This window comes from Engystomops pustulosus, chromosome 1 (genome assembly GCF_040894005.1).
Source record: "Engystomops pustulosus chromosome 1, aEngPut4.maternal, whole genome shotgun sequence".
Classification (NCBI taxonomy): domain Eukaryota; kingdom Metazoa; phylum Chordata; class Amphibia; order Anura; family Leptodactylidae; genus Engystomops; species Engystomops pustulosus.
The window spans coordinates 43,188,502-43,332,680 of NC_092411.1; the positions used below are offsets into that span (position 1 = coordinate 43,188,502).

General features: G+C 42.2%; 1 long non-coding RNA gene across 1 annotated transcript; it reads right to left on the reverse strand.

Moving 5' to 3' along the window:
- Nucleotides 1–218: 218 nt before the first annotated feature.
- On the reverse strand, nt 219–68,336 carry LOC140071726 (uncharacterized). The gene is made up of 3 exons (XR_011849180.1): nt 68,144–68,336; nt 59,050–59,269; nt 219–385 (listed from the first exon to the last, which is right to left on the reverse strand). It is a non-coding gene; the product is annotated as an uncharacterized lncRNA (long non-coding RNA).
- Nucleotides 68,337–144,179: the final 75,843 nt, after the last annotated feature.

The following is a 144,179-nucleotide window of genomic DNA, read 5'->3' on the forward strand; positions in this document are numbered from 1 at the left end:
GAGCAAGTTACTGACACAGTGGTGGATATTCCAACATGTAAAATTGAAAACAAAAGATATTTGGTTTTCAGCTCACCATTCGTTGTCCACCGACTGTGCAGGTTGCTGGCTCCGGGACTTTGAGATCTGGATCAGAAGTGAAAAGAAGTTGCATTCCACACCAAGCGAGGATAAAAAAAATTTCAACTTTATTTGGAAATCCGGTTAAAAATCCATGACATAAATTCATTCCATTCCATTTAACAACTTCGGCTGTTTTCTTTCCCCTTCCCCTTTCATCTTCTACATGGTTGCGACATAAGGGTTTTTTCCAATGTGGGACGCATCTGTACAAAACTTGCACGTTTGCTAAACCAACAAAAACTTTTTCCAATTCAGAGAACACCTATACATGAAATGAAAGAATACAATAATTGTAACTCTGATCATGTGGTATACGTTATTAAATGCTCAGATATAAGTAGGTTGTACCACTAGGAGATTCACACTAAGATTCTTAGAGCATGTCAGGGACATTCAGAGCTGGCAGAAATTGAGTGTTACCCAACAAAATGAAAAAAAGAAGTCCCTTTCCGGAGCTGCAAAACACTTTTTAGAGTGTCACCTGGGTAGAGTTTCATCTCTAGAAACTTTCATTATCGAATGGGTACATCTTCCTAAACGGGGCGGAGATAAACTAAAACTATTATTGGATCTTGAGGCGTTCTGGATCCTCACTCTGAACTCACGATTTCCAATCGGAATGAATTATTGAAGGGAATTTCTGTTCCATTACTGAGCTTACCAATCTAGTGTATTACATACATAGCGTTTAATGGAGGAATATCTCCTTGTAAATACATTAGTTCAGACGGAACATTCACTCTTGTTTATCTTTATCATTGTGTACTCAAGAACTATGATTACTCACCTGGTTTAACAACTTCGGCTGTTTTCTTTCCCCTTCCCCTTTCATCTTGTTACAATATATCTCCTTTTGATATGATGGTGAACGCGGCCCGGAGGTTCGTGGCCATGCTGTGTCTTCGTTTCTGAACATGAGCAATGACAGCTCACAGGAGCCCTGGTCCGAAAGTCTGTGGCCGTGCTCAAACCTTCTTTCTGAGCATGCGCAATGGTAGCTCAGGGACGCTCTGGCTTGAGAAATGAGCAGGCACACGTACGTTACAGACATGATATGTTTCCTTTAATATAAGTAATTTTCTATTTAGACTATCTGAGACTTGTATATGTATGCACTATTTGTGTAGTAAATGTATGTTTTTTGCTGAATGAAGGCATTTTATTACGGTTTTAGGACGTAGGGCTCCACCTCTTCCTCCCCTGACAAAGGCGGGGGGGGGGATGAGTGGTGCTATTTATTCATGTCTCAGTCATATACACACTAACCATGAGTAAGGGCGGTTTAAAGGCCGAAACGCGTAGGTTATTACTACACCATATCCCAGTGTTGTTCAGGAGGCGTTGCCATGGAATGAATTTATGTCATGGATTTTTAACCGGCTTTCCAAATAAAGTTGAACATTTTTAATCCTTGCTTGGTGCCGAATGCAACTTCTTTTCACTTTTGGTGGATATTCCCCCTTATGAACCTTAGGTACATGATTGGCACACTTCTTACACTGAGATATTAACACTGCTTTTTGCTAATAACCCCTAAACTGAAGCTCTCTAGGACCTTCTGAAACTTGTTGGTGGGGTTGGAAGGTAATGATCTATATATGATGCTATCTGCTACCATTTGTTCTATGCATTTGTTATATTATTTTGTCTCCATAACAACTACTATTCCCCCCTTGTCTGCCTTCCTAATTGTAAAGTCCTGTTTTGTTTTTAAATCATTAAAACTCATTATCTAACTTGGAGTAAGATTATGTGGTTTGTATCCTTTGGTACACTCAGTCCGATTTTTATCCATTGCTTCAACTCTTGTTTTCTAAGGATAGGGATTTTTGGTTGGCAAATAAGACATTTGGATTTCGACTTTTTCCATTCGCTGACTGCCTATTCCATGAGGTTTAATAATGTCCTTTGTTCTCCAAATTTGAAGCCTTGAAAGGTATTATCAGTATGACTCTCCAGAAAGTGCTCCATTTCCTGTTCTGTGCAAAAAAAATCATTTTAGTGACCTCTAATGAATTTGTTAATGTCAAATAGCGTTGTAAATGAATAAATAATCAGGGACAAAATTCAGTCCAACTTTCAGTACATCAGTTTGTTTTTTAGTAAGTTCATCATCTGATGACATTACAACATCTATTTCCTCTCACTTTGTCTGTGTGACTACTATTTCCGTTGACTCAACAACTTCTGATCTTGTTTCATAGGTTTTTTTTTTTACTACATTTGTGTCCTCCTCTTCTTTTCCATTTTTTGCCTGTGTGGTTGATGTTTTATTTTTTTGATAATATGACAGCTGACTGGTGGTGTATCATATTTGTTTGCATCGTACCGCATTATTATCTCATTGTTCTACTTCGGAGGAGCTGAAACTCCAGGGTTGTTCACACCTCCTCCATTCATACACTTGATTGTGAAATTGAACATATCTCTTTTGAATTTGTTGTTCTCCATCTGCATGATGGATTTCTCTGTATCATTACTTATTTTGGTTAGACAATCCTCCAATTGTTTCAATCTATTGGGCTCAACTTCAGTTTGTATATCGTTTTGGATGCTAATTATTTTCGCTTCCGTCTCCCACAATTTGTCTTTCTCATGTGCAGTTATCAGTTGCTTCAGTTCCATTCAACATTTGCTTAAAGGGGTATTCCGGGAATATGAACGTCTGACACAAAAACCCATGATGATATAAATAAATGAATACAATAATACTCAATGTCATTAGTCACAAAACTGAGCTTCAATAGTTTGATTTTCTGATTTACAAAATTTATGGCACCTCTAAAGTAGGTGGAGTTATCATTAAGATGGCTGCCACTGTAAACTACAAGTTCCATGATCCTTTAGTTCTCAGTAACTCCTCCTCCCTCTTATGCTCTGCTCCTAGTGATGATGTAACAGGTTTTCTTGCTCTGTTACCATAGTAATGATGTGCAACTGCCATCATCACAACACTGGCCATACTGGATGCACTGCAACCAACTGACTACAGCCAAACTTAGTGGTGATCACATGACCTGTCCAGCCAGGTGCAGGACATGTGATGTGGACATGTGACCAGCGGCCATCTTCTGTCCTGTGTATGCTCTGCAACGGACCGCGTGGAGGAAATTAACGGACTGATTAAAGGGCCAGTAGCATTTTAATTCTTCATTACAGTCTATGTCAGCAGCATTTTCTGCTAAGGGGAGCAAAATTTTTAATAACAACTAATTACACATCAGCTTATATTTTGAGTACCCATTTGTATATCAATTATGCTGATTCCTGGAATACCCCTTTAATATTGTATTCCATTTATTAACAAAATCCTCATTTTTAATCATCTAGGAAGGAATTTTTGATCCTGAGGCCACTAGGGATCATTACTACAGACAAATCTGTAACATGGTGTAGTCTCACCAGATCCGTACTTCTTACTTCTATTGCCAAATCTTCCACTATCTTAATTTATCTTGCATGCTTACATCAGGGGATTTCCTTTGGTTACTTTCCCCTAACACTTGTGCACGTCTTTCTTGTTCGGAGGCTTTATTCACAGTGGTTAGGTGGACACAAAAGGGGGTCCATTGCTATGACTATCACAATAAACTATTAGCAGTGCAATGATGCAAAATGTCAGGGAGCAACTAACAGCAGTCCAGTTTCCGTCATAGGTAATCAAAGAAAAACCGTTGCAGATCACCCAATGCAGACTCCAAATTGTGTGATCTCGGATCCCACACGGACCAATGCGCTGAGTAAATGTCAAGTACAATGGAATCCAGCGTGTACATCTTTATTCTGAATTCATGATCCATAAATAAAAACCCTTTAATCATAGCATAAGATGTTGCAGAAAAAGTAGTGCAGCTATACAAGGACAATGGGGCACATTTATTAAGGGTCCGAAGCCGCGAATCCGTCGGGTTTTTCCCGAATATTCCTGCTTTGCGCTGTATTTCACTGGATTGTGGCGCACGCAATCGATTTTTGGCGCCGACTTTCGTGCGACAGAAATCGGGGGGCGTGGCCACCGGACAACCCGAAGGATTCGGAAAAACCGCAGAATTTAAAAAGCCATTTGCGTCGCAAGATCAAGCACTCACATACACCGGAAAAAAGCAGGTGAACTTCGGCGGACCTCGGCGCAGCAGCGACACCTGGTGAATATCGGCGCACGGACCTTAGTGAATCCCGGCAGAATCCGAATCAGCGCCGGAGAACCTGCCGCTGGATCGCGACTGGACCGGGTAAGTAAATGTGCCCCAATGTGTTTCTAGTGTCCTCCGACAGTCTTATTCATGGCTGGTATTATGGATTCTCAGTGAACCGTATATACCAGATGACCAGAAGACACGTAGGTAAGTGACTAAGCAACGAAAGACCTGGCGTGAATCTCCTAGCGTCCATGAACTGTATACAAATAGCAAACACCACACCTATATACAATACCAAACCTGGCAAAAATACCCTGGTAAACACATAATATTGCACTCCAAATATGTATAAGTGTTGTTCTTTTATATATATGGTACTATGCTATAATATGCCAACCCACAGTATACACTGTATCTTATTGCTGAAATTCCAAAATAATGCACATGAGCATCAACCACTTCAAAATATAAAGGTAAAGGTAAAAACCTTTACCACCCCCTTGACCCCGGCTATCTGTTGCTATAAGAGCTGAGACCACTATAATTGTGTTAATGAAGTACGACCTATAAAAGAATCTGCTTGATATACTGCAAAGTACTAGAATGTACTATACAAATGTAGTATTTCACTAAAAATGTTGTAACAAAGAGTAAAGGGGTTTTTCATTTGGTCCGCAAAGTTAAAAAAATAAGCCTGCGCAAATTAGTTTTTTTGTCAATTGTGCCACATTTAGAATACTAGTACAATAGAATACAATATTAGAAAGTACAATTGTCTTGCAGATAACAATCTATATTGCTGCCGTCTATATATCAGGAACTTTTTTCTGTATTTCCAGAGGTAGATAGCCAATGTGTGCATTATCTCTGGACAAATTTTATGATTTTTTAGCAAGCTTTATTGTGTCTTTATGCAAATTACCTTCAGAGGCTACTCGGGACGTGGAGTAGCCTCTGTGAACTCCGGGGTCTACGGCTACTGCACGTCCATGTCGTCGTCTATGAACACAGCAGCACATACCGCACAGGTGCTGTGGCTTCAGCCAGGGTTGCGGGCCATAGGGAGCTTCTGCACATGCTCCTAATCTCTGGCTGAAGCTACTGCGCATTCCATTCTGTGATTCCATGTTCCATGTTCACAGTCGGCATGAACATGCAGGGGGGCGGCATTACAGGGAGTACTCTGGGTGTGGAGAAGCCTTAGCCCCAGGAGTTCAGAGGCTACTCCACGCCCCGAGTAGCCTGTGAAGTTATTTTATATAAAGAAACAATAAAGTTTATTACACTATCGGCAAATGCTAATAAATGATAAAATATGTCCAGTAGTTTCCAGATGGTAGATTTCCTTTAAGTATGATCAGTGCTTTTATATAAAATTCTATATTTACCTATATGCAAATGAGCTACTCTGTGCCTCATTTAAAATGCCTGCCATGTTCACTTTAAATAGATGACAGCCAAATGGAATATGTGTGTAAATAAATGCAACATTTTACTTTGCATATTTAATGACCACTGGGGTAATTCTGCAAACTGCAAAACTCGCAAACTGTTCCCTGAACTATAGCAATAAAGTTTTGCGGGCCCCAGCTTTCAGCAGTGCGACGGCTGCCCTGGAGCTGGTCAAGTCTTGCTCTCTGTGAGCGAATGAGGCATAAAGAATTTCACAGTGTGATATGAGCAGTGTTATGTTCTTTAAATGGCGCGCAGATCTGGCAGTGATCAGTAGCACAGCTGTCCTGCTTACAAAGTCAGCAATTTGCTAAGATAACATCATTTCTAATTATGCAGAAAAAGAAACTCAATTGGCACACATAATTGTTATTTATATGTGTTTGCTGCTACATCAAACCTCCCGAAGTCAAAGCAAAAGTTCATTTTAATCCAAACTGGGTCATCCATTTATTTTCAGCCTGAAATCTGATTATTTTGATATAAAAATGAAAGGAATTTTCAAAGGTGGTTACATTTCACTGATCTATTTACCATATCAATAATAATCTGATTATAATCTACTGCTCTATATTTCTGCCGAAGGAATACAGATTTTTGGGATGTCCTATGACCCTAATTTAATATGGAACTAGTATAAACATGTTAGGAATAATATTGAATTTGGTGTCAATCAAATAATCATATGAAGAAAATATTTTTTTCCCCTACAATCTTGCTAACTTTCTGAGGCATCAAAGCTCCCAAAGCCAAACTAATTTAAAGAGAAAAATATGTGTTATATGGGAAAAAGTTAGAAAATGGAGAATGCTTCTGCTAGAATTTTTATTATACATTTTAGGAAAATAGATAGATACAGTGTTTGAGTGTCCTCGGAGTAGGACTTGACACAGGGCTTAAGGGGCAGGACATGACACATGGATTCAGTGTCAAGTCATGCACTGCAACTATTAACCTGCACATATCAATTAATATGCAACACATGCAATTACCAAAGGTTTCTTAGTGGTTAGCATTACAGCCTTGCAGTGCTGGGTCCCTGGGTTCAAGTCCCTGGGTTAACATCTGCAAAGAGTTTGTATGTTCTCTCCGTGTTTGCATGGGTTTCCTTGGATTCCTCCAACAATCCAAAACATACTGGTAGGTTGATTAGATTGTGAGCCCCACTGGGGACAACAGATTTGGCAAGCTCTGTACAGCACTGCGTAATCTGTAGGAGCTATATAAATAAAGGAATTATTATTATTTACTACTATTATCTACGTTATTAAGTATACAAACCACGTTTAAATCTGCACAAAATATGCACATCTAATGAGCTTATATTTATGCATATTTATGTTGTTTTTAGTGTGTTTTTGTTTTCATTTTCTTTACATCGTATTTTTTGAAGCGTTTTGACACATAATAATAGCGAGAATCAAAATCTGAACAAATAGGGAGTGGCCATGGTAAGCCCTTTGTGAATGGCCATACAAGCAGTTAGATAAATCAGCAATGTAATTGCAAAAAGCGTATTGACCTGTATACAATGATCAGGCATATGTAGAAATAACAAGAAACCAAAACCTGAGGGGTCTGAGTGAAATATTGATCACACAGGTTCTAGTACAAAGTACAGTTAGGAGCTGAGGTATGTAGATACATATATAAACTAATATGAGGTCAGAGGGCTACTGATGTGGGGATCAAAGATGGAGGAGAGGGGTTGTTTAGTATAGTATGAGTCTTATGTGTTGCATCCAAAATAATCAATGAACACGTGAGGTGAAAGCTAAAGTAGGGCGGCACAGTGGCTGAGTGGGTAGCACTTCTGCCTTGCAGCACTGGGGTCCTGGGTTCGTATCCCACCCAGGTCAACATCTGCAAATAGTTTGTATGTTCTCTCTGTGTTTGCTTGGGTTTCCTTCGGGTACTCTGGTTTCCTCCCACACTCCAAAACATACTGTTAGGTTGTTTAGATTGTGAGCCCCTTGGGGACAGGGACCAATTTGACATGCTTGTGCAGTGCTGCGTAATCTGTGTGCACTATATAAATAAAGAATTATTATTATTATTATAAATAAGTCAATAGGATCAGATAATAGAAAAAAGCAAACATCGCTTTCAGGGCCGGCATCAGAACTGGGCATACCTGGGAGAGTGCCAAGGCCTAGAGCTTCTGGAAGGCCCACACAAGGTTGTACATAAGGAATCCATGGGGGTGATGGGACTGTATCTAATGAATCCATATGGTGTTAAGGGGGCTTTATATAAAATACATTTGAGGGGGCTGTTTGCTGTTGATAAACTTTGGAATATTTAAGAGAACAGGAGAAATTAGTTTTAGAATTTTTAAAGGCCGCCATGTGAGTTCACTGCAAAGGTGCCCACTGAGGCTCTGTCGCCTGGGGGCCTACTTAAACCAGGAGTCGACCCTGATTGCTTTGAAAGAACCATGGGGCCCAGATGACTTAGAATTATTAATGCAACATTTCTTGTAAGCTGAGTGCTTCTAGTTTAACATCATGGGGTTTATTTACCATGCGTCCCGCTGCCGCATTTTAGTCGGTTTTCCCGACTTTTTGGGGATCGCGCTAGGGATTGTGTTGTTTATTTACAAAAACTGTCCTGAGACAGAATAGAGCCTTATCGGTCAGGCCTTAAACTTAACTTTTATTCGATTTGATAAGAAATCTAACAAAATATTTGTCACACTTGTTTCTTAAAATTCTCAGGTTTGAGGCTGCTGTCTTTTCTATCTGCACTTATAATACTGAGTATTCCTCAGCCTGTAAATACATAACCAAGAAGGAGAAGGTGAACTCTGACAGACCTGATCGGGGAAGCGACACATGCAGGATATCGGACGCACGATCTTCATGAATCGCGTCAGAGTTCATCCTCGTCAGACAGTCCTGATCGGGTATCGCGCAGGGACCGGGTAAGTAAATGTGCCCCTGTGTTTTAAAATTTTTTCAAAATGTTGTTTCTCACCTCATTTTTTCACCCCTGATCTGATGTTCACATCAATTCAAAGCATGTTGTTATTGAGCTTTCTTGTTACATGCCGATCTTCAAGTCCCATACAAGTCAATGTCCAATACAAGGCCTTTGCCCAAAAAGAATGGAGCCTGTGGCAGGACCACAACATATGTACCATCTATGCCGATTCCTCCCCACATTAAGGGCAAGTAGTGTCTGGACATATACTTATATTCTTTAGAAATGTTGGGGTCTTATAGACTCGAAGTACAATAAACGTAACCCTTTTACAGCTACTGTAATATTCTGCAAGAAAATCCATGGGAAAAATGTGCATAATGTTCTATTTGTGCGGTCAGCTTCTAAGCATCAGTTTATCCCTTTCAAGGATTATTTTAAAGAGATTTAATGGGACAAAATGTAGATGACCTGTGATACTTAGATCAGGAAATTCCTCTGATAGATGTTTGAAGCAGCAGCAGGTCTCATTTGGGCACAGCTTCCACTTCACAGACCGGTAACATCACGTCATGTTCATCTTTCACATGGTCTGTTTGAAGCCTGTTCTTATTACAATGACTGCTGATGCTCTGTAATACGGAACTCATTTTCTGCACAATATGAAGTGCTCTGCTTAGTAAGAAGTTAACCTCTTCAGGAGTGTTTTGGCCTCTAGGACTCTGCCCATTTTTAAATCTGCCCTGTGTCGCTAAGTGGTTATCGCTTTGGAACGCTTTATGATATCCAGGGGGTTTTGAGATTGTTTTCTCCTAACATATTGTACTTCAAATAAGTTAAAACATTTGGATGATATATTTTGTGTTTAGTTATTAAAAAATGAAATTCTGCAAAAATTTTGAAAAATTCTTTATTTTCAAAGTTCTAAATTCTCTCTTTTTGAAGCAGATAGTCATTACATTATTCATAACTTACATTTACCAAATGTCTACTTTATTTTTTAACATTCCACATATATTACTTGAATGTTATGAGGCTTAGGATTTTGTTGCCATTTTTAATTTTTTTGGGAAAATCTTCAAATCCAGTATTTAGATGGACCTGCTCAACTTTTAATTAACTGTGAGAGGCCTAAATAATAGCAAATTACCCCATTATGGAAACTAGACCCCTCAATTAGCTTTGCTGGAGGAACGGCTGTCGCCTAAAGAACTCCCTGCTACCTGCCCGGTATGTTAAAGATTTTTTATTGCTGAATGAAATAAACGGATGGCTTTTAATCGGTGAGTGACACACCTACTTTTTTCTATGTGTTATTTATATTAGTACTAGAGAAAGGAGGGTAATTTTTAGCTTTTTTTTAACTTTTTAAAAATGTTTTTACTGTTTTTAAGACTCCCTTGGGTACTTAGACAACACTAGGTTGTCTGATTGATCCTACCATATATTATAATACAGTGTGGCAGTATATGGGGATATTCCTCATCAAATCGCACTTTGTAATCAAAGGGTTATATTCAGACAGCCTCGGGTCTTTGTATGACCCGAGGCTGTCATGTGGCCAGATTGCTGATCCCTGATGACGTCACAGGGAGCAACGATTTTCACCAAGATTGCGGCAACTATTGGTGATGCAATATGCAGCAAACACCTTACGGGTATGGAGAGGGCTCAGCACATGAGCCCTCTTCAAACATTGCCAGGTGATGTGTCACGCACTAGTATGTCACACATCGTTGAGGGGTTAGGGACACAGCCTAAATGTTCAAATCTGCCAAACAATAAGGTGATTTGCAGATAGTTTTTTTGTGATATCGTGTACTTCACCTCAGTGGTATATTTTGTTTGAAATGCTTTGCATTTATGTATAGAACAATTGAAATTGTTGTGAAAATGTTGAAAAATTAGCGATTTTGTTATTTCTAAATGTTATGTCCATCATACAGTTTAACCTTCCACTAACTAACATTAACCATATGTCTGCTTTCTATTGACATAAATATATTTTTTTGATTAGTTAGTTAGGAAGCATATAAATGGGACATCAATTTTCCAGATATTCAAGAAAATTTAAGATTTAATTATTTTAGAGGTCTTTTTATTTTGAAAAGTTTTATTTATTAGAAACTCTCCACGAAACATCACATTTTTAAATTGCACCCCTCAAACTATTCAAAAAAGCCTTTAAGTGTGTTAACCCTATACACTTTATAAAATACATGAAAATGGAGGCGACAAAGTTTGATGTGGAAGCTGTTAAAACAACCCAAAATTCTGCCTGACACAGCTCGTTTGATAAGGGGACGATGCATGGAGGCAGTAAGGTAGTAGTAGATTAAAGGTGCTGCAGTTAAAACTATGTTAGTTGGATCTTGTGATGGAGCTGGCGGTCCGCTGCCAGGCGAGCTTTCGCCTGTCCAAGCCCCTGTCTTTCGGCTCCTCCCCACCCAAAATGGGCCTGGGGGCCAGAAGTGTTTACTTTGAAAAAATTATAATTTTCAAAGCAGGCGGGGGCTACAAACAGCACTTCTAAGAACCTTTTGTATAAGATCAAGTTTAGTACTGTTCTTATAAGTAATTGGCCTGGTTATGGCGGGGGAGGGGAGTGTAAACAGATGCACAAGTAGCTCTGAAATAATAACGGTAAATGACAAAAGTTTGACGGCATATTTTGTGGATAACACAAAGACAATTAAATTTGGATAGTGCCTGTATGTGGCAGTCCAAAAAAGTTTTAAAACCAGAGGACTGGGTAGGTGGCCCAGGACCACAGCCTCTGCCTCCTGCAGTAGTTGGACGCCCACGCCCTAGTCCTCGTCCTCTACCCCTAGCCCTCGGGTTCAACATTTTCAAAATTAAAGTCTATTATATAGACAAAACAGAAATATAAACTAAATTTTTTTACAGAACAAAACGTGCAGAAGAAAACACACAGCAACCACAGAAGATGATCGCTATGGCTAGTTTCTAACTTACACTGACAGCACACAACAGGACTTTCAGTTTAAAAAAAAAAAAAAAAAATCGGAATACTGTGCCTAATTCAATCAAACCTCTAATAAATTGTCCCACTAAGGTGTTTGAGATGGATATGTGTGTCACTAAGAGCTAAATAGAACGTTCGCAAGTCTCCCTGCAAATTTGTCACAATATGGTACTAGCTGCACTACTAATAGCAGCAAGCCCAGCCACAGGCAAATAAAAAAAATAAAATATAATGCTATTGTAGCCCTAAGAAGGACTGTTGGGTTCTTGTAGAATCACTCCTGCCTAACACTATTCTAATAGAACCCCCTAACGCTTTCCCTGACCAGCAGCAGCTCTCTCCCTAACGGCACCCAGACAGAGAATGATCCGAGCAGAGCGGGCAGGGGCTAGTATATTCCAGGGTCACCTGATCTGGCCAGCCAACCACTGCTTTCAACATGTAAGTGTACCACGTGATGCTGGGTGTAGTGAAGAGTCTCCTGGCTTGTGATTGGCTCTGTTTCTGGCCACCAAAAATCTAAACGCCGAGCAGGTGAAATACTCATCTGAGCACCGAGCAGTTGCGAGTATGCTAATGCTTGAACGAGCAGCAAGCTCAGACGAGTATGTTCTCTCATCTCTATTCATTATGAATTTGAAACCCCTTGCAAATAATGCTATTTTAGAAACTACACCACTTAAATAATGTTAAACCATGTATGTTAAACCATATATGTTATATATAAAATATGTTGGCTCATATAAGTGCTTTTTTTTCTACAAAATGTTGCTTTGGCCCCCAAAAGAGTGTTCTCCATAGTATGTATCCAGTTTCTGTAGCCCACACATAGTTGCAAACTTCTGTGGGGGCTCTGCAGGGAAGGAGCGCCACTTGGCTTTTGGAGGGCCGGCAGGGAGTAGGCCAACGAGGTGCGTTCCTATCCCCATGCACTTGATGCTGCCGTTGAATTTTCATATGTCTGTGATCCATCTTGGTCAGATGTATGTAATCCACCTTAGTCAGGAAGCCTGTCATGGGTGTCCCTGCGATCCACTCGGGGATTCAAAGGGCCAGCGCACCGGCGATTGGTGCTGGCCACTTCTGGGTTTCTATTTAATCCGGCGCCTTCCATCACTCCCCGCCGTATCTCTGAGCTTTATGGTTAGAAGAGAAAGCTTCCTTTGTTGTTCTTTGCGTTGTACCTGTTTCCCTCCATGTTCCTGTTCCTGCTCCGCTTGTATTCCAGTTTTGACCTCGGACCTGACCTTTGACCTCGCATCTCTGCTGCCAGCCCTTACTACGTGCCTGTACTTTACTACAAGACTGCCCGCTGTCTCTGTACCTCAACCTTGGCTGCCACCACGGGCTAGTCGCACCTGTGGAATGACCTAATGGCGCCCTGCCACAGCAAGTCCATCCCGCCTTGCGGTGGGCTCTGGTGAAGACCAGGTGCCACTAAGGTGCCAGGTGTCGGCTAGTACCATCTCCCACGGGTGTCCAAGGGGTCCACTCGAACCCCGACAAAACCTCCAAAGCACGTGAATTCCACACAAAGTCCACATCAAAAAATGGGAGGATAAGTGTATTAGATATGTTTACACCAGTTCATACAGCATATCCTGTGTATAGGAGAAAAGCATTTTTGTCAAATAAATTGGACATCATTTGTAGTTTTGAGGGGTTTTACTTTACAGGACTCCTGACTCTAGCTATTGGGGAACAGGGTCAGATGACATAACACCCCTGATTTTAAGCCTAGCCATCCCAAATTTGGTATAGGATGATAGAGGATTGTTATTTAAGCCAGGGCTTTGAGATCATATATTTGTCACTGCGGATTAAAGAAGTTGTTTATCAGCTCTATACCTTCCTGTATCCTCGATTTCTGATTTCCTGACTTTGGCTTGTTTTACTGACCTAACTGGTCTATTTTTTTTTGTATCACGCTGCTCTATCTGTTGTAGCCTGCTCTAACCACACCACTTTTCTGATTGTATTGTATTGCTTTTACTGAACTTTTGGGTCTGTTAATGTGTCTGTGTCAGAACCTAAAGATTATAAAGTGCCAATGTGGGTCAGTATAATCCTAAATTCTAATATATATATATATATATATATATATATATATATATATATATATATATATATATATACACACTCTCCGGCCACTTTATTAGGTACACCATGCTAGTAACGGGTTGGCCTTCAGAACTGCCTCAATTCTTCGTGGCATAGATTCAACAAGGTGCTGGAAGCATTCCTCAGAGATTTTGGTCCATATTGACATGATGGCATCACACAGTTGCCGCAGATTTGTCGCCTGCACATCCATGATGCGAATCTCCCGTTCCACCACATCCCAAAGATGCTCTATTGGATTGAGATCTGGTGACTGTGGAGGCCATTTGAGTACAGTGAACTCATTGTCATGTTCAAGAAACCAGTCTGAGATGATTCCAGCTTTATGACATGGCGCATTATCCTGCTGAAAGTAGCCATCAGATCAAGGGGTCCAAAGAGTGCCAAAAAAATAATCCCCACACCATGACACCACCACCACCAGCCTGAACTGTTGATACAAGGCAGGATGGATCCATGCTTTCATGTTGTTGACGGAAAATTCTGACCCTACCATCCGAATGTCGCAGCAGAAATCGAGTCTCATCAGACCAGGCAACGTTTTTCCAATCTTCTACTGTCCAATTTCGATGAGCTTGTGTAAATTGTAGCCTCAGTTTCCTGTTCTTAGCTGAAAGGAGTGGCACCCGGTGTGGTCTTCTGCTGCTGTAGCCCATCTGCCTCAAAGTTCGACGTACTGTGCGTTCAGAGATGCTCTTCTGTCTACCTTGGTTGTAACGGCTGGCGATTTGAGTCACTGTTGCCTTTCTATCAGCTCGAACCAGTCTGCCCATTCTCCTCTGACCTCTGGCATCAACAAGGCATTTCCGCCCACAGAACTGCCGCTCACTGGATGTTTTTTTTTTTTCGGACCATTCTCTGTAAACCCTAGAGATGGTTGTGCGTGAAAATCCCAGTAGATCTGAAATACTCAGACCAGCCCTTCTGACACCAACAACCATGCCACGTTCAAAGGCACTCAAATCACCTTTCATCCCCATACTGATGCTTGGTTTGAACTGCAGGAGATTGTCTTGACCATGTCTACATGCCTAAATGCACTGAGTTGCCGCCATGTGATTGGCTGATTAGAAATTAAGTGTTAACGAGCAGTTGGACAGGTGTACCTAATAAAGTGGCCGGTGAGTGTATATATATATATATATATATATATATATATATATATGGTACACTATTCAAAAACAGAAATGAAAATACATCAAAAATTCTAACTAAAGTTGATTACAGTTCTGACAGTGCTTTGGGGAGTTGTTAAACTTTCTGTGTAGCCTTCGGCTTCATGAAGAAGATTTTTGTTTAATCATCCGTTTCTGGGAAAGCATATATTGGTTTTCAAGATTCCAGTAAACAGCACATTTTCTATTTCTGGACTTCCAGGCTATAGATCTTTCTCTCTAATGATCATATTAAGCAAAGCCGTCTAATCAAACATGTTATTATCCCTTGCTTTAAGTGTATGTGTTATGCTCTCTGAGACAGATGACACACGTGAAGGAACAAAATAATTGTACATTGTAGCTTCCTTTTCGACTGCCACCTCCGCATTAGGACATTTAAAACCATGGAAAGCGTTCAATCTATTTATCTCCTATGGCTCATTCAATAAAGAGACATTATACTAACTTGACCTTCAACGTAGGCTCTTCAGTTTGGAGAAACATGTTCTACTGATTGAAATCCTTAATGATCTAAGTGAGGTAAGAGCAGTTAAATCTGTTCTTTATGCATGATTAACCCCCAAAGACTGCACTAAACCTTCTTTTTCATGATTAACCAAATCTTTTATGTACAGAAGGCAAGGATGTGACTGTTTTGAAACCTATGAAAATAAAGAGAACAATTTAATTTGAAGTTGTAAAAAAAAGGTCTAATTATTTTCTCGGGAGACAGAATGTAACATTTAAAAGAAAACATCCCTAGAATTTGCCAGAAAGAAAATTGAAGCCTGAAGTCACCTGCTTCCAACATATATTGCAATGAATCATTGCTTATTTCATGTTTACACCATTGTGCCACAGCTGAAACTTATCTCATATCCATATGATTACTGGGTTTCAGTAACCCAGAAATCAAGTGTCCCATGTGAATGAGGAGATGCTGTTTGTACTGTAGTTTATTTTTTTGAGACTACTGGACCTACCCATCCGTCAAAACTATAGGAGTGAACAAAGAAATGGTCATACATTGGCACAACTTCTGCAAAAGGCGCACATACGGCACTTGTAGTCCACACATTTTGTGATCATGGGGGGTTTATTATGGCATACAGTTATACCAAATACAGATCAATAATTCCAGGGTTGTGAGGCTTCCCATTTTAACAGTTAGAGATGAGTAAATCGATTCGGTAATTAGTTGATTCGGTACCAATTTGCCAATTTTCCAGTTCCAAATCGAATCCAATTTTTTTTAGATTCACTTTGGATAAACCAATGTTGCTCCAGTTGTGCTGAAGACTGGTTATAACCTTTAGTCAGTTAGTTTTAACAGACAGATTGTTTTGCAAAAAAGTCCTTTCTCGTTTCATTCATTTTGTACAAATTCTGAAATTTTCATTAGTGCTAGAGTTAGAGTTAGGGTAAATCCTAACCCTAATTCTAATCCTAACGCTAACCCTAAAACTAATGGAGAAATTAGTAGTAAAAGAACTAAATGAGATGTGACCTTTTTTATAGAAAAAAATAAGAAAGCAGGGAAACTGTTTTTGGTTGGGGTTATATAACAATTTCAAAAATAATCAAAACAATTGGAGGGCCATCAGTTCAGACTGATTTGATTTGGACCTGAGCTTTATTTATGGAAAATTTGGTGCAGCTTTAGAAAAATGACTACGGAATGATTCACTCTCTATTACCAGCCCTACGCGTCTTAAAATGAAAGAACTTTATGAATAATTTGTTTTACTTGTTTTGTTTTACTTTACAGTAATACAAAACAGAACCCAAATGTAGAGTTATTCGGTGGAGGCCATTACCTGTTCTGGTAATATGCCGCTTCATCAACAGCAAAATAGAGGAGCAGAGTGTGATTAACCTTACAAGCTTTATTGAATAACTATTTCTGACTTATCAACTGCCCTAATTAAAACTTAACTAAAGTTGGGGCATATATATCATAATGTAGTCAGCTTACTCCAATTATTTTGAGTGACCTTGTAGATATTTTGGTGTATTTGGTATCAGATTTATTATAGTGGTTTTTGCTTTTTTCAAACTTGTGCTTCATTACTCAGTTTCCACATCTAGATGGAATTGTTAAGTTGTTTGAAGGGAAAGGTGGAGTGGGTTGTGCATTTGAAGCAGATAGGTAGATTTGACAATTTAGAGTTATTTACAGAAAACTGTGATACATCAACGTGTTCCATATACTTTAGTGGTCATTGAGTTCTTCATGGATAAACATGTGGACTACTTGAACACATGAATCAACAAGACCCAACTAATATTACTAGCAAATCGCATAAATTAGTTGACCTGGAAACCAGGAAATCTGTAGTCTTATATGGGCTAGACACAAGTCACTGACATTTCATAGTAAACATAATGATACAACTTCCCCAATGAGACCTGCATATACTGGAGACCAGAAACTGAAGGAATAAGCTATGCTTCCATGTAACTGTGTGACTTTCCTTCAAGTGAGAGCTTTTCTTTAAATCACGTTCACACATTTTTCTGGCATTTCCCAGGATATTTTCTTCTGTGCTATATGAATCAAATATGCTTGAATTATTCTTTATTGTATGGTGTGGAATTTTCTGCACTTATTGGAAATCAACATTGTAGAAAGTCGTGTTGTTGTTGTCTTCTCACAATTACAATGTAGAAATCCCAATAGCCACACAAAGATCAGTTTCATTGAACGAGACAAATCGGTGAATAGATCCATGGCCGTGCAAACTGCAAATCCATAATAGAAATGCAAAGTTTACCCTAAGTTACCTTACAAAGAAGTAATTTCAAATCTCCATCTGATTTAAATGGGTTGACCAATTTACTTTATATTTGTTGTAATGTGTTTGGGGGGGCAAGATATTAGGTAAGTCAACAAAGCCTCCTAGTTCATAAATTTATTTTACCTTATCACCTGCACTTCCTGTCCATAAAATGGTCACTTTCCATGACCTATATACCTCCCAGGACCTTATGGTAGCATTAATAAATATCTAAATATAAAACAATATGACCCTCCATCTGCAGTATTTTATTAACTAGAACGGCAGCTGATAAGGTAAAAGACATTTCTGAACCAAGAAAGCATTGTAGAACTTGTATATTGGCAAATAACAATAATCCTGCCCAACATATATTACAACAAATGTAAAAGTGGCCAACCCCTTTAAAAGAAACTATGATATGTGACTGGTCCCTTAGAAGTTCAGAATGCAGGTACATTATAAAAAAAATATTATTTCTATCTATACATGTGTCATTTATCCATCCATTTAACAAAATCCTGTTTTGTGGGCCAGTGTATTTTCAATACATTTCAAACCCCAATCCAAGTGCGCAACACGCATGAAGCCTCGCTTGTTCCCTCCTGGTTTCAGCTGCGAAAACATATTAATGTTTTCTTTCTGCTTTATTAAAAAATAGAATACAATAGATTTTTTTGACTTTCTTACTCAATGTTATAGGTTTTATAACTGGTTATAAAAATAGTTCAACAAAAACATTATAAGAAATGTATGATGAAATAAATTTATGCTTATTCAGATACTTTTTCAAATAAGAAGCCTTAACAGCCCTCATTAATACAATGCTAATTGCATGAGTTAAACTTTAAAGTCCAAATTAAAGAATTCAATCTTGCTGAAGCAAGACTCTGCATGGAAATAGCTCAGGGGTAGGGTCACGAGGCATAGATGTGGATTTTAGCAAGAGTTGTGCTTTTGAAATTATAAAATGTCAAAGTCAATAAAATGTGGGTAAGTGGCATGTCAGCCAAATGTCAATAGAGATTGGTGTCATAAAACAATGGAAAATAAATCTATACAAACAAGCTTTTTAAGAGAAAAGTGCTTAGAAAAGCCATTTTTTCATAAAGTTTCTACATATATTTGCAGTCTGTCAAGACTTTCACGCTAAATGGTAAATGGTTATGAATTAATCAACTTCACGCCTCTTATCAAAAACGGTATCCAATTATCTATAAGTAGTGATGAGTGAGTTGGTTGAAATTTAGGTTTGTGAAGTTCATCCAAACATTGTGAAAAAATGTGGTTTGGGATGTTGACCTTGATAGTCAATAGGGATCCGAATTTTGACACCCAAAAATGGCTGTAAAATGCAGTAAGGGGTACAGGACTCAAAATTGGTGGGAACAACAGGACAGTTGCCCTGACAAAAATGGGTTAGGAAAAGTATTTAAACTAACAACATAAAATAAAAGTAAAATAAACAAAGAAATAACTAAAGAAAATGGGTAAAGGCAGCTAGAATGAGAGTGAGATATTGCTAGAAATTTAAAATAATTGGCTCTTTCAAGGCAATGTAAAGAACTGCATGTGTATTTCCAGAGATGCCAGAAATCAATTACATTGCAAAGAATGGCTCAAGTTCCTTCGGATAGTCTTCAACCCACTCCATATCTTTTGTGCACAGCCCTCATCCTCACCCTTGTTCAAAACAGCAAGGACATCTCATCATCTCAGCCATGAAGCAGTCACTCATGCTCTATGCTGACTCTCGAAGATGGGATGTCATGGCCATCCGCCTGCCCCACATGCAGACAGTGGGGGAGATTCATCAGAAGTGTCTGGGGGCAGAACTGTTCAGCTTTCATTTTATAAGCAGCTGGAAAATGAAAGCTGAGCTCTGATTGGTTGCCATGGGCAGCTAGAACAGTTCTGCCCTCAGATTCTTCTGATAAATCTCCCGAGTTCACAGAAGCTCAACAGATATTTAAGATGAAAATTGTGTCACAATCCAAGGCACTTACATACACCAAGAAGAAGGTGAACTCCGTCGGATCGATCTAAGTGAATCGCGGCACAGTGTATGATCGTCGGACAATGCACTTTGTGTAAACTCCTCCGGACGAGTAAATAAATGTGCCCCAGTATGTTCCACAGTATACAGCTACTGCGAGAGATTTGTATATATATATATTTAAATATATATATATATATATATATATATATATATATATATATATATATATACACTCACCGGCCACTTTATTAGGTACACCATGCTAGTAACGGGTTGGACCCCCTTTTGCCTTCAGAACTGCCTCAATTCTTCGTGGCATAGATTCAACAAGGTGCTGGAAGCATTCTTCAGAGATTTTGGTCCATATTGCCATGATGGCATCACACAGTTGCTGCAGATTTGTCGGCTGCACATCCATGATGCGAATCTCCCGTTCCACCATATCCCAAAGATGCTCTATTGGATTGAGATCTGCTGACTGTGGAGGCCATTTGAGTACAGTGAACTCATTGTCATGTTCAAGAAACCAGTCTGAGATGATTCCAGCTTTATGACATGGCGCATTATCCTGCTGAAAGTAGCCATCAGATTTTGGGTACATTGTGGTCATAAAGGGATGGACATGGTCAGCAACAATACTCAGGTAGGCTATGGCATTGCAATGATGCTCAATTGGTACCAAGGCGCACAAAGAGTGCCAAGAAAATATTCCCCACACCATGACACCACCACCAGCCTGAACCGTAGATACAAGGCAGGATGGATCCATGCTTTCATGTTGTTGACGCCAAATTCTGACCCTACCATCCGAATGTCGCAGCAGAAATCGAGACTCATCAGACCAGGCAACGTTTTTCCAATCCTCTACTGTCCAATTTCGATGAGCTTGTGCAAATTGTAGCCTCAGTTTCCTGTTCTTAGCTGAAAGGAGTGGCACCCGGTGTGGTCTTCTGCTGCTGTAGCCCATCTGCCTCAAAGTTCGACGTACTGTGCGTTCAGAGATGCTCTTCTGCCTACCTTGGTTATAACGGGTGGCGATTTGAGTCACTGTTGCCTTTCTATCAGCTCGAACCAGTCTGCCCATTCTCCTCTGACCTCTGGCATCAACAAGGCATTTCCGCCCACAGAACTGCCACTCACTGGATGTTTTTTCTTTTTCGGACCATTCTCTGTAAACCCTAGAGATGGTTGTGCATGAAAATCCCAGTAGATCAGAAGTTTCTGAAATACTCAGATCATCCCTTCTGGCACCAACAACCTTGCCACGTTCAAAGGCACTCAAATCACCTTTCTTCCCCATACTGATGCTCAGTTTGAACTGCAGGAGATTATCTTTATCATGTCTACATGCCTAAATGCGAGTTGCCGCCATGTGATTGGCTGATTAGAAATTAAGTGTTAACGAGCAGTTGGACAGGTGTACCTAATAAAGTGGCCGGTGAGTGTATATAAGAAACAAAGTGTGTGGACATAATTGTATAACTGTGTACAAATATCTATATTTTCTGAAGGGGCAGGGGTGGCCTTGTTTATTCATCTGCTATGGGGCCCTGATCACTATCAACAGAATTAAAATAGATGCGAGCCAAACGTTGATGGGGATTTCAACTATAACCTGCAACTGTTCTCTGAAGCAGGTTAAAAAAAAATCTGGTAAGCCACGTCATCACTGCCCTGCCCCACTCTATAGCAGCAAACAAGGAAAAAAAAAGGTAGCAATTCAAATGGTGTGCACAGAAATATTATATTTTCCATAGAACTGGTATGCAGGGCATACTATATATTAACTGTTATGTGTTTTTGATAACTTTATTTTACTTTCTTATGTTTTTCTTAAAGGCTTTGAGCCAGGGAGTCTATAAGATATTATACTTCCAGGTTTGCAAGAAAGGAGTAAGGTTACATTTTCAATAAACTCTTTAAAGAGGACTGTTCACCACTTTACACATGTGTTGATGATCCAGGCTGCAACACAGATTCAGGGGAACGTTGAATTTTATTTCAAGCCCCCTTAGTTGTTGAAATACTATTCCCAATATCCAACAACATTTTTTTCGCTACGTTGCCAGAGAGTAGGTCCTGGAATAGAGGCATTTTTTATGCTAATGTATGCTAAAAGGGTGAATACCAGAGAGGTCCAGGGATAACGCCCTTATTGTGTGGCCCAAAGCCAAATGAGTTGGATAGCACAGTGGGTTCACAACCTTCTGCTTGTCACACACTGTACTCCCATACACATATGGGAGACCCAGGCATCAGTTACACAAGTACCTGACATAGCAGTTGTATCTTATACACACGCAGGATGCCGGGGGTGTGGCCCGCCAGCACTAGGAAGTGCATAGAGGAGCCAGCACCAAGAGTGTCATATCTTTATACAGGCTGCCAGTCATGTGTATAGGAGTATCTCATACACACAGGCTGCAGGGGGTGCCAACACCAGGAAGCACAAAGAGGCAGTCAGCACCATTAGTGTCACATCATTATACAGGCTGTCAGTCATGTGTACAGGAGTATCTCATACACATGGGCTTGCGGGGGGCTTGGTTCTGGGTGTTAATTTGCCTGACAGGTTCTCTGTAATGTAATGTTTTCTGACTTTATTGCATACCTTTCTCAAGATGGACATATTACATTATGATGACACTAATACATGTCATTTTATTTACACAATTGTCCTGAATGTTGTATGTTTGAGCCTCAAGCATTAAAAAAACTAATATAAAGTCATTTATATTTGTAAAATTGCTTCAGTATGTCTTTAATTTACAATCGGGCAAAAGTCATGCCGAATAAAAGACATGTCTGAAATACAGTAGACAATTACAAAACTGAACAAATCCAATAATAACAACAACAAATGACACTGTGTGGTGTGTCTATGTTTACAGTTTGCGTTAAAATAGATTTCTGTTGCCACTTCCTCCCCAATTAAGACTTTATTTATTGAGACTATGGATAATTATTATTTGACGTCTTTATTATTAGCATTCTCATTGAACACTTGATAACATTTTTATCTTTTAATTACCTATTAGTTGTTACATTATATCTTGGTCTTATTATAGCTTTCTCTTTATCAGGGCAGTTAAGGATTTCTATTGTATTTGGGAAAGTCAAGCTTAAATGGTTTGTCTGTGATTTAAAAAATAAAAACTAAATTTAGTATATATAGCTGGGGGGGGGGATATTAAAATAATAAAAATATTATACTTACTACTAGAGATGAGCGAGCACTAAAATGCTTGGGTACTCGTTATTCGAGACGAACTTTTCCCGATGCTCGAGTGCTCGTCTCGAATAACAAGCCCTATTGAAGTCAATGGGAGACTCAAGCATTTTTCAAGGGGACCAAGGCTCTGCACAGGGAAGCTTGGCCAAACACCTGGGAACCTCAGAAAAGGATGGAAACACCACGGAAATGGACAGGAAACAGCAGGGGCAGCATGCATGGATGCCTCTGAGGCTGCTTAATCGCACCATTATGCCAAAATTATGGGCAACAGCATGGCCATGACAGAGTGACAGAATGAAGCTAGATAGCATCTAAAACATCCAATAATTGACCCTGACACTATAGGGGACGGCATGCAGAGGCAGCGGCAGCAGCGGCAGGCTAGAGAGTGGCATGGCGACATACCCTAAATGGACTCAGGCTTCAAACCAATGGGTGGCAGAGAGGAACCAAAGGAGGTGAGCAAGAAGCGCTCAAATAATATCGGTACATGATAAAAGTTTGCCAGTATATTTTGTGGATTACACAGCAGGGTGGCGACAAAGTTAACATGGAAGCCATGAAAACAACCCAAAATTCTGCCTGACACAGCTCGTTTGATAAGGAGACCATGAATGGAGGCAGTGAACTAGTAGTAGATTAAAGGTGCTGCAGTTAAAACTATGATAGTTGGATCTTGGCATGGAGCTGGCGCTCCGCTGCCAGGCGAGCTTTCGCCAATCCAAGCCCCTGTCTCTAGGCTACTCCCCAAACAGCACTTCTAAGAACCTTTTGTATAAGATCAAGTGTAGTAGCGTTCTTATAAGTTTAGGATATGGCGGGTGAGGGGAATGTAAACAGATGAGCAAGAAGCGCTGAAATAATATTGGTAAATGATAAAAGTTTGCCAGTATATTTTGTGGATTACACAGCAGGGTGGCGACAAAGTTAACAAGTTTGTTGTGGAAGCCATGCAAACAACCCAAAATTCTGCCTGACACAGCTCGTTTGATAAGGGGACCATGTATGGAGGCAGTGAACTAGTAGTAGATTAAAGGTGCTGCAGTTAAAACTATGTTAGTTGGATCATGGCATGGAGCTGGCGCTCCGCTGCCAGGCGAGCTTTCGCCAATCCAAGCCCCTGTCTCTAGGCTACTCCCCAAACAGCACTTCTAAGAACCTTTTGTATAAGATCAAGTGTAGTAGCGTTCTTATAAGTTTAGGATATGGCGGGTGAGGGGAATGTAAACAGATGCGCAAGAAGCGCTGAAATAATATTGGTAAATGATAAAAGTTTGCCAGTATATTTTGTGGATTACACAGCAGGGTGGCGACAAAGTTAACATGGAAGCCATGAAAACAACCCAAAATTCTGCCTGACACAGCTCGTTTGATAAGGGGACCATGTATGCCTACAGTTCATGCCAGTCGCTGCACTGGCTGCCAGTCTCCTTTCGAATACAGTTTAAAATAATAACCCTCATCCATAAAGCTCTGTATAATGCTGCACCCCCCTACCTCTCCTCTCTTATCTCAGTCTATCGCCCAACCCGTGCTCTTAGATCCGCCAGTGATCTTAGATCAACCTCTACCCTAGTGCGGACCTCCCACTCGCGTCTCCAAGACTTCTCTAGAGCTGCACCAATTCTATGGAATGCTCTGCCCCGGACTATCAGACTAATACCTAACCTCCAAGGAGGTATAGTAGAACTTTGAGACCTGGACCGAGGTAGGCCCCGTAATCCTCTGCGTCAGCAGTATATGACCAGCCCCAGGGTCAGACTCGGTCCCAGCCTGCACCAAGTTAAGTGTAGTAGCGTTCTTATAAGTTTGGGATATGGCGGGTGAGGGGAATGTAAACAGATGCGCAAGAAGCGCTGAAATAATATCCGTAAATGGTAAAAGTTTGCCAGTATATTTTGTGGATAACACAGCAGGGTGGCGACAAAGTTAACAACTTTGATGTGGAATCCATGAAAACAACCCAAATTTCTGCCTGACACACCTCGTTTGATAAGGGGACGATGTATGGAGGCAGCTATATGGACGACTTTTGGAGGTAGCAATGGAGACAACGTGTGGAGGCTGCTATGGAGACAATTTAATTTGGATAGTGCCTGTATGTGGCAGTCCAAAAAAGTTTTCAAACCAAAGGAGCAGATAGGTGGCCCTCCAGAAAAATGAAATAGATTGAGTGCCTGTATGTGGCAGTCCAAAAAAGTTTTCAAACCAGAGGAGCAGGTAGGTGGCCCTCCAGAAAAATGAAATAGATTGAGTGCCTGTATGTGGCAGTCCAAAAAAGTTTTTAAACCAGAGGAGCAGGTAGGTGGCCCTCCAGAAAAATTGAATAGATTGAGTGCCTGTATGTGGCAGTCCAAAAAAGTTTTCAAACCAGAGGAGCAGGTAGGTGGCCCTCCAGAAAAATGAAATAGATTGAGTGCCTGTATGTGGCAGTCCAAAAAAGTTTTTAAACCAGAGGAGCAGGTAGGTGGCCCTCCAGAAAAATTGAATAGATTGAGTGCCTGTATGTGGCAGTCCAAAAAAGTTTTCAAACCAGAGGAGCAGGTAGGTGGCCCTCCAGAAAAACGAAATAGATTGAGTGCCTGTATGTGGCAGTCCAAAAAAGTTTTCAAACCAGAGGAGCAGGTAGGTGGCCCTCCAGAAAAATGAAATAGATTGAGTGCCTGTATGTGGCAGTCCAAAAAAGTTTTCAAACCAGAGGAGCAGGTAGGTGGCCCTCCAGAAAAATCGAATAGATTGAGTGCCTGTATGTGGCACTCCCAAAAATTGTTTAAAACAGAGGACCGGGTAGGTGGCCCTCCAGAAAAACTAAATGCATAAAGTACTATAGCTAGAGCCAGTGGGCCCTGTCAAAAATAGCCAGTTTCCTCTGCTTTAGTGTACAAAGAGGAGGAGAAGGAGGAAAATGAGGAGGAGGAGTGGATAAATTATTCAGGTTGAGCTTCATTCACCTGGTGGAGATTGGAAATTATGAGAAATCCAGGCTTTATTCATCTTAATAAGCGTCAGCCTGTCAGCGCTGTCAGTCGACAGGCGTGTACGCTTATCGGTGATGATGCCACCAGCTGCACTGAAAACCCGCTCTGACAAGACGCTAGCGGCAGGGCAGGCAAGAACCTCCAAGGCGTAGAGCGCCAGTTCGTGCCACATGTCCAGCTTTGAAACCCAGTAGTTGTAGGGAGCTGTGTGATCATTTAGGACGATGGTATGGTCAGCTACGTACTCCCTCACCATCTTTCTGTAAAGATCAGCCCTACTCTGCTGAGACTGGGGACAGGTGACAGTGTCTTGCTGGGGTGACATAAAGCTGGCAAAAGCCTTGTAAAGCGTACCCTTGCCAGTGCTGGACAAGCTGCCTGCTCGCCTACTCTCCCTCGCTACTTGTCCCGCAGAACTACGCACTCTGCCGCTAGCGCTGTCAGAAGGGAAATAGTGTTTCAGCTTGTGCACCAGGGCCTTCTGGTATTCATGCATTCTCACACTCCTTTCCTCTCCAGGGATGAGAGTGGAAAGATTTTGCTTGTACCGTGGGTCCAGGAGAGTGAATACCCAGTAATCGGTGCTGGAATAAATTCTTTGAACGCGAGGGTCACAGGATAGGCAGCCTAGCATGAAATCTGCCATATGCGCCAGAGTACCAACGCGTAAGAATTCACTCCCCTCACTGGCCTGACTGTCCATTTCCTCCTCCTCCAACTCCTACAACTCCTCTTCTTCTGCCCATACACGCTGAACAGTGAAGGACTCAACAATGGTCCCCTCTTGTGTCTCGCCAACATTCTCCTCCTCTTCCTCCTCATCCTCCTCCACCTCCACCTCCTCCGATATGCGCTGAGAAACAGACCTAAGGGAGCTTTGGCTATCAACAAGGGAATCTTCTTCCCCCGTCTCTTGTGACGAGCGCAAAGTTTCCGACTTCATGCTGATCAGAGAGTTTTTCAACAGGCCAAGCAGCGGGATGATGAGGCTGATGATGGCGGCATCGCCACTGACCATCTGTGTTGACTCCTCAAAGTTACTCAGCACCTGACAGATATCAGACATCCACGACCACTCCTCATTGTAGACTTGAGGAAGCTGACTGACCTGACTACCAGTTCTGGTGGAAGTTGACATCTGGCAGTCTACAATCGCTCTGCGCTGCTGGTAAACTCTGGATAACATGGTTAATGTTGAATTCCACCTCGTGGGCACGTCGCACAACAGTCGGTGAGCGGGCAGTTGGAGGCGGCGCTGCGCTGCCCTGAGAGTGGCAGCATCTGTGCTAGACTTCCTGAAATGCGCACAGATGCGGCGCACCTTCGTGAGCAAATCAGACAGATTGGGGTATGTCTTGAGGAAACGCTGAACTATCAGATTTAACACATGGGCCAGGCATGGCACATGTGTCAGTCTGCCGAGTTGCAGAACCGCCACCAGGTTACGGCCGTTGTCACACACAACCATGCCTGGCTTCAGGTTCAGCGGTGCCAGCCACAGATCAGTCTGCGCCGTGATGCCCTGTAATAGCTCTTGGGCGGTGTGCCTTTTATCGCCTTGGCTCAGCAGTTTGAGCAACGCCTGCTGTCGCTTAGCGACGGCACTGCTGCTGTGCCTAGAGCTACTGACTGATGGCGCCATGCCCACCGATGGTAGTTCGGAGGAGGAGGTGGAGGAGGGGTGGGAGGAGGTGGAGGCATAGTAGGCCTGAAAGACCTGGACCGAGGTAGGCCCCGCAATCCTCGGCGTCGGCAGTATATGACCAGCCGCAGGGTCAGACTCGGTCCCAGCCTCCACCAAGTTAACCCAATGTGCCGTCAGCGATATATAGTGGCCCTGCCCGGCAGCACTCGTCCACGTGTCCGTGGTCAGGTGGACCTTGTCAGAAACGGCGTTGGTCAGGGCACGGATGATGTTGTCTGACACGTGCTGGTGCAGGGCTGGGATGGCACATCGGGAAAAGTAGTGGCGGCTGGGGACCGAATACCGAGGGGCGGCCACCGCCATGAGGTTGCGAAAGGCCTCGGTCTCTACTAGCCTATAGGGCAGCATCTCCAGGCTAAGCAATCTGGAGATGTGGACATTAAGGGCTTGGGCGTTCTCCAGCGTCTGGGGTATGGAGAGCTGAACGCTGGTGGATGCTGTGGAGGATCGTGGAGGCGACGATGGGTTTTTTGTGGCAGGGTCCTGGGCAGGGGGCTGACTATCAGCTGACACAGGGGAAGGAGCAGTGGTGTGCACGGCCGGAGGTGAATGGGCTTGGTGCCACTGAGTGGGGTGTTTAGCATTCATATGCCTGCGCATACTGGTGGTAGTTAAGCTAGTAGTGGTGGAACCCCTGCTGATCCTGGTTTGGCAAAGGTTGCACACCACAGTCCGTCATCCGGTGTTTCCTTAAAGAACCTCCAGACTTCTGAAAATCTAGCCCTCGCCGCGGGAGCCCTCGCCACGGGAGCTTCACTACGTGACACATTTGGCGCTGATGCACCTGCTCTGGCCCTGCCTCTCCGTCTGGCCCCACCACTGCCTCTTCCAACCTGTTCTGGTCGAGGACTCTCCTCCGTCTCAGAAGCACTGTGTTCACCCGGCCTCTCAACCCAGCTTGGGTCATCATCCTCCGATCCCTCAGTCTGCTCCCCCCTCGGACTTCCTGCCCTGACAACAACTTCACCACTGTCTGACAACCGTGTTTCCTCATCGTCGGACACCTCTTTACACACTTCTTCCACTACGTCAAGAAGGTCATCATCACCCACAGACTGCGACTGGTGGAAAACCTGGGCATCGGAAATTTGCTCAGCAGCAACCGGACAAGTGGTTTGTGACTGTGGGAAGGGTCCAGAAAAAAGTTCCTCAGAGTATGCCGGTTCAAATGCCAAATTTTCATGGGAGGGGGCAGACTGGGGGGGGGGGGCTGAGGTGCAGGAGCTGGAGGAGTGCCGATTTCGGTGACATGGGTGGACTGCGTGGAAGACTGACTGGTGGACAAATTGCTCGAAGCATTGTTGGCAATCCACGACATCACCTTTTCGCACTGTTCTGGCCTCAACAGTGCTCTACCACGAGTCCCAGTAACTTCAGACATGAACCTAGGGAGTGTAGCTCTGCGGCGTTCCCCTGCTCCCTCATCAGCACGTGGTGTCTCACCCCACCCAGGACCACGGCCTCTGACCCCTGCAGTAGTTGGACGCCCACGTCCCCGCCCTCGTCCTCGTCCTCTACCCCTAGCCCTCTGGTTAAACATTTTGAAAATGAAAATTATAAATTTAATTTTTTTTTAACTTTTTGTTTGTGTTTTTTTGTGTTTTTTTGTGTTTTTTTGTGTTTTTTAGTTTTTAAAACCAAACAATGCTATCCTATTGCTATGGCTATTTTCTAGCCAAGTATGAAAGCACACTGCTATGCCAGATGAGATGACGCTGAGTTATGAAAAAATAAACGTAAAATAAAAAGGAAATGGCACACTATGCCTAATTGAAATCCAACCCCTAATAAATTTTCCCACTTCGGTCTTTGCGATGGATATGTGCGTCACTAAGCGCTAAACACAGCGGTCGCAAGTCTCACTCCAAATTCCTCACAATTGGCTAGTATATGCACTGCAGCAAGGACAGCCACCAGCAGATCAACCAGAAATAAAATATATATAACGCTATTGTAGGCGTAAGTAAGCCGTTTGGATTCTCCTTTGGCTATTTTCTAGCCAAGTATGAAAGCACACTGATGAGATGACGCTGAGTTATGAAAAAATAAACGTAAAATAAAAAGAAACTGCCAGACTGTGCCTAATTGAAATCCAACCCCTAATAAATTTTCCCACTTCGGTCTTTGCGATGGATATGTGCGTCACTAAGCGCTAAACACAGCGGTCGCAAGTCTCACTCCAAATTCCTCACAATTGGCTAGTATATGCACTGCAGCAAGGACAGCCACCAGCAGATCAACCAGAAATAAAATATATATAACGCTATTGTAGGCGTAAGTAAGCCGTTTGGATTCTCCTTTGGCTATTTTCTAGCCAAGTATGAAAGCACACTGATGAGATGACGCTGAGTTATGAAAAAATAAACGTAAAATAAAAAGAAACTGCCAGACTGTGCCTAATTGAAATCCAACCCCTAATAAATTTTCCCACTTCGGTCTTTGCGATGGATATGTGCGTCACTAAGCGCTAAACACAGCGGTCGCAAGTCTCACTCCAAATTCCTCACAATTGGCTAGTATATGCACTGCAGCAAGGACAGCCACCAGCAGATCAACCAGAAATAAAATATATATAACGCTATTGTAGGCGTAAGTAAGCCGTTTGGATTCTCCTATGGCTATTTTCTAGCCAAGTATGAAAGCACACTGCTATGCCAGATGAGATGACGCTGAGTTATGAAAAAATAAACGTAAAATAAAAAGAAACTGCCAGGCTGTGCCTAATTGAAATCCAACCCCTAATAAATTTTCCCACTTTGGTCTTTGCGATGGATATGTGCGTCACTAAGCGCTAAACACAGCGGTCGCAATTCTCACTACAAATTCCTCACAATTGGCTAGTATATGCACTGCAGCAAGGACAGCCACCAGCAGATCAACCAGAAATAAAATATATATAACGCTATTGTAGGCGTAAGTAAGCCGTTTGGATTCTCCTTTGGCTATTTTCTAGCCAAGTATGAAAGCACACTGATGAGATGACGCTGAGTTATGAAAAAATAAACGTAAAATAAAAAGAAACTGCCAGACTGTGCCTAATTGAAATTCAACCCCTAATAAATTTTCCCACTTCGGTCTTTGCGATGGATATGTGCGTCACTAAGCGCTAAACACAGCGGTCGCAAGTCTCACTCCAAATTCCTCACAATTGGCTAGTATATGCACTGCAGCAAGGACAGCCACCAGCAGATCAACCAGAAATAAAATATATATAACGCTATTGTAGGCGTAAGTAAGCCGTTTGGATTCTCCTATGGCTATTTTCTAGCCAAGTATGAAAGCACACTGCTATGCCAGATGAGATGACGCTGAGTTATGAAAAAATAAACGTAAAATAAAAAGAAACTGCCAGGCTGTGCCTAATTGAAATCCAACCCCTAATAAATTTTCCCACTTCGGTCTTTGCGATGGATATGTGCGTCACTAAGCGCTAAACACAGCGGTCGCAAGTCTCACTACAAATTCCTCACAATTTGCTAGTAGATGCACTGCAGCAAGGACAGCCACCAGCAGATCAACCAGAAATAAAATATATATAACGCTATTGTAGGCGTAAGTAAGCCGTTTGGATTCTCCTTTGGCTATTTTCTAGCCAAGTATGAAAGCACACTGCTATGCCAGATGAGATGACGCTGAGTTATGAAAAAATAAACGTAAAATAAAAAAGAAAATGGCAGACTGTGCCTAATTGAAATCAAACCCCTAATAAATTTTCCCACTTTGGTGTTTGAGGTGGATATGTGTGTCACTAAGAGCTAAACACAACGGTAGCAAGTCCCCCTGCAAATTCCTCACAATATGGTACTAGCTGCACTACTAGTGCCAGCAAGCCCAGCCACAAGCAAACAAACAAAAAAAAAAGTATAACGTTATTGTAGCCCTAAGAAGGGCTGTTGGGTTCTTGTAGAATCACTCCTGCCTAACACTATTCTAATAGAACACCATAACGCTTTCCCTGACCAGCAGCAGCTCTCTCCCTAGCGGCATCCAGACACAGAATGATCCGAGCAGCGCGGGCAGCGGCTAGTCTATCCCAGGGTCACCTGATCTGGCCAGCCAACCACTGCTATCGGCGTGTAAGGGTACCACGTCATGCTGGGTGGAGTGCAGAGTCTCCTGGCTTGTGATTGGTTCTGTTTCTGGCCGCCAAAAAGCAAAACGGCGGGAGCTGCCATTTTCTCGAGCGGGCGAAGTATTCGTCCGAGCAACGAGCAGTTTCGAGTACGCTAATGCTCGAACGAGCATCAAGCTCGGACGAGTATGTTTGCTCATCTCTACTTACTACCTCTGGAGCTGCCACTTACCCACGCTGCGGTACATCATTTCCTGCACCCTATATCTTAGCAGAGGCTGGCAGTGTTTTCCTGACCACAGCCTCATTAGGTGACAGTGTATAGTAGGCACACGGCAGTATTTGGGACCGAAGTGTTAGCCTCTGTAAGCAAACATACACTGGCAAACAGTGACATATGGTGCTGCAGGTGAACAAGAACATCAGAGGAGGTATGTATAAGTTTAATAGCACTCCAGCTATTTTTTTAAAATCCTGGACATCCCCTTTAAGAATCTGCTATATGTGGTGTCTTCAGGTCTCCAAACACATGTATTATTCTGTAGTTTTTTTGTAATATTTTGGTGTAGAATCCCCTTAGAAAATCTGTAAAGAAAACATTGTTGCATACGAATAACTTTCAAAAATTTTTTTTAGAACAACCAAATATGGATAGAATGGCAAAAGAAATTATTTACCTTTTAGTTCACAAATTGGCTGTTCTATAAAAGACACTTCTCTAAAAGTCCCTAAGTGTGTGCCATAAAAAATGGTGCAGAGATGGATGTTCCATAATTAACCTCTAGATTGCTGATACTCCTTGAAGCTAAAGAAGTCCTTTAATTACAAAAGAGTCCATGAAAAAAACTCCAAAAGTTAATCAACCTACTTTTGTAAGTAAGCCAGTTACTGAACAGCAAATTCAGTTGTTTCAGGATATCCCAAATAGAAACATTGATCTGAACTAAGGTGGGGCTCATTTTCTAAGAGCTTTGCTCTGCACTTTAGTCGGACTGTGCACATTCTTCTAGGCTAAAATGGCTGACACAGGTAAATGAGAACTGTCTGCGTCGCCATTGTGTTGCACGCGCCCCTTTTATGGCCCAGCTGTGCTAACCTCCATGCGATACAAATCATCAGTCGCTCTGACTTATTCAAACAGACCGCTGAAATTTTACTTGCAAATTCTGTTACACGCAAAAAGCTACATCACAAAAAAGATGGTGAACTCTGTTGGGCCCGTTTGGGAAAGCGTCGGATTCATGATCACTGGCGCACGTTCTTATTGAATCGCTGCACGCAGCAATTTAGACGGACAATGCACTTTTAGTGCAGTTACCAACATTCTAAATAATTGTGCCCAACTAAGTTCAGTACAGTGATTGAAACCTGCAAGCAAACTGTAATGGCAGAAACACAGGCAGTAAGCCCTGATTCTAGACCCCCAAACAAGCTTTACCTTCTAACTCCATTTACTTTAAACAGTGGCCGGTAACCGTGGCATCGACCCCTCTCTAAGTCAAAATTTAAAACATGTGGCCAAAGATAAAAATCATACAAACAGATGGTTGAGAATGGTTGCCAAGCTGGGTAAAAACAGAGAAAGCAATGAAGTACAAAATAACAAATATGAATGTCTGAATAGAAGCCCACATCAGAATACCAGAAACATAGTGAACAAGTGAAAATCAGCATCTCCACAGCCTCATACCACCAACAGAGGATGAAGCCAGTGTGGGTATTACCCAAACAGAGAGAGTTTCTCGGACAAAACTCAATTGTAGACAACTAGCCTAATACTCAGCAGTTCATTGGGTACTGGGGTGAAGACCAATATTATTGGGTGGAGAAGGCAAAAAACTGTGGCGTGCATGGAACATAGAAAGGAACTTAGCAGCAAGGAGTCCCTGCACTTAAGGGGTTAATTGTAGTCATTTGTTGAATACCACTACTAATCTTCTAATGACTAATTTCATATGACCTACCCCTGCATTCACAGCAGCCATTGTCTGTTATTTTATTTCAATAAATAGTTAATTCCAGACCTGCGGTGAGGACTACATGTGCATGATGCAAAGCAATGCCACAACAAAAAATAACGTATAATACAGAAACCTTCCTGTCCTACTGCTCGGTACATGTAAAATCAGTAAATGTATATAAAATGTATATTATAAAACAGAGATGACTGTTTGGAGTCCTTTTATAGTACGTCTCTTCTAAGTGCTCTCAACCATAGTTTGTATAGACGTTGTTTCATTCTTGAATGGTCTGGGCCCTGGGCCAGTAATGATATCAAATGATTACTCTGCTTTATGTCATCACTAGCCACTTATGTTATCGGCCCTTCTGTGCCAGGAACCTGATATGCTTTGCTGAAACAAACATTATCTGCAATGGCAGGGATAAGTACTGTAGTGTGATAACCACACATCCAGGGTATAATCTCTGGATATTGTGAATGTCAGTAGTAGATGATTGGCGATATGGTCATTAAAGGAAATCTACCAACCAAATCAAGTATAAGGTGATGACTGTTTTGTATCGTTGGATGAGAACTCTGGGCAAACAGCATTACCCGGATGATTTCTTTGGTGCATAGACACATCAGCTAGCTGATAACATTCTATGCAACAGATCCTACAAGGTTGTGCAGAGTGATGGTAAATGAACACTGGTATGAGACCCAGTGCAATATATGCTATAACCCTTACAGGACTCCGCCCTTTTTCATTTTTACATTTCTATTTTTAATAATAACTTTATTAAAAATAACAACTTTTTTTTATTTTTCCTTTAACAGAGATGTATATGGGCACGTTATCTGAGGGATAAGTGTTACTGTTTAGTGGCGCCATTTAATTATCCATGCAGTGTACTGGAAAGCTGGTAAAAAAAATTCAAAGCACGGTGAAGTCGACAAAAAAAATACACTTTTTCAGCGTTTTCTTGCAGGCTATGTTGTTACGGCTTTCATTATGTGCTCCAAATGACATTTTCTCTTTATTGTTTTTGTCAGTACAATCATAGGTTTTATTAAGTTTTAGTAGATTTAAAAAAATGTAAATCTTTTGCTATTTAGCCAAATTCTGAGGCCTATAATAGAATAAATTATAGGCCTCAGATATTGGCAAAATGGCAAAATATTTACTAGAGTACACTTTGGTGTATTGACCTATGCAAGGTGTACATGTGTTTTGTGGTACGTGCTGGCATTTAAATTATATCAATTTGGGACCTACATAACTGTTCAATCATTATTTATTCAAATATTCATGGATGAAAAAATGGCTAAATAGTGGTGGTTCAGACATTTGGGTGTTATTTTCCATTACGGCTAGGAATTTTGTAAATTTTGATAGAAAGGTCATTTAGTGACATGGTAATACCTATCATGTTTATGATTTTTTTGTTTTATTTATTTTTATATGTATTTTAGGGAAAGGGGGGTGATTTAAACTTTTACTTTTTTAAAAAATGGTACACACTTCTGGAGCAGTGCATGGCGCCCCAGATTCGTGAAGACCGTTCCCCAGTGTTTATGAATCTGGTGGCCCCTGCACAATCCACAGACACATTGCACATAGTACAGACTGCACTAGTTTGGATAAATGTGGCCCAATGTGGTGATAAATCCCTTCAGAACGTGATAATATATTCTAAAAACAACACCTCCATAGAGAGTCTAGTAAAGCCTGCCATGTTGGTTTTAATCATATGAAACAAAAAACATCTGCTATATCATAAAACCATATAAATCCCTATATCCACATATAAAAGTCCATATAAATCCACCTCTATGGAAGCTACTGCTCCACTGGTATGTGATATGAACACAAAAGGATATGATTATTCCTATAATGATAATTGGCGCCATACGTCTAAAGCTCTGTACACATTCCAAGTAAAATAAAACTAAAATTGAACAAAGACTTTAAATGTATATTATAAGAACCTCTTCTTTTTTAAGTTACACATCAGTCATTCATAAGCTGCAAATAGTAAGGCAAATATTTCATTGTTAGAATTTTTATAGCACCACTAATGCACAATAGAATTTCTAAAGCCTATTTTACATTTTTTTTTGCTGCAAAACAAAACACATTGTCAGATTTTATGAGAGCTCCGGAGATGTCTGCACCGCCAGTATTTACATACAACAGATGTCTAGAATTATTTATCCTAGTAAGATAGATTTTCTCCAGACTCTGCTATTCTCCTGCCGTACAAGGATATACAATATGTCAATGAGTGTAATCTATTATTGGTAATTTACCTATTACATCGGAATAGTCATGATCTGCTTTAGCTGTTTATATAGTGTGTGTTATTGGAAGAGTGTTAATGAATCATCTGAATATAAATGGGACACTTTAGAAAATAACTGGGAAGACTCATTACAAAAAGGCAGGAAAGCAATGGGTCTCACTGCAAAATGACGTCCAAGTCAGAATTTTACATCTGGGCCACATATGTTACGTTTTTTTACTCCACTGTTATGAGTTCTGAGGAGGGAGGGGCATAGAAGAAAACGGTTCTTACTGATTTCTGTCCATTAGTCATAGCATAGGACTGCAATCACCGCTCATCAGTAGAGCTCTATATACCTCCCTTAACCCTGTGATGCACCATGAGGTAACTGTATGTCATGGCCCTGTTAAGGAAAATCTACCATCAATGATCCATCATGATAAACCGGGGACACTTAGTCATAGATCCAGGCACCGTGGCTGTGTTTATCTTCTTATATTTCTTATCCACGGCAGCCTTCCTACTAAAATCAACTGTTAAAGGGCGTCTAACATTACTCTTATAAAGCGATGAGTGGTTGGTCGGACCCCTTGTTTTCGCAATCTATGGGGGTCTCAGCACTGAAATCCCTACTGATTAGCAAGCAAGGCCCTATCCACGTGGTGGGAAAACCCCAATAAGAAGTGTCCGTGTCCTTTTGTGGCACAGCTGCTGCACTGTGCATCATGCAATACAAATTAATTCCAGCACTCAGTTGGACCATGCGCCATATTTAACATGCAAAGTCTGTTGCGCGCCCTATGTTATGGTACACCACAAAGTTGGTGAACTCTGTCGGGCCAGTGCAAGGAAGAAACAGTGTAGGGAGCGCGGCGCTTGGCAATTTCCGTCAGCTCCGTAGAGATTAATGGAGCAGAACGGTTGGGCCCTACCCCTTTAAATACCTGTGCAAGCAGTTTACACCTAAAAGAATGTGCAAAGTCTATCAGAAAACAGGTGCAAACAACTATCGTCCATTATATGATAAAAGTGTTCAGACCCCTACAGTTCAGTTGGGGTTCTAAATATACAGTAAAAACTAAAAACAGATATAATTATAAACATGTTTGGAATTGCTAAGTCCCAAAATGCCTGGTTTATATAAAAATTATTATTATTTATTTATAGAGCATCATTAATTCCATGGTGCTTTACAATCAGTAAGGGGGTCACATATACAAAAATAAAAACAATTATTCCTGGCAGTGAAACCGGTAATGGAAAATCGCACCCAAATTGCCACTTTTCACCATTTTGCAACATAAAATTTTAATAAAAAGGGATCAAATGGTCGTAATGTACCCTAAATTATATCAGCATAACTGAATATTTTGGTCAATTTCACTGCAGTACATGAAATGGAATACTAAACACTATTGCTAGGAAGTACAATTTGTTACACAGAAAACATGGAAAAACAAAAAAGTTATAGAATTTTGAAGGTGGGTAGTGATAAATAGAAACACAAAAAAACTGAAAAGGAATGTGGCATTAAGGATTTAAATGTATAAATACATATGGAGTGAGCACACCTAGTGGCGATTTCTGGAAGAGAGAATTTGAACATCTCAGCTTTATTAACATGATTTGTTTCAGATTCTAGTCTGTGATTTCCATCACATTTTAAGGATCAATTTTCTTTAATGGTTTAGTTGGTTGCATGAGTCATATGATTCATCCCCATTGATTTGTCTTTATATGTTTGTTATTATGTTTCCACACAAAAGTTGTTAATTGTATATTTTATTCTCTGATTGATGACTGAATAGAATAGAATAGGGTTTTTTAATGGATTTTCCATTGCTTTGCATCTGGCAATACTTTGATGAAAGTGTTGACAGCATGTTGAAGTAATGCATCATTTATTAACGGCTACTGAAATAACCCTTAAGCAGTAATAACATATTATCATTTTAATTAGAACTACTATTAATAGTTAAAATTTGCAGTTAAAGAAAAATATAATTCTCCCGGCGGCGGTTCTATCTTTCCCTGTGTGCATGGCTGTGTACCAGGCATCCCAATTGAGAGGAGAAGGGTGCGCAGCACTCACCCCTCCTCCTCTCCAGCGTGCATCCCATATGCCCACCCAGCTACAGTCAGTCAGGCATGTGTTTGTGTGCATGTAACCTTATAAAGGGTATTAGAAAGTTTTGTGGCTCTTCTACCACTAATTCAACAAAAGGGACGTGGCTATAAAAAGGGGCGTGGCCTCATGTAAAAAAAAGTCTGTGTGCCAACTAATAGGAGGTGCAAAAGATGACTAAACTGTCACTAGGATAGTAAGTACTAAAAAATTAACAAGGGTACCATCTGATCCTGTGATGACTTGCTCTTAGTTGAGCATTATAACTGATGTGGAATATGTTATATATTTTATATTATATATAAATATATATGTATACAGTACAGACCAAAATGAGTGACCATCATTACTTTAAGAAATGAACGCCGTCAGTCCGAAAAATTGGGAAAACTTTGAAAGTGTCCTCAAGTGCAGTTGAAAAAACCATCAAGCTCTACAAAGAAAATGGCTCACTCGAGGACCACCCCAGGAAAGGAAGACCAAGAGTCATCTCTGCTGCGGAGGATATGTTTACCCGATCACACAGTTCACACAGAGTTCTAGCAACAGACACATCTCTACAACAACTGTTAAAAGGAAACTGTATACAGCAGCCTTCATGGTAAATAGCTGCTGGGAAACCACTGCTAAGGACAGGCAACAAGAAGAAGACATCTTCCTAAAGCAGGAGAGGGTGATTGATGGTGCCAGTGTCTTTTGCTCTCTGTAATGGAGAACGGAGCTGATAGCTCCTTATACTACAGTACTCATCCCTATTTGCGTCCTATGGACACAGATAGCAATCAGAGTGGGGTAGATGCTCCGACAGTGGTCACTGATCTTTTAACCTAGCGATGCCCCTGGTGGGACACCAGCTGTTCTGATATTAATCTCCCATCCCAAGAAATGTCCCTTTAAATTTATTGCAGGCTCAAGGACTAAGCAAATCACAGCATAAAAATGTACCCCAGCCACTGTCTTATTCATGGGTATACATTTATCAATAGTGACAAGAACTGTTAGAACTACCTGTCTCAGGTTTGGCAAGGACTCAGATTGATTCACATTTTAGATAATTCATGGAGAATAGAATTTTAAAAGATTTGCTCATCTCTAATAATGACAAAGGGACAGGGATTCTAGTGCTATGTCTGTAAGACTCTGACATATTTTTTACAAATGTCTTAAGGCTTATGATAAATGTCTGTGATGCTGCAGACTGATATAAATCAAGTATAGGCTCTGCGCCAGTTCTGGCCTCTTCCACAAGTCTAGTCTTAGACAAAATAATGTCTTTACATTTTAAAGGGAATTTATCCCTGTATACCAAAACTGTACTAGTACATTTACAGAATATTTACAATCTTTAACTTTTTTGCAGTACAATGCAGTTTTTTTGATGACCTCATTTAGGGACTTTTACTTTCAATGAAAGATGTTTGGAGATCTTGGGAGCGATTTCTCGTTTCAAAAATCCTGCGCCCTAGTAACGACTTTCTGATTGTAACTAACTAATGACACGTGTTCGTGTTAAGTTCAGGTGTGTAACAACAGGTGTAGCAGTCATAGCAGCTGTTATGGGCTCACAGTGTCGGGGGCCCGGCCACTCAACCTGCCACACTAAAGAATGATGGAGGTGCACCATTATATACATATTTTTTAAGGGGAACGCAGAGGCTGCTATGGGGTCCAGTCTCTCCAAGTTATGCCCCTGATAAGGCTGCAATAGATAAAAGTAGTAAGATCTCATACACTGTAAAAGATGCCATACACTACCTACAAATGTATTGGACATAAGTTAGATAAAAGTCTAAATAAGAAAATAAAATAGATCACATTTTGTTTAGAATTGTTTTGCACTATTTGCACCATTGGTGTTTATTTATAGACATTTGCATAGACTAACAATTTCATTAAAAATGCATGTTAAAAAATTATATTAAAAAATCCTACCAAGAGACACAGTAAAAAGTACATTAAATGAATTGTGCTTATATAAGTAAAAAATGTATGTGTGCTAGGCCTAAGGGAAGGTCCACTAAAGCGTTTAATCAGAAAAAAGATAGAGAAAAAAAGATACAGAAAAAAAGGATAATAGCATCCTTGATGGGAATAATTTGTCTAATTGGAACAAAAAAATTTTTAACGAAGTTTTGGAAGGAGATCAACAATGTAGAAAGAAGTTATTGTGGAGGTTATTATAGAAGTTAATGTGTTGTGCCTACTGAATTTTAAGGATCTCATTAGAAAAGTATTCCCTAATTTCAAAGAATTCCACCATGTTTGTTCATAAAAATACTCATTTAACCCATGCCATCTGGAGATGTCCAAGTATTTAATATATCTGAACTCTAATCAATTATATTGTGATTGTGGGAATAAATATAGATGTAACTATTTAAATCCTCAGATTTAAACAGTTTATTCATTAATTTAGTTAAAGACTATGGTTAAAATCACTCTGATTTCATAATGATTTTCACCATATGTAATTCCACCTTTCAAAATAAACAGAACAATGTCCATTGTGCTGCTCAACATTTTCTTTCCAGAGCTATAGCATTTTCTCTTCTGAAGCTATGTTTAGAAAGTGGCTTCCTGGCAGCTTCTGTCACATAAAGAGGCATGTATTAAGTAATAGAAACCAGCAGTGAAATAGTTACATGAAGTCTAGAGCCTGTGCTATGTGAGAAACAAGAGTTTCTTGTGAAGATAGTGTTAGGAGATAAGAGGTTTATCACACAGCTTGAGATCCATAGAAAGACAAAGGGAGTTCTGCGGAATCAAAAACTACGATGGAGCCTGTTATAGAACTAGGAAAGCCTTGCTTTTCTTTTCAGGAGACTTCTACATCCACAGATATGCCCAGAAACAGTTTTTCTACTAACTACACAAAAAAAGAGAATCACATGTTTATTTTTTTACATAACTTAACGACCTATGTCTTTTTCTAACCTTATCTACTATGAAACTACGACCTTTCCCTCCCTCCTGAATAAGCAGAGCACAGTAACCCAACCAGCAGAATAATTTCTTGTGTAAAAACAGACTGTTTCACATAGATAAGACTCTTAGAGGAGAGAGCTACTGTAGCAAAAGGCTAAACTGTGGAGCATAGCAGAGAAACTGCTGGACATAGGTAATGAAAGTAATAGGTGTCAGGATTCAGGGGTAGTGGATCATCTGAATCACCACGGACGATGGCGTAAGCCGACACCTGGGAGCGGAGTCTAAGTGACACCTGGTTTTGACCAGAGCCCGCCGCAAAGCGGGTTGGACATGCTGTGGTGTGGCACCAACAGGTCACTCCACAGGCACGACTTTGTCTGCAGTGGCTGCCAAGGCAAAGTACAAAATTGTGAGACAGTATCGTGGTAGGGGACAGGCAGGAGTTCAGGACAAGTGGCACAGGATTGGAGTCAGGAGCAAGGCAAAAGGTGAAGGCAGGCAGCGGAGGAGCGGAGACAGAACCGGGGTCACAATGGGAATTCAGCAAACAGAAGCAAGGCATAGGGATAAAGCTTTCTTTAAGGCTATGAGGCACAAAGATCCCGCAGGGGACACAGGATGAGGCTGGCTACTTAACAGCATTGGCAGCCGTCCAGCACCAATTTGCGGTGCACTGGCCCGGGGACGCCGCTGGAACCTGGCAAGGGACACGCGGAGGCACACGGGTATGCCTGCAACCCGAGACATGGGGTGCAGGGGAACCAATGACTATAGGCAAAGTTTCGATAATTTCTAATTCTGCTTTAAATGACAGGAGTTATAGGCATTGAATCACACCAACCCAAGACCCCAAAAAGTCATTTAATAATAATTCTATTACACTTAAACACTTCAAATAATGATTTTTGAGTATTTTTTTTTCATATAATATACAATATGCTACATTGTCTCTGTTTTTCCTAGTAAAAATGAATATGTGAATAGACAACTGGGTGTTACCTTTTCCTTTAAAGTTAAAGGCATTCAACTGCTTAATATTTTTGTTATACAAAAGAACTTGATTTTGTGCATAACTTACGGATTCTAAGAAATCAAGGAAGGTAAACATAGGATGAGATTACGGGCTTTGAGCAGATCCACGGTTCACAGATCATAATTCATTGTTAGAATTCTTTATCTTTTCTTTTCAGGTTAAAAATTTAGATGTATTTATACAGGGAAATAACATTGTGCATAAAATAAGGTTTTCTTTTGCAAGGCCTTTAGAGCTCAGTGTGATGTGAAAAGCTAAGTCCACCGAGTCATTCTTTGGTGGTCTAATGGACCATTTTAACCCTGGTCTAAGTTCCTATGTCTGCCATCCTTGTGTTTATCCCATACCTTTCTTAAATAACCTTTTCGTCGGCTTCATCTGCCGGCACAGTGATAATAAAAACATTGAATTCTTAACATCATGAGGCAGCTATATTTCAGAAAAGGAAATTAACACTTTAAAATGGTAAAGTTCAACAAATATTCACAATTAAACATATCGTCTTCGAGCTGTCACATGGCCGACAACACCTTACCTTCTATTCCTTTATTGTGACTGCAGGGACGAGTTTCTAAAAATATCTTAAACGCAGATGCTGTATCTACCCATCTGCAATTATAATGTGAGGAAAAACCTGAACACTCTACTTTTTTAATTAATCAGTGTTGCAGAAATAGTTGGAAACACGGCTGACAGTGGCCTTAAGGCTAATCACTAGATTATTATTCAGTGGCGATAAAGATTTATGAAAACACAGACATCATGATGCAAACATCAAAAATATAAATATGATTTCAGCAGATAAAAATACCCCATTAAATCAGTCTCCCAATGTGGTCGGGAAGTAAGAGTTCTCCTTAAGGAGACTGCCAATTTAGGCCACCATGTAGGCGTGTGGAGTCTTATAGCCATGGATGCTCCACTAGGGGGATTCTGGGAAAATATTCCAAGTTTTCCATGATGGGATAAGGAAAACCACTCCTTTTAAGGCAGCTCCCTTGACATCAAGCATGAACTTCAAGAGACATGACATACAACATTATGACATGATGCTGGATTAAAACCAAACCAGTAAATCTCTCCGAATGTGGTCATAGAATTGAAAGATGAAGGATAACGTTCTGCACAGTGGTCTTCTAATATGGCCATTAAAATATACCTCCATGAAATACATTCACAAGTCAGATAAAATGCCACAGGATGGTGCCAAAGAACTGGAGATATCTACTGTTACAGTCAGCAATAAGTTTTTAAGATAATGAGAAGGAAAAAGCTGCAGGGAGACGAGGCTTACAGTCTGCAGAAGTACATATGCATCTGAACCTGGGAAAGGGTCACGGATTAAGTTTTTTTCAATTTTAGTGATAATTAAATAACTTCATTTGGGAAAATGCATGCTAATAATCAAAAAACATGTAAAGAATAAATTAATCCCCCATCCCCTAGCACTGGGTATATCTAGATGCTCCCAGACCACCAATATATACTTGGTGGGCACAGCCCTTTCACACCCCTTCATACCCACTTGATATGAAGTTAGCATACGGGGGAGATCTGAAACAATTCCGTTAATGTCTGACATCTCATTGAACCCTTTTCACCCAATTTTTCACTCCCCACAAACAAAAATCTATAACTTTTTTTTTACACATAAAAAACTATGTGATGGCTTGTTTTCTGTGCAACAAATTGCACGTCATAATTAAAAGTCTCAAACTTACTCCAGTTCCGTACAGGTCTATGTGCTTAGACTTTGTATGCATTTTTATACTTTTTTGGTACTTTTTGAAAAAAACACACAAGAACATTTATTAAAGGGACAAAGCCACTTTCAATAATGTGTTGGGCAGTGGAGCTCCAAAATTAGACATAGAACTGTCCCAAGTAGCTGGTCTAATGATAAATATCCCCCAGTGTCTTATATTAAATTTTACTCCTTAAGAAGCGCTAGATCTTATTTTCAGAGAATGTCTTATTTTTTGATGTACCAGAAATTATTTTTAAACAAAAAAAAATCAACATTTCTTTATATACTGTATTAATTACATCACAAACCTCCATCACAATTCCATCAAGACTCTATTTCCATGTATGAAAATATATGGTTCAATTGCCAATCCCAGTATTTTAAGACCATTGTATCATTATCCTTGTATCCTCATAACTCCACAAACCCTATATCATGCTGAATTTCCTTTTGGAAACATTGGCCCCAATCTCTTATGTTTAGCAATAGCACTTTCCTACAATGAGGACGACTTGTCTGGGTAACCTACTAATGCAATGCAATAGTCAGTGATTTATTCCTGTGAATTCTTCACCTATGTCACAACCTCTTGCATTATCTAAACGATCTACCAAAACTAATGCACAGCGCGGGGGGAGTTGTAGCAATGACTGCTGCTAGGTCTTATTTTCCGGGCAGCTCAGCAAACCGAAAAATGCCTATGTTATGTAGCTCAATAATTTCCAGAGCTATGGCATTTTCGGTTCTAGTTTTAAGAAATCACCCATAATACGTAAAAATGTCACTCCTAGCAAAGTGTTTGCGGGCTGTGTAATACACATGCTATTGCTTAGGCCTTAATCTGGGACAAATGAAAGTTGGGATTGGAAGTTGTTGAAAGAGAAATCTCACTGGCATGTTGATTAGCCCAAAACAAACACTCCAGAAAAGTGGTTGAAAACAAGTCACATGATGATATATCTGCCCAATATTTTAGATAAATAAAGACATTGTGAGATTGTTTTTAAGAATATGCCAGTCTTAAAAGCATTGTCCACTTCCAGCAAATAGTTGATATCGTTTGAGTAACAAAAAGAATCTTTCTATAGAAGGACAGCAAGCAGAGATCTTGAAAACCGTAAGGAATTGATAGAGAGGAGAATTGTATTATTTTTCCTTACATAAAATCATCTAAATTATTTGCTGAAAGTGGAGAACCCCTTTTAAATCTCCCCTGCTGGTGCACTGAATATCAGATTTAGGCTCTGGCCTCCTAATAAATTGTTTAGTTGCACCAGAAAGAACTCTTCACCAGGTCAGACTTAAGCTCTAATCTTCACCTGTTTTCCAGCAGATGCTATAGTAAACATGACAGGCCGGGATATCAACGACCCCACCATTAAAAAACATTATAAATGCAGTTTTGTTCATTTAGTACTGACAACCATAGGGGCTCCTTGTTTAAAGATTTACGGTACATTTTTCTATAAAGCATAAATATGTATGTATGCTAGGAAAATAATAGCGGAAGATGTCCTCACGCTATGGAACCCTGACTGAATAGGGGAGCTGAGAAGATAGGGTATGGGCATCAGTTAGTTCCTAGGGCTGTTTGATTTAAAGGAAATGCTTTTAAAATTTGGATGATTACTAGAGATGAGCGAGCACTAAAATGCTCGGGTACTCGTTATTCGAGACGAACTTTTCCCGATGCTCGAGTGCTCGTTTCGAGTAACGAGCCCCATTGAAGTCAATGGGAGACTCGAGCATTTTTCAAGGGGACCAAGTCTCTGCACAGGGAAGCTTGGCCAAACACCTGGGAACCTCAGAAAAGGATGGAAACACCACGGAAATGGACAGGAAACAGCAGGGGCAGCATGCATGGATGCCTCTGAGGCTGTTTAATCGCACCATTATGCCAAAATTATGGGCAACAGCATGGCCATGACAGAGTGACAGAATGAAGCTAGATAGCATCTAAAACATCCATTAATTGACCCTGACACTATAGGGGACGGCATGCAGAGGCAGCGGCAGCAGCGGAAGGCTAGAGAGTGGCATGGCGACATACCCTAAATGGACTCAGGCTTCAAACCAATGGGTAGCAGAGAGGAACCAAAGAAGGTGAGCAAGAAGCGCTCAAATAATATTGGTACATGAGAAAAGTTTGCCAGTATATTTTGTGGATTACACAGCAGGGTGGCGACAAAGTTAACATGGAAGCCATGAAAACAATCCAAAATTCTGCCTGACACAGCTCGTTTGATAAGGGGACGATGTATGGAGGCAGTGAACTAGTAGTAGATTAAAGGTACTGCAGTTAAAACTATGTTAGTTGGTTCTTGGCATGGAGCTGGCGCTCCGCTGCCAGGCGAGCTTTCGCCAATCCAAGCCCCTGTCTCTAGGCTACTCCCCAAACAGCACTTCTAAGAACCTTTCGGATAAGATCAAGTGTAGTAGCGTTCTTATAAGTTTGGGATATGGCGGGTGAGGGGAATGTAAACATCTGCGCAAGAAGCGCTGAAATAATATCCGTAAATGAAAAAAGTTTTCCAGTATATTTTGTGGCTTACACAGCAGGGTGGCGACAAAGTTAACAAGTTTGATGTGGAATGCCCTGCAATAGCTCTTGGGCGGTGTGCCTTTTATCACCTAGGCTCAGCAGTTTGAGCACCGCCTGCTGTCGCTTAGCAACGGCACTGCTGCTGTGCCTAGAGCTACCGACTGATGGCGCCATGCCCACGGATGGTAATTCGGAGGAGGAGGAGGTGGAGGAGGGGTGGGAGGATTTGGAGGTATAGTAGGCCTTTGAGACCTGGACCGAGGTAGGCCCCGCAATCCTCTGCGTCGGCAGTATATGACCAGCCCCAGGGTCAGACTCGGTCCCAGCCTGCACCAAGTTAAGTGTAGTAGCGTTCTTATAAGTTTGGGATATGGCGGGTGAGGGGAATGTAAACAGATGCGCAAGAAGGGCATGATGCGCATGGAGCTGGCGCTCCGCTGCTAGGCGAGCTTTCGCCAATCCAAGCCCCTGTCTCTAGGCTACTCCCCAAACAGCACTTCTAAGAACCTTTTGTATAAGATCAAGTGTAGTAGCGTTCTTATAAGTTTAGGATATGGCGGGTGAGGGGAATGTAAACAGATGCGCAAGAAGCGCTGAAATAATATCCGTAAATGGTAAAAGTTTGCCAGTGTATTTTGTGGATAACACAGCAGGGTGGCGACAAAGTTAACAACTTTGATGTGGAATCCATGAAAACAACCCAAATTTCGGCCTGACAAACCTCGTTTGATAAAGGGACGATGTATGGAGGCAGCTATATGGACGACTTTTGGAGGTAGCAATGGAGACAACGTGTGGAGGCTGCTATGGAGACAATTCAATTTGGATAGTGCCTGTATGTGGCAGTCCAAAAAATTTTTCAAACCAGAGGAGCAGGTAGGTGGCCCTCCAGAAAAATGGAATAGATTGAGTGCCTGTATGTGGCAGTCCAAAAAAGTTTTTAAACCAGAGGAGCAGGTAGGTGGCCCTCCAGAAAAATGGAATAGATTGAGTGCCTGTATGTGGCAGTCCAAAAAAATTTTCAAACCAGAGGAGCAGGTAGGTGGCCCTCCAGAAAAATGGAATAGATTGAGTGCCTGTATGTGGCAGTCCCAAAAAATTGTTTAAAACAGAGGACCGGAAAGGTGGCCCTCCAGAAAAATTGAATAGATTGAGTGCCTGTGTGTGGCACTCCCAAAAATTGTTTAAAACAGAGGACCGTGTCGGTGGCCCTCCAGAAAAATTAAATGCATAAAGTACTATACCTAGAGCCAGTGGGCCCTGTCAAAAAACAGCCAGTTTCCTCTGCTTTACTGTAGAAAGAGGAGGAGAAGGAGGAAAATGAGGAGGAGGAGGAGTGGATAAATTATTCAGGTTGAGCTTCCTTCACCTGCTGGAGATTTGAAATTAGGAGAAATCCATGCTTTATTCATCTTGATAAGCGTCAGCCTGTCAGCGCTGTCAGTCGACAGGCGTGTACGCTTATCGGTGATGATGCCACCAGCTGCACTGAAAACCCGCTCTGACAAGACGCTAGCGGCAGGGCAGGCAAGAACCTCCAAGGCGTAGAGCGCCAGTTCGTGCCACATGTCCAGCTTTGAAACCCAGTAGTTGTAGGGAGCTGTGTGATCATTTAGGACGATGGTATGGTCAGCTACGTACTCCCTCACCATCTTTCTGTAAAGATCAGCCCTACTCTGCCGAGACTGGGGACAGGTGACAGTGTCTTGCTGGGGTGACATAAAGCTGGCAAAAGCCTTGTAAAGCGTACCCTTGCCAGTGCTGGACAAGCTGCCTGCTCGCCTACTCTCCCTCGCTACTTGTCCCGCAGAACTACGCACTCTGCCGCTAGCGCTGTCAGAAGGGAAATACTGTTTCAGCTTGTGCACCAGGGCCTGCTGGTATTCATGCATTCTCACACTCCTTTCCTCTCCAGGGATGAGAGTGGAAAGATTTTGCTTGTACCGTGGGTCCAGGAGAGTGAACACCCAGTAATCGGTGCTGGAATAAATTCTTTGAACGCGAGGGTCACGGGATAGGCAGCCTAGCATGAAATCTGCCATATGCGCCAGAGTACCAACACGTAAGAATTCACTCCCCTCACTGGCCTGACTGTCCATTTCCTCCTCCTCCAACTCCTCCAACTCCTCTTCTTCTGCCCATACACGCTCAACAGTGTAGGACTCAACAATGGTCCCCTCTTGTGTCTCGCCAACATTCTCCTCCTCTTCCTCCTCATCCTCCTCCACCTCCACCTCCTCCGATATGCGCTGAGAAACAGACCTAAGGGTGCTTTGGCTATCAACAAGGGAATCTTCTTCCCCTGTCTCTTGTGAGGAGCGCAAAGCTTCCGACTTCATGCTGACCAGAGAGTTTTTCAACAGGCCAAGCAGCGGGATGGTGAGGCTGATGATGGCGGCATCGCCACTGACCATCTGTGTTGACTCCTCAAAGTTACTCAGCACCTGACAGATATCAGACATCCACGTCCACTCCTCATTGTAGACTTGAGGAAGCTGACTGACCTGACTACCAGTTCTGGTGGAAGTTGACATCTGGCAGTCTACAATCGCTCGGCGCTGCTGGTAAACTCTGGATAACATGGTCAGTGTTGAATTCCACCTCGTGGGCACGTCGCACAACAGTCGGTGAGCGGGCAGTTGGAGGCGGCGCTGCGCTGCCCTGAGAGTGGCAGCATCTGTGCTGGACTTCCTGAAATGCGCACAGATGCGGCGCACCTTCGTGAGCAAATCAGACAGATTGGGGTATGTCTTGAGGAAACGCTGAACTATCAGATTTAACACATGGGCCAGGCATGGCACATGTGTCAGTCTGCCGAGTTGCAGAGCCGCCACCAGGTTACGGCCGTTGTCACACACAACCATGCCTGGCTTCAGGTTCAGCGGTGCCAGCCACAGATCAGTCTGCGCCGTGATGCCCTGTAATAGTTCTTGGGCGGTGTGCCTTTTATCGCCTAGGCTCAGCAGTTTGAGCACCGCCTGCTGTCGCTTAGCGACGGCACTGCTGCTGTGCCTAGAGCTACCGACTGATGGCGCCATGCCCACGGATGGTCGTTCGGAGGAGCAGGTGGAGGAGGGGTGGGAGGAGGAGGAGGCATAGTAGGCCTCAAACACCTGGACCGAGGTAGGCCCCGCAATCCTCGGCGTCGGCAGTATATGACCAGCCGCAGGGTCACACTCGGTCCCAGCCTCCACCAAGTTAACCCAATGTGCCGTCAGAGATATATAGTGGCCCTGCCCGGCAGCACTCGTCCACGTGTCCATGGTCAGGTGGACCTTGTCAGAAACGGCGTTGGTCAGGGCACGGATTATGTTGTCTGACACGTGCTGGTGCAGGGCTGGGACGGCACATCGGGAAAAGTAGTGGCGGCTGGGGACCGAATACCGAGGGGCGGCCGCCGCCATGAGGCTGCGAAAGGCCTCGGTCTCTACTAGCCTATAGGGCAGCATCTCCAGGCTTAGCAATCTGGAGATGTGCACATTAAGGGCTTGGGCGTGCGGGTGGGTTGCACTATATTTGCGTTTCCGCTCCAGCGTCTGGGGTATGGAGAGCTGAACGCTGGTGGATGCTGTGGAGGATCGTGGAGGTGACGATGGGGTTTTTGTGGCAGGGTCCTGGGCAGGGGGCTGACTATCAGCTGACACAGGGGAAGGAGCAGTGGTGTGCACGGCCGGAGGTGAACGCGCTTGTTGCCACTGAGTGGGGTGTTTAGCATTCATATGCCTGCGCATACTGGTGGTAGTTAAGCTAGTAGTGGTGGAACCCCTGCTGATCCTGGTTTGGCAAATGTGGCACACCACAGTCCGTCGGTCATCCGGTGTTTCCTTAAAGAACCTCCAGACTTCTGAAAATCTAGCCCTCGCCGCAGGAGCCCTCGCCACGGGAGCTTCACTAGTTGACACATTTGGCGCTGATGCACCAGCTCTGGCCCTGCCTCTCCGTCTGGCCCCACCACTGCCTCTTCCAACCTGTTCTGGTCGAGGACTCTCCTCCGTCTCAGAAGCACTGTGTTCACCCGGCCTCTCAACCCAGCTTGGGTCTGTCACCTCATCATCCTCCGATCCCTCAGTCTGCTCCCCCCTCGGACTTCCTGCCCTGACAACAACTTCCCCACTGTCTGACAACCGTGTCTCCTCATCGTCGGACACCTCTTTACACACTTCTTCCACTACGTCAACAAGGTCATCATCACCCACAGACTGCGACTGGTGGAAAACCTGGGCATCGGAAAATTGCTCATCAGCAACCGGACAAGTGGTTTGTGACTGTGGGAAGGGTCCAGAAAACAGTTCCTCAGAGTATGCCGGTTCAAATGGCAAATTTTGCTGGGAGGGGGCAGACTGGGGGGGAGGAGGCTGAGGTGCAGGAGCTGGAGGAGTGCCGATTTCGGTGACATGGGTGGACTGCGTGGAAGACTGACTGGTGGACAAATTGCTCGAAGCATTGTCGGCAATCCACGACATCACCTGTTCGCACTGTTCTGGCCTCAACAGTGCTCTACCACGATTCCCAGTAACTTCAGACATGAACCTAGGGAGTGTAGCTCTGCGGCGTTCCCCTGCTCCCTCATAAGCAGGTGGTGTCTCACCCCGCCCAGGACCACGGCCTCTGACCCCTGCAGTAGTTGGACGCCCACGTCCCCGCCCTCGTCCTCTACCCCTAGCCCTCGGGTTAAACATTTTGAAAATGAGAGTTATAACTTGTATTTTTTTTTTAACTTTTTTTTTTTTGTTTTGTTTTTTTTTGTGTTTTTTAGTTTTTAAAACCAAACGATGCTATCCTATTGCTATGGCTATTTTCTAGCCAAGTATTACAGCACACTACTATGCCAGATGAGATGACGCTGAGTTATGAAAAAAATAAACGTAAAATAAAAAAGGAAATGGCAGACTGTGCCTAGTTGAAATACAACCCCGGGCCCTAATAAATTTTCCCACTTCGGTCTTTGCGATGGATATGTGCGTCACTAAAACACAGTGGTCGCAAGTCTGACTCCAAATTGCTCCCAATTTGATAGTAGATGCACTGCAGCAAGTACAGCCACCAGCAGATCAACCAGAAATCAAATATATATAACGCTACTGTAGGCGTAATTAAGACGTTTGTATTCTCCTATGGCTATTTTCTAGCCAAGTATTACAGCACACTACTATGCCAGATGAGATGACGCTGAGTTATGAAAAAAATAAACGTAAAATAAAAAAGGAAATGGCAGACTGTGCCTAATTGAAATACAACCCCGGGCCCTAATAAATTTTCCCACTTCGGTCTTTGCGATGGATATGTGCGTCACTAAAACACAGTGGTCGCAAGTCTGACTCCAAATTGCTCCCAATTTGATAGTAGATGCACTGCAGCAAGTACAGCCACCAGCAGATCAACCAGAAATCAAATATATATAACGCTACTGTAGGCGTAATTAAGACGTTTGTATTCTCCTATGGCTATTTTCTAGCCAAGTATTACAGCACACTACTATGCCAGATGAGATGACGCTGAGTTATGAAAAAAATAAACGTAAAATAAAAAGAAACTGGCAGACTGTGCCTAATTGAAATACAACCCCGGGCCCTAATAAATTTTCCCACTTCGGTCTTTGCGATGGATATGTGCGTCACTAAAACACAGTGGTCGCAAGTCTGACTCCAAATTGCTCCCAATTTGATAGTAGATGCACTGCAGCAAGTACAGCCACCAGCAGATCAACCAGAAATCAAATATATATAACGCTACTGTAGGCGTAATTAAGACGTTTGTATTCTCCTATGGCTATTTTCTAGCCAAGTATTACAGCACACTACTATGCCAGATGAGATGACGCTGAGTTATGAAAAAAATAAACGTAAAATAAAAAAGGAAATGGCAGACTGTGCCTAATTGAAATACAACCCCGGGCCCTAATAAATTTTCCCACTTCGGTCTTTGCGATGGATATGTGCGTCACTAAAACACAGTGGTCGCAAGTCTGACTCCAAATTGCTCCCAATTTGATAGTAGATGCACTGCAGCAAGTACAGCCACCAGCAGATCAACCAGAAATCAAATATATATAACGCTACTGTAGGCGTAATTAAGACGTTTGTATTCTCCTATGGCTATTTTCTAGCCAAGTATTACAGCACACTACTATGCCAGATGAGATGACGCTGAGTTATGAAAAAAATAAACGTAAAATAAAAAGAAACTGGCAGACTGTGCCTAATTGAAATACAACCCCGGGCCCTAATAAATTTTCCCACTTCGGTCTTTGCGATGGATATGTGCGTCACTAAAACACAGTGGTCGCAAGTCTGACTCCAAATTGCTCCCAATTTGATAGTAGATGCACTGCAGCAAGTACAGCCACCAGCAGATCAACCAGAAATCAAATATATATAACGCTACTGTAGGCGTAATTAAGACGTTTGTATTCTCCTATGGCTATTTTCCAGCCAAGTATTACAGCACACTACTATGCCAGATGAGATGACGCTGAGTTATGAAAAAAATAAACGTAAAATAAAAAGAAACTGGCAGACTGTGCCTAATTGAAATACAACCCCGGGCCCTAATAAATTTTCCCACTTCGGTCTTTGCGATGGATATGTGCGTCACTAAAACACAGTGGTCGCAAGTCTGACTCCAAATTGCTCCCAATTTGATAGTAGATGCACTGCAGCAAGTACAGCCACCAGCAGATCAACCAGAAATCAAATATATATAACGCTACTGTAGGCGTAATTAAGACGTTTGTATTCTCCTATGGCTATTTTCTAGCCAAGTATTACAGCACACTACTATGCCAGATGAGATGACGCTGAGTTATGAAAAAAATAAACGTAAAATAAAAAGAAACTGACAGACTGTGCCTAATTCTACTCAAACCCCTAATAAATTTTCCCACTTTGGTGTTTGAGGTGGATATGTGTGTCACTAAGAGCTAAACACAACGGTAGCAAGTCCCCCTGCTAATTCCTCACAATATGGTACTAGCTGCAAATAAAAAAAAAAAAAAATTATAACGTTATTGTAGCCCTAAGAAGGGCTGTTGGGTTCTTTTAGAATCACTCCTGCCTAACAGTAAGCTAATAGAACACCCTAACGCTTTCCCTGAGCAGCAGCAGCTCTCTCCCTAGCGGCATCCAGACAGAGAATGATCCGAGCAGCGCGGGCAGCGGCTAGTCTATCCCAGGGTCACCTGATCTGGCCAGCCAACCACTGCTATCGACGTGTAAGGGTACCACGTCATGCTGGGTGGAGTGCAGAGTCTCCTGGCTTGTGATTGGCTCTGTTTCTGGCCGCCAAAAAGCAAAACGGCGGGAGCTGCCATTTTCTCGAGCGGGCGAAATACTCGTCCGAGCAACGAGCAGTTACGAGTACGCTAATGCTCGATCGAGCATCAAGCTCGGACGAGTATGTTCGCTCATCTCTAATGATTACTATCAGGCCATTGTGGCACGTCACAGAGGGTCTATGGCACTCTCCTATTATCCTAATATTACTCCAACCTTAGGGTGATCTGCTTGCGCGAAAGTTCCCAAGATCTCGGGAATGGAGGTGGATACTAATGCAAGAGGCTTTTTTTTTAGCAAAATCGCTTGTTTTTATGGCTAAAGAAGCTTGCATCCTGCCTAAACAAGTCTCCAACTACCTATAGGTTTACAGAAATAGAGAAAATAATTTCACTATGACCGAAGCTCCCAATATTCTTCTTCTCCCTCGTTGCAACGCCCCGGAAGAAGCCTTGCCGGCGAAACCCTGGGTCGGGCGGATAGGAAAGCTAGCTTACCGTTATGTGAATTTGTGATAAGCACATTCTTAATGTACTCTTGTGAGTATGATGAACTGAAATAAATTTTAACTTTGTTGGAACGTACCACACCAACGTACCATGCCTGAATATTTTCTTCCAGCTACAAATATAATTAAAGGAGGATGATGAGAGTGCGATGGTGCTAGTCTGAATGGTGACATACTTTCAGTAGGAGAAACTGAAGATTGGTGCTGTTCATCAGTGTTTTAAGATGGAATAACGAGGGAGAAGAAGAATATTGGGAGCTCCGGTCATAGGGAAATTATTTTCTCTATTTCTCCGGACTTTTTCAGAGACTGTATGGACCGGTCTTATGAGTAGCTCCTTAAGGGGCAAACTGTGCACCACAAACAACTGTGTTTCTGTGCTACCTATAGGTTTGTGTGTTAGTGGTAAATTTCCATTCAGTAAAATCACTGTTAAGTAAAGTTATCTTCTAGAAGTGGTGGATTTTAGGTTGTTATTTTCCTCTCTTTTGCTTTCTGGTACTGGGATCTGTATTGTTTGCTCAGATGGAAGACTTCAGGAGATCTGCAGCTGCATTCCCCTTTTCCCTAACTGCTCGCTGACTTCTATTTACCATGTACCATGTACCTTTTCCATGTATACACATTTATGGACTACTGAAGCACATTATAATTTTAGATATTCCTTAATATAACTGGAACAAAATATAGATCCTCATCTTCATGTAAAATTTAAGATGTAGCATTTGAACTTATCTTGTCTTTTGCAGCCAATATCTACATATGGAAGGCAGTTGATGAATTATTAAGTGCTCTAACGCTGTTTTCCTCAATAAAATTCTGCAAACACCTGGACTGGGATTATTTGTTTGCATGATTCCTCCAGTGTGTCCATTAATATTATTCCCCAGGTGAAATACACATATATATATGTTACAGCTAATAATTTAGGGTTAGTGCAGTTGTCTAGATCAGGAATCACTTGTGTTTCTAATTTGTTTTCAGTGCACTGGAGAGATGAGACTCTGACGCAGAAGTGGTTTCCATACCTGGCGAGTCTTCTCTAGGGTTTCCATACTTTGAAGCTTTATTTTTATAACGTCATACAGAGAGGAAGCAAGGTGCCAATCATTTACATGTAGAAAATAAATGTCTTATTGTAGGGTACCTTTAGTCAATCATTTAATCTTATATATTTTACAAGCCCTAAAGCAAAATACTAATATAAGACCACATAAGGTCCGGAGAATAACATCCGAATGGACATAGAGCTTGCATAAACCGTACGCCTGCCTCTGGCAGACTGTAATAAAGAATGCCAAATGACAGCTATGGGAGCCTCAAACAGGCCCCCAGCTGTCTTGGCAACTGATCAACAGTGGGGTGATATCACAGGGGGTGCTAATTGGTATTTAAAAATGGTGCCTACGTGCAGTACTCTTAGGTGTTGTGGTCAGATTCAACCGCCGTTAACTGCCACAACCGACGTCAGCAACAACCAAAGCAGTTACAGGCAGGTGTCAGCTGTGTAACATGGCTGACACCTGCTGCATATGGAGAGGGCTCAGCCTGTGAGCTCCCTTGACTTGATTAGCCCATTAATTTATGAGGACTGGTCGTCAAGCGCTTATAAGAAATGCCAGGATAAAGGAGCCGTATAAATAGAGAAAGAAACATTTTTCCAAGATGTTTATCAACAGTACACGGGCAACACTACACATCTTTAAAACTGTTGTAGGATGTCTAGTATTTATATCCATTTTACATTATTTCAAACATATTTTGACAAACTGACTTGTTTAAATTAAACATTTGGCAAATTGGATTCCAGAAATAGAGCAGCTATATCAGACATAATACGAAGCCAAATGCCACAGATTTGGGTCTGTTATGACCGGTTCCAGATCTCATCTGATTTGGTCTGAAAAGTATAATCTGTGTGTCAGCCACAATTCTCAGACTGAGTGAAAAGAATTGTATTCTAAAAAGATGTGATGCAAGAGAAAAGGACCACTACTGTACCTGTCTATCACAAAAGATTGAGATCGGCACAATAGCAGTTGCTGTTCCAAATGTGATCATTACTATGATGCAGTTATTTTACTTCGTGTGACTGTGGTCAGTCACAACCATTGGATCAAACTTGAAATTAAATTTAGGGGATACATCTGAACCTTCTCTTTTTGTATGCACTAATATTAATGCCTTGTCCATTTTGAGCGTATTTAAGACATATTTATTTTTAGATATTTTTATCACCAAATTGGATTATTAACACCCCAGGCAGAAGAAAGATGTCTTGAAATATCTTCCAAATTAGTCATGAGGGTGAAGGAACTCATTTATTTGTATATTTGAATGTTTTACTACATGGATATTTGTTCAGCAAGACACATTTTACTGCGCTTGGTAATGTCTGAAATGTTTCCAATGACTTAAAGCAATGGCTAATAGCTGATCTCTGGCCTCTCTAAAGACACGTAAAAGAGCCATTCAGAAACAGTAAAAAGGTCTATAGCTTCTCAGTAACTGCTGTAGAGAACATCTTACATCCGCATGCTGTTTTTTTTTTGTTTTCTTCTTTTTAGTTTGGTTTCTTTTCTCAATTCATTTTAAGATGATTTACAAAATGTTCACTTGCAGGTTACTTTCTTTTAAATACACAGAACAGTCATATTCATCTTACATTGTCTCACTTGGTTACGGCCACCACAAAAATCCACACTCAACCACGTCTGATGCCATAATTTTAGCATCAAATTCCAATTTTTGAGGTCCAATTAATAGGAAAGACGACCAAAATTCATATTCATTTCATCTTTATATATTTTTAACATATGTAAGTGGAATAATGCAAAATTACATCACCAAAGTCTTCCATTATCCAATAGAGCCCATAGAAATAAAATAGTCCACACTGACTCCTTATTGCTCATGAGCCAGTGTTGGAGTCAGTGTGGACTAACACCACAAAAAAAACTTGCCTGTCAGGACAGGAGAGGGGGGACAGAGTTCTGATACAAAACCCCCTACTATTCATACCAACTGGATGAATGCCTTAGATGATGCCCCCCAACTGGGCTAATTCCTGGTGAGGGATAAGCAGAAGGGAAAAACAAAGTCAGAAAGCTGAACCCAAGAGACAAAATTGTATTCAATAGTTAAGACTATAAACCAAAGTCATGACGAAATGGTAATGCAGTACAAAATCAGGAGGCAATTGGTGTTCTGAAAACAAAGCGGAATGTAGGCAACTTTAATACAGATCAGACAGAATTAACAAAAAGGTTTGTAAACCAAATAACACTCATATAGAAATACAGCCCTAAGGAAGATTTTTAAAAGGAACTTGTCACCAGGAGACCCATTTTAAGAACCCCCCCCCCCAGTCCCCACAGAGCATAGTACATACACTGCCAAAAAGTTTTTGTATAAAAAATAAGTTTTACAGAAAATGGATATGTTATATAGTACCTTTCAATGCCATGTTCTCTGTGACCAGGCACTTGTCCCCTGGGAAACCATTCCTCCTTGTGTCCTTGTCAAATATATGAAAACACCTATTGCCCGGCTTATCAACGTCCCCTGCTCCTGCGTGCAAAATCCTTTCAATTCAATGGTTTCAGGAAATAATGTATTGTAATATGTATGATGTTTTACTGCAGTGTGTCTAACTACTTCCCCAAGTGTCTTGTACTGTACAGTAGAATCTGATGATAATTTCTGCAGGTAGATTTCATCTGACGCATGTATATGGATCTTTGTAAATCATATTCATTCATTAATTTCATACCTTAGCTCAATTTTAAAGGGAACTTTTGATTGTCGCTGTGAAAAAGAGCGACATTACATGCACTGACATTATGAATGGGTGGGCAGTGACATGGCGTAGAGGGCAGGTTGGTGGGTGGTGCGGTGGAGCGGTGAGCGAAGTCTGATTGGATCTGAGATCTCTCCTACCTCTGTAACTGGATGTCGTAATGAAATCAAGATGAATAAAAGTCATAAAAGTTGAATAAAAGTTTTAGCAACTGTCTCCAACTGTCTATAAGATATTGGGGGAGATTTACTTACCCGGTCCATTCGCGATCCAGCGGCGCGTTCTCTGTGGTGGATTCGGGTCCGGCCGGGATTCACTTAGGTAGTTTCTCCGACGTCCACCAGGTGGCGCTGCTGTGCTGAAGTCCGCTGAAATGCACTCAAGTACACCGGCCTATTCCTAGTGAAGGTAAGTGCAAGCTCTGCGACACTTTTTGTTTTTTAAATGCGGCGGTTTTTCCGAATCCGTCGGGTTTTCGTTCGGCCACGCCCCGATTTCCGTCGCGTTCATGCCAGCGCCGATGCGCCAAAATCCGATCGCGTGCACCAAAATCCCGGGGCAATACAGGGAAAATAGTCGCAAATCGGAAATATTCGGGTAACACGTCGTGAAAACGCGAATCGGGCCCTTAGTAAATGACCCCCATTGTGTGAGATGCTGTGTTAGATATTTGGGGGGATTTGCGAATTCTGGCGCAAGTATGACTGTCGGCATCGGAGATCAGTCTCCGCAAAGCACAGCCCAATGTATTAAAGTGGCGCACGGTAGACGGAACTAATCAGTTGTGCACCATAAAAATGCTGACATCAATGAGGTGTGCGGCAAAATCTTACATGGACTGCACCTTAATTTTGCACCAATTTTTTTCCTGGTCTATTGTGCACCAAAATTTGCACCAAAAAATGCCAACAAAATACACATAAATGTGACGGATAATGTTGAAAAGTTAGGCCACGCCCACTTGCGCAAAAAAGATGCAGGAGTCGGGATAGTCGGAATCATGTGTTCTTTCTGGCGCAAACTCATTACAATGATCCGCAACAATTCTGCACCAAAAAACCCGAAAGATCCGGCATTTATTAGGCGCAGAGACGATAATACATCTGCCCCGTTGTGTTTATAATGGATGTTGTAGGTGACAGGTTTCCTGTAAAGAAAATCTACCATCAAAATCCATCATGATAAACCAGGGGCACTTACTGATAGATCCTGGCACCATGACTGTGGTAATCTTCTTATATTTGTTATCCATGGCCTCCTTCTCTCTAAAATCAACTTTCATAATTATGCTAATGAGAAAGTCCATGGCCGAGTTATTAGAGCCCCTTCGTGTTGCGGATTCACAGGCTGTTACATTCTGAAGGAGCACTTTCCCCTTCCACTGTGAGGTCACTGTCAAAAGTTTTTTCTGCCACAGCATCTATTAAACATAAAAAACTTTTTTAAATAATTAAAACTACAATAAACTTAAACCTTTATAAAACAAGCTAAAATCTTTTCTTTTACATCCAGAAAGAAATCCACATGTTTACCATTTACTTTAGTGCCATGTAATTTCTTGTGACAAATCACTGTATTAAAAACAACATTTTAAGCTGTACTCTAGAATAATAGGAGTGCGGATATTGATTTCACAATACCAGTAGCATTATTAGATGATTTCTGAAAGACTGTTTAGAAACTGTTCCACTTATGTGCATATGTTCGATTCAGTGCCCTCACTCTCCCGGGAGAGATGTTATTGCTTGGGTGTTGCCGTATACATATAACCATTTAGTCAATGAAAACAACATCATCTTTTCATAATAAATTGCAAGAAACAAAATTGTTTTCAAGGGGGGATCAAGTATATAGGAATAGACAAAGACAATCTTTAAAATCAAATAAATGTGTTTCGCCATGAATGAGTTATTAAGGCTTTTTTATGTATCCAAAGATAAGATGGGAAGAATGGAAATTGCTACTCTGTCACAATGGACAGTTGTGCTGCTTGAATTCTCATTTTTGATGGCTGTCAATTTTCTCTTAATTATAATTTTCTTAAAGGTTTGTTACCCAGTAAATACCATAAATACCTAACTATTTTAACACAATTTATGTGATAAAAAACTGTGTTTACAAATAGTATCTTTTTTGCCATATAAATGCATTTCTTATACAATGCCATTAAACCTTTCGACATCTTACACGAGTTTTTTTAACCTCCTTTCTTGATAGTAAGATTATCTAGACTTTGTCTGTTTTCTTTCTTTTAAAGAAACTGAAATATATTTAAAAAATTTTCTCACTTTCTGAAATATTCATTTTATGTTAAAAAATCCTTCAATACAGCGCTCTTGAATAAACTGTAATTAAAACTCAAAAAAGTAAAATCACAGGTTTTTTTCTAATCCAATTTATAAAATAATTTAAAATAGTTATAAGCTTAGACTTTTGGGGTCATTTCTATTCTTTTTTTCCTTTTGTGTTCCAGATATGAACACATAAAAATGTTGTAATATTTTGAAAAATTCAAAAGTCAAATTTTTTGAGCAAATAAACTTCAGTCCCAAGCAGACATTGACAATAGAATGGTATCACACTCAAATGCCAAATACATCAACCTCTATGATAAATCAAACATACCCAAAATATAAAAATTGAGATGTGCAAAGACCCTGACTAAACATAAATGACCCCCATTGTGTGTTGTTATTTGTTCTGTTGGATTTATTTATTTTTAGAGATAAGAAAAAGGGTGACCAAGTATGCATCTTTTTCTACATTTAACACGTTTTAACATTTCATTTTCCATGGCCTTTTTTCAAAACTAGGTGAGACACAAAAGTCTAAATCATAATAGTAACATACAGTTACACGGTTAATAAGGTTGAAAAAGACACATCTCCATCAAGTTCAACCAAGGAAGAGAAGGAGGTGAGGGGGTGTAAGTAAGCAAACTCTATTTTACAATTTATCACCAAAAAAAAAAAAAAAAGAAATAGAGGAAAATCATGTAGAAAGCAAAATCAATACCAAACCAAATACCAAATGAACATACAAATATACAATATAATACACTATAATTGCTGTGGGTATGATCCATGAAAGGACACATGGACAATACGTCAATAAAAGTGCTTTGGTAAAAACTCGACTGAAAGTGTATACCTGCAGGAGATATCGGCTCAGACCCTGTATTGGAATACGTGTACTGACAACAAATAAGCTGTAAATTTAAAATATAAGGACAATACGTATACCTGCAGAAGGAGCCATGCTGCCCAGCATCCACCCAACATGTATTTTGGTGCACACGTTTTTTCTCAAGGAGTCTCCTAAAAATCTTTTGGGGTAGTCACAGGACACGGCGTCTCCACCAATAAATAAAATAAATAAAAAGGCCAACTGTAACCCTATAATAACTGCCATATAGATGGTCATTAACGGCACTTCTTTTGATGTGATGCCCTGACCTAGTTTCCAGCTAGTGCCAGCACCAGGGTGTGGCAGCCCAAAACTAAAACCCACCATCAGAAAAGCTTTTTTAAACCCTCAGATGTTGTGGTTAAACATGAACTGCGGTGTCAAAGCAGGTGTAAAGGGAGTGAACTCCTTCTGTCATCCATCAGCACTGCACAGCGATAGCTGGGAGCCTAATACAGGCAGTCCCCGGGTTATGTACAAGATAGGGTCCAGAGGTTTGTTATTAAGTTGAATTTGTATGTAAGTCAAAACTGTATATTTTATAATTGTAGATCAAGGCAAAAAAAATGTTTTTGGCCCCAGTGACAATCGGAGTTTAAACATTTTTTGCTGTAATAGCACCAAGGATTATCAATAAAGCTTCATTACAGACACCTTACAGCTGATTATTGCAATCTGGGACTACAGTAAAGCATTCAGAAAGTTTCACCAGAGGTCAGAGGGGTCTGTCTGTAAATATTGGTTGTCTGTAAGTCAGGTGTCCTTAAGTAGAGGACCGCATGTACAGACATGTAATGTGCTAAATAAGTACTACAGTGCATTATGTAAGAGATCAAATGACCTCATGTCAATGTCCCTTTCTGGGACAAAGTAATATAAAATATGGAAAGAAAAAAGCTTAATATTAAAAAAAACAATAAAGTCTAAAAAAAAAGGCAAGAAACACATTGAAAAATTGCTCGACCCTTTAAAAAAAATGAAAATGATACACATTTTGTACTTCCACACCCATAGTAACCCAGTCTACAAAACTATGATAGTACTTATCCGGTATGATTAAAAAAAACTTTAACTATGTTTTGGGACCGTTTCAAAAATTTCCCTTTTACAGCTTCTACGATATAAAATGTGAGCCAATTAAAAAATGATGGCCAATACTTCAGACATTTGTAGCGTAATAAGCGAAATTACTAAGCAGCAAAAAGAGGATTACCATGACAGAATAAGCCACTATTAATACACATATTTGCCATTGTATATTTTGAAAACATTTCTATTCTATCTTCAACCAACACTAATGCCCAAAATGACTTAGCTTGTTCTATGTGATCTTTATGGACATGGTCTCACTCTAAAACCTGTATTAAACACGTAATGTACACATATTCCGTGTCATTACTTCATACCCCAAGGCACTGTCCTCTTATTGGATTATTACAGCTCATTTATATTAATAGGATACTATAAGAAGAAATAGAGAATCGGTAATGTCCTCATAAAAACATAGGTAAAGTCCTGTAACTGAGCAATTTTGATTAGATTACCTACTATTTATATAAGGCAAATAAAAATTGATGAAGAAGACAATTGTAAAGGTTAAGATATAGGGGGTTCCAAATATATATGATTTCATATTGATTTTCTTATCTTTTGCTTGTATTAGTACCGTTTCATGAGAACAAAATGTTTAAATTGCAAAGGTTTAGATTGAATAATAAATATAGAATAATATGGATTATGGAAATAAGAAAGTATTCAAATGCTTATTATTTAGATTCCAAAGAATATAATATTACAGTCATTACGGGTGGTGCTCTATGCTATTAAATTGACCAACAACGCATACCGTGCTAGTTACCATAATGCTTACAATGTTTGCATTAGAATTTCCTTAAAATTAATTTAAAAATGTTTTCCTGGATCAAAATTGGTAACTTTTAATATATGTCCTAAATATCAGATTAATGGGGTCCCAGCCCCCCCATGATTAGATTTTCTCCAAAGCTCATAAACCAATGGAACAGGAAACCAACAGCTTACTTTGTAGCATACTGGTCTTACCACTTACTCAGGCAGATCCAGGCACTGTGACTGTGGTGTTCTCATTAGCATAATTTTAAAAGTTGATTTTAGAATGAAGAAGGCCATGGATAACACATATAAGAAGATTACCCCATTTCAAGGTGCCTGGATCTATGAGTAAGTGTCCCTGATTCATCATGTTGATTTTGATGGTAAAATTCCTGCAGATACTGCAGATCGCTTCGATTCATTTGAGTTTATCCACTACACAGAGAATGGAGTTATCTGTTTCCTCTTTTTTTTTCTCCATGCTGAGAACAATTAATCTGTAGAGTCATGGGTGTTGGACTCACAAGTATATTATATTGATGTTCAGTCCTTTGGAAACATCATTAGTATTGTTAGCCCTCATCTTCCAAAAACCACTACTGCTGTTTACAGATCTGTATGGGGTCATGTTTTCTTTGATATTAATTGTACTTTCTAGTAGCACCATTATATCTTTCATAGAATCAACACTGTAAAAAATTACAAAAACAGTGAAACAGAGGAAAAGATGCAGTTACACCATTTTCTTGGCTTTGTTTTAACGGCAATGTGTGGTGTTAATGACACACACCCTTTTTATTTGGATAAAAACAATCATAATTATATAAATTTATATAACTTTGTTATCTATTAATACCAGTGTGATGAACCACTTTCAGGGTGTGTCAATGGGGTTCACCTACACTAGTGAGCCTCTAAATCTACCACATCAAACCATGGCCACCTTTCCTAGATGGCTTTTTTATGCTAAATCTCACCCCCTAGTCTCCTAGCACCTGTGTAACTGGCTTAAAATTCACTGCCACCACCTATAGTGAAATAAACTAATAGGATTCTATCCTATACAAATTTCAATACACTGTGAATGCAAGTAAATCAATTATGAATACTATTTTTTGAATTATCACTGGTAAGGTTATCTTTTCAGAAACACAGGTTCTTTAAGACCACAAGGAGAGACTCATTAAAATTTTAAAATGTAATACACAAATGTTCTGTGCAAACAGAAAACAAAGTCAGTGTCAGACAAAAAAAGGTAAAAAAGAATTATAGCTCTCTTTTCTCCCCCCAGTCTGGCCGTGCCTACTTGCCCTTACTCATCATGCCATGTTGACTCATTAGGTATTGTATACGCTAGGCTTGTAGGCAGTCAATAGACTAGGCTGTTTTTTGCACATGTGCTGCACCTTTCACTTTATACCCTATATGTTTGTTTACAGCCTATTAGTTGCCTAGTCTTATCTAGCAACCACCACCTTACATTGTATGCTTATTGGCCAGTTGGATCAGGGAGCCCAGGACACGTTGGTCCTGGGAGGTTCAGTGCACCTTCATCGGTGCAGGTTTTAGTGTTTTTATTTGTATTTGTGGTCTTGTTGTGATTTATATATGTATATGTATTAATAAAATTTGTGAATTTACTCTAGTCCACTATACGTATCCTCTCTTTTTCCTCTTGTTTTGACGATATTGTTCATACTTGGGATACGTGGACCATACTTCATGCATTGACACTGGTAGTGCCTGTCCCATTGCTATTTTGACTTTCTAATTACAAGTATTATCCACACTGTGGGGTACAGCAGATGTGAGTCAGGCAGATGATGATGGATTTTTACAATAATTGATATAGGGACATTCTGGAACCCTGCAAATTTAAGCTCATTGGGTGGCTGCTCCCACTCCCTAGCTAAAGATGTCACTGAGAGGAGTTGTCCATATGGTAATGGCGGGTTACCCCTCCTCCGAGGCATTTACATATTGAGAATATCTCTAGCAAACCGCATAAGACATAGGTCTAGGCTCATGATCTAAATGTAATTTACAATATTTTCTTTACTATTACTACAACCAGAATAATCTTTAAGCTGCCTCATAGGCTTGCCTCATTGGATTGATCTTGACAACCAATCAAAACCTCAACAACTTTACAGGGGAGTTTGTTTGGGGTGAAGATAGGGGACAAGATGGCGGCTTTCAAGTGTCCCTGCATTTCAAAGATAATATCTGGGTGTTAGAAGTGGGTGTTTGTGGTATTTCACAGCAAACTCTCACCGTGTAAACTCTCTTCTTACAAGTTTAACAACATACATGAAGGTTAAAGGAAGTTCTGTTTGGCCCTTTCATATAGACATGACACCTTTTCCTGTACAGTTCTTTAACCCATTTCAAAACTGCATGACACACAATTACATAATGCTGTCAGGGTATATGAAGAGGGTATTCAGATCCCAATGAGTTCAAGTACATTAACTTAAAATTAATGTGACATTGTGCATTAAAGAGAAAGATGACCATCTTTTCAATGCAATATTGTTTCACTAAATTACCGTATATACTCGAGTATAAGCCGACCAGAGTATAAGCCAAGACCCCTAATTTTACCACAAAAACCTGATAAAACCTATTGACTCGAGTATAAGCCAAGGGTGGGAAATGCATTGGTCACAGCCCCTTGTCCCAAGTATATAGCCAGCAAGCCCCCAGAAGTATATAGCCAGCAGCCCCCCAGTATATAGCCAGCCAGCCCCCAGTAGTATATAGCCAGCAGCCCCCAATATATAGCCAGCCAGTCCCTGCCCCCCAGTATATACCCTGCCAGCCCCTGTGCCCCAGTATACAGCCTTCCAGCCCCTGTGCCCCAGTATATAGCCTGCCAGCCCCTGTGCCCCAATATATAGCCTGCCAGCCACTGTGCCCCAGTATATAGCCTGCCAACCCCTACCAACCCCTGTGCCCCAGTATTTAGCCTGCCAGCCCCTGTGCCCCAGTATACAGCCTGCCAGCCCCTTTGCCCAGGTAAAAATAGCCTGCCAGCCCCTTTGCCCCGGGAAATATAGCCTGCCAGCCCCTGTGCCCCGGTATATAGCCTGCCAGCCCCTGTGACCTGGTATATAGACTGCCAGCCCCTGTGCCCCGGTCAATAGCCTGCCAGCCCCTGTGCCCTGTTATGGAACCGGACCCCGCCCCGTTGATGTAAAAAAAAAAATATTCAAAACTCACCTTTCCGGCAGCCCCCTCGGGTCTTCTTTGCTGTCCATCAGTCAGCGGCAGGTCCGTAGTATATAGGGGGTATATACTGGGGTATATATGAGGGCACTCTAATTGCAATATAAAAATCTTAATGTGTTGCACACTTGGCTCCTGGGAGCTAACAACGGCACAGGGCCAGTCCACAGAAAGTCCCACAAATACATACAGAAAAAAAGATAAAATTTACTCTGACTGGATCTCCAAAAAGGTCCTTTAGGAGTTCACGTATCCACAGATCTCCGACAAGAATAGGTCACCATTCAGAACAACTCCATCGCGCTTCCTAATCCTCCTACATTACCATCTTTCTTTAAGGCAACTTTAGTGGAAGAAATACACATATGGATAGTGTAGTATGTTAGTAATATTCAGAATTTTTATTTTAAAATTATACTCACAAAATTTTTTAGAAAGATGCGCATATCTAAATACAAGCAGGACGCCAGTCTCACATGGTCGGACATGTGAGACTGGCATTCTGCTTGTATGGGCAATTTGGATATGATCAAGGAGACAATGAAGTAGATTAAATAATATTGTCTAAAAATAGTCTATGGCTGCATTCACACTACAGTATGGGCGACGTATATACGGTCAACGTATATGCGGCCGATATACATCCCCCATACACTTCTATGGGCTCACGGCGCCCTACGGGAGCGGTATGGTGCAGCACACGTGCGGCACCGTACCGCTCCGTAGCCCGGGAAAAGATAGGACATGTCCTATCTTTTCCCGTATTACGGCGCTGCGGCCACACATCGCTATGGAGAGGGGCGGGGGTGAGCTGCGCTCACCTCCTCCTCCTCTCCCCGCGCTGCCGTGTGCCCGCCGTGCTACGGTGCGGCGGGCACACTGCAGTGTGAATGTAGCCTAATGCTGAGTATTGCATTATTTTTTACTGACTTTACAAGTCATTTTACATTTATTTTACTAGAGCAAAATAGACTAATATTTTGGGGCATCAGTCCATTTTTGGATTATGGTGTCATTACATAGATGAGCCCACTTTTTTTTTTAGATAGACAGTGATTGATAGATTCCCCACAAGACATTTAAGACAATTTTTGGGAGAAGAGATTATGCTCATGTAGTCTGCATCTCTGTTATAAGTTCTCTAGTTTGCATAGAGAGGGAAATTTTTCATGAATATCACATTCATATAGAAGCCAAAGGATGTCTATTATCTATGACTAAGAACTGAAATGGTTTGAAACGCTTCAGATGATATCTGCTTACTTTATCTTACTGTGCTTTCACTAAATATAGGTTAAATAAAGCTGGAGCATGGTTTTTACGAACTGGGGAGTGCTGACCATCTTACATTGAAAACAACAAAGGAAGTTGCAAAACAAACTTGAAAAGTGAGCGCTGTACTCCTTCAATAGTAAAGTGTTCGTACTGCTCAAAAATCTCACCAAACCCTTTTTAGGTCAGAAATAGAAGATTTCACTGATGGTTCTTTGTTTCCCTCACGTAATGCAGACACCACCGTAATCCTTTACACCTCCATGTTTGGGGCTAACTGTGGGTCCCATTTCAAGAAACTGATTGGATTGTGCAGATCAACATGGTTTAGAGATAAAAGTTAATCTTGTGGTACTCACAAACATTATTAAAAGTTGCACATATCCTCATTAAAAACGCCCCTGCCCGACCTAGGTTTTGCTTTTTTGGGCTTCTTTTGGGTCATCCTGGTTAGTCCAATAAAAAAAGAGCGACTCATGTTTAGGAAGTCACATACCAGCAAGTAAGAGTGCTTGGTTTACAATACTTCATCTCGGTGGTAGATATCCTTTAACCAGGTTAGATAAGCTAAGTATGATCAACTCTGGAAAAGACAGCTGGAAATACAGGGCACAGAGGTAACAATGACCCCACTCTCACCTAGGTTTTAAATTGTACTTCTATAAAGTGATACGTTTTATGTGGTGCCTGCCAGTGGTTGTGTTGGAAATTGCTTACTTTTGCTATATAATTTTTTTTTAAATATATATATACTTACATACAGAGATCGCATTAACCCCTCCACAAGCGTCATAGACGCTTCCCAATGCAGTATTACTCTTTGAAAAGCTCCCCATGCGTCTAAACACGCACTGACTTTTCCCTGTGACTGGGGAGACTAAGGAGCTGAGCAGCAGCAGTTGTGCTGTGTCCTGACAGCTCGGCCCCCCCACAGATGCTGCTGTGGAGTTATTATGGAGGTGCAGGGGACCTGTTCCGTGTGTGACCCCGAGCAGTGTAGCCGGGTCACAGTGGGCGGAGCTACCGGAAGCCACGCCCACTCCCATGCCGATGTCTCTGTGTGATAGTTGTGGCACATATGAAAGGCTGGGGCTGTACCAGAGGACAAGGTGACAACAGATCAACCAGGGACCTGGGGTCTGACTCCATAGTGAGTAATCACATCAGTGTAACACCTGCAGCAGCCTGATGCCCAGGCAGGGTTATACATGGAGGGGCATATATCATGTATACAATGTGTAAAAGCAGCCTTACATTTTAGGTGATAGTGGCCTTCTACTTTCAGTCAGTTTCTGAGATCACAATGATTTTTGGTGGATATGGCCATCCCTGGCCAATCACAGTCACAGCTAGTTGCAAGGAGCTTCAATTTGCCGCATTGTTGCTGGGCTGTTTGGGTCCGCGACTCACGGTAGAACCAGAACGCGGACATTGTGATTGCTCATCCCTAGCGGCCATCGTTGTCCACAATCAGGTATGCATGACCAGCATCACCACCCATGCGTGGTCAGGGGTGGCCTGGGGCGTCATCCATAGTCTGGAAGGGGTCGCTGGGGGTCATCTATGGTCTGGACATAGGGAGTCTTGGGCATCAGCCATGGTCTGGATGGGCGTGAGGGGTCTGGGGTGTCAGCCATGGTCTGGATGGGGGTGAGGGGTCTGGGGTGTCAGCCATGGTCTGGACAGGGGCGAGGGAGGTCTACGGTGTGAGCCAAGGTCTGGACAGGGGGCTGGGGTGTCAGCTGAGGTCTGGATAGGGGGGGGGGGTCTTTTGCCCTATTATTTAATGCATGATGTGAAATTAATACAATTGTCTATTTAAGCACACAAAACACTGGCTGCAATCATATTCATGCATAAATGAATGATTGCAGGCAGTATTTATTTATATGCATTACTGAAAATTTCATACTCCTCCTCGCCTAAAAATACTCCTCAAAAATGGTGAGAGGAGTATTATTACCCTTCTGGAAAAATGTTAGTGCGACCTCTGCTTACATACATACATACATACACACCGTATATACTCGAGTATAAGCCGACCCAAGTATAAGCCGAGGCCCCTAATTTTACCACAAAAACCTGGGAAAACCTATTGACTTGAGTATAAGCTGAGGGTGGGAAATGCATAGGTCACAGCCTCCCCAGTATATATCCTGCCAATCCCTGCCCCATAGTATATAGCCAGCACCTGCCCCCAGTATATAGACTTCCAGTCCATATCCCCCAGTATATAGCCAGCCCCTGCCCCAGTATATAGCCAGCACCCTGCCCCAGTATCTAGCCAGCAGCGGGGGAAGCCAGAATGGTGAGTTTTGATCATATTGTTGTTACTCGAGTATAAGCCGGGTTTGGGTTTTCAGCACATTTTTTGTGCTGAAAAACTAGGCTTATACTTGAGTATATATGCATGTATAAATCTCCCAGATATTGATGGCTTATGTTAGGTACTATGTAAATACCCCAGTAGTAATTTATAGCCCCTTTTTCCAGCACCCTGTCTAATGTTGCATTGTCTGTTTCTATTGACTGCTTTTTAATACATTTCTTCATTTACTTGAAGATGGTTGCAATTGATGTCCATGTGATGTCCCTGTCAGGTACATGTATAGTTGCTGTCTTTTTCCGGGTACAGTTAAATAGAATTAAAATAATATGTGTAGAACACAGCACATCAATGCATAACCCCAATAGATCTCATTTGAAGCACATTAGCCCTAATCTACAGTATTTTTTTAATAATCTATATATTTCAAAATATTAACTACCATTATAGGCCAAGAGCGAAATAATTACAGAATTGTCATTACAGGAACTGTGTGCTTTTAACATGCAATTAAATTTATTACAGGTAAAATCTTCTCTGAAATGTCATTGCTTGTCTTGTCAGGGATACGGCATAATGACGGATGATGATAATGATGGTGGTGATGATTATGAAGGTCATGATGATGTTGATCAATTTAATACTTATAAATTAGTAATAATAACATATTTACGAGAATTTACAAACCACTTAAAACAGCTCAGAATTATACATTGTAAACCCCCTATTAAAGGTGTAGTTAGGTAAATATTGTGGAATGAGCTTTCTTATGACTGTATCCTGCTCCTGTAAATAATAGAATCTAGGATTTCTGGGAGTCCTATTACTACCACTATAGAAATTAGTACTCTATATTGTGTATTTGTACTATTTTATAAAACTACAATATTTCTTATTGTATCCGAGTCAGGTCTCCGTGGCACCTATGGCTCCCAATAAATTGACTTTTTTAGAAGCTTTTAGCCAGTTTAAATTATTTAGACGAGGCTTAGAATGGTGTAACACAATCATAACTAAGTTACTGATCCCCAGCTGCTCCCAAGCAGACACTCAACAGGGCCATTGTCTGGTCTTTGCATCCTATTCTTTCACATAACTCACAAAATTATGACTAACTCAAATGCTGACTGAAACAGGTCACCCTTGTGGGTGATCCTGTTTGCCAAGATGCTGTAAACCATAATTACCAAAATGCCCATGCTCAACAGATTATATTGGTTTCTTCTGTTGAACTGTGCTTGTATTTCTGAAGTTCTTTTGATCCTAAGTTGAAGTGCACTGGGGACCCACACTGTAAATATTCTTTAGGGCTCTAGAACCTGAGGATTGCTGTATAAAATCATATCAGTAGTCATCAGTGGGTTAATAATCATTAGAGCTTACTGCAGGACTCTACTTAGGATATATTTACTAAGGGTCGCGGATCGCACTTTCAACGGATTTTCCGACATCTTTGGGTTCTGCCTCACCATGACAGTGATTTAACAGGGGATTGTGTCGCACGCGATTGGATTGTGATGCAGCTGTGCCGGCTTTCATGCGACAGAAATGGGGGGGGCATTGGATGAACTGACTGATTCGGTGCTGGATTTAACATTCAAATTGTGCACCACTAAAAAGCACTTACATGCACCACTAAAAAGATGGTGAACTCCGTCGGACCTGAGCGGGCAAGTGACACATGCAGGATATAGGGCGCATGAACTTAGTGAATCGCGGCACAGGGCGTTATACACGGACAATGCACTTTCTGTGAACTCCAGTGACTGGGCACATTTACTTACCCGGTCCTGTCAAGATCCTGCGGTTCGTTGTCCGACGTGGATTCGGGTTCTGCCGGAATTCACTAAGATCGTGTGCCCGATATCCAGTAGGTGTTGCTGTTCTTCTTCCTGGTGCATGTAAGTGCTTGATCTTGCGACACATTTCGTTCTTTAAATTCTGCGTTTTTTTCCGAATCCGTTGGGTTTTCCGAAGGCCACGCCCCCCGATTTCTTCCGTGTGAAATAGAAATGTGCCTGTGTATTTGGAGTCACTTTCCATTCAAGTCTATGGGTGAGCAAAACATCGGCAAGCACTAGACTCTGAGGATGGGATTTAGAAAAAGTAACAAAACAAAAATGGATAAAACTAAAGTTAAGGCTGCATTTACACGAACGTATGTCTGCACGGATACAGGCAGGCATACATTCGGCACAATGGAGAACCGGAGAGGTGCCCCCCCCCTCTCCATAGAAATGCATTGCGTACTGGATGTACTACAGGGAAAGATTGGACATGTCCTATGTTTTCCCCGTGTACGGAGCAGTACAGTGCCACACATGTGCGGCACACTATTGCTCCATGCGGCAATGGCCATCTATGGGGGATGTATGTGCACCTGCAAGCCTGCGGCCATACAAACATCCCCCATACGGTAGTGTGAATGCAGCCTCAGGATAAAGAATGGTTCCATCAAGAACCGAGCTTCATGTAATCACCCTCACATTCATGTACATTTCAATGTTGTAATATAACATAAATCAATAATTTTGGCATTACTTGTTCTGTAAAAAATATATATTTTACATCCTATTATTATACATTTAGATTTTACCCTGAATCTTTCTGTACTAAGGATGATAAATCATACACCATTGTTTGTATACATATTATTTTGATGCTGTGGTTTTATCCCTTAGTTGTATTTTTCTACATATGGAGTGATAATAATAGTTATTATATAACATTATCATCGGTAAATCAATATGACATTCTGCAGGTGGCATACTTTTTCATCTTTCCACATGAGATTTGTTCAGATTGTATATAAGAACGATAAAAAAATATACTAATGTTGATGCATTTAAATTTTTAAGGAAAATAAAGAATGGGGGGGGGGGATTAAACAATGTGTCTCAGGTTCCCCCAGTTTCTAGCTGGAAAACACTAGTCTTTTGCTGCGAAAGATTTAGCACTGTGATGATGAATTCTGGTGCAGTAGACTGTAGGTTCCTACTTTAGACCTACTTTTAGTTGGTCTAAACTGTGTGCCAGAATTTTGGGCGCACAGACGATTTCCTACAACCCACGTCCCTTTCTCACGAGACCAAGCCCATTTTCCTTGCCTCTTAATCGGACTAGTTGGAAAAGTTCCAAAAAAAATCCTAAAATCCTTGATAACTGTGGTGCAAGGCATTTTAGACATTTTGGAGCAAAACCACTAGAATTGTGGTGCAAGTGCATTTATAAATCCCCCCCAATGTATTGCTGGATTGATAGATATTTTTTTCAATCATATGACAATTATAATAAAATAATTTCTTTAAAGCAAGAGATTTCAAGGTATTAGTGCACAAAAGGGGGCCCACTCCCCAATGAAATTAGAGTAGTTGGGTGAAGTCGTAGAAGGGTCCACATTGATATGAGGCGCTTTGTCAAAAAAGCCAAATGAGTCCCTATAACAACCAGGCTTGGTTTTTGCATTTTCATTTTTCATTCCCCACATTAAAAAATTCATGACTTTTTTATTTTTCCATGTAAAGAGCTGCATGAAGACTTGTTTTCTGCTTTACAAATTGCACTTCATAGTGATGGTATTGAATATTCCATGCCATGTACTGTGAAGTTGTTTTTTCCGGCTGTCTATGTGCACTCCAAATGACATGTCTACTTTATTCTTTAGGTTGGTTTGATCACGGAAATACCAAATTTATATAGGTTTTATAATGTTTTCATACATTTACAAAAAATAAAATCTGTTCAAAAAAAGTCTTCATTTTGCCATTTCTGGCACTAATAACTTTTTCATACCTTAGTGTATGAAGCTATGGGTTGTGTCATTTTTTGTGATTTTGATGAAATTTTCAATGCTACCATTTTGAGGACTGTACAGTCTTTTGATCACCTTTTTCAATATTTTTTTTTAATTTTGCAAAGTATTAAAAAAGTGGCATTTCCAAATTGTGGGCGATATTTTCCATTACGGGGTTAAACACCAGGAATAACTGTTATTGTATTTTGATATCAGACAAAATATCAGACATTTTGGGACACTGTAATACCTAACATGTTTATGATTTTTACTGTTTATTAATATTAGTTAGGGAAAGAAGGGTGATTTGAATGTGGTAAAATCTGACCATGGTCACACAGCTGCGCAGCTCGCTATAACACACAGCACTGATTACTCTCTGTGACATAAAAAGCTGTGCACCTGTGTGACCATAGTCATATTTCTGTCACTGAAAGTAAACATAGAAGCTTCCTATAGAATTATAGCAACCAGAGATATAGAAAACCATGAGGAATTGATACAAAAAGTATTTTGGAAAGTTGTATAATTTTTTATAATACAAACAATAACATTAATGTCCTGAAATGGGAACACCCCTTTAAGTAGTGTTTAAAAAATGTAGTGAAATGTAGTAATAATATCACTATAATATTACTATATGTTAGATCAGGACTGAGGCTTATGCCGAAACGCGTTGATCACACCATGTGTTTTTATTTGATGATGTAAGATACATAGTTAGTAAAAATTGCCTTGTTGAAGAAGTATGGTTAAGTGCCGGAATTATTCGTTTTTTCATGCTACAGAATCCTTCTGGTGGTAGGACGTGGATAAGCTGGTTTCCAAAGATTTGTAAGTTGTGTTTGGGTACGAGCTGCAACTTAAGCTCTAAGTAGAGGCATAAAACATCCTCCCTGATTGTAATTACAAAACTGGCATCAGTTGTGGCATAATTGGCATTTTACTAAGTGAGGCAAAAAGGGGACCCTTGATAACTATTTTGAGCACTATAAAAAAGGAGTATAAAAAACCCTGACCGGAGCTCCCAATGATTCCAATACGGCTGTTGTTCAAAATGCCTTCAAAGATCTTCAATTATATTCTACCGATGAGGAAAGTTTGGCAACAAGATGTAGGTCACTATTCAGAACGTCCTTAAGGTGCAGTTTTCTCCTTAAACTCACTCAACCGTGTGGTAGCAAAAAAGAGTATGTTTAAAATGCGCATAAAACAGTATACAAAACGGGACGCCAGCTCCACTCGCTCGCCCGACCCTGGGTTTCGCCGTTCTCAGCTTCTTCCGGGGCGTGTGCTGACGTCCAATATCAGTCCCGTATTTAAATACTTAATGACCATAGTACATATTACACAAACTTACATGTGAACAGTACATACATGCATAAAAAAATGTCCCGATGACATATTACATAAACTTATATGTGAACAGTACATACATAAATACAAATGCCCCAAATATATATACTAAACAAAAGTAGCAGAAGATTTGTAAACCTTGTTCATTCACCTTGCTCCGAGTAATTTGTTTCACCTGTGTGACAGGAGGAGTGCGGCCTCTATATCTCTACACACACCTACTTTTCCTCATGCAGTATCCACCTGTCTTACTATACCTATATTCTCTCCCACATAACTTTTTTGACAAAAAAAAAAAAAACATTTTCCAACGGACTTATAGTTTGTTAGAGGGGTTCTTTCCCTAACTCTGACTTAGTACAGATCAAGCGTCTTTCAACTACACATTGGTCTTTCATTTTGATATATATATGTGTGTGTATGAACTGCAACCAAAAATCTCCAATCCCATTGTTATTAGAATATTCAAACGATTAAATGTGAGGGGAGATATGCTAGAGTGCATGTGAACTACAAAAAAAGTCTCTAATATTTTTGTGGTGTGAAAGTGACTGAATATGGATGTGAATGGGTGTATATATGGATTTTTTTTTTTTTTTTTTAATCCTACCTATAGCTATAGATCTATTAGTGTCATGTGACCACAAGTGTTTGCACTGTATATTGTAGTGTACAGATTAGTTCAACTGTAATTACTGTGTATAAATGATCTAACATTCTTTAAGAAAACATTTCAATTCAAAATCAATGTTGAGGCCACCTGGTGTGAGAGTGCCCAACTTATGTATCCAAAAGCCTTCTTTTTTACTAATTTTAACATCCACCCGTTCACCTCGCCAATGTGTCTTAATTTTTTCTAGCACTGAAAAAAATAATAAATTAGGATTGGAATTGTGGAACTTCTTGAAATGTGCCGATACGCTGTGAGTAAGGATCCCCTTTCTGATATTCCTACAATGCTCCGCCACCCTAGTTTTAACTTTACGTCAAGTTCTCCCAACATAACCTAATCCACAGGGGCATAACAGAATGTAGATGACATTGTTCGTATTACAGTTAGTCTCCTCTTTTAAAGTAATTTTATGCCCGTTCACCTCTACGTTATCTCTCATTTGTTTTCTCATCGGTCTAGTCTCACTGCAGGCGAGAATATACTGTGGGAGAGAATATAGGTATAGTAAGACAGGTGGATACTGCATGAGGAAAAGTAGGTGTGTGTAGAGATATAGAGGCCGCACTCCTCCTGTCACACAGGTGAAACAAATTACTCGGAGCAAGGTGAATGAACAAGGTTTACAAATCTTCTGCTACTTTTGTTTAGTATATATATTTGGGGCATTTGTATTTATGTATGTACTGTTCACATATAAGTTTATGTAATATGTCATCGGGACATTTTTTTATGCATGTATGTACTGTTCACATGTAAGTTTGTGTAATATGTACTATGGTCATTAAGTATTTAAATACGGGACTGATATTGGATGTCAGCACACGCCCCGGAAGAAGCTGAGAACGGCGAAACCCAGGGTCGGGCGAGCGAGTGGAGCTGGCGTCCCGTTTTGTATACTGTTTTATGCACATTTTAAACATACTCTTTTTTTGCTACCACACGGATGAGTGAGTTTAAGGAGAAAACTGCACCTTAAGGACGTTCTGAATAGTGACCTACATCTTGTTGCCAAACTTTCCTCATCGGTAGAATATAATTGAAGATCTTTGAAGGAATTTTGAACAACAGCCGTATTGGAATCATTGGGAGCTCCGGTCAGGGTTTTTTATACTCCTTTTTTATAGTTTAAAGTGGGACTTGTTGGATCGGTCTCGGACTGTGGAGTTAGCTCCTGTGGTATGGAAGTGTGCTGCACTGTGTTTTTATAATATTTTGAGCACTAAGAGCACCTGAAGTGGGGATCAATATTTAATTGGGCATTCTCTTTGTTGGGTGTAAAGTAGAGATGAGCGAGCACTAAAATGCTCGGGTACTCGTTATTCGAGCCGAACTTTTCCCGATGCTCGAGTGCTCGTTTCGAGTAACGAGCCCCATTGAAGTCAATGGGAGACTCGAGCATTTTTCAAGGGGACCAAGGCTCTGCACAGGGAAGCTTGGCCAAACACCTGGGAACCTCAGAAAAGGATGGAAACACCACGGAAATGGACAGGAAACAGCAGGGGCAGCATGCATGGATGCCTCTGAGGCTGCTTAATCGCAACATTATGCCAAAATTATGGGCAACAGCATGGCCATGACAGAGTGACAGAATGAAGCTAGATAGCATGTAAAACATCCAATAATTGACCCTGACACTATAGGGGACGGCATGCAGAGGCAGCGGCAGCAGCGGCAGGCTAGAGAGTGGCATGGCGACATACCCTAAATGGACTCAGGCTTCAAACCAATAGGTGGCAGAGAGGAACCAAAGGAGGTGAGCAAGAAGCGCTCAAATAATATCGGTACATGATAAAAGTTTGCCAGTATATTTTGTGGATTACACAGCAGGGTGGCGACAAAGTTAACATGGAAGCCATGAAAACAACCCAAAATTCTGCCTGACACAGCACGTTTGATAAGGCGGCCATGTATGGAGGCAGTGAACTAGTAGTAGATTAAAGGTGCTGCAGTTAAAACTATGTTAGTTGGTTCATGGCATGGAGCTGGCGCTCCGCTGCCAGGCGAGCTTTCGCCAATCCAAGCCCCTGTCTCTAGGCTACTTCCCAAACAGCACTTCTAAGAACCTTTTGTATAAGATCAAGTGTAGTAGCGTTCTTATAAGTTTAGGATATGGCGGGTGAGGGGAATGTAAACAGATGCGCAAGAAGCGCTGAAATAATATCCGTAAATGGTAAAAGTTTGCCAGTGTATTTTGTGGATAACACAGCAGGGTGGCGACAAAGTTAACAACTTTGATGTGGAATCCATGAAAACAACCCAAATTTCGGCCTGACACACCTCGTTTGATAAAGGGACGATGTATGGAGGCAGCTATATGGACGACTTTTGGAGGTAGCAATGGAGACAACGTGTGGAGGCTGCTATGGAGACAATTCAATTTGGATAGTGCCTGTATGTGGCAGTCCAAAAAAGTTTTCAAACCAGAGGAGCAGGTAGGTGGCCCTCCAGAAAAATGGAATAGATTGAGTGCCTGTATGTGGCAGTCCAAAAAAGTTTTCAAACCAGAGGAGCAGGTAGGTGGCCCTCCAGAAAAATGGAATAGATTGAGTGCCTGTATGTGGCAGTCCAAAAAAGTTTTCAAACCAGAGGAGCAGGTAGGTGGCCCTCCAGAAAAATGGAATAGATTGAGTGCCTGTATGTGGCAGTCCAAAAAAGTTTTCAAACCAGAGGAGCAGGTAGGTGGCCCTCCAGAAAAATTGAATAGATTGAGTGCCTGTATGTGGCAGTCCAAAAAAGTTTTCAAACCAGAGGAGCGGGTAGGTGGCCCTCCAGAAAAATGGAATAGATTGAGTGCCTGTATGTGGCAGTCCAAAAAAGTTTTCAAACCAGAGGAGCAGGTAGGTGGCCCTCCAGAAAAATGGAATAGATTGAGTGCCTGTATGTGGCAGTCCAAAAAAGTTTTCAAACCAGAGGAGCAGGTAGGTGGCCCTCCAGAAAAATTGAATAGATTGAGTGCCTGTATGTGGCACTCCCAAAAATTGTTTAAAACAGAGGACCGGGTCGGTGGCCCTCCATAAAAATTAAATGCATAAAGTACTATAGCTAGAGCCAGTGGGCCCTGTCAAAAAATAGCCAGTTTCCTCTGCTTTAGTGTACAAAGAGGAGGAGAAGGAGGAAAATGAGGAGGAGGAGGAGTGGATAAATTATTCAGGTTGAGCTTCCTTCACCTGGTGGAGATTGGAAATTAGGAGAAATCCAGGCTTTATTCATCTTGATAAGCGTCAGCCTGTCAGCGCTGTCAGTCGACAGGCGTGTACGCTTATCGGTGATGATGCCACCAGCTGCACTGAAAACCCGCTCGGACAAGACGCTAGCGGCAGGGCAGGCAAGAACCAACAAGGCGTACAGCGCCAGTTCGTGCCACATGTCCAGCTTTGAAACCCAGTAGTTGTAGGGAGCTGTGTGATCATTTAGGACGATGGTATGGTCAGCTACGTACTCCCTCACCATCTTTCTGTAAAGATCAGCCCTACTCTGCCGAGACTGGGGACAGGTGACAGTGTCTTGCTGGGGTGACATAAAGCTGGCAAAAGCCTTGTAAAGCGTACCCTTGCCAGTGCTAGACAAGCTGCCTGCTCGCCTACTCTCCCTCGCTACTTGTCCCGCAGAACTACGCACTCTGCCGCTAGCGCTGTCAGAAGGGAAATACTGTTTCAGCTTGTGCACCAGGGCCTGCTGGTATTCCTGCATTCTCACACTCCTTTCCTCTCCAGGGATGAGAGTGGAAAGATTTTGCTTGTACCGTGGGTCCAGGAGAGTGAACACCCAGTAATCGGTGCTGGAATAAATTCTTTGAACGCGAGGGTCACGGGATAGGCAGCCTAGCATGAAATCTGCCATATGCGCCAGAGTACCAACGCGTAAGAATTCACTCCCCTCACTGGCCTGACTGTCCATTTCCTCCTCCTCCAACTCCTCCAACTCCTCTTCTTCTGCCCATACACGCTCAACAGTGAAGGACTCAACAATGGTCCCCTCTTGTGTCTCGCCAACATTCTCCTCCTCTTCCTCCTCATCCTCCTCCACCTCCACCTCCTCCGATATGCGCTGAGAAACAGACCTAAGGGTGCTTTGGCTATCAACAAGGGAATCTTCTTCCCCCGTCTCTTGTGAGGAGCGCAAAGCTTCCGACTTCATGCTGACCAGAGAGTTTTTCAACAGGCCAAGCAGCGGGATGGTGAGGCTGATGATGGCGGCATCGCCACTGACCATCTGTGTTGACTCCTCAAAGTTGCTCAGCACCTGACAGATATCAGACATCCACGTCCACTCCTCATTGTAGACTTGAGGAAACTGACTGACCTGACTACCAGTTCTGGTGGAAGTTGACATCGGGCAGTCTACAATCGCTCGGCGCTGCTGGTAAACTCTGGATAACATGGTCAGTGTTGAATTCCACCTCGTGGGCACGTCGCACAACAGTCGGTGAGCGGGCAGTTGGAGGCGGCGCTGCGCTGCCCTGAGAGTGGCAGCATCTGTGCTGGACTTCCTGAAATGCGCACAGATGCGGCGCACCTTCGTGAGCAAATCAGACAGATTGGGGTATGTCTTGAGGAAACGCTGAACTATCAGATTTAACACATGGGCCAGGCATGGCACATGTGTCAGTCTGCCGAGTTGCAGAGCCGCCACCAGGTTACGGCCGTTGTCACACACAACCATGCCTGGCTTCAGGTTCAGCGGTGCCAGCCACAGATCAGTCTGCGCCGTGATGCCCTGTAATAGTTCTTGGGCGGTGTGCCTTTTATCGCCTAGGCTCAGCAGTTTCAGCACCGCCTGCTGTCGCTTAGCGACGGCACTGCTGCTGTGCCTAGAGCTACCGACTGATGGCGCCATGCCCACGGATGGTCGTTTGGAGGAGGAGGTGGAGGAGGGGTGGGAGGAGGAGGAGGCATAGTAGGCCTGAAACACCTGGACCGAGGTAGGCCCCGCAATCCTCGGCGTCGGCAGTATATGACCAGCCGCAGGGTCAGACTCGGTCCCAGCCTCCACCAAGTTAACCCAATGTGCCGTCAGCGATATATAGTGGCCCTGCCCGGCAGCACTCGTCCACGTGTCCGTGGTCAGGTGGACCTTGTCAGAAACGGCGTTGGTCAGGGCACGGATTATGTTGTCTGACACGTGCTGGTGCAGGGCTGGGACGGCACATCGGGAAAAGTAGTGGCGGCTGGGGACCGAATACCGAGGGGCGGCCGCAGCCATGAGGCTGCGAAAGGCCTCGGTCTCTACTAGCCTATAGGGCAGCATCTCCAGGCTTAGCAATCTGGAGATGTGCACATTAAGGGCTTGGGCGTGCGGGTGGGTTGCACTATATTTGCGTTTCCGCTCCAGCGTCTGGGGTATGGAGAGCTGAACGCTGGTGGATGCTGTGGAGGATCGTGGAGGCGACGATGGGGTTTTTGTGGCAGGGTCCTGGGCAGGGGGCTGACTATCAGCTGACACAGGGGAAGGAGCAGTGGTGTGCACGGCCGGAGGTGAACGCGCTTGTTGCCACTGAGTGGGGTGTTTAGCATTCATATGCCTGCGCATACTGGTGGTAGTAAAGCTATTAGTGGTGGAACCCCTGCTGGTCCTGGTTTGGCAAATGTGGCACACCACAGTCCGTCGGTCATCCGGTGTTTCCTTAAAGAACCTCCAGACTTCTGAAAATCTAGCCCTCGCCGCAGGAGCCCTCGCTACGGGAGCTTCACTAGTTGACACATTTGGCGCTGATGCACCAGCTCTGGCCCTGCCTCTCCGTCTGGCCCCACCACTGCCTCTTCCAACCTGTTCTGGTCGAGGACTCTCCTCCGTCTCAGAAGCACTGTGTTCACCCGGCCTCTCAACCCAGCTTGGGTCTGTCACCTCATCATCCTCCGATCCCTCAGTCTGCTCCCCCCTCGGACTTCCTGCCCTGACAACAACTTCCCCACTGTCTGACAACCGTGTCTCCTCATCGTCGGACACCTCTTTACACACTTCTTCCAGTACGTCAACAAGGTCATCATCACCCACAGACTGCGACTGGTGGAAAACCTGGGCATCGGAAAATTGCTCAGCAGCAACCGGACAAGTGGTTTGTGACTGTGGGAAGGGTCCAGAAAACAGTTCCTCAGAGTATGCCGGTTCAAATGGCAAATTTTGCTGGGAGGGGGCAGACTGGGGGGGAGGAGGCTGAGGTGCAGGAGCTGGAGGAGTGCCGATTTCGGTGACATGGGTGGACTGCGTGGAAGACTGACTGGTGGACAAATTGCTCGAAGCATTGTCGGCAATCCACGACATCACCTGTTCGCACTGTTCTGGCCTCAACAGTGCTCTACCACGAGTCCCAGTAACTTCAGACATGAACCTAGGGAGTGTAGCTCTGCGGCGTTCCCCTGCTCCCTCATAAGCAGGTGGTGTCTCACCCCGCCCAGGACCACGGCCTCTGACCCCTGCAGTAGTTGGACGCCCACGTCCCCGCCCTCGTCCTCTACCCCTAGCCCTCGGGTTAAACATTTTGAAAATGAGAGTTATAACTTTAATTTTTTTTTTAACTTTTTTTTGAGTTTTTTTTTTTTTTGTGTGTTTTTTAGTTTTTAAAACCAAACGATGCTATCCTATTGCTATGGCTATTTTCTAGCCAAGTATTAAAGCACACTACTATGCCAGATGAGATGACGCTGAGTTATGAAAAAAACAAACGTAAAATAAAAAAGGAAATGGCAGACTGTGCCTAATTGAAATCCAACCCCGGGCCCTAATAAATTTTCCCACTTCGGTCTTTGCGATGGATATGTGCGTCACTAAGCGCAAAACACACTGGTCGCAAGTCTCACTCCAAATTGCTCACAATTTGCTAGTAGATGCACTGCAGCAACTACAGCCACCAGCAGATCAACCAGAAATCAAATATATATAACGCTACTGTAGGCGTAAGTAAGCCGTTTGGATTCTCCTATGGCTATTTTCTAGCCAAGTATTAAAGCACACTACTATGCCAGATGAGATGACGCTGAGTTATGAAAAAAATAAACGTAAAATAAAAAAGGAAATGGCAGACTGTGCCTAATTGAAATCCAACCCCGGGCCCTAATAAATTTTCCCACTTCGGTCTTTGCGATGGATATGTGCGTCACTAAGCGCAAAACACACTGGTCGCAAGTCTCACTCCAAATTGCTCACAATTTGCTAGTAGATGCACTGCAGCAACTACAGCCACCAGCAGATCAACCAGAAATCAAATATATATAACGCTACTGTAGGCGTAAGTAAGCCGTTTGGATTCTCCTATGGCTATTTTCTAGCCAAGTATTAAAGCACACTACTATGCCAGATGAGATGACGCTGAGTTATGAAAAAAATAAACGTAAAATAAAAAAGAAAATGGCAGACTGTGCCTAATTGAAATCCAACCCCGGGCCCTAATAAATTTTCCCACTTCGGTCTTTGCGATGGATATGTGCGTCACTAAGCGCAAAACACACTGGTCGCAAGTCTCACTCCAAATTGCTCACAATTTGCTAGTAGATGCACTGCAGCAACTACAGCCACCAGCAGATCAACCAGAAATCAAATATATATAACGCTACTGTAGGCGTAAGTAAGCCGTTTGGATTCTCCTATGGCTATTTTCTAGCCAAGTATTAAAGCACACTACTATGCAAGATGAGATGACACTGAGTTATGAAAAAAATAAACGTAAAATAAAAAGAAACTGGCAGACTGTGCCTAATTGAAATCAAACCCCTAATAAATTTTCCCACTTTGGTGTTTGAGGTGGATATGTGTGTCACTAAGAGCTAAACACAACGGTAGCAAGTCCCCTTGCAAATTCCTCACAATATGGTACTAGCTGCACTACTAGTGCCAGCAAGCCCAGCCACAAGCAAATAAAAAAAAAATATATAACGTTATTGTAGCCCTAAGAAGGGCTGTTGGGTTGTTGCAGAATCACTCCTGCCTAACAGTAAGCTAATAGAACACCCTAACGCTTTCCCTGACCAGCAGCAGCTCTCTCCCTAGCGGCATCCAGACAGAGAATGATCCGAGCAGCGCGGGCGGCGGCTAGTCTATCCCAGGGTCACCTGATCTGGCCAGCCAACCACTGCTATCGACGTGTAAGGGTACCACGTCATGCTGGGTGGAGTGCAGAGTCTCCTGGCTTGTGATTGGCTCTGTTTCTGGCCGCCAAAAAGCAAAACGGCGGGAGCTTCCATTTTCTCGAGCGGGCGAAATACTCGTCCGAGCAACGAGCAGTTACGAGTACGCTAATGCTCGATCGAGCATCAAGCTCGGACGAGTATGTTCGCTCATCTCTAGTGTAAAGTCAACACAGTTACTTTTTGTTTTTTAGGAAAGTGTTAGATTGAAGAAAGAGAGTGAGTACTTCGATTATGTGGAGAATTGAGGGTTATATTTTTCCATGTAGGGTGCAATAGCCAGGTTTCTAAGTTTTGTGTGGGCTCTACAGAAAACTTTGATTGATGAAACTTGGAGTGGATGAATAAACAAGGAAAAAAGATGTCTTTGTATGAAATTCTTAAGAGACAAGTTGTAGTCTCTGTAGTTGTCGGAAGATTCATCGTAGTTCTCTGAGTAAGGCTTTCTTGTGTATACTGGCTGTTAGATAGCTGCACAAACTGCGGCTAACTCACGACCCCATAGTCTTTAGTTGGTTATGTTCATGGTGTGGTGCATGCATTGTGCCTCAAAACACTGCACAATATAGAGCAGGTCCTATTCTTGCACTAGGCAGGGCAGTCACTTCCTAAGTGATATTTTTGATTGTACAGGCGGTCCCCTACTTCAGAACACTCGACTTACATACGACCCATAGTTACAAACGGACCTCTGGATATTGGTTATTTATTGTACTTTAGTCCTAGGCTACAATGATCAGCTGAAACAGTTATCAAATGTGTCTGCAATGAAGATTTAGTGATATTATTAATTCTTATGACAAGCCAACATTTTTAAAATCCAATTGTCACAGAGACCAAAAAAGTTCTGGCTGGGATTACAATGATAAAATATACAGTTCGGACTTACATACAAACTCAACTTAAGAACAAACCTACAGACCCTATCTTGTATGTAACCCGGGGACTGCCTGTATAGTGTTTTATATTTAGAAAGCATCAGACCCCTCCACATGAACTTTTTTCTGTGCTAGCCATACCATTATGTTTTTATACAGCTAGCACAGTCAATAGTCAATCATTAGAATGGACATGATTCCCACCCCAATATGTGCAAGCCGAAAGGCCACAATGCAAGAGATAGGGCATGTCCTATCATTAAACCAATTTGTTGCATGCCTGCTTGGCTTTCTATGGAGGGCTCATTTTCCTGCCTTCTTCCACTCGGCCATGTGTTAATCCGGCCTTGTTGTGCATGTTTGGACTTTCAACATGCTTGACCCTTCTTTCACCAAACATTTACCACTGAAGGCGAGTTAACACAACCCACAGATGAACTTCCGTATGATGACCATCTAACATTAAATACTCTTTTTGTGATTTTTGTGCCGTAGAAACCTGGCACATGAGATAAAGTACCGTTATAGTCGTTAATAGGATAATGACTGCATAGTCATGCAACAAAACGTAAATTATGTAATAATGTAAACATACTATAGATATCAGAACAAATAGCAGTTTTTATTTGCTTGTTTCCCTTAACACTATTCACAAATCAGCAGATAATGGGAACATCCCAAAGTTTAATGGGAAATCCTGCATAATTTCATACTCTTCCCACAGGAATGGTAAGCACAGAAAATGCAAAAATGTGTGAATTATGTGAGAATTAGATTCAAGCCTCCACAATGTGCTGTTTACTAGAGAAAATCACTGTCAATAATTTTAGCTTAGTATTAGGATTTATTTATCCTCGACTTATGATAATCTATTTGCCCATCTGTAAACACAGCTGCCAAAATTAAACCTCTTAAACTCTCGAACCGGGGTTTTCAGATGACAGTCACATTGCTGCGGAGGTGAGGCTGGAGTGCAACAACATCACGTTCTCACAATGAAAACAGCTTCACTTTATAATACCGCAAACCATTCTACATAAAACAGCTTACAGAATAGCTTAGTGCCATGGAGAACAGCACAGCCTGTGTCCCTGGGCAAACCTTAGCCACGCTGTGACCCCTCCTGGGTGCCAGAGCTGCTGGGGGGGGGGGGCCCATATAAGGCTGTACATAAAGGATCGATAGAGGTATCATAGTATCATAGTATATAAGGCTGGAAAAAGATGCAAGTTCATCAAGTCCAACCTTTAAGAATTAGATAAATGTTTTATCCCCATAACCCGTGATATTTTTTCTCTCCAGAAAGGCATCCAGGCCTCTCTTGAACATGTACATAGAGTCCGCCATAACAACCTCCTGCGGCAGAGAGTTCCATAGTCTCACTGCTCTTACAGTAAAGAACCTTTGTCTATGTTGATGGTAAAATCGCCTCTCCTCTAGGCGTAGAGGATGCTCCCTTGTCCTGGTCACAGGCCTAGGTATAAAAAGATCTTTGGAGAGATCCTTGTACTGTGCGTTCAGGTATTTGTACATTGTAATGAGGTCTCCCCTCAGTCGTGTTTTTTCTAAACTGAATAATCCCAAATTTTTTAATCTGTCAGTGTATTCTAGTTCCCCCATTCCCCTAATAATCCTGGTTGCTCTCCTCTGCACCCGTTCTAGCTCTACTATATCCTTTTTATACACTGGTGCCCAAAACTGTACACAATATTTCATGTGTGGTCTGACCAGGGATTTGTATAAGGGCAAAACTATGTCTTTATCATGAGAATCTATTCCTCTCTTGATGCATCCCATAATTTTATTTGCTTTAGCAGCAGCCGCCTGGCTCTGGTCACTAAAATTAAGTTTACCATCCACCAATACGCCCAAGTCCTTTTCAGATCCAGTTTTACTAAGTAATTGACCGTTTAGAACATAATTATACTTTTTGTTTCCATGGCCCAAGTGCATAACTTTACATTTATCTACATTAAACCTCATCAACATTTTCTCTGCCCACTCCTCAAGCTTCCACAAATCCTTCTGTAATACTAAACTATCGTCCTCAGTATTTATTATTTTACACAGCTTAGTATCATCTGCAAATATTGAAACTTGACTGTGTAAACCCACTAAAAGGTCATTAATAAAAATATTAAAAAGAAGTGGCTCCAATACTGACCCCTGTGGCACTCCACTGGTAACATCAACCCAATCTGAGAATGTGCCATTAATGACCACCCTCTGTTTTCTATCACTAAGCCAATTACTTACCCAAATACACAGATTTTCTCCTATTTCCAGCAGTCTCATTTTATATACCAACCTTTTATGTGGCACGGTGTCAAATGCTTTTGAAAAGTCCAGATATACAACATCCACAGCGTCTCCCAGATCCAGTCTTGAACTTACCTCCTCGTAGAAACCAATCAGATTAGTCAGACAGGACCGATCTCTCATTAACCCATGCTGATGCTGGGTTATAAGGTTATGTACAGTGAGATACTCCAGGATAGCATCTCTAATAAACCCCTCAAATATTTTCCCCACCACAGCAGTTAGACTCACGGGTCTGTAGTTTCCAGGATCGCTATTTGATCCTTTTTTGTATATTGGTACCACATTTGCTTTGCGCCAGTCCTGTGGAACATAACCAGTGAATCTTCAAATATTAAAAATAACGGTCTGTCTATCACCGTACATAATTCATGCAGAACCCCGGGGTGTATGCCATCTGGCCCCGGTGATTTATCTTAGTGGTTGCGAGGCGGCGCCATACCTCTTCCTGGGTTAAACTGTTGACATTCCAAAAAGAATTTACATTATTCCTCATTGTGTCTTCCACCAGAGGATTTTCCTGGGTAAAGACAGTTGAGAAGGCGACATTCAGTAGATTGGCCCTTTCCTCATATCCTTCCACCATGACCCCCATGTTATTTCTAAGGGGACCCAAACTCTCTGTTTTTAGTTATCATTTATATACTTGAAAAATAATTTGGGATTATTTTTGCTCTCCCTGGCAATATTTCTCTCAGTCTCTATTTTTGCGGCCTTTATCTGCTTTTTACAGGATTTATTTTTCTCTCTATAATCCTGTAATGCCTCATCGCTACCTTCACGTTTTAGCACCTTAAACGCTTTATCTTTCTCGCTTATTGCTTTCCTTACAAGACTAGTTAGCCACATAGGCTTTTTCTTGTTCCTTTTATGCTTTTTCCCATAATGTATGTGTTTCTCACAGGACTTTTTCAGAATATATGAGAAAAAGTCCCATTTTTTGGGGGGGCTTTTGTCTTTGAGAACATTATCCCAGTCTATGTCTTTAAGGTCTTCCCTTAGTTGCTGAAAATTTGCCCTCCTGAAGTTTAGAGTGTTGGTTGCCCCTTCACTAACGCTCTTAGTAAAGCGTAATACAAAATCAATGATATTATGATCACTATTACCCAGGTTGGTAAGGATAAGGTCCAGCAGTGCCCCCCCTCTTGTTTGCTCCAGGACTAGTTGCAACAGGTAATTGTCTTTTGTTGTTGACAAGAACCTGCTGCCTTTGAAGGACCTGCAGGTTTCTGCCCCCCAGTCAATATCTGGGTAATTGAATTCCCCCATGATAAGTACTTGCTTTGAAGCCCCTCCCCCTTTTTTATTTATACGATCCTTTCTAAAAAGACTATAACCATCTATAGTAACAGCCCAGTCATAGCTACTGTCCAGCCATGTCTCGCTGATACCCACTATATCATATTTCCACTCCAACATCAAGAGTTCCAGTTCCTCCATTTTGTTTGTGAGGCTTCTGGCATTTGTGTACATACACTTTATATGGTTTTCCTTGTCCGTATTCCTTTTGTCCTTATTCCCCAATCTCATTCCAGACCCCCTTCCTCCCCCATGGACTATGACTCTACCCAGCTCTCTATCTACACTGTCTATTTGCCCTACACAAGTGTAGTTGCCCTCCCCCCAGGTCTCTAGTTTAAACACTCCTCCAACCTTTTAGCCATTTTTTCCCCCAAAACAGCTGCACCCTACCCATTGAGGTGCAGCCCATCCCTACTGTAGAGCCTGTAGCTGACAGAAAAGTCAGCCCAGTTCTCCATGAACCTAAAACCCTCCTTCCTACACTAACTTTTGAGCCACTTATTTACCTCCCTGATCTCCCGCTGCCTTTCTTGTGTGGCACGTGGTACAGGCAGTATTTCGGAGAAAACTACCTTTGAGGTCCTTGCCCTGAGCTTATGGCCTAAATCCCTGAAATCATTTTTAAGGACCTTCCACCTACCTCTTACTTTGTCATTAGTGCCAATGTGGACCATGACTGCTGGTTCCTCACCAGCCCCTCCCAGTAATCTGTCAACCCGATCCGCAACATCCCGAACCCGAGCACCCGGCAAACAACACACTGTTTGTTATGCACGGTCTTTGTGACAGATTGCCCTGTGTGTTCCCCTAATAATCGAATCTCCCACTACCAGCACCTGTCTGACCTTGCCTGTGCTCCCATTACCCTTCTTACTGGAGCAGACAGTCCCCTGGTTGCTAGAGGCCATGTCTTGCTGCAGCATTGCTACCCCAGAGCTGATAACCCCCTCATCCGCCAGCCTGGTAAACTTATTGGGGTGCACCAGATCAGGACTAGACTCCCTACAACTCTTCTCTCTACCCCGCCTTCTACATGTTACCCAACTAGCTGCCCCCTCACTCTGCACCTCCATACTTCCCTCCCCACATCCATCTTCCCCAGAGAGTTTGTGCTCCAGGAGCAGCAAACTTCGCTCCATATTGTCAATTGCCCGCAGCCTTGAAACTTGCTCATTTAGATCCAGAATCTGGGCTTCCAGATGAGCAATTTTCACACATCCCACACAGCAGTATTCCCCCTCGAACGGCTGTTCAAGGAAAGCATACATGGCACAGGATGTACACTGTGTAGCAATGCCACTTGGAGTCCATTGTTCTAATGGGGATTACAATAGAAATATGCACAGAAAGAAGAATTTACAGTCAAAGTAACACAAAATACAGCAGTTACCTGCTTAAGCCCCTCAAACTTAAGTCCCTTAAACGTAAATCACACTTAAGACACTGAACACACTTCGGATCAATGCACACTCGCCACCAAGCTCCCACACTCGCTTTTCTGATGCTTTTTTTAAAGGTAATCTGCCACAAAAATCTGCAGAGCTCACTGCAACAAGATCTGGCTGCAAACCACCAAACAAACTGACCACAGAAGTATATAAAGGCTGCTAATTAGATAGCCACACCACACTATTAATTAGGCAGCACCTGTGACTATACTGTCTAGATAAGCAAGGTGAATGCCTCCCTATACCCCCCACACAATATACAGATTATGCAAGTAAAATACCTTCAGATCTACTTGGTTGCAATAAAAATCACTCAATGAATATCAGGAAGTAAAAATGTAGATGCACTTATCTATCTGTTACTGGATCCAAAAAGTACTCCTTCCCTTAAACCTAAGTCACACTTAAGACACTGCACACACTTCGGATCAATGCACACTCGCCACCAAGCTCCCACACTTGCTTTTCTGATGCTTTTTTTTAAAGGTAATCAGCCACAAAAATCTGCAGAGCTCACTGCAAAAAGATCTGGCTGCAAACCCAGATGGGGGGGCTGTATCTAATGAATCCATAGGGCATGAGGGGAGCTTATATAAAATAACCATGAGGGGGCTGGTTGGTGTGGGGTTTGGTGTGATAAACTACAGAATATTTTAGGGAGTTCACTACAATGGGGCCCACTGAAGCTCTGTCGCCCAGGGGTCTACTGTATCCTGGAGCCAATAGGAAAAGCACGGTCCAGCCAGGCTCCAGACACCAAGAAATTCTTTATTTAGTGCATATTTAAAAGCATGACACTCCACTCAGATAGACGTAAAGCCTACGCGTTTCAGACGGTCGTCCCGTCCTTAATCATGGCTACATAATACAGACACAGTAACACTTTTAAAACTCTATACAAACAAGGGCACCTCCCCTCTCCCAACATCCTAAGCGTTTCCGTTAACACCCACTTGAAATACGGTACAACAATAAAACATCATATTAGTAGAATTAAGTAACAGCATTTGCTACCGATACCAATCAGTGTGATTCCCAAAAACATCCTATTATATCAGACGAGTATTGGAGGATCCGGAAGAATGAGTGGCGATCAAAATAACACAGACGAGTCGTGTTCAATCACATGACTTGAGTCACGTGACGCGTTCAAGTCACGTGATCTCGTAGCAGGTTGCCTAGTAACCCGTCAGTACATGCATCAGATTGGAAGACCCAGTTAGAGGGAATATGTGCAGGGTAATGGGAGTTTGTCACAGCATGGGGATCCGGGGCGAGGAGGAGTCCCATCGGCACCGCAGCGGAGACCCCCGATGACAACCACAGGACCAAAAGATCCGGGCACCGGCGAGGATCCTTGCGGCGCGACCGAGAAAAACTCCCCCAAGCGTCACGGTAAGTGCCAATAGATCTAGGCCAAAATAGAAGAGAATAAACATTATTAAACTGACAACAATACAATATGTTAAAATCAATAGTTGATTGACACTGTGAATAGTAAAAGACAGAATCATTAAAAATGAGCAAGGACAGAGGGCAACAAGAATACCAAATAAATTACAATGGTACACCAACATATTATTCATATGTCAAATGACATGGAGTAAAATAGAGTGACAGGCATATTAGAGTTCATAATGATACATTAGTTCTCTTTTCATATTGAGGCCTTGTGGGAAACGAGTTTCCAGAGAAAAAATCCAAAAAGCCTCCCTACTGGCCAAGCGGGCTGCCATGTTACCACCCCTGATATTCACGTGAACTTTTTCTAAGGCATAAGTAGTCAAGTGCCGAACATCTCCATTGTGGACCGTAACAAAATGCTGTGATGCACCTGATAGGTTGCGACCCACAGGATTAGTAATATCCCGTAAATGTTCGAGGAACCTGATCTTGAATTTACAAGATGTATGACCAACATACATAAGATTGCATGCAGTGCAGTGTATAATATACACCACATTGTCCATGTTACAGTTTATAAATTTTTTGATGGCAAATTGCTTCATGCCATCACTTGACAGAAAATCTTTCTTTTTATTAACCACAAATTTACAGGTTTGGCAGCGAGTAGCCCCACATTTGAAAAAACCCTGAGTAGAGAGCCACGTCGGTCTCGACTGTACAGAGAAGAGGGATGGGGACAGTAAATTCCCTAGACTTTGGCCTCTTCTAGAGACTATGCGGCATCCATCCCCAAGGATGTTTTCCAATATAGGGTCTGTTTTCAATAGGGGGATGTGGTGATTCACAATATTGGAAATGGCTTTAAATTGGGGGCTGTACTGCAAAACCAATGTGGGAGTATAGCGAGGCTTAGACTGATTACTCGAATCTTCTGGTTGTTGTGGATATATAAGGTTATGTCTATTTTTATTGAGGGCTCTGTTGTAAGCTCTCTCCAATGTCCAGTTTGGATAACCTCTATTTCTCAATCTATTGCACACCTGAGATGCCTCCCCCTGAAACGTAGAGACACTAGTACAATTGCGCCTCGCTCTTATTAGTTCTCCTACAGGAATGGCCTGGATTGTATGGGGTGGGTGTTGAGATTTGGCATGTAAAAGTGTATTGCCTGCAGTGGGCTTGCGGTAGGTTTTGGTGTTAATATTTGTACCAGTAGCACCATGGAGGGATAAATCCAGGAACGAAATATCACTTGGATGGGTGGCGTACGTAAAATTAAGATTAAACATGTTCTTATTTAAGTGATCAACAAAGAGTGGTATGGCAGGCACATCGCCGCGCCAGACAATCAAAATGTCGTCGATGTACCTGCCATACCACTCAATGCAACTGAGAAAAGGGTTGTCAGGGGAGTAGATGGTGAGTTCCTCCCACCATGACATGGTGAGATTGGCCAAGGATGGGGAAAATTTGGCCCCCATACTCACTCCCCGTATCTGTAAGTAAAAAATGTTGTCAAACATAAAATAATTATGTGTGATAAGAAAGTTACAGGTCATAGTCACAAACTCTTTGAACTCTGGCGTATATTTGGTATATTTATCCAGGTGGAATTGGAGTGCCCTTAGTGCAATATCATGGGGGATAGAAGTATATAGTGATACGACATCACAACTCAACCACTGAAAATTACTATCCCAACAGATCTTATCCAGGGACTGTAGAACATCACGTGAATCTTGAAGGAAACCTGGGGCTCGCCTTACTAGAGGCTGTAATATCCAATCTAGCCAGCTGCACAGGTTCTCGCTCATGGACCCGATGCCCGAAACAATCGGACGCATCGGGGGTGGTATAACCCCTTTGTGAGTTTTCGGGAGAAGATCTGCTCAGTCTGGCTCTGTGTAAGGGCACCCAGGCTTAATCCCTCTTCTAGTAACTTTTTTAGTTCGCTATTAAAGCATTTAGTGGGGTTCTCATTCAGTTTTCTGTACGTGTCAGAATCATTGAGGAGGGCTAGAATTTGTTCCCTATACATTAGTTTGTCCATTAGCACGACTGAACCCCCTTTATCGGACATCTTAATTATGACATCCTGCCAATCAGTGATGTCCTTCAGAGCTCGTTTCAGAGGGGGAGGTAGGTTACTGGCCTTGCGCTCATGAAGAGACACAGAGTCTTTTAATATTTTGAGGTCACGCTCCATCCTCTCCTGGAACAAGTCCATGCAGTCTGCACGGGAATTAACAGGATAAAACCTTGGGTTCTTTACCCTGAAGTTCCGAATAGATTTATCACAATTATAAGCGACATCATTATCACTTAGAGACATACTCCCACATTGGTTTTGCAGTACAGCCCCCAATTTAAAGCCATTTCCAATATTGTGAATCACCACATCCCCCTATTGAAAACAGTCCCTATATTGGAAAACATCCTTGGGGATGGATGCCGCATAGTCTCTAGAAGAGGCCAAAGTCTAGGGAATTTACTGTCCCCATCCCTCTTCTCTGTACAGTCGAGACCGACGTGGCTCTCTACTCAGGGTTTTTTCAAATGTGGGGCTACTCGCTGCCAAACCTGTAAATTTGTGGTTAAGTTGTGGTCTGAGGAAGGAGGACACACCTCCGAAACGTCACACTAGACCATACGGGCGTCGGTTGCTCAGTGAAAAGCCATGATCTCCTAGCGTGCTACAATTTTATGGACAATTGACACTGTTTGCCGAAGATATGGTGATGTACTGGTGTTTTATGTCTTTTCACATTTGGATATAAAGAAAAATTAATTTACATTGCTGACTCCGGTCATATGTCTTTAAATGCTTGGTTAATGGGTTATGAGAGCCCTCATTTTTAGACCGGTGTACACACTAGGAGTCACATGCTACAGAGCTTTTTTGTTTTTTTTTTGGTTGAATTTGTGGTTAATAAAAAGAAAGATTTTCTGTCAAGTGATGGCATGAAGCAATTTGCCATCAAAAAATTTATAAACTGTAACATGGACAATGTGGTGTATATTATACACTGCACTGCATGCAATCTTATGTATGTTGGTCATACATCTCGTAAATTCAAGATCAGGTTCCTCGAACATTTACGGGATATTACTAATCCTGTGGGTCGCAACCTATCAGGTGCATCACAGCATTTTGTTACGGTCCACAATGGAGATGTTCGGCACTTGACTACTTATGCCATAGAAAAAGTTCACGTGAATATCAGGGGTGGTAACATGGCAGCCCGCTTGGCCAGTAGGGAGGCTTTTTGGATTTTTTCTCTGGAAACTCGTTTCCCACAAGGCCTCAATATGAAAAGAGAACTAATGTATCATTATGAACTCTAATATGCCTGTCACTCTATTTTACTCCATGTCATTTGACATATGAATAATATTTGGTATTCTTGTTGCCCTCTGTCCTTGCTCATTTTTAATGATTCTTTTACTATTCACAGTGTCAATCAACTATTGATTTTAACATATTGTATTGTTGTCAGTTTAATAATGTTTATTCTCTTCTATTTTGGCCTAGATCTATTGGCACTTACCGTGACGCTTGGGGGAGTTTTTCTCGGTCGCGCCGCGAGGATCCTCGCCGGTGCACGGATCTTTTGCTCCTGCGGTTGTCGTCGGGGGTCTCCGCTGCGGTGCCGATGGGACTCCTCCTCGCCCCGGATCCCCATGCTGTGACAAACTCCCATTACCCTGCACATATTCCCTCTAACTGGGTCTTCCAATCTGATGCATGTACTGACGGGTTACTAGGCAACCTGCTACGAGATCACGTGACTTGAACGCGTCACGTGACTCAAGTCATGTGATTGAACACGACTCGTCTGTGTTATTTGGATCGCCACTCATTCTTCCGGATCCTCCAATACTCGTCTGATATAATAGGATGTTTTTGGGAATCACACTGATTGGTATCGGTAGCAAATGCTGTTACTTAATTCTACTAATATGATGTTTTATTGTTGTACCGTATTTCAAGTGGGTGTTAACGGAAACGCTTAGGATGTTGGGAGAGGGGAGGTGCCCTTGTTTGTATAGAGTTTTCAAAGTGTTACTGTGTCTGTATTATGTAGCCATGATTAAGGACGGGACGACCGTCTGAAACGCGTAGGCTTTACATCTATCTGAGTGGAGTGTCATGCTTTTAAATATGCACTAAATAAAGAATTTCTTGGTGTCTGGAGCCTGGCTGGACCGTGCTTTTCCTATTTTCGCCATTGATGTACCCCAGCAGAAGGGTGGCCCGTGCCGGACTCGACGCCTATTGGGGAGGTGAGCTGGCAATTTTCTCCTTTACATCCTGGAGCCAACCCTGCTTGCTATACTGTAAGTTTCCCGCTTCTCTAGCAGAATATGTTCCCAATTGTTAATCTTTCTGATTACTGTGGTGCCAATATTCACCTACAACTTCAACTATAGACACTGAGTTTAACTTTGGTAGTGGGAAAAATATTTGTGAAAGCTTGAGGAATGGGCAGAGAAATGAGCCGAGGAAACGGTCTTCTTTCATCTAACGAGGGTGGGGAGGCAGAGGCACAAACATATTCATCTTGCACTATGATTGTAACAGAGAATGGAATAAATTCAACATTTTATTATAAAGATCCTGATGCGCTGTATATCATCTTGCTTTCTACATATTGCCTCTAGCCTTTGGACCTACATGTATATGAAGTCTCTTAACAGCACATGTGGTGAGCTGGTATCTAATTATTTTCTTTATCGAAAGTAACATTGAATTATATCTTGCATTTCAGTATGGAGCAGTATTTGACGGCCTTGCTACATTTTGTCCTAGTCTGGCATCATACGTGTACATACACAGAACCCAAAGACAAATACAGACGGTCCCCTACTTAACAACACCCAACTTACAGACGACCCCTAGTTACAAACGGACCTCTGGATTTTGGTAATTTACTGTACTTTAGCCTTAGGCTACAATAAACATCTATAACAGTTATCACAGGTGTCTGTAATTAAGCTTTAGTATTAATCCTGGTTCTAATGACAATCCAACATTTTTAAAGTCCAAAAAAGAATTTGGCTGGGGTTACAATTATAAAATATACAGTTCCGACTTACATACAAACTCAACTTAAGAACAAACCTGCAGAACCTATCTTGTACGTAACCCGGGGACTGCCTCTATATGGTAATAGGCACAATTTGACCTCTTCTATATCTGTATATGATGCACGCATAATTATCTTTGAACATCATTGCCTCAATTAAATCGTCACTCCATTTTCCGATGTTATTTAGATTCATATCTTGTTAAAATTCTCTCTGTCAAGTTTGCGGTTTGTATCTGTCTCTTGTCATGACCTAAGAAATAACCCCAATTCCGGCGTGTCACTTGTCTGACCTACTTGTTATTTGTTTCTTGAGCTTTCATAATTAAGTCTATTACTATATAACAAAACATATGACTTCTTGCTAATCCAGCCATGAGTTTGCCACTGCCAGGTTGGTATATAATATCTTTACTTACGCAAAATAGGAGCATAAACATTTTTTCTTTGTCTTTTCACTGCCAAGTAATGAATTCCATCCTTTCCAGTTCTAGAAATAAGCAGTTACTGCAATAGACTATGGAGGAAAAATTCTAAAATGTCTAGTGGTTTACATTAAAAATAAAAACAATACAAGCACAGGATAACAAATAGACATGAATGTCAGTTTTTGGTGTGCAAAATGAAAACTTACAACATAGTAAATATATAAATACCCAGTATATTTCTGGGTTCTATCCATCTGAATCTCTCAGCTTTCTACATTTTTTTTCTCCTTTGTATAATCTGTCAACACAGCTGTAGGAAGACAAGTTATATTTGCTATGAGCAAATTTCAGGTTCAGTAGTTGTCAATTTTTCAAGCTCCATCATACATTGCCCTGACAAAGTAGGTCAAATCAGTATAAAGCAGTAATACTATATAAGCACAGTAACAACATATAAGCACATTAGGACCAATATTTACACTAGAATACCAGGTCGTATTTGGCATTATGTTTATGGTGCGCCATAATTATCAGCAATTCGGTGATAAATGTGGAAATTAATTCTTGTTGATAGAGATATTGGAGAAATGTATTAGTGACACAGTGTGCTGGTAGTGTGTAACTCTCCAAAAATGTCTTTATTTATAAAAGCTCAGGTCACATCTGCATCACATTTTCATTACACTCTTCGTTAGAGGATGGGCCTTGCTTTCATGTCCATGTGATCATCATTATGTACATGTTGGTAGGCTAAACAAGTGCATTCCCTAAGGTATGTGATTCTGCAGATAAAAGCTAAGAAGCATTAACGTGATGAGAGGACCCGTAAAAATTTTAATTTTAAAGCCGAATTTTAAAACCCAGTGACACCGGCAAAGGCAAAGTCACTGCCAGCATTTAAATTACTCCAGCCGTGTGTGCTTCCATTTTGGGGGGGATGATAACCAAGGTAATCAGGGAGTGAAGATCCTCCTCAAAATGGCATCGCCCTTTGGCATTTTAGTGCTGTTGTTCTGGGTTTAGCCATGTGAATGCCATTGGCGACTTTGCCAGTGGCATTTGAAGTGTTAATGCCAAAGATCGGTATGACGGTCGGGAGTTTGTTGAGCTTTACCCAGTCCCTGGGGTTAGGGAGACCTACAAAGTTTGGTACAAACCCCAACATTAAGGTTCAGGTCAGTTCATCGCTACTCGTGACAGATTTATCTGGACATGCCCATTTAATGTATGAACGGACTTTACAGCAAATTATTGGCATATTTCCTTTTCTAAATCAAATACACAAAAAAGACAAGGTCAATTAATGTTTAGGTAAAATAGAATCATCCAAACAAAATAGTTCTTTGTGATTTATTTTAGGTTATTTATATTGGACTAAATGTACGTTGCCTGAAGAAAAATGCATTCTGTATGATCGTAAAAAAAACGTATTATCATGAATTTGTAAAAATCTTTTATTGATGGAATGAGAAAGCTATCCAGTGTGTGTACACATGATCTCTGACTATTGAAGTGATGATTGCCATTTCCCCCCATATCAGTAGGAAATTTGATTCTTCTATATCTTTATATGTGTCATTATCTCCTTGGCCTGTGATGATTCATGATTCATCATAGAACATCACTTGTGTCCAATGATCCATGCTCCATGATTGCTTCTCTCCAGGTATTAGTGCTTGTTTTTTTCTTTTCTACCTGTAAATTCCATTTTATTCCGCCAATTTCTTGCAATTTCACTCACTGACTCCTATACCCACTAATCTGTTTTTCATTTGTTTTATTGTACACCTTCAGATTGTTTTGACTCTGGTCGGTTTTATTGGTTTATGCGTCTATTTTTCTAGTCAAGGCCATATATTAATATTGAATTTTATTCAAACCATATGTATGTGCAGTTACTGTGAGCCACTGTATAGGAGTATTATTCAGTTGCGATATAGTGGTATCATAAAATCATTAAATGGTGCTATTCAATCACTGTATGTTACAATTATTCTGTAATGATATGTTTTCTGTTTTTTTTTTATTAACACCTTTGGGATGTAATCAGGTCATGATATTGCAGTATTATCCAGCAATTATTATGTACCATATACAGTCCATTGTATTATCATTGATATATCATTGTATACAATGTATTATTCAGCCTTCGTTTGGTGGTATTATTGATGTTATGCATTCATGGTATGTTCAGAATATTGAGTCACTGTATTAAAATATTTGAGGGCACTGCAGATTCCAGATTGTGGTGTAGTATACTGTTCCCTGCATTTTCTAAGAGCATGCACATGCCAAATAGAGCAAACTCCATCAAGACGTGAGGAGATCTATTAATTAAGGCACTGATAACTAATATTTGCATGTCATCACAATCAACGCACAATGATAAATTATACTGTGCAATGTACTTTTTCTTTAGAGAACATAATACAGTATGTTACTTCAACCCCCAGGTTCCCTTTTATTTCCCTTGAAATTGAGGGGCTCCAGGCTCCATCAACACCCATGGAGCTTGGAGCCCCTCAGGCTTATTTGCATATCGTCTTTCATCCTGGTGGCAGATGTCCTTTAAAGATATATATATCTATATTCTAGTTCATGTGATATTCCATATACCTAGAATCAGCAGAAATATACCTTTTACATGTTCATGAAATTTATTTGGTGAAATTTACTAAGCCCTGCCTCTGAACATTACAATCTTGTCACCAAAATGTTTCACGTGGGACTATTCAGGACCAGGCAGGACTTGTTTCTCAACAGGGCAGTGTATAAACTATAAGATAAGGCACTCGGAGGCACTTTGGTAATGAGCTTGAGTGCCCCAGACTGATTTGCAAAATTCTTATAGCGTATAAAGTTATAATAGAAGTCCCAAAGAGCATAGATGTCCTTTAATAACCCCCCGAAAAGTCTACTTTTTAAAGTTTTTATGCATCATTTAACACTTTTAAAAGGCTGGTGTAATATGCCAATAGATTTACTAATTACACTCTAAAGAGTCTCAAATCTCATTGCAGCATGAGGGTGGCATAGAAAGTGCAATTAGATTGAAGAAGAGACCAAATTTATCAAATGTAGTGCATAAACTTACTTTTAAGAGTCCCCTCATGTTTGAAAATTGAAAGAATTAAGAAAAATAAATTGCAAATGTAGTTCTACTGTACTCATTTATACCTTTGGTTTTAAAAAATAACATGGCATGAGAAAAGAACCAAACCAACACTTAGGAGATTGACCATAAAACTAAAAGGGGCAGATTTATCAAGCTGTCTGAAAGTCAGAATATTTCTAGTCGCCCATGGCAACCAATAATAGCTCCCCTTTAAAATATTCATGAGCACTGAAATTGAAAGCTAAGCTGTGATTGGTTGCCATGGGCAACTACAAATATTCTGACTTTCAGACAGATTGATAAATCTGCCCCAAAAATTCTTAAAAGTCTGGAAACCATAGTTTGACAATGTTCATAATTCACCACAATTTAAAGCCTGTAACAGATATTGGGGGAGGCTTCTGCCTCTTGATGTATCAAGCAGGGTTCTGCGCAGCATTTAGAAATAAATGCAGCAGGCAACTTTTCTCATCTAAAAGATCACCCGCAATAGTTAGTGCTGGGCCGGACGCCCCCCCCCCCCCCACTTCACGCCCCTTCATGCCCCACTGGCATGAAGGTGGCAGATTAGGCAAATAATTGCAGGTGCTGACAGTAAGCTAGCATTTGTGTTTATTTCAGAGGCCCTGATAAATATGCCCCATTATTTCTAAGATCTCAACTTATAACTAAATTATCTACAGTATTTGTTAAATCTCTACCTACATTGTACCTTTACATGATTATATACCCCCTACTTCCTAAGCCTCACCCATACCCTTAAAGGGGTTTTCCAACAAATTGAATTTGGCGATGAATGGAGCTGAAAGGTCATGCTCATGGAGCGACGAGGGGTCTGAATGAGTTACGTGGGACCCCATCGGACCCCTCGTTTTCATGATCTGTGGGGTCTCCTGACCCCCAATCACTAAGTTAGGCCCCATTCGCAGGATAGGGCCTAACTTCAATTCATGGGAAACCCAGTTATTGCCAAACTAACTACACTAGAAATTTAACCTGGATCTGCATTATATTACTTATGTTAAAGTGAACTTTTCCCATTTGTTTAAATGAGAAAAAACGTATCAACATTATTGCATTGTATCTTACTGCTAACAGAGATGTAATTTGCCTATGGCATTATTATATAATGTGGCAATGCAGCCCAATATAAATTTATGTTACAAAAAGGAAACTACACAAACTGGTGCCTCTTTTTTTGTAAATGCAACAAAATCTAAATAAAAATAAAAATCTGCACACTAAAAGACCAAGTGATGAAAAAGAAAAGAATAATAAAGTAAGCAAAGCTAAACAATGGTTTTGGCTGTGATAGTTACTGAGGCACAGACTGGAGAGTTTATGCCTGGTAATAATCGGTATTAGTGTTGTGCTCACCAGTAGTTATGTAGAATCCTGTAATCATATCTGACGTGTTCATACAGAAATATAAGCACCATTAGCAAACACAATATCTGGCACCAATCTTTATGGTTCATTATGAACAGCCGAATGTTTTTGCTAACTACTTTTTGTGCCACTATAAGAATTTTGAGTATGTGATGCCCGGATCCAAGCATGTAGCAGATCTACCCCCAGCTTGCCAGTGTTAATGAAAGGATTGGCACTTAGCTGCATTAATTTATTTATTTGCAGAATTCACAATGTAGTAGCAGATGCTTAAACAGATTCCTGCCTCTTTTTGCAACATCAGTCCCAAAGTGTTTGATTTCTTGGCTTGTTTGTGAAAAATAAAAAATACCAGCTGTTTCACATTGAGGAAACACAGCAATCTTTGTTCCGTGGTCCCACTTCTGCGCTCACCATAAAGCCCCAGAATAAATGTTGGACATGAAACCTCTCAGCCCACGCAAAGTTAAAACTTTTAGTACGCCTGTGTTCCATGCCATTCATACTATTCTGAATGGCGCTGTGGGCATCTGCTACTTTTTTGGCTGAATGAAGTAGAGAAACAATAATAATTGAAATTATTCGGCAGATCATATTGTGACTATACAGCTAGATTAGGCGGAGTGAAATGAAAGTACCTTGGGATATAGAAATACAAAATAAAGTAGTTTTGTTCTATTTCAAAAAACATGGCTGAGATTCAGCTGCGTTCCGAATCAATGCCTGAAGTACAGAATGCATTTATATTGTTGCTTTGAATATTAAGAAATTCAAGCAGCAGCTAGACTGAATACAACGGAGCTTATATCCCTTTGCCCTGAGACGAGATTTATATTATAGTGTATGAATGGCTAATTTGTGTCTGGCGTTAGATCTTTTGTATTATGAACACTGTATTATTTTATCATGTTGGTAAGGAATGGTGGCGAATCAGCACAAGGTACTGCAAAAGGACTACAAATGTTTAACAACAAACATTTGAAATTTTTGTATTATGTTTTGCCGGGATGACTGAAATTATATTTTATTATATTTACCCACTACAAAGTAAAAGCAAGAGGATATAAAAAGACAGATGTGAAAAACAAATTGACAGATGTATAGCATGTGCTATAGCACAATATAATAATAAAATAAGTATACATTGAAGCACATTGACCAACATTTTAAAACAATTGATCAACTAAAAAGGTCATATAGAGTGGCATCTATAATAAGCATTACATTCTATTTTGAAGGGAGATAAATTTTTTTTTTTAGGGAACAAGACTAAGGGATTGGACTAGGGATGAGCCGACCTAAAAAGTTGTGTTTAGTACCTGAATCGGAATACTAAACAAGACTAGGGGATTGGACTAGGGATGAGCCGACCTGAAAAGTTGTGTTCAGTACCCAAATCGGAAAACTCTTCTCCACTGGTAACATTGGTGTTAAATATTTAAATACAGTCAACAAAGCAGCACGCCGGCATTTTCCTGAGGATCATTGCTACCAATTTGCACATTTAAAGAGTTAACATATGCGACAGGTGGCAGCACCAATTGAAGGTGTTACCAGTTGGGGGGAAGGGGTGAGCCGAACCTGAACCTTCTGGCTGATGTCTGGATTCAGAGACCTGAACCTGCAATGTTTGGCACAAAACTGAGCATTTTAGTTCAGATCCACTCATGATTAAAAACACAGATTTATTGTTTATTTCATACATTGGAAATGTGAGGCATAAAGTGTTATGAATGTATGTCTTATGTTATATGTTATAATTTGTGGTATTGTACGCTTGAGGTTCAAGTTTCATGGACTGGCAGTTTTGGTTGTCCTTTCTGAAAGATGAGAGGAGGTGGTGCCAATGTCAGTGTGGACCCACAAAAAGCCTAATGCTGATGTAGGTGTGTGCCTTTTCATGCCAATACTGCCTACAACAATTCTAGTAGGGCAAAGAGAGGGACATTTAAATAAGTTGATGCTGAGGAGCAGATTACAACCATGTATGGCTTCTTGAGAATCTGGGTAGCCTGCATAACAGTTAGACCTCCTCAACAAGAAGATGTCAGTGATCTGGAGTCCATAACGAATGTATATAACTTTTAGTATGCCTGTATGCGGGATTAGGGAAGCTCCTGTCCCCTCATGAATACGCCGGAATGGAGTGGGCGGTGTTTCTAGTGTACATCGCAACAGTGTTTGTTACTAAGCAGCTCCTAGTGCCATTTTTACAGGTGACAGGTCCTCTTTAAAGTAATAATGTAGAATACTGGGGAATTGGAGCAGCACTTGTAAAGAACAAACTGTGGTTGCAGGTCTTCTAAAGGTTGAGCACGCTAGAGTAAAATCCTCAAAAAATAGTAGAATGAGGCAGCACTGAAAAAAGTGATTTTTTTAAAATTCCACCATATATAACAGGAAATGTTTCAACTTCTGTATGAATTATCAAGCAACCGTGTGAGTGTCTGCTAAACACTTATAGTGATATGACTAATTACCACCATATGTGGCAAGTGCTGACATCATCAAACAATACAATATAGACTTGTAAATTATATATCAAAACTTCACAATATAAGTACATAATATGTAAACATGATGTACAATTATTACAGAAAATATATGCGGAAAAATTTCAGTGGAGCAACTTCTCCTTGTCCATATCTTGGATTTTTTCTATATGTTTCTATCATTAGTTTTTTCATAAAACCAAGTTTAAAACACTTTTTGCTGATTTCAAGTAACTCTGAATATTGTTTAGTAGCATCCTCCACAATTCTTTTCACCCGTAAAAGATGGTTAAAGGGTAAAGAACATACCTTGTCCCTTAGATGCAGACTATCATACGTAAGTAGTGCACAATCTGTGGGTTTAACATAAATCTGTTCTTAATCTATTACCATCAACATAAACCAATTTATCACAAAGGAAGTTTCAGAGATAAACTTTATACCTGGATCACTGGTGTTTAAATAATGGAAAATAAATCTCCAATGAGGCCCAATCACCCAGTCCAGATTGAAAAAACATCATCGTTTATGTATGGCCACCACTTCAACACTGGTGGGATGGTAGGACACATAGACGAATGTCTCCACAAGGTCTGCCATTACTATATTTGCTGCATTGGAACCCATTGCAGTGCCCCTTAATTGTACAGAAAACTCCTCATTAAACATAAAATAGTTAAAGAATAATAAAATCTCAAGGAGTCCTAAAATGAACTCCCTACCTTGATCTGAGTACTCCGTATGAAGCGGAACCTTTCTCACACTGCAGAATGCTCTTTCATAATTATAGATGTGTATGAGTTGCAAAATCAAAAGAAGCAATTAATCATCACAATCTTATTCAAAAAGTCTGTCTTGTCCATAATATGACTTATTTTTTATTGCAAAATTTCTAAGGATTTTATCCAAGACAATTGCTGAAGAGGTAAATAATTAATCACGTCCAGATACTATTGGACAAAAGGGAGGAGAAGACAAATCCTTATGAATTTTATGTAGAAAATATAACAACGGATTCTAAGGCAATTACGGGAGAAGATAAGTGTCAGGTGCACAGGGGAGAACCGTTGGACTTCTGGTCCTTCCTCCGATGCTTCTGGTGGTGCTAGCAGCGTTCTCCGACCTCCTGCGCGTCTCCATGCAGACTCCACCTCTCATCCACTAACAGCAATCTCTGGTGCGCGCTCTGGGCAGTGGTTGCTAAGACCTTGCGCTGTTAAGGGTTTGTGTTCTGCACTGCTGGGAGTTGAGGTACCTCTGCATGGTGTCTGCGATTGTGCTTTGTTGTTCTGCACCATGAGGGGTTAATTCCCAGAAGTTATCCAGCTCCTACCAGGTTCTGGAGGTGGGACTCTGGCTGCATAAATTGCAGCTTCACTAGTCACTTGTGCCAGTGTTTGAAATCCCTTCATCGCTTGCTCTCTGCTTATAGGTTTGCCTGCTATTTGTTCTGTAATGTTGTGATCTTGGCTAGTTTTTGACGTTGACCCTTTTGCTTCCTGATTTTGCTCTTGACGTACCCTCTTGTGACTCCGGCTAGTTTACTACTCTTTTATGTTTTATGTTTGTTAGTTTGTTCGTGTTGCTCCCTTCCTGCACTTAGCTAGTGTATTCCGAGTCTTCAAGTAGTCGCCCCACGGTTTTGCATGGGGGGGCTATAGGAAGGGACAGAGGTTGGGGTGAGTTCAGGGCACACCTTCCACTGTCTTCAGTGTTACCCAACCCTAACAATAAGGATGAAGAGCCTCATCAGTTGTAACCTGTAGTTTCGGACCAGCTCCTCCAGAGCTTCCTTCTCTGTTTTTTTTCAGGTTACATGAGAATGTTGTACATTGTAACAAATTTTTGACTCTTCAATATACTTTTGTACTGTGGCTATAAATATATCAACTACTTTGAAGAAGTACATTTTTAATTTAATTGTCCTGAAAAAAAAATGTAATTCAATTTCAATTCAGTTTCAACTTGTCCATAGGTTCAGTAGGTTAAAAAGAAAGCCTTTTACTGAGGACAAACAATTATAAGTAGATAACCAAAGAGTAGAAATATTTACCACAGGATGAGCAGTCACTTCCTTTCACCGACTGTGATTTCAAGTGTTTGCCTCTTCTGGTGGTCATTAAGGAAGTAAACGAAAGGGTTCTGGGTCTCTTTGGGAAGAGTCTGGAAGGAGTCTGTGGACCCTCTGGATCACCGTGGGAGTTGGCACTAGCCGCAACCTGGGAGTGGTATGAGTGCAGGAAGCAGTCCGTGCCCGGGATGCCAGCGGCAGTACAGCGCTGGAAGGAACCCTAGAACTTCATAGCAGGAACATGGAGGAAAACTGGAAACACAGGGACACGGAGGAATGCTGGAGACACAGGAGCGTAGGGACACTGGAGACACAGGAGAGTAGGGACGCTGGAGACACAGGAGCGTAGGAACGCTGGAGACACAGGAGCGTAGGAACGCTGGAGACACAGGAGCGTAGGAACGCTGGAGCGTAGGAATGCTGGAGATGCAGGAGCGTAGGAACGGTGGATACGCAGGAGCGTAGGAACGCTGGAGACACAGGAGAGTAGGAACGCTGGAGACGCAGGAGCGTAGGAACGCTGGAGACAAAGGAGAGTAGGAACGCTGGAGACACAGGAGCGTAGGAACGCTGGAGACACAGGAGCGTAGGAACGCTGGAGACGCAGGAGCGTAAAAACGCTGGATACGCAGGAGCGTAGGAACGCTGGATACGCAGGAGCGTAGGAACACTGGAGACGCAGGAGCGTAGGAACACTGGAGACGCAGGAGCGTAGGAACGCTGGAGACGCAGGAGCGTAGGAACACTGGAGATGCAGGAGCATAGGAACGCTGGAGACGCAGGAGCGTAGGAACGCTGGAGACACAGGAGCGTAGGAACGCTGGAGACGCAGGAGCGTAGGAACGCTGGAGACACAGGAGCGTAGGAACGCTGGAGACACAGGAGCGTAGGAATGCTGGAGACGCAGGAGCGTAGGAACGCTGGATACGCAGGAGCATAGGAATGCTGGAGAAACAGGAGCGTAGGAACGCTGGAGACGCAGGAGCGTAGGAACACTGGAGACGCAGGAGCGTAGGAACGCTGGAGACGCAGGAGCGTAGGAACGCTGGAGACACAGGAGCGTAGGAACGCTGGAGACACAGGAGCGTAGGAACGCTGGAGACACAGGAGCGTAGGAACACTGGAGACACAGGAGCGTAGGAACGCTGGAGACGCAGGAGCGTAAAAACGCTGGATACGCAGGAACGTAGGAATGCTGGATACGCAGGAGCGTAGGAACGCTGGAGACGCAGGAGCAAAGGAACGCTGGAGACACAGGAGCGTAGGAACGCTGGAGACACAGGAGCGTAGGAACGCTGGAGACACAGGAGTGTAGGAACGCTGGAGACACAGGAGCGTAGGAACGCTGGAGACACAGGAGCATAGGAACGCTGGAGACACAGGAGCGTAGGAATGCTGGAGCGTAGGAGTGCTGGAGACGCAGGAGTGTAGGAACACTGGAGACGCAGGAGCGTAGGAACGCTGGAGACACAGGAGCATAGGAACGCTGGAGACACAGGAGTGTAGGAACGCAGGAGCGTAGGAACGCTGGAGACGCAGGAGCGTAGGAACACTGAAGACACAGGAGCGTAGGAACGCTGGAGACACAGGAGCGTAGGAACGCTGGAGACACAGGAGCGTAGGAACGCTGGAGACACAGGAGCGTAGGAACGCTGGAGACACAGGAGCGTAGGAATGCTGGAGACTCAGCAGCGTAGGAACGCTGGAGAAAAAGAAGCGTAGGAATGCTGGAGACACAGGAGCGTTGTAGATCCATTAAAAGGGTCCCTAAAAAATTAAACTGTGACATAAATTTAATAGATCCACCTTTACTTAATTTTTTCAGTGGTGGAATAAAGGAAATAATTTTTTTTCATCGGAGTGCGGCTTTGTTCTATTCAAACTGGTGATATATCCCTATCAGAAAATAAATGAAATTACTAACCATGAAATATCAATACAACACATATAAACAATAATAACCATATATATAAAAAAAATCTAAGTGGTTTAACTCCTTAATGACTAGGCCCTTTTTCGTTTTTGCATTTTCATTTTTCACTCCCCACCTTCAAAAATCCATAACTTTTTTATTTTTCCATTTAAAGAGCTGTGTGAGGGCTTGTTTTTAACACATAGAAAATTGCACTTCATAGTGACAGTATTTAAAATTCCATGCCATGCACTGGGAAGCAGGAAAAGAATTCCAAATGCAGTGAAAATGATGAAAAAACACATTTGCACCATTTTCTTGAGGGCTTGGATTTTACGGCTTTTACTTTGCACCCCAGATGATATCTACTTTATTAGAGGGCTAACAAATTTATATAGGTTTTTATTGATTTTTTTTTTGTTTTGGAATTTTTTTTTCTGTCACGGGTTTAAACTTGGACAATAACTTTTTATATTTATTTCTATTTGTATTAATACTAGGAAAGGGGGGTGATTAGAATTTTTATGTTTTTTTATTTTATTTCATTTTTTACTATCTTTCAGACCCCCTAGGGCAGCGATGGCTAACCTTTTAGAGATCGAGTGCCCAAACTACAACCAAGTCCCACTTATTTATCGCAAAGTGCCAACAAAGAAATCTAATTAGTGATTTATACTCCCTTCTCTGTCACAGCTTTCATTCATATCAGCACCCTGAGGACACCAATAAAGCAGAAAATAGAAGAAATTTGGATGATCATTGTAGATTCTCTTCAGGGTCCCATAAACAGGAAGAATTGTCAGGGTCGGAGAAGGAGCTAAAATGATAATCCAGATCTGTCCACACCTTCCCATTCCTCCAGTAGTCCCAGATAGCACAGTCACTTTAAAATAGCTCTGTGCACAGCAAGTCCTGGGCTGTCTGGGACTGCAGAAAGATACATGGAGTCCTCTGTTGTGAAGGCCTGGGTGCCCACAGAAAGGGCTCCGAGTGCCACCTCTGGCACCAGTGCCATAGGTTCGCCACCACTGCCCTAGGGTATTTTAACTCTAGGTTATCTGATTGATCCTACCATACATTGCCATACCATAGTATGGCAGTATATGAGGATTTCCCACATCATCTATTACAATGCATCGCTGCTAGCTTTTTAATGCGATCATAGGGTTAATCCGGTGATCAAAGGGTTCACACCCTCACGGCTATGGAGAGGGCTCAGTCTGTGAACCCTCTCCAAACACCCGCAGCAAACGCGTGACATAGTAATATGTCACACATTAAGGGGTTAAACTTAATTTGGAAAAAAATATTTCTTCAGCAGTGCCTCACCCCATCATACGGGAAGGTAGAGAACCTATTAGTAACTAAAATTTCTTTTGGTATCAATCTTCAGTATAAGCTACAGAAATACAGTTGCATGATTCCCGTGGTCCATTGCTTGTGTCTCATGTGTTGTTAGCAGGTGAGTACCCATGACACAAGAATGGAACCTGCTCTATCTCTCAACTTTTGGGCATTCTGCTCATGCATGTGACTATGGAATCCATAGAAATGTGCATTAGTCCATAGAATTGAATGGGAACATGTGCTATCTGTAGAAGAAGATGTTGAGCACACAACCTAAATACATTGAGGGATATTTATCAAGCTGCCAAAGAGTAAGAATGTGCTTAGTTTCCCATGGCAGCCAATTACAGCTCAGCTTTCATTTTACCAGTGCTCATGAATATTTTAAACAGGATCTGTAATTGGTTGCCATGGGCAATTAAGCAGATTCTTACTCTTAGGCAGCTTTATAAATCTCCCCCATTGTTATGTGCATGAGCCCTATGGTAGGATAGTAAAGCATAGAGAAGAATGAAACTTCTGTTTCTCTACCCAAACTTTCAATAAAAAAGCATAAAAGAGAAACATTTGAGTTAGCAAGCATGGAGGAACAAAAGGCGAGCACAATTATCACAATTTGCGGTTTCATGTGGTGGAGTATGGTTTGTAATTTTTTTTATAGAAATTATATAGATCATTTAGTGTAGCCTTTCCTACATAGTTTGGATTCAAATTTTAACTAGATGCTTTTGACCACAACATAATTCTACTAACACCATGCTTCATTAATAGCAGGATTTCAGTATTGTGGAGAAGCTTTCCATTAATTTTCTACCTTAATATTCTAACAGTTTTAAGATTGACACCACAGTATGGCTTTGGGTTATTTCTACCATTAGGTCACAATGCCAAGTTTGTTTACCCCTGCTGAATGATTTAGTGTTCCACCATAGGACTACAGCTGGTGAAATGCATGGAAAACAGTGGTATGTGTTTATTTTCAGTTGTAGATACATTTAACTCTATCCTAACTGAAATGGCTGTTGTAAATAGATTTACCTCTTTGCTTCTGTTGAATTTTTTTTGTAACATTTTTAATAACTAATGGCACTATTGGAAGGGATTTAATAAATAATATTGTCCTGCTTTATAATCCAGGAGTAAGAATGGGTCACACAGGAGATGATAATGCTTACACAATGGTCCAAGTGCTGAAGGATAACAATGACGGGAGCAGGGCCGTTTCTAGCCTCATTGCTGCCTGAGGCGACAGCTGAAATGCCCCCCCCCCCCCCCCCCCAAAAAAAAAAACCCAGAAACTAGCTCTAATCTTCTCATTTATTCAGCCCCATGAATTTCCCCCCCCCAATGAGTGGAGTCAGGTGCCCACATGGATTCATCAACACCACATAAACCAGTTTTCCTTTTAATTTGTGCCAACACTTTACCTCTCTCTTGCTGTTCCCGTTGCCTTGGGACTAACATATGACCAGTTTCAAAATAATAAAACATTTACTTACCTCCCATTTACGAGCCCCCCCCCCCCACTATTCCTGGCTCTTCTGCAGGGCAGCGCTGCTGTAAATGTCATCCACTGGCAGTGCCAACTTGACATCATCAACCATTGCCTGCCTCCTCCACAGCCATAGAGAAACGGGTCTGCGCTGCTGTGCCGCTTGCCGAAACGGATAGCAAACGGCCAGCACGGACTGTCAGCGGCAAGTTCGGACTGCCAGTGGATGATTCGGGCAAGTGCCGAATCACCCACCACAGTTCCGCCACTCTTTTTGGGGCTCCCCATCCTGCCTCATGGCAGATGCGGCCCTGGACGGGAGGTGTAATTAGTGGATTTTGGCTAAAAGAGAACGCTGGAAAGACATGCTAGCACTGAGGGTTCTTTTAATAAAATATAACTTTTATTCCATCAAATGAAACTCCATTTTGCTGATACAAGTAAGGATGCATTTCAAAATTAAAAATGTTTTTAATTGTACCATAAATTATGTTATGATTAATTACTTTTGTTATAGCGGGTGTTAACCTATAAACACTGACAAAGTTTTGCATTGAAGAATTAGCAGCTGCAATAAATGCCATCACGGGTGTTATCTGCAGGGGATGAGTCGGACCCATATTTATAACTAAACATTGTGGTTTTGATCTGCTCATCACTAATGATTGTTATCATTAAGAACTTTTTAGAGTTTTAAATGTTTCCTGACTCGTGTCTGATAAATGTTTTTTTATTGGATGGAATAAAAGTTACACTTTATTAAAAGAACCCTCCGTGCTGGAATGTATTTCAAGTTTCTCTTACTCAAGTTTACATGTAATAGGATTCCATGATGTGCATCCTGAGCTAGATGTATATGTTTAATTTTCTACTTAGTGAAAATAGTGTGAAAGTTACCTGCCACAAGGCAATATGGTGGGCCTGCCTGAAAATGTAGCTTTTTTAGGGCACACTGGAAACTGTGGAAGTTGAGTATTAGTCTATTAGTACATGTTAGTGAATTTGAGCGGGGAAGCGACACATGCAGGAAGCGACACATGCAGTCTGGGCACTGCATTAACCGGTTCGCGACCGCCCACCGTGTATTCACGGCGGCGGTCGCGTTCCGATGCATGGAGAGGGCTCGCTGTTTGGGACACAAAGGGGCTTATTTACTAAGGGTCCGTAGACGCACTCTCGTCGGATTTTCCGACGTTTTCGGGGATTGCATGGCTGTGACAGGTATTTAACCGGGGACTATGCTGGTTTTCTTGCGACAGAAATTGGGCAGCTTTCCCTCAGACGATCTGACTGATTCAGACTGAGCGCAGGATTTAACATCAAAATTGTGTCGCATGATCAAGCACTTACATGCACCAGGAAGAAGAAGGTGAACTCCGGCGGACCTGAGCGGGGAAGCGACACATGCAGGATATCGGGCACACAATTGCGGCACAGTGCATTATCACTTCGCGAACTCCACGGGACTTGTAAAGCGCTACGTAATTTGATGGCGCTATATAAATAAAGATTATTATTATTATTATTATTAAATAAATGTTCTCCAATACATCTAACATGTTTATGATTTTATTTGTTAGCACCAATTACTGCACTTTAACCAAAAACTTGTAATTTATGAAGCAAATGTTTGCTACATAACAAAGCAGATAGCTGCCCTGTATTCAGTGACCTCAGCCTCTCCATAAACTCATAATGGCATAAGTAGTTACATAATAACATGATGGTCAGATTTCTGTCTACTGGTATTAAACATGGAAACTTTCTATAGAAGGACAGCAAGCAGAGATCTAGGAGACTGTGAGAAATGAATACAGAAAGTATATGGGAAAATCGTATAACTTTTTATAATACTAACAATAACATTAATTTGCTGAAATGGAAATACCCCTTTAACCAGCACTTTCTGATGACACTGTGCAAAATATAAAGGGAGTAATGGATGCCATTCCCAGGAGCTGACTGGTTCAGCCATCCATCACTGAAGCCTCATCTGCAAACACACATCCAACTCACACCCAGCTTTCTCTAAGCAAAAGATCCTGAAAGGCAGCAATCAATCAAATGCAGCCCTGAACCCTGAGCACAGAAGCCTGAAACCTGAATCCATGCACAATACTGCAGAGTAAATGAGCGAGGTCTGATAGATCCTCAGTGGGGCACATGTATCATAGTTTTTTCTTTCTGAGGTGAATTTTAGAGACATTTGGCGGCTAGTTTTTGCACCTTATGTATGATCCTGTCTTTTTACTTGTGATACATGTTCAGTTTTTCCTATCCTGGTAGGTGCAAATTTTGGCATCTTTTTGAGACTTTTTGTTGCAAATGTCTCAAATCCACATGGACACAAGCCACGTGAGGGGGTTATACAGGGGGTTAACGCAATGTTAACACATGCAATAACATGGTGTTTATATTGCATTTTGTAAACACTAATGTTAACAGTAATGAAATAAGGCAAATCCCCTCTCCTCTGTTGTAATTAGTTTCAAAATGCATTAAAAACACAATTAAACCGCTACATGTGACTTAGAAGTAACCAATTAAAAAAAAATTAAAAAATTAAGAATTTTGAAAAAAGAGGTTATTGTGCAAAATGTTAAACATTTAAAGCATGTGAAATAATTCCAATTTACATGTTAAAATTGTGTCCATGAAAAAACTTCCTATGCACCTGCCCTGTACCAGGTGCACATTTACACCTAATGGGGGTCATTTACTAAGGGCCCGATTCGCGTTTTTGCGACGGGTTACCCAAATTTTTCCATTTTGCTCCGTTTTTCCCTGTATTGCTCCGGGATTTTGGCGCACGCGATCAGATTGTGGCGCATCGGCGCTGGCATGCACGCGACGGAAATCGTGGGCGTGGCAATAAAAAAACCCGGTGGATTTGGAAAAAACGCCGCATTTGAAAAAAAAGGGTCGCTCGACACGCGCTTACCTTCATCCAGGATGGCTCGGTGAACTCCAATGCGTTCCGATGCTCTTCAGCGCAGCAGCGACACCTGGTGGATGTCGGAGGAACTGTCATAGTGAATCCCGGCCGGACCCAAATCCACCGCAGAGAATACGCCGCTGGATCGCGAATGGACCGGATAAGTAAATCTGCCCCAATGAGTCGGAAAAAAAGGCACGAAAAAGTGAAACCTAAGTGAAAAGTCAAAGGGAACATCTGGAAAACAAAGATACATAAGGTGCACTGCACAAAGGTGCAGATAATGCATACTTGAAAAAGAACAGAGTTAAAATACTCAAAAACGGCAAAAGTCGATAAAATTAGACAATTTGGCTAGCTGAAACATGTGCCCCAGTATCTTCTAAACCAGGATTGGATTAGAGCAGATTTGTAGCTAAATTGGTGATTTTTTGAAAAGTTGCATGTTATAATTTTGTCTCGAACCTCTAGTTTGATCTTAGAAACCTGGCATAAGTTTGGTGAACTCAAAACTGACATAACTACAATAATTCCCTCCTACTACCCCAAATGTCATGGGTACCATATCTGCACAATGTACAGTGCAGGAGGCAATCAGATCCATACACAAGTAGTGGGCATGACAATACACTGCAGCTAAGCCACCTATTAGTCAGTTGAATAACCGCTAATTTACAATCGGGTGGAGATAGAAGTAACATTTGTAATATTGTTTGTCCAACCCCACCATAAGGACATTAATGACTTTTTCTAAGTTTTCATCAGCAATTAGAGATGAGCGAACATGCTCGTCCGAGCTTGATGCTCGGTCGAGCATTAGGGTACTCGAAACTGCTCGTTACTCGGACGAATACTTCGCCCGCTCGAGAAAATGGCAGCTCCCGCCGTTTTGCTTTTTGGCGGCCAGAAACAGAGCCAATCACAAGCCAGGAGACTCTGCACTCCACCCAGCATGACGTGGTACCCTTACACGTCGATAGCAGTGGTTGGCTGGCCAGATCAGGTGACCCTGGGATAGACTAGCCGCTGGCCGCGCTGCTCGGATCATTCTGTCTCTGGATGCCGCTAGGGAGAGAGCTGCTGCTGCTCAGGGAAAGCGTTAGGGTGTTCTATTAGCTTACTGTTAGGCAGGAGTGATTCTCAAAGAACCCAACAGCCCTTCTTAGGGCTACAATAACGTTCTACTTTTTTTATTTTAATTTGCATCTTTTACCATTTTGTGAGGAATTAGCAGGGGGACTTGCTACCGTTGTGTTTAGCTCTTAGTGGCACACATATCCATAGCAAAGACCGAAGTGGGAAAATTCAGTAGGGGTTGGATTTCTATTAGGCAATAACTCAGTGTCATCTCATCTGGCATAGTAGTGTGCTTCCTTTGATACTTGGCTAGAAAATAGCCATAGGAGAATACAAACAGCTTCTTGAAGCCTACAGTAGCGTTCTATATATTTGATTTCTGGTTGATCTGCTGGTGGCTGTAGTTTCTGCAGTGCATGTACTTGCCAATTCTGAGCAATTTGTAGTGAGACTTGCGACCGCTGTGTTCTGCGCTTAGTGGCGCACATATCCATAGCAAAGGCCGAAGTGGCAAAATTCAGTAGGGGTTGGATTTCTATTAGGCAATAACTCAGTGTCATCTCATCTGGCATAGTAGTGTGCTTCCTTTGATACTTGGCTAGAAAATAGCCATAGGAGAATACAAACAGCTTCTTGAAGCCTACAGTAGCGTTCTATATATTTGATTTCTGGTTGATCTGCTGGTGGCTGTAGTTTCTGCAGTGCATGTACTTGCCAATTCTGAGCAATTTGTAGTGAGACTTGCGACCGCTGTGTTCTGCGCTTAGTGGCGCACATATCCATAGCAAAGGCCGAAGTGGCAAAATTCAGTAGGGGTTGGATTTCTATTAGGCAATAACTCAGTGTCATCTCATCTGGCATAGTAGTGTGCTTCCTTTGATACTTGGCTAGAAAATAGCCATAGGAGAATACAAACAGCTTCTTGAAGCCTACAGTAGCGTTCTATATATTTGATTTCTGGTTGATCTGCTGGTGGCTGTAGTTTCTGCAGTGCATGTACTTGCCAATTCTGAGCAATTTGTAGTGAGACTTGCGACCGCTGTGTTCTGCGCTTAGTGGCGCACATATCCATAGCAAAGGCCGAAGTGGCAAAATTCAGTAGGGGTTGGATTTCTATTAGGCAATAACTCAGTGTCATCTCATCTGGCATAGTAGTGTGCTTCCTTTGATACTTGGCTAGAAAATAGCCATAGGAGAATACAAACAGCTTCTTGAAGCCTACAGTAGCGTTCTATATATTTGATTTCTGGTTGATCTGCTGGTGGCTGTAGTTTCTGCAGTGCATGTACTTGCCAATTCTGAGCAATTTGTAGTGAGACTTGCGACCGCTGTGTTCTGCGCTTAGTGGCGCACATATCCATAGCAAAGGCCGAAGTGGCAAAATTCAGTAGGGGTTGGATTTCTATTAGGCAATAACTCAGTGTCATCTCATCTGGCATAGTAGTGTGCTTCCTTTGATACTTGGCTAGAAAATAGCCATAGGAGAATACAAACAGCTTCTTGAAGCCTACAGTAGCGTTCTATATATTTGATTTCTGGTTGATCTGCTGGTGGCTGTAGTTTCTGCAGTGCATGTACTTGCCAATTCTGAGCAATTTGTAGTGAGACTTGCGACCGCTGTGTTCTGCGCTTAGTGGCGCACATATCCATAGCAAAGGCCGAAGTGGCAAAATTCAGTAGGGGTTGGATTTCTATTAGGCAATAACTCAGTGTCATCTCATCTGGCATAGTAGTGTGCTTCCTTTGATACTTGGCTAGAAAATAGCCATAGGAGAATACAAACAGCTTCTTGAAGCCTACAGTAGCGTTCTATATATTTGATTTCTGGTTGATCTGCTGGTGGCTGTAGTTTCTGCAGTGCATGTACTTGCCAATTCTGAGCAATTTGTAGTGAGACTTGCGACCGCTGTGTTCTGCGCTTAGTGGCGCACATATCCATAGCAAAGGCCGAAGTGGCAAAATTCAGTAGGGGTTGGATTTCTATTAGGCAATAACTCAGTGTCATCTCATCTGGCATAGTAGTGTGCTTCCTTTGATACTTGGCTAGAAAATAGCCATAGGAGAATACAAACAGCTTCTTGAAGCCTACAGTAGCGTTCTATATATTTGATTTCTGGTTGATCTGCTGGTGGCTGTAGTTTCTGCAGTGCATGTACTTGCCAATTCTGAGCAATTTGTAGTGAGACTTGCGACCGCTGTGTTCTGCGCTTAGTGGCGCACATATCCATAGCAAAGGCCGAAGTGGCAAAATTCAGTAGGGGTTGGATTTCTATTAGGCAATAACTCAGTGTCATCTCATCTGGCATAGTAGTGTGCTTCCTTTGATACTTGGCTAGAAAATAGCCATAGGAGAATACAAACAGCTTCTTGAAGCCTACAGTAGCGTTCTATATATTTGATTTCTGGTTGATCTGCTGGTGGCTGTAGTTTCTGCAGTGCATGTACTTGCCAATTCTGAGCAATTTGTAGTGAGACTTGCGACCGCTGTGTTCTGCGCTTAGTGGCGCACATATCCATAGCAAAGGCCGAAGTGGCAAAATTCAGTAGGGGTTGGATTTCTATTAGGCAATAACTCAGTGTCATCTCATCTGGCATAGTAGTGTGCTTCCTTTGATACTTGGCTAGAAAATAGCCATAGGAGAATACAAACAGCTTCTTGAAGCCTACAGTAGCGTTCTATATATTTGATTTCTGGTTGATCTGCTGGTGGCTGTAGTTTCTGCAGTGCATGTACTTGCCAATTCTGAGCAATTTGTAGTGAGACTTGCGACCGCTGTGTTCTGCGCTTAGTGGCGCACATATCCATAGCAAAGGCCGAAGTGGCAAAATTCAGTAGGGGTTGGATTTCTATTAGGCAATAACTCAGTGTCATCTCATCTGGCATAGTAGTGTGCTTCCTTTGATACTTGGCTAGAAAATAGCCATAGCAATAGGATAGGATTGTTTGGTTTTAAAAACTCAAAAAAAAACAAAAAACACAAAAAAAAAAAAACACACAAAAAAACACCAAAAAAAACAAAAAGAAGTAAAAAAAAAAAAAAAGTTATAACTCTCATTTTAAAAATGTTTAACCCGAGGGCTAGGGGTAGAGGACGAGGGCGGGGACGTGGGCGTCCAACTACTGCAGGGGTCAGAGGCCGTGGTCCTGGGCGGGGTGAGACACCACCTGCTGATGAGGGAGCAGGGGAACGCCGCAGAGCTACACTCCCTAGGTTCATGTCTGAAGTTACTGGGACTCGTGGTAGAGCACTGTTGAGGCCAGAACAGTGCGAACAGGTGATGTCGTGGATTGCTGACAATGCTTCGAGCAATTTGTCCACCACCAGTCAGTCTTCCACGCAGTCCACCCATGTCACCGAAATCCCCACTCCTCCAGCTCCTGCACCTCAGCCTCCTCCCCCCCAGTCTGCCCCCTCCCAGGAAAATTTGGCATTTGAACCGGCATACTCTGAGGAACTGTTTTCTGGACCCTTCCCACAGTCACAAACCACTTGTCCGGTTGCTGCTGAGCAATTTTCCGATGCCCAGGTTTTCCACCAGTCACAGTCTGTGGGTGATGATGACCTTCTTGACGTAGTGGAAGTGTGTAAAGAGGTGTCCGACGATGAGGAGACACGGTTGTCAGACAGTGGGGAAGTTGTTGTCAGGGCAGGAAGTCCGAGGGGGGAGCAGACTGAGGGATCGGAGGATGATGAGGTGACAGACCCAAGCTGGGTTGAGAGGCCGGGTGAACACAGTGCTTCTGAGACGGAGGAGAGTCCTCGACCTGAACAGGTTGGAAGAGGCAGTGGTGGGGCCAGACGGAGAGGCAGGGCCAGAGCTGGTGCATCAGCGCCACTGTCAACTAGTGAAGCTCCCGTGGTGAGGGCTCTTGCGGCGAGGGCTAGATCTTCAGAAGTGTGGAGGTTCTTTAAGGAAACACCGGATGACCGACGGACTGTGGTGTGCAACATTTGCCAAACCAGGCTCAGCAGGGGTTCCACCACTACTAGCTTAACTACCACCAGTATGCGCAGGCATATGAATGCTAAGCACCCCACTCAGTGGCAACAAGCCCGTTCACCTCCGGCCGTGCACACCACTGCTCCTTCCCCTGTGTCAGCTGCTAGTCAGCCCCCTGCCCAGGACCCTGGCACAAAAACCCCATCGTCGCCTCCACGATCCTCCACAGCATCCACCAGCGTTCAGCTCTCCATACCCCAGACGCTGGAGCGGAAACGCAAATATAGTGCAACCCACCCGCACGCCCAAGCCCTTAATGTGCACATCTCCAGATTGCTTAGCCTGGAGATGCTGCCCTATAGGCTAGTAGAGACCGAGGCCTTTCGCAACCTCATGGCGGCGGCCGCCCCTCGGTATTCGGTCCCCAGCCGCCACTACTTTTCCCGATGTGCCGTCCCAGCCCTGCACCAGCACGTGTCAGACAACATCATCCGTGCCCTGACCAACGCCGTTTCTGACAAGGTCCACCTGACCACGGACACGTGGACGAGTGCTGCCGGGCAGGGCCACTATATATCGCTGACGGCACATTGGGTTAACTTGGTGGAGGCTGGGACCGAGTCTGACCCTGGGGCTGCTCATATACTGCCGACGCCGAGGATTGCGGGGCCTACCTCGGTCCAGGTGTTTCAGGCCTACTATGCCTCCTCCTCCTCCCACCCCTCCTCCACCTCCTCCTCCGAACTACCATCCGTGGGCACGGCGCCATCAGTCGGTAGCTCTAGGCACAGCAGCAGTGCCATCGCTAAGCGACAGCAGGCGGTGCTCAAACTGCTGAGCCTAGGCGACAAAAGGCACACCGCCCAAGAGCTATTACAGGGCATCACGGCGCAGACTGATCTGTGGCTGGCACCGCTGAACCTCAAGCCGGGAATGGTTGTGTGTGACAACGGCCGTAACCTGGTGGCGGCTCTGCAACTCGGCAGACTGACACATGTGCCATGCCTGGCCCATGTGTTAAATCTGATAGTGCAGCGTTTCCTCAAGACATACCCCAATCTGTCTGATTTGCTCACGAAGGTGCGCCGCATCTGTGCGCATTTCAGGAAGTCCAGCCCAGATGCTGCCACTCTCAGGGCAGCGCAGCGCCGCCTCCAACTGCCCGCTCACCGACTGTTGTGCGACGTGCCCACGAGGTGGAATTCAACACTGACCATGTTATCCAGAGTTTACCAGCAGCGCAGAGCGATTGTAGACTGCCAGATGTCAACTTCCACCAGAACTGGTAGTCAGGTCAGTCAGCTTCCTCAAGTCTACAATGAGGAGTGGACGTGGATGTCTGATATCTGTCAGGTGCTGAGTAACTTTGAGGAGTCAACACAGATGGTCAGTGGCGATGCCGCCATCATCAGCCTCACCATCCCGCTGCTTGGCCTGTTGAAAAACTCTCTGGTCAGCATGAAGTCGGAAGCTTTGCGCTCGTCACAAGAGACGGGGGAAGAATATTCCCTTGTTGATAGCCAAAGCACCCTGAGGTCTGTTTCTCAGCGCATATCGGAGGAGGTGGAGGTGGAGGAGGATGAGGAGGAAGAGGAGGAGAATGTTGGCGAGACACAAGAGGGGACCATTGTTGAGTCCTTCACTGTTCAGCGTGTATGGGCAGAAGAAGAGGAGTTGGAGGAGTTGGAGGAGGAGGAAATGGACAGTCAGGCCAGTGAGGGGAGTGAATTCTTACGCGTTGGTACTCTGGCGCATATGGCAGATTTCATGCTAGGCTGCCTATCCCGTGACCCTCGCGTTCAAAGAATTTATTCCAGCACCGATTACTGGGTGTTCACTCTCCTGGACCCACGGTACAAGCAAAATCTTCCCACTCTCATCCCTGGAGAGGAAAGGAGTGTGAGAATGCATGAATACCAGCAGGCCCTGGTGCACAAGCTGAAACAGTATTTCCCTTCTGACAGCGCTAGCGGCAGAGTGCGTAGTTCTGCGGGACAAGTAGCGAGGGAGAGTAGGCGAGCAGGCAGCTTGTCCAGCACTGGCAAGGGTACGCTTTACAAGGCTTTTGCCAGCTTTATGTCACCCCAGCAAGACACTGTCACCTGTCCCCAGTCTCGGCAGAGTAGGGCTGATCTTTACAGAAAGATGGTGAGGGAGTACGTAGCTGACCATACCATCGTCCTAAATGATCACACAGCTCCCTACAACTACTGGGTTTCAAAGCTGGACATGTGGCACGAACTGGCGCTGTACGCCTTGGAGGTTCTTGCCTGCCCTGCCGCTAGCGTCTTGTCCGAGCGGGTTTTCAGTGCAGCTGGTGGCATCATCACCGATAAGCGTACACGCCTGTCGACTGACAGCGCTGACAGGCTGACGCTTATTAAAATGAATAAAGGCTGGATTTCTCAGAATTTCCAATCTCCACCAGGTGAAGGAAGCTCAACCTGAATAATTGATCCACTCCTCCTCCTCCTCCTCATTTTCCTCCTTCTCCTCCTCTTTGTACAGTAAAGCAGAGGAAAATGGCTATTTTTTGACAGGGCCCACTGGCTCTTGCTATAGTACTTCATGCATTTAATTTTTCTGGAGGGCCACCTACCCGGTCCTCTGTTTGAAACAATTTTTGTGAGTGCCACATACAGGCACTCAATCTATTCCATTTTTCTGGAGGGCCACCTACCCGGTCCTCTGTTTTAAAAAATTTTTGGGACTGCCACATACAGGCACTCAATCTATTCCATTTTACTGGAGGGCCACCTACCTGCTCCTCTGGTTTGAAACATTTTTGGGACTGCCACATACAGGCACTCAATCTATTCCATTTTACTGCAGGGCCACCTACCTGCTCCTCTGGTTTGAACAATTTTTGGGACTGCCACATACAGGCACTCAATCTATTCCATTTTACTGGAGGGCCACCTACCTGCTCCTCTGGTTTGAAACATTTTTGGGACTGCCACATACAGGCACTCAATCTATTCCATTTTACTGCAGGGCCACCTACCTGCTCCTCTGGTTTGAACAATTTTTGGGACTGCCACATACAGGCACTCAATCTATTCCATTTTACTGCAGGGCCACCTACCTGCTCCTCTGGTTTGAACAATTTTTGGGACTGCCACATACAGGCACTCAATCTATTCCATTTTACTGGAGGGCCACCTACCTGCTCCTCTGGTTTGAAACATTTTTGGGACTGCCACATACAGGCACTCAATCTATCCCATTTTACTGGAGGGCCACCTACCTGCTCCTCTGGTTTGAAAAATGTTTGGGACTGCCACATACAGGCACTATCCAAATTAAATTGTCTCCATAGCAGCCTCCACACGTTGTCTCCATTGCTACCTCCAAAAGTCGTCCATATAGCTGCCTCCATACATCGTCCCTTTATCAAACGAGGTGTGTCAGGCAGAAATTTGGGTTGTTTTCATGGATTCCACATCAAAGTTGTTAACTTTGTCGCCACCCTGCTGTGTTATCCACAAAATATACTGGCAAACTTTTACCATTTAGGGATATTATTTCAGCGCTTCTTGCGCATCTGTTTACATTCCCCTCACCCGGCATATCCTAAACTTATAAGAACGCTACTACACTTGATCTTATACAAAAGGTTCTTAGAAGTGCTGTTTGGGGAGTAGCCTAGAGACAGGGGCTTGGATTGGCGAAAGCTCGCCTGGCAGCGGAACGCCAGCTCCATGCGCATCATGCGCTTCTTGCGCATCTGTTTACATTCCCCTCACCCGCCATATCCCAAACTTATAAGAACGCTACTACACTTAACTTGGTGCAGGCTGGGACCGAGTCTGACCCTGGGGCTGGTCATATACTGCCGACGCAGAGAATTGCGGGGCCTACCTCGGTCCAGGTCTCAAAGGCCTACTATACCTCCTCCCACCCCTCCTCCACCTCCTCCTCCTCCGAATTACCATCCGTGGGCATGGCGCCATCAGTCGGTAGCTCTAGGCACAGCAGCAGTGCCGTCGCTAAGCGACAGCAGGCGGTGCTGAAACTGCTGAGCCTAGGCGATAAAAGGCACACCGCCCAAGAGCTATTACAGGGCATTCCACATCAAAGTTGTTAACTTTGTCGCCACCCTGCTGTGTAATCCCCAAAATATACTTGCAAACTTTTACCATTTAGGGATATTATTTCAGCGCTTCTTGCGCATCTGTTTACATTCCCCTCACCCGCCATATCCTAAACTTATAAGAACGCTACTACACTTGATCTTATACAAAAGGTTCTTAGAAGTGCTGTTTGGGGAGTAGCCTATAGACAGGGGCTTGGATTGGCGAAAGCTCGCCTGGCAGCGGAGCGCCAGCTCCATGCCAAGATCCAACTAACATAGTTTTAACTGCAGCACCTTTAATCTACTACTAGTTCACTGCCTCCATACATGGTCCCCTTATCAAACGAGCTGTGTCAGGCAGAATTTTGGGTTGTTTTCATGGCTTCCATGTTAACTTTGTCGCCACCCTGCTGTGTAATCCACAAAATATACTGGCAAACTTTTATCATGTACCGATATTATTTGAGCGCTTCTTGCTCACCTCCTTTGGTTCCTCTCTGCCACCCATTGGTTTGAAGCCTGAGTCCATTTAGGGTATGTCGCCATGCCACTCTCTAGCCTGCCGCTGCTGCCGCTGCCTCTGCATGCCGTCCCCTATAGTGTCAGGGTCAATTATTGGATGTTTTAGATGCTATCTAGCTTCATTCTGTCACTCTGTCATGGCCATGCTGTTGGCCATAATTTTGGCATAATGGTGCGATTATGCAGCCTCAGAGGCATCCATGCATGCTGCCCCTGCTGTTTCCTGTCCATTTCCGTGGTGTTTCCATCCTTTTCTGAGGTTCCCAGGTGTTTGGCCAAGCTTCCCTGTGCAGAGCCTTGGTCCCCTTGAAAAATGCTCGAGTCTCCCATTGACTTCAATGGGGTTCGTTATTCGAGACGAGCACTCGAGCATCGGGAAAAGTTCGTCTCGAATAACGAGTACCCGAGCATTTTAGTGTTCGCTCATCTCTATCAGCAATATATTATCTTGGACAACACCTTTAATAAAAATATGTATATAAGTCTTCAATTTTCCCCAAGTCGATTGTTTTTGTAGCCCATATGTTATACCCCATAACAAATCCGATGAACAATATGTTATATGAAAACCTATATTTCATGTACAGTAGACTCCATATATTAAACACTCTTATTTATATAGCAATATGGCACCAGAGCTTTGTGACAGCTCATTTTTCTGGACGGGGTATAAATGGAAGTGTGAAGGTTTAATGGGCTGCTTTCAGCATGATATATTTTTGAAGAGAAGCTGTGATTCCAAATAGAAACAGCTTTGGAACAAAGCAATGGTGCAGCAGGAGGCTTCATAATTAATAAGGGGCAGCAACTGCAGGGATGTTTAATGTAACATGACAACTCTGAGCTTTGCCTAGTAAACAGCATGAGACTACATTTTCAATGACAGACTTTGTCATTAATTCTAACATGAAAATGAGATACTATTAGGTTGTTCAGCACCTATGGCAGATTCTCTGTGTAACACAAAGCATTCCATCAGTCCCTCCAAGCATTGCGTACAGATGGGGTAAGATGCAAAATGATTTGTGATTGTCTTGTCTACTTGTCCTTGCAGTAATGTTTTTTCTTTAAATGAAATATTGAACTTAAGTTATTGCAAATTTTTTTCAAGAATAAACAGTTTAAATGGACATGTAGAACTCTCCCAGTATGACAAACAAGATACGGTGTAATGTGATAAGGAGATAAAATATTTGTTATTACACACAGTAATCTAGAAAGAAAGAGATGTATGTTATAAATATATACACTCACCGGCCACTTTATTAGGTACACCATGCTAGTAACAGGTTGGACCCCCTTTTGCCTTCAGAACTGCCTCAATTCTTTGTGGCATAGATTCAACAAAGTGCTGGAAGCTCCTCAGAGATTTTGGTCCATATTGACATGATGGCATCACACAGTTGCCGCAGATTTGTCGGCTGCACATCCATGATGCGAATCTCCCGTTCCACCACATCCCAAAGATGCTTTATTGGATTGAGATCTGGTGACTGTGGAGGCCATTTGAGTACAGTGAACTCATTGTCATGTTCAAGAAACCAGTCTGAGATGATTCCAGCATTATGACATGGCGCATTATCCTTCTGAAAGTAGCCATCAGATGTTGGGTACATTGTGGTCATAAAGGGATGGACATGGTCAGCAACAATACTCAGGTAGGCTGTGGCGTTGCAACGATGCTCAATTGGTACCAAGGGGCCCAAAGAGTGCCAAGAAAATATTCCCCACACCATGACACTATCACCACCAGCCTGAACTGTTGATACAAGGCAGGATGGATCCATGCTTTCATGTTGTAGACGCCAAATTCTGACCCTACCATCCGAATGTCGCAGCAGAAATCGAGACTCATCAGACCAGGCAACGTTTTTCCAATCTTCTACTGTCCAATTTCGATGAGCTTGTGCAAATTGTAGCCTCAGTTACCTGTTCTTAGCTGAAAGGAGTGGCACCCGGTGTGGTCTTCTGCTGCTAAAGCCCATCTGCCTCAAAGTTCGACGTACTGTGCATTCAGAGATGCTCTTCTGCCTACCTTGGTTGTAACGGGTGGCGATTTGAGTCACTGTTGCCTTTCTATCAGCTCGAACCAGTCTGCCCATTCTCCTCTGACCTCTGGCATCAACAAGGCATTTCCGCCCACAGAACTGCCGCTCACTGGATGTTTTTTCTTTTTCAGACCATTCTCTGTAAACCCTAGAGATGGTTGTGCGTGAAAATCCCAGTAGATCAGCAGTTTCTGAAATACTCAGACCAGCCCTTCTGGCACCAAGAACCATGCCACGTTCAAAGGCCTCAAATCACCTTTCTTCCCCATACTGATGCTCGGTTTGAACTGCAGGAGATTGTCTTGACCATGTCTACATGCCTAAGTTGCCGCCATGTGATTGGCTGATTAGAAATTAAGTGTTAACGAGCAGTTGGACAGGTGTGCCTAATAAAGTGGCCGGTGAGTGTATATTGTCACTGGTGTTTGAGAGCTCTTCAGTTAACAGTAAGAGTAATGTTTTTTTCCAGTAAGAGTAACCAGTTCCCTGTGCTGTACTGAAAAGATGCAACCAGGTCAAAACAGCACTGTCTAAAGTTGGGAACCTTCTGGAATAGATACACTGGTTTGATTGTAATCATACCACATCATGTCATTAGGCTTCCTCAAAGTCATGCTTGATGGCAAGGGGACTGCCTCACCAGGTTGTTCTATTCTGGAAAACGTAATAATAAATAATAATAATTCTTTATATAGTTCACACAGATTACGCAGCGCTGCACAGAGCATTCCAAATTGGTCCCTGTCCCCATGGGGCTCACAATCTAAACAACCTAACAGTATGTTTATAGAGTGTGGGAGGAAACCGGAGTACCCGGAAGAAAACCCACGTAAACACGTAGAGAACATACAAACTCTTTGCAGATGTTGACCTGGGTGGGAATCGAACCGTGCCACCCTAACTTATTTGCATATTTCACAGTATCACTGGATGCAGCTTTTAACATTCATAATTTCTGACCGATTCCCTTTAAGCACACTGCAAACAAACCATACACCCCATCCAAATACTGCAAAAAAAGACCCAGCATGATGTGATTTGCACTTGGATTTAAATCTGGATTTAAAATTGTAGGAATTTAGAAATTCAGCCCCTCTGTCCCTAGCTGTATATTTGTTGACAATGTATATTGTCTTAATATACTCTGTATTCATCAAAAAAGATTACATTTAAATGGCATAATAGGCTCTGTATAGATTCACATCTGTGCCCTCATTTAGAATAGTTGCACATAGAAACCTCCCATTTGAACAGATAAACCTTATTATAGTCAAAATGCATTGCAACCCATAATTAGACAATAATTTGTGAAATGACGGCACATTTAGATGAAGTAAACAAATGCTTGCCAGTCAGATGTAATGATACCTTTCATATAACTACATTTGATCCATTTTGATTACACTGTAAATTCATTAAATGATTTCCATTCACTTCAAATTAATGCAATTTTCTTCTGTCATTTCTAAATATTCTCTTAATTATCAGGATTAGAATTTTCTGTCAGGTATCAATTATAGTCATAAGATGTGACACTTCATGCTCATCACGGAAAAAAAAAAAACTATTATTCTATTTTCCAAATTGTGAGGAACTAAGGATTGAGTAACTTTTTGCCCTGTTCATTTCTTAGTAGAAATAAGTTCTTGAATATATATGTTGTTATGTAAAAATGTATTTTTCTTTGTGACTGTCAGGGGTAGTATATTCCTTAAACTTATACTGCTTTCTTGTGATGCTTTTTTTAGGGAATGGAGAAAATGATAGAAAGGCAGGATAGACATGGACAGTGAGCTCCAACGCTAGATGCCCCAGCTGTAGCTATAAACTGCTTTCTGTACCAAAGTGCACAAAAATATAAGAAAACAGAACAAAACAAACACAGAATAATTGTACACGTATGGATCAAAACCAAGAGGACAATGCAGTGCAATCAAGCATTATAAACCGTGGGCACTTGCTTCTAAATACCCTTCCTCAGCCTGCTGTAATCTTCTGCCTCATTAGCATAATTTAAAAGTTGATTTTAGAAGTAAGGAGGTAAGATCTATGAATAAGTGGTTTATCTTGCTTAATTTTGATGGTAGAATACCTTTTAAGGGAACCTGTCACCACAATTGCACATATACAGCCAGTAAAAGGTTCTTACAGAGCTCCACTAACTGACCCCCCTTCTTTAAGCTAAAAATTGTTTGGCTTAGATCCACATAAATCACTTTTTATCTTATATTACCTGGCATCAGAGGGAGGTGTGTCCAGCTTGGCCGGCCCCTCCCATCTAATCCCCCCATGCCTTATGCCTCCTTAATGGTCACAGTTCATGTCATGTGACTAGAGTGACATCATCTCAGGTTCTTTAGCTTCTTAATAATAGCAAACTGTACCCCATGAAGTCACAGAAGCCTCCATTAACTTCTACTCCTCTCCATCCTCCATGGAGGCTTCTGTGATTTCATGTAACCACATACATGGTATACAATTTGCTGTTCTTAGAAGGCTGAGAGAGCTGTGATGATGGCACGGTTCAATGCCAGCCTAAGAGAGGAGAAGAGTCAGAGCTAGGAGACAAAAAAGTCAGAAAAGATAATTTGCATATCAGAAAAAATGTCTTTAATTAAGGGACAGTGCCCCACTGGCAGCTAAATTTAGGTAATATGGGGAGCACCTGTAACACTTTATCAGCAGACATTGTTAGTCAAGGGGGTCAAAATCTGGTAACAGGTCCTCTTTAAGGTCATGGAAGCTGAGTAGAGGTCAAAGTGATCTCCCTGTCATTATCCATGTGTTTTTTACTCATTTTAGATGAATTATCAATCTGTTCAATTTTAAAACTGTCTTGGCCAACTTTAAGCTTCTGATACTAAAAAATGAATCAAAGTTTTGGCCCATTGCAATTATTTTCGGTGATATTTGTGCCATTATTTTATTATTCCACTACTCTTCTTTGAAACAATGCCCTTTTGTAGAACAACTAAAATATTTGATACATGTGTCACAATTTTTCGGTGCAACCATCTCTTGTAATTAGCTGATAAATATGCCCAATATCTTTACCTCATCAACCAGTCATCCATAATGCCTCTGAATGCACCTGAAGGAATCTTCATAATGCATTGCTATTTGATGCGTGACCACTTTCTTCTTTAAGTAAACTTTTCTTTCTTTATTTGTATTACTACCTATTGGACTATTTTGATCCTGTTGCTTCAAATGTACCCAAATTTGTCATGCAGGAAAAAGCAATGCACATCAAAGGAGACAAAATGTGGAACCTTGAAGAGCTTCTTCCCTAATTATATCCTGATTACTTATCCAAGGCAATTAAAGCTCTATTATGTACATCAGACTAACCATTAGCCTATATGTGCATAAAATAATTGCTTCAGAATCAAGACAAAACTGACAACCTTAGTTCAGCAAAACGGTTTTGATTAAAAGACCAGATTCATATTAAATACACTTCTATTGTATCTGCAATCAGGACGGCAACACTTCAGCTGCTCGAGAGGAGCTTGCCGAGCTCATCAAATACATTTGGCTGCTGATGAACACCTGGTTTATTATTCTGTTCTGCAAATAATTTATTTTCTTAACTTACTTGTCACATTCAAGATTTCAACAGAATTCTCCTCTTCACAAGAAAAGACAGTGTTATTTGCTATTGTCTCCAAGCTGCAGATAATGAGCTCTACAGAATCTCAGATACCAAATGAATGCATAAAATTGTCTCACTAGCAATAAATAGCCTCTTCACAAAAAATGTTACATTTTAAATGGATGTCCTGAAAGAAGGAAAAGTTTCATATTTATCTCATACTAGATAATTTACAAAAAAAAAACTTAACAGTAGTTCATAAAACACAATTTTTTCTAACTTTTAGGAAAGATACTATTCATCAATAGTTAGTTTGCGTTATTGACAGACTCGCCCTCTACTCACATTATTCCATTGCTGTTCTGTCTTATCTGGATTTCATTGTTCTGGTCCAGGGCTCTGACATCACATGAGTGGTCTGTCTCCCATTAGTTCTTTGACTACTATAGACTTAGTTCTCTAGGAATCCTGTTATTTCATACTCTCTAACCAGGAATTTAGACACTTTACTAATATTCAGACTATTCTTGTACCTTGTGTTTTTATACTGTGTTGATCATCTTTGTTCTGTCCTGGCTTTGGTCACAATCCTTTTCTGTTTGTAATATTATTGTCTTCACCTTCGTGTTTTTCACTTTGGCACAGGAAGGGAATTTGTTGTCTAATACTGCCTAGGGTGGTTGAGGCAAACAGGCAGGGACTTAGATTCAAGGCCCACTTTGTTGGTCTGTGTCATCTGTCCATTTCCAAATCCTACTTTGGAACTTTTTAATGGATCAGTTTGCATGTGTGTCCATTCCACTAAAATGTGGAGCAACTCCTAGTATGAACCATTTTTCTGAACCATTGCTCATAGGCTAAAGTACCCAGTTCAGCCATGAAATATGGATATTAATGTCCCTTTTCCATGGGAAAGTATTTGTTAATTCGAGCGCAGCTGGCATTAAAGAACCAAACCAGGAAACAAATATTAGAGGATCCTCCTTACAAAATTTTGTTACTTTGAATAAAAGGTGTAATTGTTGGGTATAACAATAAAAGGATTTCTTGTAAACAGCTGACATCACAGTGTGCGCCGGCCGGCAGATGACGTGGACGTATGTCTACCGGCTTGTACAGCAATTAGAAGAAAGAAGAGGAGCTGTGCCGAGGATCCGGAGCCGCTCCGGGTGAGTATGGAAGTTTTTTTTATGTGCTTGCTTTATGTGCGGGCTGGCTGGCTGTATACTACATGGAGCTGTCTGTATACTACATGGGGCTGGCTGTCTGTATACTACTGGGGGCTGGCTGGCTGTATACTACTGGGGGCTGGCTGTATACTTATGGGGCTGGCTGTATACTACATGGGGCTGGCTATATGTATACTACTGGGGGCTGGATGGCTGTATACTTCATGGGGCTGGCTGTATACTACATGGGGCTGGCTGGCTGTATACTACATGGGGCTGGCTGTATACTACATGGGGCTGGCTATATGTATACTACTGGGGGCTGGATGGCTGTATACTTCATGGGGCTGGCTGTATACTACATGGAGTGGGTGTTTGTATACTACATGGGGCTGGCTGTATACTACTGGGGGCTGACTGGCTGTATAATACATGGGGGCTAGCTGGCTGTATACTACTGGTGGCTTGCTGGCTATATATTACAGGGGGTTGGCTATATACTACTAGGGGCTGGCTGTATACTACATGGGGCTCACTGTCTGTATACTACTGGGGGCTGGCTGTCTGTATAATTCATGGGTCTGGCTGTATACTACATGGAGTGGCTGTTTGTATACTACATGGGGCTGGCTGTATACTACATGGGGTCTGGCTGGATGTATACTACATGGGGGATGGCTGGCTATATACTACAGGGGGCTGGCTATATACTACTAGGGGCTGGTTTTATACTACATAGGGCTGGCTGTGTACTAAATGGGGCTGGCTGACTGTATACTACTGGGGGCTGGCTGGCTGTATACTTCATGTGGCTGGCTATATACTACATGGGGCTGGCTGGCTGTGTACTACATGGGGATGACTGGCTATATACTACTGGGGGCTGGCTGTATACAACATAAGGGCTGGCTGGCTAAATACTATGGGGGCTAGCTGGCTAAATACTACTGGGGGCTAGCTGGCTATATACTACATGGGGCTAGCTATATACTACTGGGGGCTGGATGGCTACATACTACTGGGGGCTGGCTGGCTATATAATACTGGGGGCTGGCTATGAGCCATGACTAAGAATGGCTAGTCCATCGGTAAGATTACCTGCTGTGGATGTTTATTATATGCCCAAATAAAAAATGAAAATTGTTCCTGAAAAGGCTGGATATTGGATTTTCTCTCAATCGTTAATTCTGCCCATGCAGAGGGGCGATCCGTGCCTCTTTGGGAAACTCTCTTTTTGCTGGAAGGTAAGCTGGACTTTTCTTCATTTATTTGCTGACTATATACTACAGGGGGCTGGCTGGCTATACACTGATAGGCTGTGACCAATGCATTTACCGCCCTCAGCTTATACTCGAGTCAATAGGTTTTCCCAGTTTTGGTAGTAAAATTAGGGGTCTTTGCTTATACTCGGGTCAGCTTATACTCGAGTATATACGGTAATTGGTCCTAAAAGAAATTATGTAGATGTTGTTAACATTGGTAATGGCAGATAGTGTGAAGCTATTAATAAGGGATACACAGTAATACACAATTCACAATGTAGAATGTTGATCGAGGAATCCGTCTCATTTCCAGAGGATGTCAGGAAAGATATTCTCTACATGTCAGCTTTGTCTATGTTGTTTATCTATGTTAGAGTTTTGAACTATTATCTTACTTAACAGGCATTTGATATCTCTTTTAAAAATTGTGTAACATATACTCACTAAATATTGTAGAGTATATTATATATTTTCATTAGCAATATGTTCTATAATAGAAAGCGAGTGCCGCAATAGTATTAAGCTCAAAACTTCAAGATGTCAAATTCAACTGCAGCTCATCCCCTGCCAGGTTAATGACAAAATGAAAAGTCTGAGACAAGTTCAGCAGCTTTCACACTGGCAATAGCAAAGAGAATTTGGAGAAAAACTGGCAGACAGCAGATACAGACCAGGGTAGGGGGCAGGGTTGTTTAATGTGAGATGGTGAAGTCACTGCCCTTCTCCAATATCAGACTTTGTTGTCTTTGCTGTAAAGCATATATGTCCTGCTGTGCGGAGAGAATGAAGAGCAGGTCAATTAAGGAGAACTTCCAAGAAGTAATAATTACACAGTATAAAATAAAAGTATATAAAATGATGATATAACTGTATGCAACCCTATAAAAGCTTTCTTATTGCAAATCAAAATAGCAATGCCTACAGTGGGGTGAATTATGTGCAAAGAAATGTCAAGCAGAAACATCAAATATGACACCAGCTAAATTATTTACAAATCAATTTTCTGTTTATGAGAATAATAAATTGTTGTATTAGACATCTGTCTTAAGAACAATATAGAAACCAAATACATAGGAATAAATTGCTATATGTATGTCAAGATTATAACCTTCCTAAGAATATGCATGAGCAACTGCTAATACAAATATTGAAAATATTTGTTAAAATATAAAACTCTAATCCAAAACCCAATAAACATGGTCAAACCTCCCAGAAAACAAGTCCTAACTTTACTAAGCCGAACCTCCTGTTTTACATGTTTTACACTACTGTAGCTTAGTTAATCCTAGTGCCTGGAGTATTGTCAAGAATGGAGATAATGGATCCTCTGAACCACCGCGGATGACGACACAAGCCAACAACTGAGACCGGAATTAAAGTGGCAGGATGCTTTTGCTGCGGCGGGGCACCACCAGGTCATTCCACAGGCGTGACTTGTCCGCGGTGGCAGCCATGGTCAAGGTACAGGAACGGCAGGCAATCTTGCAGTCAGGGACAGACAGGAGGTCAGGACGGGCAGCACGTGATCAGAGTTGGGGATGTAGCAATAGGTCAAGGCAGGAAGCAGAGAAGTGTACAGTAGTCAGTAACGGAACCAGGGTAACAACGGGAAATCACAATAATAGCGCAGGACATCAGACAAAGCTTTCTCTAAGGCACAAGGCACGAAGATCCAGCAGGGTGTGATGGGACAGGTTTAAATAGCCTTCTGAGAAATGGCCAGTGACAATTAGTGGTACGATGGCCCTTTATACTTCCTGAAGCCGGCGTGCGCGCCTTAGGAGATGGGGAAGCACAAGCACGGGCAAGGACGGGAATCCAGAGCGGGGGCAGGTGAGCAGAGCAGGCGCTGTGCCAACGGGCACCGAGGAGCACCTGTGACAGTAACCCTGCCTTTGGCCTCCCCCTCTTCTTGGGCTGGAGACATCTCTCTAGATGTTGGAGGACTCAGCCCCAGAAGCAGGAAGGGGGTACTTGCCGGGAGAAGCGGTTCAGGATGACAGGCTTGAGCAGGGAGACATGGAAGGAGTTTAGGATGCGCATGGTGGGAGGAAGGCACAGCTTGTAGGACACAGGATTGATCTGAGTCAGCACCTCGAAGGGACCCAGGAATCATGGACCAAGCTTTTACCCAGGAATGTCCAGCCGGACGTACCTGGAGGACAACCAGACCTTGTCACCAGGAGAGAAGACAGGAGGAGACCTGCATCTCGTCAGCCTTGAGGTTGGTTCAGGCAGAAGCCTGCAACAAGGAAAGACGAGTCTGCTCCCAGATGGACTTCAGTCGTCTTGACGGGAGGATTAAAATAAAATGACGAAGATAGCATCCCAGAGTCTGGTTCACTTTCTCCACTTGACCATTAGACTGTGGGTGATAGGCAGAGGAAAATTCAAATTTCACCTGGAGCTGGTTACAGTGGGATGTCCTGAACTTAGACACAAATTAGACATGATGTGTATAGGGAGACCATGCAGCCAGAACATATGTTGAAAGAACGAGCTGGCAAGAACTGAAGCAGATGGAAGCTGGCAAGACCTGGAAGAGGGACAAAATGGGACATCTAAGAAAACAGTTTTGTTACCACCCAGATGGCGGTATTGCCAAAGGAAGGTCCATGACAAATTCCATAGTTACATGCGACTGGGTATCGGTAACGGAAGCAAGAGACAAGTCGGTTTCAGGTGGGAAGGTTTATTAAAGGGCACAGGAAGTGAAGGATCCCACAAGGTCCAGAACATCTTTGACTAAGTCAGGCCACCAGTAGTAGCAGGAGATGAGGGCCACAGAGCGTTGCACTCCAGGGTGCCCAGCCAGGCGTGAAGAATGTCTCCAAGACAAAATCCTCTTCCGCAGTGCAGGTCAGATATACGTCTTGCCAGGGGGAAGCTGCCAAAGATCCACCAGAGCGGCAACAACCAATTGTTCCAGAGAGATAATATTCTGAGGAACTGGCTATTCTCCCACAAAATCAGAGGCACAGGAAAGGGCATCCGCTTGGATACTCTTCTCCGCATGTTGAAAATGGATTAACAGGTTGAAGCATCAGAAGAAAAGTGACCAACGGGCTTGCCTGGAATTAAGACATTGGGCTGACATCCGCAGACCAGATGGCGAGCTCCCTCCAAAAGATATCGCCATTTTTCCAGGGCAAGTTTGATGGCTAAAAGTTCTCTATCCCCAATAGAGTAATTTCTCTCTGTGGGAGAAAAAGTTTTAGAAAAGAATTCGCAAGAATGAGTGTTCGGCCCTTAGGCCCTTTCTGGGAGAGCACCGCCCTAGCTCCTACGGAGGATGCATCAACCTCAAGAAGAAAGGGCTTCTCTGTGTTAGGCCTTGTGAGAACAGAAGCTGAGGCAAAGGCATACTTTAACTTTGCGAAGGCCTCTTCAGCCGCCGAGGGCCAGAGACGTGGATTGGCATCCTTCTTGGTGAGCAGCATGACGGGAGACACCAGAGTAGAGTAATGTGGAATAAACTGCTGGTAATAGTTTGCGAAGCCGAGGAACCTCTGGATGACTTATAGACCTTCTGGATGTGGTCACTGCAGAACTGCAGACAGTTTAGCAGGATTCAGATTATGTAACCGAGGAAAGGAAGGCTTTGTTGGTGGAACTAACACTTCTCGAGCTTGGGATAGAGGCAATTAGCCCATAGACGGCCAAGAACTTGCCATACGTGAAACTGGTGGGTCTCAAGGTCTGGGGAGAACACCAAAAAGTCGTCTAGGTAGACCACGACACATGTATATAGCAGATCTCTGAAGATGTCATTGACAAATTCCCGGAAGACAGATGGAGCATTACAAAGTCCAAATGGCATCACAAGGTACTCAAAATGTCCATCTCAGGTGTTAAATGCTGTCTTCCATTCGTCACCCCTGCAGAACTGGATGAGGTTATAGGCCCCATGCAGGTCCAGCTTGGAGAAAATCTTGGAGCCGTGCAGGCAGATAAACAGCTCTGTGATCAACAGCAGAGAGTAGCGGTTCTTAACCATGATTTCATTAAGTCCGCGATAATCAATGGAAGGACGAAGGAGATTTCCTTCTTGGTCACGAAAAAGAACTCTGCACCAGCTGGAGAAGAGGACTTATAAACTATCTGCAGGTTCTCTTTAACATACTCCTACATGGCAGCCATCTCGGGTACGTAGAGAGGGTAGGAGAGGTATTAGGCAACAGCTCTATAAGGCAGTCTTAGGGAGGATATGGCGGCAAAGTCTCTGCCTGCTTCTTGAAGAACACATCAGCAAAGTCCCGGTAAAACTCCAAAGACTTGGGAGTCATGGAGGAGGCAAAGATGGGTAGTGTTAGAGGCGCCACCAAGCAGCGGGACTGAAAATCTGGACTCCAATGAAGAATTTCCCCATCCAATTGAGAACAGGTGCATGGAGCTGCAGCCATGGAAAACCCAGCAGGAGAGAATAGGGCAGCACATAGAAAGGCAGTCTCTCAGTGCAAAAACACCGACCTGCAGGGAAATTTTCTCAGTGTGGTACCAGACCGGATCAGAGAGGATTTGTCCGCTTACCGTTGAGATGACCAAAGGCTTCTCATGAAGGACCTCAGGGATGTGATTCCAGACGACCAAAGCGGCATCCACGAAGTTCCCTGCAGATCCAGAGTCCAAGAAAGCAGAGACCTGGATCTGGGTGCAGGTGCCAATGCTGAGCAGCACAGGAATAGTCATGCATGGAGAAGCTTTGCTTACACCTAGGGACGCTTCTCCAAAGAACTCTAGGTGCTGGCATTTCCCAGACATTGGGGCCGACAGGACAAGACTTAGGACTGGCAGGACTGGCACAATACAGGCAGTGGTTCCCCTGACGTCTTCTGAAACGTTTCTGGATGGAGAGTCTGGCTCTGTCCACCTGCGTAGGCTCCTCTGCAGACGGTACAGCCCGGAGGCTGGAGCGGCCTTTGGAAAGCAGGAGCCAGGTGAGGTAGATGTCATGGCTATGGTGATGAGACCAGTCAGGGTAGACGGCAGGTCACAAAGCGTTTTTAACGTGAGAAAATAGTCCCTTTTTGAATGTTGCGGACAGGGCTGCATCATTCCAGGAGAGTTCCTAGGCCAGGATATGGAACTGGACAGCATACTCTCCCACGGATAAGTTCCCCTGGTGCAGATTCAGCAGCACAGTCTCAGCAGAAGAGGCTTATGCAGGTTCTTCGAACTGGAACGAAATTCCATCAGGAATGCTGTGTGAGTAAACGTGACCAGATTGTCTGTCCCAAAGAGGGGTAGTACAGGCCAGTGCCTTCCTTGATAAATGCCATCTTGGATAGCTTTATGACAAATTGAGATGACATGAGCTCAATGTGCGGGGAGCACTGGGTAATAAAGCCCCTGCACAGCTTGGGATCCCCATCATTCTTATCAGGCATGGATAGTTGTAGCCTACGTTCAGTGGCAGACAGGCTAACCAGGAGGAGCCGCATGAGCTTGACGCTGTGGCTGAGTTGCCATCAATTGCTGTAGTATGGCGGTGACTTGTCCTAGCTGTTCACCTTGTGCGGCAATTTGCCAGGACTGCTGGACCATGATGGTGGTAAGATGGGACCAAATAGGTAGCGGAACCCCGGCGGGATCCATGGCCGATCCGGTAAGGATCGGAGGTAGTGGATCCTCTGAAGCAAACACGTACGATGACACAAGCCAACACCCGGGACCGGAATCTAAGTGGCACCCGGTCTTCTCCAGAGCCCGCCACAAAGCAGGATGGTCTTGCTGCGGCGTGGTACCACCAGGTCGTTCCACAGGCGTGACTTGTCCGCCTGATATTTGCTGTCCACTATGATATTGCAGTGAGTATTATCTTTGTACTGTGACACAACTGTGTGTATTTTCCATGTACTGTGGAGTACACATAATACACATTTCACATGTCACAGTACAAAGATAATACATACAGTGATGTCACAGTAAAGGGGGTAATACAAACATTAATGTCACATTAAAGGGGTAATGCACACAGTTATGTCATATTGTAGGGATAAGGCACATAGTGATGTCACAGTGCAGAAAAGTATTGTGGACTCATCAACTCTCCTTCACTTTCCTTCACTATCAGCTCTCCAATAATTCATAAAGATATTTGGATTTGCTGTGGGAAGGAAGGAACCCTTCTAATTTTGATGTAGCAATTTTCACATTCTAGGCGCGAAAATATGTTTCTTAGTTTGAGCAACAGGATCACATAACATACTAATATCATCTTACATGCCAGTGCCTATATTTAGTATAACTGTAAAAGGTTAGTACCTGCCCTCTTTTTATGCGCATGTCTCCCTCCTATGTAATGTACTGGGGAGCACCATTGTGTCTTTTTCTCTTGTTCCTTTACAAATTTATTTGAATGTTACCAATACATTACAATTTCAGTCTGTTTTTGTATTAAAAAAAAATTGCATTTAGATATATAATAGTCTAAACAATACGTTTAATCTAAATTCATAAAAAAGTAATATTTACTTACATAATAATTAAGTTGGTGATTACTAGTTTATAGTAAAAGTAAATCCTCGGTTAAATGTGGGAATCTGGTGTGCCAAAGTTCTTCCCATGGAAGCGGAAACAATTAATATGATTTAGCATAAAAAAACAATTATGGTTTAAAGTTTGATTTAGATTTATATACCTGCTGAAAGGTAATGAGATAAAATCTATAATAATCTAATCATTAAATTTACAGGTTCATTTGAATAGCTTCAGTTGTAAAGTCTGAAATGTATTTAGGTTTGGTGGGAAAAGGCATAACAGATTATTTTGTACGATTTCTAGAAGGACATTAAAGGGCACATAGTTTTGAATTGGTTCAGTTACAATAGTTTCATGATTCTCCAGAATATACCAATTGCCCAGAAGCTGCACTTAACATTAAAACTCATTTAAATAATGACGCTCATAAAACTAAACCGAATGGCCGTATTTGCATAATTAAAAATGATGCTAGCATGTATATCACTATACATAAAAATAAAAGATGCCCGTCTCCTGATGTTGAGGAACATGCCCACTGAGGATACCAGTAATTACAGAGCAAAGCAATTTACTTTCAGGATTTTCTCTCTTTGAAAACAATAGAATACTGGAGTCATTACATATATATGTAAGTGTCTACAAATATGATTGTTATCTATCACACTAAACACATCATGATGATGAATAATGGTGGCATTTAGAGATGACAAAATCTAATAGTTGGTTTGTAGATTTGGTAAGAATCGGGCACTTTTCAGGCACCTAATTGTATCTGAATCGTTTTCTGATTTGCTTACAACAAATATTTCAAAATGACATCTTTGTACCAGGGTCATTTATCCCATAACTTAGGGAGGGAGGAATGAGTGAGGAAAAATAAAAAGATTTATCCGGGACAATTGGAGCAACTTACGCTCAAACCAATTAGATTCAGGCCAAATTGATTCTTTTGAGAATTGGAAAAAGCTTCTATCAATGGAATCTTGAATGATTAATTCATTTCTAGTGGATTTAGTAGACTGTACTGAATTTTCATTCAATTTTGGAATGCAGTAAAGGTATTGTAAGAATGTTAAAGACATATTTAAAGGGGTTTTCTAACAGGGCTTTTTAAAGTATATTGACCTCATATAACTGATGTGTGAATTGACCCTTAAAGATTTGTTTAACAACACTTTTTTGTCAAAAAAAAACTGAACTTGCCATTTCACTCGGAGGCCCCTATATATTTTGGCTTTTGCACCAGTTTTTTAGCTTACAAAGCATGAAAAAACTGCAATTCTGGGCCCGTCAAATTTACTATCACCTGTACCAAGAAACTGAAATCTATCCCAGGTCAAGATTTCAATTCAACTGGACGAATATTATATTGGAATTACTACTATCAGTCTTAATACACCGATCCGTATTTTCTCAGAACCCAGTAACACCTGATGAAGGTCTTTTTTAAAAAGTGAAATGTGTTTTGTTTTTATATTTTTGCTATACAATAATGTAAAAAACTCTGCTTTTTCTTCCTTAGAGTGTTATCCCAGACTCAAGTGCCATCAACATTCCCTATGCATAGAAATGGGATATTATTGGTATATCAATAAATAATTGTTTACTGTATGGCAGGCAAATGTTAAATTCTACAGCTAGAGCATCAGTTAACATGAATGACTTAATCTATTAACCAGACGTGATACAATCTGCAGTGTAAAACAGGAAAACACCTATCTTCTGTGAACCCGACAAGTTCAGTAGTGGATTATAATATAAGTGGTTTGGGTGGTAGCCCAGGGCCCAAGCCTAGTAGGGGTCCATGGTCATCCAGACCACTTACCAGTTTTCATACTGAGAAGGACCTGAACCCATGAAGCCATCATACATCTGTTCTCAATACACATATCCACAAGAGACACATCAGGACCTTTGAAGGTTCTGAAACTTCAGATTGAATGCAGGCAGAAGGGACATATCCTCCATTCTCCAAGAAGTTGATTCTAGTACCATATGTAGGAAATGAATTCTAGACTTGTAGGGGATACAATATTTATACAGCCCAGGACCCATGACAGTCTTCATCCGCCCTGAAATGAGTTAACTCACTTTAAATGGAACGAGTCACCAAGGACCTAATTTTCACTAAAGACAGATTACAAAAGCCCATTACAGCTGCACTGCACATATGCCTTTCTGCCTTTTTGGTGCATTTGCATTATGATTCAATTGTGTGTTTTATCTTGCGTCCCAGGTTTGTTTGGGTTTGGATGCATTTAAAACCTTGTGCACCTCCTCCCCCCTGCTCTTTCACTCACACAAGAACATTGCCCACAGCCTCGTGAGCTGATATCAAGGGGGAGGGAGGAGTTGTACTGGAGCACAAAGGTGGGGGCTGAAAGCTGCGGAGTGAGTGAGCAGCACAGGCAAGTCAAATGTTTTTTTTATTTTTTTTAATGCAGCCAAACCAAAACAAACCTGGGATTCAGAACATGATACTGCCAAGGTGCAAAGTATTTTAAAACATACAGTTATATTGTAATGCAAATGCTCAGTATAGACAGAATGGCATCTTTTCAATCCAGCTGTAATGGGCTTCTTTAGTCTTTAGTGAAAATGAGGACCCTGGTGACAGGTTCCCTCTAAGTCATGGAAACCAGTGGAGCATCCTGGGGAGCACAAGGCATGAAGAGTAAGTTGTGTTCGAGCTCTTAGGCTGCTAACATTACCATATCCCTGCTGGACTAATTGTGCACCGTGTGTAATTGCTTCTGATAATGTGAATTGGGGCTGATGGCTGACCAGTGTGATGGTTTAATGGATTGTACATGAAATCTGCGGTGTTCATTAGAATAGTATTAATGCACCATTATGGGATTCATTATGTGTTTATGTGGAGAAAAGCATATTAACCTCAGGTAAGTAGCTTATATCTGAAAAATTATTCAGTAGCTATGATAAGTGATTGGTTTCCTGTTGCTAATATTTTCTACATGACCTTGGCTCCGATGTCTTATTTTCCTTTCACACAAGACATTTTTCTTTAGGTCTGTGTTCTTTAATAAACTTCCAACAAACTTTTAATCATGTAAGTGCAAGAGTTATTGTTTTTTTTGTGCTTTTAGCAAGTTTTTCAAGCCTTTTAGGCACAAGCTATTAAGAAAGCGTACCTGTAGATGAATTTCATGTTAAGTATATTGCTAGGAGAGAACAAACCACATCAATTCTGCACTGTAGTTCAATTATCTTATTCTTCGGAAAATGTGCACTTTACATTTTTTATTGTCTAATCATAATAAGTCAGATACTTTAATCTTCTTCTCTGCAGGTGTATTACTAGATATGCGGTAAACACATTTTTTAAAGAAGTACTGATTTTCTATCCTTACAAATGTATAATACACAGATTACAACTTCTTTTTATACTTCTCATGTTTAATGCAATATATTAGAGCTAAGGAGGCTGAGGCGCGGAGGAACAAAACGACACTAGAGAGATTCCTTTTCAGGATTACAATCTAAGTCATCCATACTTCAAGCATAAATGCAGAGCTGAAGCTAAAAAATAAGGTAGATTTATATGTTTAATGGTTCTATTGTAGTTTGGTTTCTTCTATGTGGATTTACCCAGGAATGCAATTAGATAATATGGTTCCAATGAACACAATTGTCCACAACGTGGTACATTTCTACCTTATCCTTTACATCAATTTATTATTTGACACCTCCTGTAAAAGGTACAGCCAACAATATGAAATCATTTAGTTCTCACAAGTAATGGAATCCCAGCTGGAACAATGGTGGATGGACAATAAGGATTTGGCCTCCTAGAGTGGTGCTCCATTGGCACTTGCTTCATTTGAGCACCCACATGTTTCCTATTTAACCAACCAAAATTTCCTTTACTGCTATGTGGGTACAACAGACTGATGTTCTCATTCCTTGTCTTTTTACTGCCTCATCCTCTCAGTGTCAGGACACAAAGGGGCTCATTTACTAAGGGGCCTAATTGCTGGGTTTCCCGAATATTACCGTTTTGCTCTGTGTGTTCCTTAATTTCCCTGGGTTTTTGGCGCACGTGATCGAATTGTGTCGCATTGGTGCAGACTTGCATGCGTAATGGAAATCGGGGGGCGTGGCCGACGGAAAACCAGACGGATTTGGAAAAAAAACGTGGTATTTTTTTTAAAAAATTGTGTCGCAAGATCAGCACTTACATGCACCGAGGAGAAGATGGTGAACTCCGGCGGACCTCGGCGCAGCAGCAACAACTGGTGGACATCAGCCACACGGACCTTAGTGAATCCCAGCAGAACCCGTATCCTTGTTGGAGAACGCGCCACTGGATCACAACTGGGCCATGTAAGTAAATGAGCCCCAAAGACTTTGGTAAGATCCAGATTTTCTTTCTTGCCTATATTAGTACAGTAGATACAAGAGGTGTCATGTACAGTGTGACTACCATTGTGTGTTTTTGAAGGTTTTTAACTGAAAATATTCTTATTTGGCTTATGAGTAGGTTTTAAATTTACACAACCGAAAAAACAAAAGAAACTAGCACTTCTCTAAAATACAACTGAAAAGCTCTCAAGTAACAGCCTAACAGATAATCAACCTAAGAAAAAGAGAGTACAAAGCCATAACTAAAATCTCATAATGTACTTTATTATAATGTCAATATACACTTTTAAATAATACATGCAATAAACTGGGAGGAAAACAAGGGGCCCCTGATGGAAAAATAGGGCAACCATGGAGTTCATAAGCCACCCTCAGCAAAGCCCAACAAACAGACAGTGTAAAATATCATAGGATCAAAACTCTAATCAGTACTGAGTAAATAATGCAGACGGGGGTGAAAAAAACTAATATTCACTATGTCTGGAGTAAAGACCGGAGGTACCTCCCGGCTTAAGCAATTCCACATAAATATTAACACTCACCCGAAAGAATGGGGACTTGTCAATGGGCAGCTCTGGGGAGGCCAGTAAACTACACCCCGACACGCGTTTCACTGATGCTTCGTCAGGGGGAGGTTTTAAATTGAAGCTAATAAATGTGAAGGTTGATCAATTTATGATTTATTGGTTATTTTTCCAATATTGACATTATGGGGCACATATACACTCACCGGCCACTTTATTAGGTACACCTGTCCAACTGCTCGTTAACACTTAATTTCTAATCAGCCAATCACATGGCGGCAACTCAGTGCATTTAGGCATGTAGACATCGTCAAGACAATCTCCTGCAGTTCTAACCGAGCATCAGTATGGGGAAGAAAGGTGATTTGAGTGCCTTTGAACGTGGCATGGTTGTTGGTGCCAGAAGGGCTTGTCTGAGTATTTCAGAAACTGCTGATCTACTGGGATTTTCACGCACAACCATCTCTAGGGTTTACAGAGAATGGTCCGAAAAAGAAAAAACATCAAGTGAGCGGCAGTTCTGTGGGCGGAAATGCCTTGTTGATGCCAGAGGTCAGAGGAGAATGGGAAGACTGGTTCGAGCTGATAGAAAGGCAACAGTGACTCAAATCGCCACCCGTTACAACCAAGGTAGGCAGAAGAGCATCTCTGAACGCACAGTACATCAAACTTTGAGGCAGATGGGCTACATCAGCAGAAGACCACACCGGGTGCCACTCCTTTCAGCTAAGAACAGGAAACTGAGGCTACAATTTGCATAAGCTCATCGAAATTGGACAGTAGAAGATTGGAAAAACGTTGCCTGGTCTGATGAGTCTCGATTTCTGCTGCGACATTCGGATGGTAGGGTCAGAATTTGGCGTCAACAACATGAAAGCATGGATCAATCCTGCCTTGTATCAACAGTTCAGGCTGGTGGTGGTGGTGTCATGGTGTGGGGAATATTTTCTTGGCACTCTTTGGGCCCCTTGGTACCAATTGAGCATCGTTGCAACGCCACAGCCTACCTGAGTATTGTTGCTGACCATGTCCATCCCTTTATGACCACAATGTACCCAACATCTGATGGCTACTTTCAGCAGGATAATGCGCCATGTCATAAAGCTGGAATCATCTCAGACTGGTTTCTTGAACATGACAATGAGTTCACTGCACTCAAATGGCCTCCATAGTCACCAGATCTCAATCCAATAGAGCATCTTTGGGATGTGGTGGAACGGGAGATTCGCATCATGGATGTGCAGCCGACAAATCTGCGGCAACTGTGTGATGCCATCATGTCAATATGGACCAAAATCTCTGAGGAATGCTTCCAGCACCTTGTTGAATCTATGCCACGAAGAATTGAGGCAGTTCTGAAGGCAAAAGGGGGTCCAACCCATTACTAGCATGGTGTACCTAATAAAGTGGCCGGTGAGTGTACTTACCCCTCTAGAGGAGTTCTCCGAAAGTGCATTTTTCGTACGATAATGCACTGTGCTGCGATTCACTAAGATTGTGGGCCCAATATCCTGCATGTGTTGCTTCCCAGCTCAGGTCTGACGGAGTTCACCTTCTTCTTCCTGGTGCATGTAAGTGAATTGGATTTAACGAATGTTAAATCCCACAATCAGTCCGCATCAGTTAGATCGTCCGAAGTTTCCTGGAGTACAAGTCCTGAAATAGTTGCAATTCATGGTACATTTGAAAGAACGGTGACTATCTTCCCACTTAAGGCACCACCACACAAAAAGGTAGGTAGCAAGGCATGAAGTAGGGGCATGAAGGAGACTGTATCCAGTGGTGGAGTTGTTCAACTCAGCAAATTCCTGCTCCAATAACCT